Genomic DNA, 144,179 nt, shown 5'->3' with positions numbered 1-144,179 from the left:
CTGCAATTGTTGACATACAACACGCATCTGAAGTAACTCCAATGCACTTTCAGTAGAGTCTGCATTTATACATAAACATACATCGCAGAACCAGTGTATGCAATCAGATATGCTAAAGACAAGGGAACATGTGCACACATGCAGACAAACAAGTGAATCTTCTAGAAATTGAGGAGAGGAAAAGAAAAACACTTTAAAGAAGAAAAACACATAAACATGACCAAAACCAAATTGTCCCAGGAGATATAGCGCCAAGTTATCGGCTGATATTATTCATAGGGTTCACTCAAGCAAACACATTTATATAACCTTAGTACTGAAATGATATCTTCATTATAACACAGCACCTTAGGCTCTCTACAGCTTACCTACCAATATTCCAGAGGTAACATAGGCCACAACCCTGATCAACCAAACCACTCCCTGATCTGTCCTATATACACTGAGGCCGCTTACATTGTCCAGTAGATCACACCTCTTTTGGGCATGGGAATTTGGGCCTGTCCCACAAAAATCAGTTCTTTTGGCAGGTAAGATACATTAACCCTGCTGTATGAACAGCATCCACTGTTGCTTATAATACAATACTGTTACTTATAATACACAATATCCCCAATACCCACTGCCAAATAGCCAGCAGCCCCGTTATCCCAAGTCCCCTAAAGACAGCTTACGTAGCCCTCAGATTCCATGTACATTGATAGATTATCCAACTCAATTCAAAATATCATAATCCTTTTGAGGGGTTGATCACATTGATACAACCACCAGGGTGTGCCTACCCCTTCTGCTGGATACAGTAATCACTCCCTTCTCATCCCATCTCATAAACTGGGGTCTCATCATCTGTCAATCTAGTCATACTATACAGAGAACATCCTAGTGACCATACAGTACACAAAGTGAACAAGTGACCACCATACAATACAGTGAGCAAACTATTGACTGCCATACAATACAAGGAACAAACTAGAAACCGTCATACAATACATAGAGGAAACTAGTGACCGCCATACAATACGGAGAGCAACCTAGTGCCATGTAATAGAAAATGCTTTTTTGTGGCTACCACACAATATCAGTCACCTCATCAGTAATTAACCCCTCCATTCAATCATTAACTCCTTTATAATCATGAACTCCATTATAATCCTTAATTACCTCCTTCCCATTATTAATTAATCCTCACATCATTCATATTCGTTAACCCCCTCATTACCTCCCACAGTCTCATCTACCCATTGATAGAAATTTAATCCATTAAGATCACCCTGATAAACAAACCTAATCTTTACAACTAACCCCCTTATTCTAAACAGTATCTTCCCTCAATTATACTTATAGCTCCCTCCACTCCCATTCCCTTGTTCCTATTTCTCCCTCCACCCCCATTCACCTGTTGCTGATCGAATTTCTTCCCCTTATTGCTGACAAAATAAAAACACATCTGGCTGCCCCATTAGGGCACCGGCCTACCTGAAAATTCTCGGTAAGGAGGTGGAGAGAGGGAGACGGAGGGGGAGAGGAGGAGAGAGGAAGAGGTTGATCATATATTGTGGCATTTAGTCCACTCACCCAAATTTGTCAAGTGTATGGAGAGGTTCATCACTGCTGTAACTGATGTTGCCAAATACAGGACAAAGATTCAGGACCACACTTTAATCACTAAAGACATACTAAACACAATAAGAAACATGTGTATTAGAATCTGTAAGATTGCTATATAACATCTGACATAAATGTGAAGTCCTCTGTCCTTTTGATCAAATTGCAAATTCGATCAAACAGTTCTGGAACAACATCCTATGGACAGATGAGACAAAGATCAACTTGTACCAGAGTGATGGGAAGAGAAGAGTATGGAGAAGGAAAGGAACTGGTCATGATCCAAAACATACCACCTCATCAGTGAAGCATGGTGGTGGTAGTGTCATGGCGTGGGCATGTATGGCTGCCAATGGAACGGGTTCCCTTGTATTTATTGATGATGTGACTCCTGACAAAAGCAGCAGGATGAATTCTGAAGTGTTTCGGGCAATATTATCTTCTCATATTCAGTCAAATGCTTCAGAACTCATTGGACGGTGCTTCACAGTGCAGATGGACAATGTCCCAAAGCATACTGCAAAAGCAACCAACGAGTTTTTTAAGGCTAACAAGTGAAATGTTATGCAATGGCCAAGTCAATCACCTGAGCTGAATCCGATTGAGCTGCATTTCACTTGATGAAGACAAAACTGAAGGGAAAATGCCCCAAGAACAAGCAGGAAATGAAGACATTTGCAGTAGAGGCCTGGCAGAGCATCACCAGGGATGAAACCCAGCGTCTGGTGATGTCTATGCCTTCCAGACTTCAGGCTGTGATTGACTGCAAAGGATTTGCAACAAAGTATTAAAAAGTGAAATGTGAAAGATGTAGGATTGTTTAGTTTGTTCCATTACTTTTGGTCCTTTAAAAAGTGGGAGGCACATATAGAAACCGTTGTAATTCCTACACTGTTCACCTGATTTGGATGTAAATTCCCTCAAATTAAAGCTGAAAGACTGCAGTTAAAGCACATCTTGTTATTTTCATTTCAAATCCATTGTAGGGGTGTATAGAGCCCAAAATATGAGAATTGTGTCGATGTCCCAATATTTATGGACTTGACTGTATGTGTTTTCATTTAGAACTATACAAGTATTTCTTCGAAGAGGCTCATTAATGTGTTAAACTATGTGTTTGAATGCCAAATTATTTTTAAAAGTTGCATCATACAACAAAATGCCCTGTCCATCTTTTGTGAATAGACACCATTTTTGGTGCTAATGGAACACAAAGCACAAGCACCAAGAAGTATTACGTCAATCACAAGCCAAATATTGTACTAAATAACCCAGAAAAGTGTCAAATCTGTAACAAATAAGAAGAGGGAAACTATAACCAGCTATAATGTTACTGTAGGGCAAAGGCGGGGAAACTGTGGCTCTCTATCTCCAAGATCCAGTATGTCATGCTCCCTCGTACCTCAGAACATTTCTTAATGGAAAACTGGGAGAGATTAGTATATGTCCTCAATCTTCCGTGCTACTTCCTTTCCCACAAGGTCTGTTAGGTATAGATTCCAGCCTTTGTACGGCTGTGAGGACATCCCGGGGTGTGTAAATCTGCTGGAGAGCCATGGGTTGCCTAAGTCTTGATGGGTCTATCAGAATCCTTTTAGTAACAGTGTTACTGGTATGTCATACAGCTGGGCTTACTGATGAGAAATGAAATATTATCCATTAACTGCAATGACAAAGTGCTCTCAGTTGTCAAACTGTCATGGGAAACGGTACTTAAAAAATAAACTCTCAGGGGTAAATGTATCAAGCTGAGAGTTTTCCGGCGGGTTTGAAAAGCCAATCAGATTCTAGCTATCATTTATTTAGTACATTTTACAAAATGATAGCTAGAATCTGATTGGTTGCTATAGGCAACATCTCCACTTTCAAACCTGCAGGAAAACTCTTAGCTTGATACATTTACCCCTCAGTCATTGGAGTACCCCTGCTTTGTTCAACAAGGGTAGAACTACTATATATTGTATACAGAAGAATAAGTTTAATGTACAGATAAAGTAAAGTTTGTTGTAGTGAACAGTACACCATGGCACATAATGTTCCCAAGCAATTTGCAGGTTAGCAAAACTGTCACAAGAAAAACGATTCTCTGTGTAAAGCTTATGCTTGTTCCATGATTATCTTTCTATAGTGATTCCTTATTTACATATTATACTGAAATAGCACTGAATGATTTCATACAGATGGAACCATGGAGGCCTACAGAAGTGGGGAAGTACAAGTATAGGAAAATACAGAAAATAAAGTTTATAAGCCTTGACTGGCAAATAGACCTGACCACCAGCTCTGTCACCTTGAATCTTCCTTCTAACACAATATAGGATACCGTTTTTATATACTAGGGGCCTGATTCATTAAGGATCTTAAATGAAGAGGTATATTATTTCAGTCTCCTGGACAAAACCCTGTTACAATGCAAGTGGTGCAAACTAGTTTTCTGTTTTGCACATAAGTTAAATACTGACTGTTTTTTCATGTAACACACAAATACTCGATAGCTTATTTGTACACTGACATTTAAAGTTGATATTTGTGTGCTACATGAAAAAACAGTCAGTATTTAACTTATGTGCAAAACAGAAAACTAGTTTGCACCCCTTCCATTGTAACATGGTTTTGTCCAGGAGACTGAAATAAGATACCTCTTCATTTAAGAACCTTAATGAATCAGGCCCTAGTAGATTACTATTACTACACTACATTTTATTTACGTTTTTGAGTATTGCATGCATTATATTCAGCACAAATTGTATTTATTATTTGCTGCAACCATTTCCCTGTAAAATGTAATTATTAAAGAAACACTTTAGCGGTTATTCACTCAACGTGCCTAGGGCAGTGTCAATTCAAAATACAATCCTGGTTCTATACCAACGTTTCTACGAGACACTTCTGCAAAATACAGAAGAGACCAGATGCGTGAAATAGGGAGATCTCAATAATGCTAGTATGATAGATGTAGTCTGTGTCATGTGTGCCTCTGGTCTACCTGTTCAGTAATTCAAGTATCACTTTCACTGTGATTAATCAGCTCGCTTGTAAGAAGCAGAATGTAATTAGGAGTGTTCACAGTGCAATTAAAAAGAGAGTTAATTATTAGAAGCTATCCCATAATGCAATGATTGGACTACATGAAATCAGAGCCAATCTGTTCTTTTTCCCTTTTTGGTTTAGTCTTTTCCTTCCAAAATAAACAGACATGTGTGAGCTTTTGACCACAGGGCTCGCTAGGCGAGGGTGAATCAGACCTTTGAAATACAAACTAAATAGCATCTAATAAAACATTGCAGTAACTTCCATACTTCATTGGGGCTTGTGTCTCTATACCCAGCTTTGTAGCAGGTCAAATCAAGGCTCAATAGAGTTGTTATATTACACACTCATGAAAAAAAAATGACAAATATTTACAATTGTCATAGCAAATAAAGTGTGATCCAACAATTGGTATATTTTGGAATATGGACCATTCTACAGCTATTATTCAAAATGGAACAAACAAAAGCTTGATGAAAATGAAATTGCCTGGAAGCAGTCCTTAATCAGAAGGTTGCTTAATAGAGGGTTATAGTAAATTAGACTAGAAATGATTCATGCACATGAGAAATGATGAGCATTTATTTTCGTACTGTTGTTAGTGAGGTGAACATGGATATGGGAAGTATGATGTGGAATCAATATGACTTTGTCCCCGATACAATAATGGACTTGATGATGTGGGAGTGAAGGTGGTGCTTATACAGTAGGATATTGCATGTAAGCGGGTGATAATGACAGTTTGATTCTCAGTGTGAGGCAGATTAAATTGTAGGCAAAGGTTGGAAACAATCAGTGGTATTAGTCATCCAAAAATCACAGTATAAGCTATATAGTTGGGTATCATCAGCAAAATGATACCTTTACCCACATGCATCAAAATTCATACATTTACCAGTGTATTTTACACCAGTAAAAGTATGTAAACCACTATGGGGTTGCAAGCTATCAGTAACAAAGACATTATACCCACTTGTGCAGGATTGTCTGCCTTTTGGATGCTGCACAATGTTTGCTTAGTGTTCTCCATTCACCCCCACTGTAAAGTGTAAGCTCTGGTTGCCACTGGGTAAGGTATATAAACTAAAGGGGCTACACATGGGGTAACCCCACAGACAGAAAAAGAGGGTGGAAAGAAGAAGATATAAACTGGCCAGTGAAGGAAAGGTGAGAGGCAGGATGAGTCCCGGAACACTCCCAGGAATGTATCCGTTATACCAAAGGAGCTCAGGGATTGTATGGAAAGAGAATGGTTGACGGCAGCAGACAGATCCAGAAAAATGGATGGTGGATTGAAGGTGACGTTTTAAAAGATGGTGGCTTGAAGGAGATGGGTTAGTAGATATCTTTCAAGATGGATTAATTAATGCAGTCTTGAAAAAAGCAGGTAAGAGCATAGGACTGTAGACATGAAATGAAATTCATAATTTAGGAAATCCGCTGGGCAGTAAGACTGTGACTGTTCATAGAAGTATTTTACCTGTTGGTCTTGTCATTGTGATGCTAGAAGCAATATATACAAAAAAGAGCTTAATTGATCTAGGGCAGATGTAAGTGTTTGGCATAGTATGATGTGGTATGGTCAGGACCTTAGAGGGAGGACAAAAAGTAAGGGCACAATCAGATGAATACAAGCCTAGCATTGTCACTTTTCTCTGAGCCACGGTTTACACTGCAGCTCATGTGACCAGCAGAGCTGTGCAGACAGTGATCCTGTTGCCTGCATGCAGTTTGCTCCTGACAGAGAATGGCTTTAGCACACAACTAAGGGCTTTAGAATGTCAGTGAGGAGGCCAAACACTTGTGGCTTCCCTGTTGTAGTGGAAAGAAGCTCATGTTGTCTATTGCTGGAGCCGGTTGAGGATTTGAGGTCGGTAGGACTGGTAGGGGCACTGCCCATTTTTTTTTAATTACACATTTTTATTACAGAGTGCACTGTTTATAGCATGAGACCTGATCTCCAAAGCTTGGAGCTGGTGCAATATTCAAGTCCTCTTGTATAAGGGAAATGAACACACTTACAGAACACCACTAAAAATGTCCTCTCTCAATCTCTTTATCTAATTACAAAAACATGATCGCAAAATGACAGCTTCACTTCTTTCATACTTCAGTGGGAACACCATCACTCTGCCCAGCTCCTCCCCTCCCGCTGTGCAAACATGCTCTGTTACAAATGCGGCCAATTGCTCTGCAAACCTATGCATCCTGGCAGAAATGTGTCAGGAGTCGTGGCGGCCACGGGCACCGCCGCGAGAGGCGAACACAGGATTTAGAAGGGGGGGTTTCCGCCCCCCCCGGGAAAAAAAAAAATAGAGCGAGAGAGAGCTCCATTTCAGCGAGTCTGAATTGTACAGCAGCCGCGGCGCTGTCAAGAAGCATCCGCGGCAGTGCTGTATTATACTACAATACAGCACTGCCGCGGACGCTTCTTTGACAGCGCCGCGGCTGCTGTGGAGTACCGTTGGTTCCCGGAGGGGAAGGGTTTCTGGGGAACCAGAAACCCCCCCTGCGTGCGCCACTGGCCGCAGCTCGCTCCTCTCGGGTCACGGCGTCCCGGCCGTCTCTATGACGTCATGCCCCGGCAATACAGGGCAGCCGGGCACGTGTGTGCTAGAGACACCCAGCCTGCGGACTAATTAATTAATTAAAGCTCTCATTACTCTGGCTGAGGGTTGTTACAGGGCAAAGCCCTGATTGGTCAGCATTGGTATTTAAGGCAGGGAGGGCTTAGCCTCCCTGCCGGTTATAGCGTCCAGTTTACCTGTCAGCTAACCTGCTCCTGTATTGTGTTTGGTGGAAACCTGTCGGATTGATTTCTTGTGTATGACCCCTGCCTAGACTTGGACTCTGCCTGTTTGCCAATGACCCTGACCCTTCAGCCTGTACCTTGGACTCTGCTATATTGCCTGTGACCCCGACCTTTGGCGTGTTTATTAACTACCCTGCTTGCCTGTGACCCTTAACCTTGGCTACCATTTTGACTATCCGCTGCTTTCTACCAGTCTCCTGGCCTGCCGCTGTGGTCCTGCATTACCAACCCACACTACATCTGGGGGCATCTGAGTACCGGTGAGCACATCAAGCTCTAAGGGAAAGGCAGCTGCTATAGGTGAAAACTTCCGTCATCTAGTTCTGTGGGTTGGTGATCAGGCCAGCAGCCTAATAAAATATAGACACATTTCCACAAACTAGGCCCCCACCTAAGAGTGAATGCTTCCCAGCCACTCCTATTTTGTTTTAAACACAACAGCCTGGCAGCATCATCTGCCTGCCTCTTGGCCACCAGGCATGTGTACTACTTTGTGCTGCCACTAGCAGCCGGCCCCTGCTAGGACTGAAGAGAGACATCAATCAAAGAAAATGTCTTGATTCACGGCTGTAGGGCCCTCAGTGGGTCCAAAGCTGCATCTGCACTGAGAAGAAGCCGTTCCGCTGTCGAAGTCAGTAAATTGGATAAAGTCATTTCAATTAAAATCGAGCAAACTTGGTTATCTTTGTCTGAAAAGATGCGTATGGCATGCTACGGCGTGGAAGGGCGTACGCAGCCACAACACGTGGCAACAACAGTATTTACGCTTTTACATACATTCGCACCAACACACACATTTGTAAAATAGTACACATTAATGGTAGTTGCAACACATAGTTATTTATGTCGAAATATAGTAGTGTTTATGTGTAATATTATAAGTTATATGCATATTAGTGATACATATGGTTCAGGTTAAAAGAAATGTGTCATGTCTAATATCATATTAATCCCCTTTACATCAGCAGCTGTTCGGTGCATTCGGTGAAGAGATCGCACATTGCATACTCTAGTTATTGATGTTAGGGAATAAACCTTTAATATGATATTAACTGTCAAATGCAAATGGACTGATTGTAATTGGAGTGTGGCGGGAAGAACAGAGCAGTTTGGCGAGAAGAACAGAGCTCATCCCCTGGAGAGACCCCCACCTTTGGATTCCTTAGATTGAATCAGCCTATGATGTGTAACCCCCTGGACCCTCCTGATGCCTGGACCAATAGAAGCAAGCTATACCACCTGCATTGTTTCACTGTATCTCTGTTTGCATATAAGCAGTAGCTCTCATGTAGTGTTCAGTCACCTTGACCACAGACTTCAGACCTGAATGACTGTACACTGGATCCAGAGCGCCTGCGATAAGTAACGGTTGTACTTATTATTATTTCGCTTGAATATATTCTGCTTTTTGAGAATAAATCTTTGTGCGTTGGAAACACAAATCGAGATTTGACAATCGTTATTGGATAGCGACAAAACGCTCATAACAATTTGAGGGCTCTTGAGTTTGGAGGTTTCGCTGCCGGACGATACGCAAGACCAACGGATTTCGGTTCCCCAACAAAGGGTGGAGACGCGTCATATACGGGTAAGAACGCAATGTGTTCAAAACCTGAATTTTACTCTGTGTTGTGAAACCGAATGTCCGTTTTGCATTATCTAAGGTACGCTAACTAGAACCTAGGGACAAAAGAGAAAACTGTTTCTTTTTACTGTCATTGTGCATTTTAACTGTATTGCATTGCTTAGCATAAGTGTACTTCCTGCTTTGCGTACGCGAACTTCCGGTAGATTTTCCACGTGGTTAAACAATCGTTTTGATAGTTGTTATACATGCATAATATAATTACTTGTTAAAACCTCTGGGACATTATTACTATTGTTGGGAACTTTGATTTTCTGCGCAGAAAAGGTTTTTTTCATGTGATTTGTTGACTTTAAATACACTAAGGTTTGATCTATTGTTGAATAGAGTGTCAGTTGCTGTCTGACGAAGCAGGTGCCCAACTGGTGTACGGTATACAAGGCAGGTATACCGGGGGCGGAAACTAAGCGAGTTTTCGCGACGTGCACCCAAGGGTAATCGCATCGCTTACTGATAAACTTTAAGCGTTGCGATTGCACCGCGCGGCAAGGAAAGCCGTGATTGCGACTTGGGGGTAACGGGGAGAAATTACGTCGGTAAGGCTGGTAATTGACTTTACCGGATGCTGCCAGGCGTAATAAAGTCAACAGATTTTGTTATAGAGTCAGGGGTAATCGAGGAGCTGATAACCCTTTAGTCTGCATTTATATTTTTGTATTAGGGGTCCTCGTTCAATACGAGAGGAAGCAGGTGGACGCGGCTTGTAGCAAATACGTTCACGGGCCAGTAAAATATCTCTAGCGGTAGATTGCGGGTAGCAGAGTGTTGAAATTAGTGGCAGGATATTGTGATATTTCTGGAACCCTATTTTTGTGGCAGGATATTGTGATATTACTGGGACCCTATTGTTCAACATGGGTGCTAAGCAGACGCTAGAGATGGCCGAGGTACTGCCTAAGGAAGGGCCTATTGGTTCAGCGAGATTTCTCATGTGTAAGAAATATGGTGCATACACAACTGCGACACGTGGGTCAAGATGACCAAAGATTGTGTTAGGCCTTTCCCAACAATAGGGAGTTTTAATGCAGAGGTACTAAATAACGAAAAAGATAAAGTGTGGTTGATTAAGTCAACAAAAGTGAGAAATAAACATAATGACTGTTTAAAATTGTGGCAAATGGAAGGCAACACGTGGCAGAGCAGCGAGTGCACAGCGGAAGTAGGCGTGGCGAAAAGCGCGCGCACAACGGAAGTAGACGTTGAGAAGCGTGGAGAACTCAGTGCAAGCGCGCCCCCGCCACCCTATGTGGCAGGGGGAGTAAGTACAGCCGTTATTAAAAATGAAAAAAAGGAAATTGCTAAGTTATATCCTGTTTTAAGTCAGTTTAAAGCAAGTGTTTCTCAAGAAGAGGATGAACCCACGGTAATTTCAGCCATTGCCCATGCTGTTAATATGTTAGAGGTTCAGCGTAAGTATGGAAAGGGGGCAATGGCTGAGATAGGTGAGTGTAGTGTGACCACTAGGAGAGACAATATTCAAAGTACTGAAGTAGCTAACCCTGAAGATAGTGAACCAGTGGGTACGTATCCAGTCCGCACAATATCAGTTCCCAATGGGAAGGCGGATAAGGATGGTGTAGTTCCTTTAAGAAATGTTACAATGCATTGTCCCTGGACTAGATCAGAATTACGTTCCATTATGACTGAATTCCCAGATCCTAGAAAAGAGTTGGCTAAGTGTCAGAAGTTTGTTAAAGACTTGGGAAATGCACACAAACCAACCGATAAGGATTGGCGTGTAGTGTTGAGGGCGTGTCTTCCTCCCAATACTAACGTACAACAATTTATTAAAGATTGTTTGTTGGAGGAAGACGACACCTTGACAGATGAGATTAATCAAGAGAATATAGAACAGATTGTCAAACATTTAGCCATCTATTTTCCAGTAGTAGCGAATTGGAGTAAGATTTTCACCATAAAACAAAAAGATAGTGAAACAGCATCAGATTACTTTAGTAGAGCTATAGCAGTGATAACATGGTTCACTGGGATATCAAACATAGGTGAGGACCCACATCACAGGGAAGTAGCTGTAGGAGTACTAATGGATGGTCTTAGGGAAAATTTAAAAACCAGAGTACAAACCTCATTACCTAATTGGAGAGGCATCACGGTATATTCCCTTAGGGAGTCTGCTGTGGAGCATGATAAAAATATCTTTAGGAAAAAGGAAGAAAAGAGTGACAAGTTGATGACGGTGAGTATACAAGCATTAGAGGGAATGCATACACGACCACCAACCTATAACCCACATAACAGGAAACGCAGAATGTTGAGATGTTATAATTGCAAAGAAGAAGGACATATGAGGAAAGATTGTACTAAGGGAAGATATAATCCTAATGAAGGGTCGCATAGATATCCTCCAAGGAGGGATTCACATAGACTAGAAGACTCACACCTGCCCGCGCATATTACAGCAGCAAATGCTGCGCGGGAAAGCAATAGTCAGCGCTAGGGGTCAGGTCATACCTGTAGTCTACAGCCAGTGAGGTTAACTGAGAGTCTGAGAGTTATGACATAGCTGGTAGGAAGCAAACTTTTCTTGTAGATACAGGGGCGGCCAGATCTGTGATAACCTTTCCTTTTAATCTACAGGTGACCAGTAAAACTATTCCAGCTATGGAGGTAACGGGAGGTGTGTTACATTATCCTCTAACTAAACCTGCTGAAGTTACTATCGGGCCCCTGCATACTAAGCATTCGTTTCTCTTAGCTGCAGCGGCTCCTACTAACTTGCTAGGGAGAGACTTGTTATGTAAAATGGTATGTGTCATATACTGTACTTCAGATGGTGTGTTCTTAGATATACCAGAGAAGGTCGCGCATGAGGTACAGGATATATTGGACACCCCTCAAAGGTTAATGTTACACTCTCCTGTTATAGAACAAAGTCCATCTCAAGTAAAGGGGATGTTGCTGGAAATACCGGGTTCACTATGGACCAGAGATGGACAGGACACTGGATTGATGGCAAACGTAGCCCCTGTCATGGTAAATCTAAAAAGTGGTAGGATAGCTCCAAAAATCCCACAGTACCCATTGAAACCGGAGGTGGAATTAGGGTTATATCCTGTTATTGAAAGGCTGTTGCAACAAGGGATTTTAATTCGTACATCGAGCACAGAAAATAGTCCCATTTTCCCTGTGAAGAAGAGTGGGGGGAGGGGCTATAGATTAGTCCAGGACTTAAGGGGAATTAATAAAGTTGTTGAGAGCCAATTCCCCGTAGTGCCGAATCCAGCTGTCATCCTCATGCAGATTCCACCGTCTGCCAGTCATTTTACTGTCTTTGATCTATGTTCTGCTTTCTTCTCAGTCCCTCTTCACCCTGACTGCCAATACCTATTTGCATTCTCCTACCGGGGAGTGCAATACACATGGACCAGACTTCCCCTGGGGTTCATTGACAGCCCCAGTATTTTCTCCCAAGCCTTACATGACTGTTTGCAATCCTTTCAACCCTGCAATGGGTGTCACTGGCACTAGGAGTCTTTACCCAGGGATCACCAGGTGATAGGCTTACCAGAGCAGTATAGGTGGTAATATGGTACTCTGGTAGCAGGGTGATCACGGAACAGGAAATAGCAGATGATGAGATGCTCAGGAAAGTCTATGACTAGCAGCACTGGCAATATGGAGGTAGTAATACACGAGGAACTGTATGGACAAAGGACACGTGAAGGTAGTCAGTGGTCTGCGGTAGCAAGTTGTACCACTGCTATAGTGAGGAGGAATGTCCAACAGAAACGAGGAGGTGATGAGAGTCAGCGGTCTGCGGATAGCAAGTTGTACCGCTGTCTGAGTGAAGGAATGGAATCCAAGTGGAGGTATCCGGGGAGTCAGTGGTCTGCGTTAGCAAGTTGTACCACTGCTATGTGAGAGGATACTGGAACAGGTGAAACTGTAAACAGGGGTCAGTGGTCTGCCACTAGCAAGTTGTACCACTGAATATATATGTGAGGAGGTGCACGGGGAGAGACTGCAACACAATATATACACGGGCACCTTGAGTTTGATCCACAGTATTATGCACAATATAAATGTATAAATGACTGAACAACACTGCCAATATAGAAAGTCTCTTGAAGTAATCCAGCATGAGGTAACACAGTCAATGATGGCAATAGACTCAGCGGATAGTACACTCCAGAGGAGAACCAACACAGTCCAGCAAGGTATGCAATACACAGCACAGTCAATGGGAAGTATGCATACCGTGGTTCAGGAGAAGGCAGTCAGACAGGAGTGCAGAGATACCTGAACGGCAGGAGGCCGGCAGGATGCAAAGTCCCTGGATGGGTGAAGCGGTGGTCTAGCAGGTGCAGCGCACAGGTAGGTAGACCAGCAGGGAACACAGGAAGGCGTGGAGAGCGGATCAGCAGTAGATGGATGAGCAGCGCTGAGAAGTAACAGCAGCGGGACTCTGCGGGAACACGGAGGTAGCCAATAGCAACCAGCAGGTGCAGTAACGATGGGACACCGGAGCAGAGTTGAACTGGAACAGTTGATCACGGAGAGTAGCGGGTAGCAATAGTGGCAGCAGACTCAAGGAAACACGGGAGAGTTGACACGGACTGAAGACTGAAGCGCACAGAGGCAGCGGATAGGAATCAGCAAAACAGTCACGATGAAACACAGACGGGTTGCAGGTTGAAGACTGTAGTGCACGGAGGCAGCGGATAGGAATCAGCTAGCAGTCACGATGATGAAACACAGACGAGTTGCAGGTTGAAGACTGTAGTGCACGGAGGCAGCGGATAGGAATCAGCCAAACAGTCACGATGATGAAACACAGACGAGTTGCAGGTTGAAGCCTGTAGTGCACGGAGGCAGCGGATAGGAATCAGCTGGCAGTCACAATCATGAACAGGTGAGTGGATGTGAATGAAAGACTGTAGTGCACGGAGGCAGCGGATAGGCATCAGCTAACAGTCCCAATGATACATGGTAGAGTTGAAGTGGTTAGAAGACTGTAGTGCACGGAGGCAGCGGATAGGAATCAGCTCACAGTCACGATGATACAGTAGATGGTAGAAGTGGTATGGGAACCACAGTAGTAGAAGTGGTTTGGAAACCACAGAGGTAGAAGTGGTTTGGAAACCACAGGAATCAGCTGGGCTGAATAAACGAGGAAACACAGGAACACCTTCAGAGACTCATGGGGAATGAGACTCCAAGATCAGGCAACGTGGTGTTGACCACAGGTGCTTAATATAGGGAGGTTGCCTGATCTGCCAATTAAGTTAAAGGAACATACACTGGAGGTATAGAAAGGGCTGCGCATGCGCAGTCCCTCAGGATGGAGGACGGCCACGGTTCCTAAATGTCCGGGAAGAAGCACTCACAGTCCGGTGAGTGACAGTACCCCCCCTTTTAAAGGTGGGCACAGAACGCCTGGAACCGGGCTTGTCCGGATTTTTGGAATAAAACTTCTTCAGAAGGGCAGGAGCATTAAGATCTTCAGCTTTGATCCATGAACGCTCTTCAGGACCAAAGCCCTTCCAATGAACGAGGAAACGGAGGACTCCTCGCGAAATTTTTGCATCCAATACCTCAGTAATCTCGAAATCCTCCTCCTGATGAACTTGAACTGGCTGCGGTGCTGAGGGAGGAGTCGAGAAACGGTTGATGATGAGAGGTTTGAGCAAGGACACATGGAAGGCATTGGAAATCCGAAGATTCTTAGGAAGAAGAAGTTTAACACATACTGGATTGATAACTTGAATGATCCTATATGGACCAATAAAACGAGGGGCGAATTTCATAGATGGAACCTTCAAACAAATATTTTTGGTAGATAACCAGACACGATCTCCAATTTTTAGTGGTGGAATAGCCCGCCTCTTCTTATCTGCGAAAGACTTATATTTGTTAGATGTCTTCTTTAAACAGGTTTTGACCTGAGACCAGATATTTTTGAAGGTCTGACAAGCAGTCTCCACAGCAGGAACTTGGGTGGGCGGGAGGGCAGGAAATTCCGGAAAAGACGGATGGTGACCGTAGACCACAAAGAATGGAGTTTTGGATGATGACTCATGGTACATGTTGTTATGGGCGAATTCAGCCCAAGGGAGCAATTCTACCCAGTTGTCTTGGTTGGCTGAAGAGAACATCCTAATAAAAGTCTCAAGATCTTGATTGACTCGTTCCGTTTGTCCGTTAGATTGCGGATGGTAAGACGATGAGAGTGCTAATCGTATGCCCAAGGTTTTACAAAGGGCCCGCCAGAATCTGGAAACGAATTGTACTCCTCTATCCGACACAATCTCAGACGGACATCCATGGATGCGGAAGATTTCTTTAATGAAATGTTCAGCCAGAGTAGACGAGGAAGGTAAACCGGACAGAGGGACGAAATGGGCCATCTTCGAAAATCTGTCTACCACTACCCAAATAGTATTGTGATTCTTACTTGGTGGCAAATCAGTAACGAAATCCATACTAATATGGGTCCAAGGCTTGGACGGAATGGGTAGTGGTCGCAGCAACCCTGCTGGAGTTCTGCGGGAGGATTTGAACTGAGAACATAGATCACAGGAAGCAATAAACTCTTTGACGTCTCTCCTCATTGAAGGCCACCAGTAACTACGAGAGAGAATCTCAAAGGTCTTGTGTTCACCGGCGTGTCCAGAAAAACGAGAGGCATGGAACCACGAAAGGATTTTCCTCCTCAGAGTAGGAGGCACAAGGGTCTTCCCAAATGGTAGCATTTTGGTGGATGAAGCAGCCAGAGAAATACATTTGGGGTCTAGAATAGCATGGTTGGGAGCCTCTTCTACATCAGAGGACGTCACAAAAGCTCGAGATAGAGCGTCAGCTTTCTTGTTCTTAGCGGCTGGTTTGAAGGTTATAATTAATTCAAAACGGGAAAAGAAAAGAGACCATCTTGCTTGACGAGGGTTCAAGCATTGAGCAGATTGCAAATATGACAAGTTCTTATGATCCGTGAAGATCGTCACCGGATGGCGAGCTCCTTCCAACAAGTATCTCCATTCCTCTAATGCAGCTTTGATGGCCAGCAACTCCTTGTCCCCGATAGTATAATTTTTCTCTGCGGGCAGGAGACCCCGAGAGTAGAAGGCACAAGGATGTAATTTTTGTTGCTCCGAGCGTTGGGAGAGAATAGCTCCTAAGCCCACATTAGAGGCATCTACTTCTAGGAAGAAGGGGAGTGTCACATCAGGCTGTCGCAGAATGGGAGCAGACGAGAAGGACTCTTTGAGGATTTGAAAGGCTTGGAGAGCCTCAGATGACCATTGCTTAGTATTAGCCCCTTTCCGAGTTAGGGCCACAATGGGAGATGCAATGGATGAAAAGTCTTGAATGAAGCGTCTATAGTAATTGGCAAAACCTAAAAAACGCTGGATGGCACGAAGAGTAGTTGGCTGAGGCCAATGTAGTACAGCATTTACTTTGTCTGGATCCATCTTCAGGCCAACTCCGGAAACTATATACCCCAAGAATGGAATCTGGGGTAACTCGAATGAACATTTTTCCAATTTACAGAACAACGAGTTTTTCCGTAGTCTGGAGAGGACCTCTGCCACATGTTGGTGATGAGAAGGCAGGTCCTGTGAGAAGATCAATATGTCGTCCAGGTAGACAACGACACATACATATAATAAGTCCCGAAAGATCTCATTGATGAAACCCTGGAAAACAGCGGGGGCATTACACAGCCCGAAGGGCATTACTAAATATTCGTAATGCCCATCTCTGGTGTTAAACGCGGTCTTCCATTCGTCACCGGAACGGATTCTAATTAAATTGTAGGCACCACGAAGATCCAACTTAGTAAATATCCGAGCTCCCTTGATGCGATCAAATAGCTCAGTGATCAGCGGAATGGGATACCGATTCTTGATAGTAATGGCGTTGAGTCCACGAAAATCTATACAAGGGCGTAATGATCCATCCTTCTTTTTGACGAAGAAGAACCCAGCTCCAGCGGGAGAGGTGGAAGGTCGAATGAACCCACGCTGGAGATTCTCCTGTATGTACTCAGATGTGGCTTGAGTTTCAGGTAACGAGAGAGGATAGACCCGACCCCTGGGAGGAGTCTTGCCAGGTAGAAGGTCGATCGGACAATCCCAAGAACGATGAGGAGGAAGACGTTCAGACTGAGCTTTATCAAACACATCGGCAAATGAAGCATACTGAGGAGGGAGTCCCGAGGAGGAAGATGAGATGGAAGATTGCTGTACTTTAAGAGGAATAACTTGAGAGAGACAACGATGGTGACATTCAGACCCCCAAGACGTAACTTGAGGGGTGCGCCAGTCAATCTGGGGAGAGTGACACTGAAGCCATGGAAGGCCTAAGACAATCGGACTTGTCGTAACTGGAAGAATTAAAAACGAAATTTCTTCATGGTGTAGTACACCAATCTGAAGGGTTACTGGAGACGTACTCTGGGTGATGAGACCATTGAGGAGACGTGATCCATCTATAGCCGTCACAGTAATGGGTGTTTTTAAAGTGATCACTGGTAGGGACCATTGATTCACTAGTGATTTTGAAATGAAATTTCCTGCTGCTCCGGAATCAATCAATGCCTGTGACTCAAAGGATTTGGTAGCAAAGGAAATCGTAACATCGAAAGCGCAGACTTTAGATTTCATAGACAATGGAGAGGACTCCAGGGACCCTAACTTCACCTCTCCAGAACTAGTTAGGGCCTGGCATTTCCCGATCTCTTAGGGCAAGAGCTGAGCATATGCGTGGAATCAGCACAATAGATACAGAGTCTATTCTTTACTCTTCGTTTCCTCTCCTCTGAAGATAATTTGGAACGTCCTATCTCCATGGGAATCGCAGAGGATGGAGCTGGACGAAATTGAGGGTTTGAACGAAGAGGTGCTTTGACAGCCGTTGTTTTCTCAGACTCTCTTTCACGAAATCTCATATCTACACGATGGCAAAGAGAGATCAAATCTTCTAGTGACGAAGGAAGCTCTTGGGTAGTCAGTGCATCTTTAATTTTATCGGAGAGCCCCTGCCAGAAGGCGGCAACTAATGCTTCAGTGTTCCACTGAAGTTCAGAGGCTAAGATCCTAAATTGAATGACATACTGTCCTACTGTATGGGAGCCTTGTCGCAAACGAAGGATACTGGAAGCAGCGGAGGTCACACGACCTGGTTCATCGAACACACTTCGGAACGTGGAAATGAATTTGGCACTATCTTGTAGAATTGGATCGTTTCTCTCCCACAGAGGGGAGGCCCAAGCCAGGGCTTGTCCAGAAAACAATGAGATAAGATAGGCCACTCTGGAACGATGGGTAGAAAAATTTTGAGGTTGGAGTTCAAAATGGACTGAACATTGGTTAAGGAAACCTCTACAAGTTTTGGGATCCCCGTCGTATTTTGACGGAGTAGGCAGGTGAAGCGTAGGAACTGTAGACACCTGGGATGGCACTGGGGAAACGGAGGAAAGCACAGGAGCTTCAATATTAGCTGTAACAATCTGTCCAGATGTTCCTTGGGAGGTTAATGATTGGTAACATTGAAGTAACAGCTGTTGGCGAGCATCCTGTTGCTCCACACGGCTGACCAGATGCTGCAGCATCTCTTTAGCGGTAGGTTCCGTATCTGGGTCTGTCATGGCCTGATCTTACTGTCACTGGCACTAGGAGTCTTTACCCAGGGATCACCAGGTGATAGGCTTACCAGAGCAGTATAGGTGGTAATATGGTACTCTGGTAGCAGGGTGATCACGGAACAGGAAATAGCAGATGATGAGATGCTCAGGAAAGTCTATGACTAGCAGCACTGGCAATATGGAGGTAGTAATACACGAGGAACTGTATGGACAAAGGACACGTGAAGGTAGTCAGTGGTCTGCGGTAGCAAGTTGTACCACTGCTATAGTGAGGAGGAATGTCCAACAGAAACGAGGAGGTGATGAGAGTCAGCGGTCTGCGGATAGCAAGTTGTACCGCTGTCTGAGTGAAGGAATGGAATCCAAGTGGAGGTATCCGGGGAGTCAGTGGTCTGCGTTAGCAAGTTGTACCACTGCTATGTGAGAGGATACTGGAACAGGTGAAACTGTAAACAGGGGTCAGTGGTCTGCCACTAGCAAGTTGTACCACTGAATATATATGTGAGGAGGTGCACGGGGAGAGACTGCAACACAATATATACACGGGCACCTTGAGTTTGATCCACAGTATTATGCACAATATAAATGTATAAATGACTGAACAACACTGCCAATATAGAAAGTCTCTTGAAGTAATCCAGCATGAGGTAACACAGTCAATGATGGCAATAGACTCAGCGGATAGTACACTCCAGAGGAGAACCAACACAGTCCAGCAAGGTATGCAATACACAGCACAGTCAATGGGAAGTATGCATACCGTGGTTCAGGAGAAGGCAGTCAGACAGGAGTGCAGAGATACCTGAACGGCAGGAGGCCGGCAGGATGCAAAGTCCCTGGATGGGTGAAGCGGTGGTCTAGCAGGTGCAGCGCACAGGTAGGTAGACCAGCAGGGAACACAGGAAGGCGTGGAGAGCGGATCAGCAGTAGATGGATGAGCAGCGCTGAGAAGTAACAGCAGCGGGACTCTGCGGGAACACGGAGGTAGCCAATAGCAACCAGCAGGTGCAGTAACGATGGGACACCGGAGCAGAGTTGAACTGGAACAGTTGATCACGGAGAGTAGCGGGTAGCAATAGTGGCAGCAGACTCAAGGAAACACGGGAGAGTTGACACGGACTGAAGACTGAAGCGCACAGAGGCAGCGGATAGGAATCAGCAAAACAGTCACGATGAAACACAGACGGGTTGCAGGTTGAAGACTGTAGTGCACGGAGGCAGCGGATAGGAATCAGCTAGCAGTCACGATGATGAAACACAGACGAGTTGCAGGTTGAAGACTGTAGTGCACGGAGGCAGCGGATAGGAATCAGCCAAACAGTCACGATGATGAAACACAGACGAGTTGCAGGTTGAAGCCTGTAGTGCACGGAGGCAGCGGATAGGAATCAGCTGGCAGTCACAATCATGAACAGGTGAGTGGATGTGAATGAAAGACTGTAGTGCACGGAGGCAGCGGATAGGCATCAGCTAACAGTTCCAATGATACATGGTAGAGTTGAAGTGGTTAGAAGACTGTAGTGCACGGAGGCAGCGGATAGGAATCAGCTCACAGTCACGATGATACAGTAGATGGTAGAAGTGGTATGGGAACCACAGTAGTAGAAGTGGTTTGGAAACCACAGAGGTAGAAGTGGTTTGGAAACCACAGGAATCAGCTGGGCTGAATAAACGAGGAAACACAGGAACACCTTCAGAGACTCATGGGGAATGAGACTCCAAGATCAGGCAACGTGGTGTTGACCACAGGTGCTTAATATAGGGAGGTTGCCTGATCTGCCAATTAAGTTAAAGGAACATACACTGGAGGTATAGAAAGGGCTGCGCATGCGCAGTCCCTCAGGATGGAGGACGGCCACGGTTCCTAAATGTCCGGGAAGAAGCACTCACAGTCCGGTGAGTGACAATGGGTCTGTTCTAATTCAATATGTGGACGATTTGTTGCTGTGCTCTGATTCTTTTATGTCATGTTTACATGATACTAAATTGTTGTTGCTCCATCTCTTACAAACAGGGCACAAGGTGGCAAAGGACAAGTTACAGCCATGTCAGACTAAGGTCAAATACTTAGGGCACTGTCTCACCCAGGGGCTAAGACATCTGACGACTGACAGAATTAAGGCCATACAACACATGACTCTGCCGCAGAGCCAGAAGCAAATTCGTACCTTCTTGTGGATGTGTGGATACTGTAGATCCTGGATCCCAGGTTTTTCTATTCTGGCATTACCATTGCAGGAGCTAGTCTCTTCCTCGAAACCAGAACGTGTCGTACACACAGAAGAGTCAGAGCAAGCGTTCTTTAATCTCAAAGATAGTCTGACTAGAGCACCTGCATTGGGAATACCTGATTATGAAAAGCCTTTTGAACTATACTGTACGGAAGCTGATGGTTGTGCAGCAGGTGTCCTCAAACAGAAACATGGTGACGCTAGCAGACTGGTAGCATACTACAGTGCACAATTGGACACTGTGGCAAGATCACTCCCAACATGTCTCAGAAGTGTAGCAGCAACTGCTCTTCTGGTAAGAGCGAGGACGTAGTATTAGGACATAATTCAACTGTCTATACACCCCAGGCTGTATCAGCTCTGTTGAATTCAGCCCAAACCAGACATGTTTCTTCAGCTAGATTCACAAAGTGGGAACTAGCTCTGATGGCACCCTCAAACATCACCATCAAACGATGTAGCACCTTAAATCCAGCTACAAACCTTCTATATGTGTCTCTAGAGACACAAAGGGTGGGAGGTGAGGAGACCCTGGTTGATGATGAGTTAGGCAAGAGTACTGACACGCATGATTGTATGGAACACCTGAACCAGACCTTTACTGCAAGGTCCAACATACGTGACATCTTCTTAGAAAATGTAGATTTTACACTTTATACAGACGGGAGTTGTCATAGACAGACAGAGACGGGAGAGCTATGTACTGGTTACGCTGTTGTAGACGATCAGGATGTGGTAGAAGCTAAACCCCTTGGCCCTGCTCACTCAGCCCAAGTGGCGGAACTAGTAGCATTAAGGAGAGCGTGTGAGTTGGCAGAAAGTAAATCAGATAATATATATACTGACTCTAGGTACGCCTTCGGGGTAGTGCATGATTTTGGGCCCTTTGGCATCTTAGAAACTTTACGACAGCAGCAGGTACGCCAGTGGCACACTCACAACACATAAAAGGACTTTTGACAGCGATACAGTTACCCAAGACGGTAGCCGTCATAAAGTGCAAAGCCCATACCTCTGAAGAAGACCTGGTGTCATTGGGCAATAATAGGGCGGACGAAGCTGCTAAATGGGCAGCAGGGCAACCTATGACTGTATCAACCAAAACTATGATGGTTTTTCAGACATTAGACATGCAGAAATTAATTGAAATGCAGGATTTGTGTTCCCTGCAGGAAAAGGCGGTCTGGAAGGCGAAGGGATGTGGTCAAGAGTCCTCAGGACTCTGGAGGGATGGACAAGGTAAGCCTGTAGCTCCCCGAACATATTATCTAAGCCTGGCTGTAACAGCACACGGTCTGACTCACCTGGGTAAAGAAGGTATGTGCAAACTGATGAGAGCATACTGGTGTGCTCCTGGATTTTCCCCTCAGGCTGGTAAGAAAGCAATGTCATGTCTTACTTGTTTGAGGAAAAATGTCGGGAAAACTATTCCAACTGAGCCATCCCACATCCCTCCTACAGAGGGACCTTTTCAGGTAATACAAATTGACTATATCCAATTACCACCGTGCAGGAATCTAAAGTATGTGTTAGTATGTATTGATGTGTTTTCCGGTTGGGTAGAAGCATATCCAGCAGCCACTAATACTGCTGTGTTCACTGCAAAGAAAATTGTACAAGAGTTTGTGTGTAGGTTCGGTATCCCTAGAATCATTGAAAGTGATAGGGGTACCCACTTTACTGGTGATATCTTCCAAAATATGTGTAAGCTCATGGGAATCAGTAGCAGACTTCACACCCCTTACCGACCACAAGCCAGTGGTAAGGTGGCAAGAGTAAATGGTACTATAAAGAACAAGCTTGGTAAGATAATGGCTGAAACTGGGTTGGCGTGGCCTGAAGCTTTGCCACTAGTCCTCCATAGCATTCGAACCACTCCTAGACCTCCTCTTAATCTTTCCCCCTTTGAGATATTGTTCGGCCGACAACCTTATTTGATTGTGAGTCCACAAGACGACTTGAAGTGTAATAATGAAGTGACTGTACAATATCTTATAAAAATGAGCAGACAGCTAAAGCAACAACAACAAAAACTAAAAATGCTGTCACCTGGTATGCCAGAAACGAACTATTATGATGTTGAACCTGGGGACTATGTTATGATCCGCAATTTCTTACATTCAGGTTGTTTAACAGACCGTTGGGAAGGCCCGTACCAAGTGCTGCTGACCAGTACTACATCACTGAAGGTTGCAGAGAGAGACACTTGGGTCCATTCCACCCACTGCAGGAGAGTCAGTAACCCGGAGAAAGTGCGAGATAAAACTGAGACCGACGACACAGATCTGTCACTCGTAAATCTGTTCCGGGAGACCTAAAGCCTGCAGTCAAGACACCTGAATCAGAGACGTTGCATCAGAACTATCTTTCCAGCGATGGAGTGGCGGTTTTTGTTTTTCTTTTGTTCCAGGATTTTCCTTGTTTTTACTTTTTCTAGGACATTCTATTTTTGTGAAGGAGGATGGAGGAAAGAGGAAGGTTCTGGCAGTGATACAGATGAGATGGAGATCGAGGAAAAATTACTTGAGTACTCAGAGCATCCCATTATCAAGCTTGGTCCAGGGGTTATGAAAAGATCTGCTAGCTCAGGAACTCGGAGACAGTGTGAGCGGCTATTGTCTGATGAGTATTGTATCTGCAAGTTCTGTGACTCCCTAGTTGAAGAGAGATGCATCCAGCGATGCCAGTCCACTGGTAATCTGAATGTGGGCGGGCATTCTCTGGAGGATTATCACTCCTTGGTGGGTAAGGTTCTAAACCAAACCGAGTGCTGGGTGTGCTCTGACGTGCCGCAGGGGCAGCATAACATAGGACTAGTGCCATTCTCTTTAAACATCTCTGATGTACTCGAATTGAGGGGTGGGAGGCCCATAGAAGGGAGGTACAATAACACTAGGTCCCCTAGTCTGACGCTTCGACAATACTCCGTAGACAGATCTTTGCTGTGCCTAAATATCTCTCATGCAAAGCGTCTGGAGAATTGGGAAGCTGACCTATCAGATCAGACAATGGCTCGCCACGCTCATTTTGGAGGGAGACGTACAAGGTCACCATTAGGCAGGAATGTTGATGGAAGTCACAAATTAGGGCGTATAACCAAACATAAGAAAGTATCCATTGGAAAAGTCTCTATAGGTAATTGTAAGAATGTCATCCATGCTGACACGTGTCTTGAGCAAATGGAGACACTAGGCATGGGTAGTTTTATCAAAACCCTGTGTGATATAATTAATGGGCATACTGCTCCTTATGTTCTCCCTGATGATGTGTACATTGTGTGTGGGAGGAAAGCTTATTCCTGGGTGACTCCGAGTTCCAAGGGCTTGTGTTTCTTAGCTAAACTGGTTCCTGAAATCATGACTATTACTCATGAAGAAATGGTTGGTATTCACAAGACTACATCACCACCATACATACACACACAGTATGAACACCGTGGCAAGAGAAATATGATTCCTGGTGAGGAACCCATAGCTACAAAATTAATTAGTGAAACCGCTGGGTTTCAAGTAATGGTTGCTCTAGATCTCACCAGGACCGCTCGTGGAACATTAAACTTTAAATATATCCAAGACCTAGCTAAATTGATAGACAAAATCACCGAGATGTATGGTGACACTTTCAGGTATACTGGAAGGGAGTTACAAGCGTACAAGAAGGAGTTGGTGCAACATAGACTGGTACAAAATTATCTCACCTCTATTACTGGTGGGTACTGTGTGACGTTGGCCACCCAGTTTGGTGTCAAATGTTGCACGTACATCACCAATAATACAGATGACCCTAAGGAGGTTATAGACCGGAAGATGGATGAAATTCTGCAACTGAAATGGGAATTTCGAAGGAACCATAATTCTTCGTTATATGAGATCGGGGAAAAGGTGGCAGGATGGTTCTCGTGGTTGAATCCTGTGAAATGGTTCTCTGGTCTGGTGGAATGGGTACAGGAAATGGTTGCTAGTGTAGGTAAGCTCCTTCTCCTTATACTGGGTGTCATCTTAGCAATTGGTTTATGTGTCAAATGTGTTCCTACTGTGTTGAAGTGTGGAAAACAGTCTTCTAGGAGAAACACTGAGAACGATACTGAAAGGGAGGTGCAAGATACCGAGATCATGGTCTGTGAAGAAGTGTTGTATAACCCTGAACTTGAAACGGTGATTAGGTGATAGTTTATTACACTGTCAAAGGGTGGAACTGTCAAAGTCAGTAAATTGGATAAAGTAATTTCAACTAAAATCGAGCAAACTTGGTTGTCTTTGTGTGAAAAGATGCGTATGGCACGCTACGGCGTGGAAGGGCGTACGCAGCCGCAACACGTGGCAACAACAGTATTTACGCTTTTATATACATTCGCACCAGCACACACATTTGTAAAATAGTACACATTAATGGTAGTTGCAACACATAGTTATTTATGTCGAAATATAGTAGTGTTTATGTGTAATATTATAAGTTATATGCATATTAGTGATACATATGGTTCAGGTTAAAAGAAATGTGTCATGTCTAATATCATATTAATCCCCTTTACATCAGCAGCTGTTCGGTGCATTCGGCGAAGAGATCGCACATTGCATACTCTAGTTATTGATGTTAGGGAATAAACCTTTAATATGATATTAACTGTCAAATGCAAATGGACTGATTGTAATTGGAGTGTGGTGGGAAGAACAGAGCAGTTTGGCGGGAAGAACAGAGCTCATCCTCTGGAGAGACCCCCACCTTTGGATTCCTTAGATTGAATCAGCCTATGATTTGTAACCCCCTGGACCCTCCTGATGCCTGGACCAATAGAAGCAAGCTATACCACCTGCATTGTTTCACTGTATCTCTGTTTGCATATAAGCAGTAGCTCTCATGTAGTGTTCAGTCACCTTGACCACAGACTTCAGACCTGAATGACTGTACACTGGATCCAGAGCGCCTGTGATAAGTAACGGCTGTACTTACTATTATTTTGCTTGAATATATTCTTCTACTTTTTGAGAATAAATCTGTGTGCGTTGGAAACACAAATCGAGATTCAACAATCGTTATTGGATAGCGACAAAACGCTCATAACACCGCCCTTTGCAAATTACCTCCACAGTTTGTTTAGCATTGCGCACAACTGACAGATAGTTACCACCCATTACTTTTTCTTATTCTAAATAAGTGTATGCATCAATATTACTTTTCATTGCCTCCATACCACTGGCACCTGCATTGCTTCTTTTCTTGTATAATAATTGTACATTTGTACAAGTACCTGTACATTGTTGTCCATGGCAGATTTAGGCTTATAGCTTAGTTGTCATTTTTATCCTCATCTTGCCATCTTTGAGCATGGGACAAGAATATATGTTCATTCTCATCATATTTATAAACATGACTACATTGCAGTACATTCTGCTCATTCTCAAATGGCTGCAAATAGTCCCTGGCATGTAATTTTACTATTAGATGTACTTTGGTTTAATCGCTGCTAGGACCTTACATATTGTACTAAAAGTCTTCAAAGAAGTGACTAAATAAAACAAATCTGTGTATTTTTTTTTATTATTTGAAGAGAGGGGGTGGTGTACTTTGCTTTTCTTCATGCAAGTTGTCAATTTAAATAACTAACAATGATTATAATAAATTTGATATTGGGGCATTGTAATGCAATATGTGCTTCAATGACATGGGGGCAGAATAACTATATATTTTTTGTGGCAGGCAGTGCATTGTTAAAAATACACCTGTTGAGATGCCAATGTATCCTCTGGATATTTGCGATAATGACAAATGGAGGAAAGTTTAGCTTACTGCTCCAGTCAGTGTATTCTTAAAGATATACCAGATGAAGTAGCAAGCAATGATGGGCATGACGGCGAAAAACTAGAAGAAATTCCATGTGTGCTGTGTATGTTGAGCTAAACATCAGTACTTTAGTGTATCTGTGAAGATTTGTTTGAGAGTTATTGCTTTGTGATACATAGAAAATATTGTACATTTTTTCAAGATAATTTGACCACTTCTTTCTTTTTGTCTCTATGATTGTGTTTAATTTTAACTTGAATTTTATTTGAACTTGTATTTAATTTTAATGCAATCAGTGTTACAGCTAATAAATATAGAGAAAATAAGTTTTCTGTGCAAAATTACTTATAAAAAATATGAAATACTGTTATAGATAAATGCACTGAAAATAAAGCCTGTTTGTGAATAATGTGCAGTTTCCATATAAATCCAATTATAAATATAATGCAGAAATCATAATAGGCAGAAAAAAACATTACAGACCATTGAACCTAGTTACAGAACTAAGAATAAAAAACAATGATGTCAGTAGTGGTCTGGTGTGGAGTTGTCCTCTCTATTCCAGTAGCTCATTCCAACAATTCTTTCCTGTATTCACTAATAGCTATGATTCTGCAAGCAGTAAATCTATTATATGATGTTTTCTATATGATCAATTGGGAGGAGGTAGGTTATGATGCAGTACAGTGCTAAAGCCAAGACTGCCAATTATGACATCATTGCACTTGCATTTGAGACCAATTATGTGATTTAAAATGGCTTTTTGCAGAATATTGAACCTTGCTGAATAATCGGCTGTTCAGTTATTATTAAATTAATGCATACTTTGCATCTGGAGCACAGAGAGTATGCAACAACAAAATGGCAGATATGAAAGTCTGATAGTAGTTATCTGTGATTAATTAGCCCCATCCAGTCCTCATGGACACTGAGCTTTTTAAAGTAGAACTAAATCCCACAGCTGAAAATTGCATGTTTGAAGCATAAAATTGTTCAGCGCTACCCTACAACTCTATTAAAATGTGCAGTTGCCTATCCACTCCATTACAAACAGCTGGAGCTACAGTCCTTATCTTTAGTATAGTGTCCTAATGGGAAGTGATATAGGTCAAAAAGCTGATATTTCAGCAGTTAAGCTGCTGTGACATCACTAGTCCTGAGTCTGTGTATGAATCTACCAATCCAAACAGTGCATTGTTTGCAGAGCAAATCTGCAAGCTGTCACTTGCACTCTGCTGGCTCAGCTCTTAATATGTCAACATGCTGCAAAGGCTGAAAGAGAGCTTGATGGACATATTAAATTATTTAAGTATGAACACTTCTGTTATTGCGTACATATTATTCAGGTTAGTAATGCACAGCCCTACAGCTATAGCAGAAACAGACATTGTGTCACCTGGTAGCAAAGTTTTGTGAATCTGCAATTGTAACAAAAAGTTGATTGCGTACATATTATGAATAAGGCTCATTAGAGAACATAGCACAATTATTTAAAGCATATATGACATAAACTTGAAATAAACGTAAAAAAAAAAACTTGAATCTTATAAGCTAAGTCCAGGTTGATTTAATGTGGATGTGGACCAATTGGACAGGAAATCAGTGGTAAATAGAGGCACTTGGAAATGTAAGGAAGCATCAGATCTTAGAAGCATCAGGTCACATGATGATATCAGAACATCAGATTAAGATACTGATTTAGGGACAGATTCAACTTTTTTTTAGAATTGAATCTGCCCCTTAGAATTAGAAGTAAATCCAACTAGAAAAGGGGTCTGTATCCCTTGTCTGACACTAGAACAGGGGTCTGCATCCCCTGTCTGACACGCGGACCGGTTTCATCTAGCACGCCAGGGCTGCTTCACTAAAGCAGCTGAAGATGGCAGAAACAAAGCTGCTGTTTAAGTGCAGCAGCTCCCCCAGGTTCAGTTGTACAACTGAAGATGTGTGTGCTGACTCCAGAGGTGGGTAGCACATAAGAAAACAGCAGCCTACATGTGTTTGAAGTTGAACTGGTGGCATAACCATAGGGCATAACATGAATTGAGGGCACTACTGTGTCATAATATGAACTGGGGGCAATACTGTGTGGTATAATATGAATTGAGAGCACTACTTTGTCATAATGTGAACTGGGGGCACTACTGTGTGGTATAATATGAATTGAGGGTACTACTATGTATAACTGGCACACCTGGGCTTGACTAAATATTAGCTGGCACACTGATAGAAAAAGCTGCAAACCGCTGAGCTAGAAGGTGCAATCTTGTACCTCGAAAAAACCATGTTGCGCAGCGGAGGGGTGAAGAGGATGGCCGGCTAGCTAAACTCTAAATTGTAGTGTTTAAATAAAGCTGCCCAGTATTTCTGTGCTATATACAATAGCAGGCAGTATTTCCCTGGAAGCAAAAAAAAAATATTGCCTTTGCAACTCTTGGTTGTCCATGTGCAATTTGGACATTTTAGTTGGATTTGTTCCTAACTATAGATCAGGCCCTAAATGTTCATGCAGCCCAAATAGCAAGTAAACCCATGATTTCCAACAGTACAGATTTACACAGAACATGTCTGGCTCTCAGAGGACAAAAGGGGATAACCTCCTGGGAATGGGGTTTGGTTGTGGGGGATTCAAGGTGGATCAGAGGCATGGCCTAATTTGTCAACCATGAGTTTACTATGGCTGTCTAGTTCAGCTGTTGAGAAGACATTGCATAACTTACACTGTAATATTAGAATCGCTAGTAGCATACTCAAAAGGGGAAGTAACCCTGGTCAAAAATATCGCATGTGACCCCTAGAAAGCTTGAATGCAAACCCAGGGTGACCTACTATCGATAACTGACTTAAGTGCATAGGAACTGATAAGAGGTGCACATGCCAAACTTGCAAAGTGTGTTTAAAACCATCTAGGCCAGTAGACAATCCTGGACAAATGTATGCTGTAAAAGATGCCTGTTGAATTGACAAGACAAGCATGTAAAGAAAAAAATAATTTAAATGAATAATTGCCCCATACTAATATATATAAATATATATATTTATATATTTTGGGAAAGAGGCTTATTTGTCACACCTCTCCTATAGCCAAGTAGGTAAAACCCAGCTAGTCTGCAGGAGCAGGCTGCAGACAGGGTTACATTTTCCCCGGGCTGCTCTTTCAGCACATACACACAGGTGTTCCACATGGGTGTAATTAATTTGTTGTTTGCTGTGGTTGGTTTGTAATGCTGGGGTGGATCATAAAACCACTGTTTGTGCTTGTGCTAACTGATGCCAGTTAGTGGCCGGCTAGTAGTGAGGGAACTACTGTTTAGCCAGATGTAGGGTTGTGGGAAAATTGTGATGCCTTTACTGGATATGTCTGCTGTAACCACCACTGAAACTGTTTAAGCCAATAAACAGTGAAGTGGTTCAACCAAGCTGTGTAATTAATACTAGTGTGGCATTATGTAATAGGACACCAAATGCCCATATTTATAAATACTGGATCGTGTTGCTAATGTAGTTTGCAAATTTGGAACATTACAAAACGTGATCCATTGAAAATTAATTTCTAGCTTGCATACATAAAGGATATTATAGTTTTCAATCATTAAAACCAAGCAACTGCAGTAGCTGGGAAATATTTCTTTTCAAAATGTAGTACTGAAGCATCTCCCAATGCCTGTACCCACATTGATTCTGCTTGTTAGTGCTGTCTGTTGAGAAGTTGGAATAGGCCTAGTACGCATATCAGACACACATGCAGTGATATTGTATACACTATTAACACATTGACTGAATATTGCTGTATTTGTGGCCCCAGACTTATTATTATACTTTGGCCAGCTTTGCAACATTTCTAGTAATAGTCCTAATTTTGTATGTTTCTGATGATTACCCTGATTTTTTAAGAATTGCTTGCGGTAATTCACAATGTCCAAACTCATCCTATTTATTTATTTTTATTAACACCTATTTATATAGCCTCAGCACATTCTACACCACTTTACAACTGGGTGCAAGCACAATTATAAAACAAGACTAGATATTAACAAACAGACAAAGAGGTAAGTGGGCCATGCATGCAAGTTTACATTGCATGGGTATATAAAATAAGATTTATTGAAGAGATATATTTAAAGTACAACAGAATGGTAATTTTAATATATTCAGCATTCATGTCATAATGGTGGGGGAGGGTGTGTGGAGGAGGTGTTTGATGATGCCATGATACAACTGCTCAGTTCCAAATTGTTAATGAAAATGCTATTGAAATACTGCCATCTATGCTAGAGCACAGCATGATAGGCTGTGGACTATTGTATGACTGGTCAAAAGGTATGGCCAAAGAAATGTTTATTCATGGTCAATGTGGACCTGTTATCTATGCATAGTGGAGCCAGCCATTTATTTATTATGAAACAATACTTAGCCTATCAATTTACTAAGAACTAGTGACATCACTGAGGCATGAGCCTATCAATTTACTAAGAACTAGTGACATGACTGAGGCATGAGCCTATCAATTTACTAAGAACTAGTGACATCACTGAGGCATGAGCCTATCACTTTACTAAGAACTAGTGACATCACTGAGGCATGAGCCTATCACTTTACTAAGAACTAGTGACATCACTGAGGCATGAGCCTATCAATTTACTAAGAACTAGTGACATGACTGAGGCATGAGCCTATCAATTTACTAAGAACTAGTGACATCACTGAGGCATGAGCCTATCACTTTACTAAGAACTAGTGACATCACTGAGGCATGACATAATTTCACTAGAAACTAATGACACTAGATCACTAAAGTATGAAGAACAAAGTACTTCATGCCTCAGTGATGTCACCATTTCCCAGTGAACTGATAGACTGTATTTTGAGAACTAGTGCTTTTTTTAATTTGTTTTAGTATTTGTATGAAACCACATTTGCCAACATTTACATACTTTTCAGGGGTACATTCAGGTGGATCTCAGCAGTTTGTGTGCAGTACTGCATAGATATACCATATACCATATAAATGTTTTCATTTATTTTTTTTGTATTTTAAATCTGCACTGCAACCAACTGATTTTCTTTATTACCAGCACGCTCCACCCCTTACACGGAGCCCCAGGGGATGCTACATACAGCCGTTTTACTAGGAACTCCTCTGCTCCTCTCATGGCCCTTGTTGAAAACAAGAGCGGTATGGGGGGTTTGATTGGGAGCACTAACGTCAACTCGCAATAAAGATTGATGCTTGTGATTGGCCATCCGGCTTCCACACCCTCTGCAACCATTTTAAAGTGGCAAACAGCATTGATGTCTCTTTCTGGAAGAGATTGTTCAATGCAGCAGCCCCTAGTGCTCCAACTTATGGGAAGGAGCACATTAGTAAAAAACATTTTTTAAAGTAAGATACATTTTGTATTGTTTTTATCAAAACAAAACAGAAAATAAACAAGAAAACAAAACAAAAAGTAAGTACAGCTACCACATGAATCCCTCAAATCTCAACAAACAAAAACAAAGAAACAACTTAGTATCAGATATAGACCACTAATATAGCCAGACGTGTAGTACGGCTCATAACAACAGCCAAAAGTGTTCTCACAATGTAAACAACAGAAGAAGTACATATTATACAGAGCATTAAATATCAAAAGAACTGCATGGGAAACACAGAACATGTAAGTTATGTGTATGGACAATGCTTGAAGTGGGGTGGTATGTACCCGTATGACATACCGGCACTTCTTAGCCCCGCTTCTTCAAAGCAAGGGGCGGCGGTAAGCAGTGTAGGCAAGACGGGATAGAGACATGCAGGAGATGCGCTCCACTCCGCCTGCTTTCCCCACTAATCCACCGATGCTGCATCCAGCAGGTGGCGGTGGCTCTCTCCTCTTCCCTGCTTCATTCTCACTGACTGTTGGGCGTGACATCCTCACGTGTCCCGACACTGACAGTGAGGGGCAGCACAGGGAGGAGCCAAGACACAGACAAGAAGACTAAGAAAGAAGGTCATAGAAAGATAAGTAGAGAATGGAGGGGTACAGCATAATAAAGGGGAAAAAGGGTGGTTAAGGAGGGAACAGGGTGGTGAAGGATGGCACCGTGTGACAGAGGGGGCACAGTGTGAAGAATGAGGTCACAGTGTGATGGAGGGGGCCTAGTGTAATGATGAAGGGGGCACAGTGTGATGATGGAGGGGGCACATGGTGACGGAGGAGGGCACACTGTGATATGGAAATAGCACAGTGTGATGAATGAGGGCACAGTATGAAGAATGAAGGCACAGTGTGATGAAGGAGGAGGCACATTGTAATGAAGGGGGAGGCACACTATGATGGAAGGGGCACTGTGTGATATGGAGGGAGCAGTGTGAAGAATGAGGACACAGTGTGAAGAATGAAGGCACAGTGTGATGAAGGAGGAGGCACATTGTAATGAAGGGGGAGGCACACTATGATGGAAGGGGCACAGTGTGATATGAAGTGCACAAAGTGATGAATGAGGGCACAATGTGATGAAGGGGGCACAGTATAATGAGTGAGGGCAGAGTGTGTTGATGGAGGGGCACAGGGTGACAAAGGAGGGCACAGGGTGATGGAGGTGGCACAGTGTGATGAAGGAGGAGCCACAGTGTGATATGGAGGGGCGCAGTGTGATATGGAGGGCACAGTGTGAAGAATGAGGGGGCACAGTGTGATAGACAAGGCACAAGGTGATGAATGAGGGCACAGTGTGATGAAGGGACCCAGTGTGAAGAATGAGGGCACATGTTGATGGAGGGGACACAGGGTGACGAAGAAGGGCACAGGGTGTTTGAGGGGGCACAGTGTGATGAAGGAAGAAGCAAGTGTAATGAAGGAGGAGGCAGTGTGATATGGAGGGCACAGTCTGATGAAGGAGAAGGAACAGTATGATGAAGGAGGCTGCTCTGATGAAGGAAGGGGCACAGTGTAATGAAGCAGAGTGCATTGTGAAGATTGAGGGGCAAAAGTGTGAATTCATTATTGAGAGGTAATAATAGGAGCAGGAACAGGGATAGAGAGGATCAAGGAGTAAGGGAGGAGAAAGAGAAGCAGGATGTGAGGCACAGGGGAGTGCAGGTAGGCAGAGAGGGGGATACCTGTAATGACAATAGGGGCACATAGGAACAGAGAAAAGAAACATATAAGGGAAAGGTAAAGAGCAACATGGAAAATATAAGGGAGATATTTTAGAAAGTTTTATCATAATATTATGATAATATGAGGAAAACTATAAGTACAAAAAAGGAGAAATGAGGGAGTGGTGGAGGGACACAGAAGAAAGCTAATTGGAAACAGTAAATTTGGGGGACACAGGGTAGATAGCCTTGCATAATTTAATATGTTTTATATTATACTATATAGTGTTAAAAAGCATCTAAAATTAATTCCATCCCGTCAAAAACAAAATCCCTAAACCTTTGTGGGTCTTAGGTGGCCCCCAGGTCTCCGGCCGTTCATTTCAAAGTGGAAGTTCCATACCAGCACTTCTAAATTTCAACTTTGACCACTGCGTATGGGCCTAAAAGAATATGCTGGTGCACACGTCTTCCCCCTTCCCATCACAATAATAGTTTATCTATAGGATTCACGGTGGCTGAGTGGTTAGCACTTCTGCCTCAAAGCACTGGAGTCGTGAGATCACTTCCTGACCATGGCCTTATCTGTGTGGAGTTTGTATGTACTCCCTGTGTTTGCGTGGGTTAGGAAATTTAGACTGTAAGCTCCAATGGGGCAGGGACAGATGTAAGTTAGTTCTCTGTACAGCGCTGTGGAATTTGTGGTGCTATATAAATAAATTGTGATGAATGGTGATCTAGTCAAAGGCTACCAAATCCAATTAACAGGCTCTGTACCATGAAGTGACATTAGTAACATTTTACAGAAGATGCTCATCTTCAAAAAATATCTTAGAAAACATAGAGAAATTGAAAATAGTCAGCATTGCAGCCACTATATAAATATATATATAGAGGATTTCTATTGATCAATTCTGAAAAATAAGGAAATTTTAATGGCCAACACACATAATATATTTATATATATCATATATATATATTTTAGTTATCCGTTCTACCTAAATGCATGTCGGAATGTAGCGCTGAGTGCATTACCCATCCATTCTGGCGCCGGAATGGAGCTCTGAGGATCTTAACCATCCTTTACGGCTGCAGGAATTGGGCTCTCAGTATCTTAGACAATTATTCCAGGTGCCGGAATGAATGTATGAGTACCTTAGCCATTCATTCTGACTACCAGAATGGGTGTCTCATTATCTTAGCCATTCATTCCTGGTGCTGGAATGGATGTCTCGATATCTTAGACATCCATTCCAGTTGTCGGAATGGATACCTAAGTATCTTAGTTATCAATCCCGGCTACCAGAATTGGCCTCTAAATATCGTAGACCAGGGTTGTCCGACCCGCGGCCCGCATGCGGCCCAGCACGCCTGTAAATGTGGCCCAGAAGGAGTTTTGGTTGTGGCAAGGGGGCAGCACTGTTAATGTAAAAAAAAAATCCTGCAAAAAAAAAAAGAAAAGAAAATACTTACCTTGCGGTCACGTCAGCTGGTACTCCGGCTCCCTCCCTTGTCTCCTCCTCCGTGCGGTGCTCGCAGTGAATGTCGGGCATGATGTCATCACGCCCAACATCCATTGCAGAACGCAGCACAGAGGAGTCACCCGCGCGAGAAGAACAATCAGCAGCACAGAATTGGAGAAAAGAAGAGAAGAGGACAGGAGAACAAGCCGATTAAAAGGTAAGTTAAGGGGGATTTTTTTTATTATTTCAAGGGACGCTGACCAGTGAATAAAAGTCACCTGGTCCTGGAGCATCATGGACCTTATCTCCCTGCTACATACTTCTACTTGTAATACTAATGGGGCATTATATATTATTCTCTTTGGCCCATTATAAGTTGTTATCCCTTAACTAACATAGTGGTGTAATTAGCAAAACAGGTCACAATTTGGGGTCACAGTGATGTATATGTCAGGTACCGCAGGCTTGGTCAGGGCACCCTGATATACAATGCCTGGCTTAAATGCACTTTATTGATATTGCATCGAAACAATACAAAAAGTGACTATAGTATAATAACTAGAGAGGATTTTTTGAACAGGGCGATTGAAAGGTAAGTATAGGGGGATTTGGAAAAAAAAGTGATATATATATATATATATATCACTTTTTTTCTCATATATATATTATATGTTAACTATGTTTTCTATGGTCTTTTGGATGATCAGCTATCGTTATTGTATCTTATGTGCGGCCCAAACCAACTCGTCGTCTTCCAATGTGGCCCAGGGAAGCTAAAAGGTTGGACACCCCTGTCGTAGACAATTATTCCAGGTGCCGGAAAGTGGCTCAGAGTACCCTAACCATTCATTCTGGCTGCTGGAATGGCTAAGGTACTGGCAGATCCTTTCCAGCAACCGGAATGGATGGGTAAGGTACTGGCAGACTCTTTCCAGCACCCAGAATGGATGGGTAAGATACTGGCAGTCCCATTCCGGCAGCGGAATGGATGGGTAAGGTGCTCAGAGCCCCATTCCGGCACCCATAAAGGATGGGTAAGGTCCTTGGAGTTCCATTCCGGCAGCCGGAATGGATGTCTCATTATCTTAGCCATTTATTCCAGGTGTTGGAATGGATGCCTGAGTATCTTAGTCATCCATCCCGGCTACCAGAATTGGGCTCTAAGTATCGTAGACAATTATTCCAGGTGCCGGAAAGTGGCTCAGAGTACCCTAAACATCCATTCTGGCTGCTGGAATGGGGCTCCGAGTACCTTAGCCATCAATTCTGGGTGCCTGAATGGAAGTCTCAGTACCTTAGCCATCCATTCCAGGTGCCGGAATACACGTCTGAGTATCTTAGCGATCCATTCTAGGTGTCAGAATAAGGCTTTGTTCATATTAATCATTCTTTCCGGGTGTCAGAATAGATGCTTAATGTACTGGCAGACCCATTCCGGAAGCCAGAATGGATGGCTAAGGTACTGGTAGACCCTTTCCAGCACGCGGAATGGATGGGTAAGGTACTGGCAGACCCATTCCGGCAGCGGAATGGATGGCTAAGGTACTGGCAGACCCATTCCGGCACCCATAAAGGATGGGTAGGATGCTCAGAGCCCCATTCCAGGAGCTGGAATGGATGCTTAAGGTCCTTGGAGTTCCATTCCGGCAGCCAAAATGGATGACTAAGGTACTGGCAGACCCATTCTGGCAGCCGTAATGGATGGCTAAGGTGTTCAGAACCCCATTCCAGGAGCTATAATGAATGGTTAAGGTCCTTGGAGCTCCATTCTGGCAGCCAGAATAGATGGCAAAGGTCCTCGGAGCTCCATTCCGGCTGCCGGAATGGATGGCAAAGGTCCTCGGAGCTCTATTCCGGCAGCCGGAATGGATGGGTAATGCAGTCAGCGCTCCATTCCGACATAAATTCAGGCAGGTAGAACAGATAACTATAATATATAGATATGATATACAGAAATATATATACATATATTATGTGTATGTATATGTGTGTATATATATATATACATATATATATATATCTAATATATAAATGCTTAGTGGCGTCTGTGTGTGAAAAAAAAAAAACTAAGTTGCAGCGCCACCTGCTGGGCAGAGTTATACACTGACCTACTAAATTCTTAGTGTGTGTGGGAAAAAAAATTCCAAAAGGGCTGAAATTTGGTAGGGCTCAAACTCATTTTCGTGAGGTAATTTTACCTCATGAACACACATGTGTAGAGGCGTGCGTTAGTGTGTGTGTGTGTGTGTAAAAAACTATTTTCTCAGAAAGGGCTCATCCAATTGACCTGAAATTTGGTATACTGACATTTTTGACAAAAAAATTAGAATAGTCAAGTCAGTTAACTTCCATCATCCCCCCTTCCCCCCGTGGGAGGGGTAGTAAAGGCTAAATTTACGAGTTGAGGGGTCAAACTCATTTTCGTGAGGTAATTTTACCTCATGAACACACATTAAAAAGGCTGCTTGCGTCGGGAACTAACGCTCTTCCCCTGAGGAGGCCTGGACTAGGTCCAAATGCATGACAAGAACCTTTTTAAGACCTTAAGTAGCTTGATTTAACTAGAATGCATAAGTATCATGCACGGGTTAACTTGTGTGTATATATATATATATATATATTATACACATACATATATGTATATATATATATATATATATATATATATATATATATATATATATATATATATTTATTTATTATACACATACAATGCAATAGATAGAAAACACAAGCTTCACTCAAGACACCAAGCAGCAGAAGACGCCAAATCATTCCAGCATTCCGGTTTTCACCCACACTCGGGAAAGCAGCAGCTTTGATTAAAGCATCTTATTTTTTGTATATATATCCCCTATGTATTATGCACAGATCACCTACATCAGGAAAAAACCTTATATTAGGTATTCAAACAATGTAAGGTATTATCATGTCTTTGGTGTGATTATGACCCACGATGAAGCTGGCTCCACAGAACATGACACAGCCCTGAGCAGGTAGTATTCAGGATCATTAACAAGCGACTGAGTGACTGGTCACTTTCACATCTCCCGCCCCGCTCCCACGTGAATCTACACGTCAGGTCCCCTTAGATCCCTTATCCAGCTGCAGATGCGCAGCACAAGCCAGGATCACATCCTCAGCCCCACCACACAAAAACATACACTCTACAAAAATGTTTTATTTAACATGCCATACCGGAAGAAGAAGCCATATTTATCCAGCCCTCACTTCATAGCCATCCATTTCTGTCACAGCTGAATGCAATAAAACCACAGACCTATATATTATTTTGCTGCTGGTGTAAATAATGCATCATCTGGATTCAGAAGGTTATACATGGTAAGGATTAATGATATTATTTTTCAGAATTATATGTTTTGTGTATAGGTGTATTCTATGTATGTCTGCAAATGTAAAAAAGCTGACTGTATATTTTATTTAGTGATTCATGTGTTTTTTTCTGTAAATAGACACATCAGGAATTGTATATTTTGTTGCAAACAATGTTTATGTTTATTTTTTTTATGTTCGTGCAGTGAGGTGACTTCCCAGCAGGATCGATGTCTGAGCTGGTGGTGATGCAGGTCCCTTGGTTAGATCACGAGTGGATGGATGGCAAGACAGATCAGGCTGGGGATGCTGAGAGCTGAGACAAAAGAGGAGCCCTGCGTGTTTCATCCGAGGAAAAGAAAGAGGAAGCAAGGGGGAGGGAAGAAATAGGATCCAGTGGCTGAGGAAACCTAGCACCACATTCAGATCTTTTGCCTTTTACATTGGATTATAAAATATTTTTTTTGTGAGATCATTTTGCAGAATTTTTTCTGGTTATTTAGCTGTTACTAGGCATGGAAGGCTGCACTCTTCCAGAGGTAGGATGAGCAGAGATATATCATTATCCCAGGCAGCCAGGTTCTTTCCCCATCCTGCATCCATGTTAATTGCTTTCTCGTGTATTCAATTGTACTTAACCCTTTCTGCCTTCCCCAATCCTTCTAGGTGGCAAACAACAGATTGTTGCAAACCCCTTACCTGCTGTCAACTCCTCTTAGCCTTAAGGTTGCAGGTCCCCTCCCACCAGCTGAACCCTTTTTTAGCACTTGCTAATGCATGTTGGAATAATGTAATGATTTTTCAAGCTCTATACACACATCTGCTTGATTTTCTGAAATGTGTCTGTAGACTCCAGAATATTTTCCATTCCCCTTAATTTACAAGGGTTTGTGGATGCACCTTATTGCTGTCCCTCCAGACTAGATAGACAATACTGAATTGCACTCACTTAACCCCATGCAGTGCAGTGTCCTCTCTGGTACACAGGACCACAGGAGAGTGAGGAACATTCCACTGTCACTGGGTCACTTGGGACCTAAATCCATGCCTCTGCTTTTGGGACCTGCCTGGCTTTGCACTGGAACCCCCCAGACTCCTGGTCCACCGACCGGCGAATGATGTTTAAATACCGGCTCCGCATGTTCTTTAATGAACTTAAGGTTCTGGTGCTGACCCGATCTGGGCGAAGCGAGCCGGAGCCGGGCCACGCTATGCGGGGGCTCGGTGTGGGGGGCTGTGGATGGCCACCCTTTGCAGACTGCTCCTCCAGAGATGATGATGAGGAATACTATGGGTCTGATGCTAGACCCCGCAGCCTTGGACTGGAGGAGAAGGACGGAAGGCTTGGGGCTGCGCTGGACGCTGTTTCCCTGGGCAGCAGCATCGACAGTGGCATGAGGACCCCACAGTGCAGAATCTGCTTCCAAGGCCCTGAGCAGGTGGGTGCTGTTCAATGGTGCATGGCTACATTGCATGGAGTGAGACTTATGTGCAGTATGGTATTTCTCATGTAAGTCACCTGAGGTAAAGGGTATGAAGGAGTGACTGTCTGTTTTTCCTTCCTCACCACTTTGTGGTTATTGCTGTGTGCCACCAGGGGTTGTACGTCTGAAGAGCTTCTAATACTAAAATGCAAGTATCTTTAATCCATATCTGTTATGAGTGCTTTCTGAGCTGACAGCCACAAATCTTTGGAACTTTGTATGGACGATTTATAAAATAAATGTTCCCATTATTTTATCCATAAGTCATTTTTATAATTTCATATTAATCAAATCTGTCACAAAAGGTATTTCCAGATTTTCAGTGGTTAAAGTATCTTGGTAGATTAAATGTATAATCCGTGTTGTGTTACATACAGAGGCTATGGTCATGACACAGGGGGCTTGATTCATTAAAGAAACTAAGGCAGAAAAAAGGAGTAACTTTGCACCTTGGCAAAACCATGTTGCATTGGAGGTGGGGGGGGTAGTTTAAAACATGAGGACAGATTTATATTTGGGGTAGGGCATGTCCTAGATCAACATTAAATTTCAATGTAAAAATAAAGGTATCAAGTATTTGTGTGCTATATGAAAAAACAGCCCATATTTTGCTTACGTGCAAAATAATAAACTAATTTGCACCCGTTGCATTGTAACATGGTTTGTCCAGGAGAAAATTTACTCATTTTTGTTTGCTTTCCTTTCCATAATGAATCAGGCCCAGGGAGTTCATGTTGGATCATGTAGATTGGGTGTCTGGGTAATGCTAGCTTGCCCACAGCATCTTGGCATGCTCACCTTAGACCTGCAAATACCCCTGCTTTGATATTATACTGTAATGATTAATATATTTCGTCCTCTGTGCCAGATGTTGCACTGTTTATTTAAAAAATTCTATAGTATTGTGCATTTGGGGACAGTGAATGCCTAAGAATTGTTACACGTCTAATACAAAGATGTTCTGTCTTTGTGTTGAGAGGTTACACGAGGAAATTTGCATAAAACATATCTGAGTAATTGTGTCTGAGATCTCCTGGCTGGATTTTAGTTTGATTGTGTCTGAAATCTCTTCCTGGGGCAAAGTGTCCAATGTCATAATCTGAAGTAGCTATTAAGCAACGTAAGGGGCCGCTCAGCTTTATTCAGCCTTATCCAGTATTAAGTTCAGGGACAGACAACATGGGAAGAAGTTATTTATCTATCGGGTGGATGACCTTCCCTTGGGGTGTTTATAGGAATGGATTTCACATGAAGGTCTTTGTGGAGATACATGTTGAGAATTGTTTAACAGATTTAATTTTAATAAGCTGAGACCTGCAATTTGGTTCAACCTCAGATGCTGAGACAATTATTAAGGGTCACATGACTATGGCAAACCAGGGGTACAAGCCATGCCCCAGTGGAGGCACTCCTACAGGTGCAGGTGTTTCATGTGAGAGGTTACAGAAATCTCATCCTACCATTTGAAGTCCTGTTGAGTGGTGAACATCGTACCCCCATGGTTGAAGTTTGGAGCACCGCTTCAACATCAACTTTGTCCACAGTAAGCTTTGTTTTGGGTGACAAAATCAGCCACGCACCCGTTTACTTTGGTTCACACTAAGCCCGGATAACTAATTTTCAGGCCACATGATTAATTTTCTTTTGAAAGCATGGCAAACTTAAAAAAAAAAAAAAGGCGTCTATTATCATTATATGATTAGATAATTTACCACCATGTTAATGGAAGGCTGCATCAATCAACTATTAATGAACTATGAGGCTGATTTAGTGTTTGGTGCAATCCAGCTATTGAGTGCAAAATGTAAACCTAGAAAAAGCATTTTGTGCTACCAGGGACGAAATTACAAAAGTGCTCCCTGATTGTGAGGGGCGCGCAGCCTAGTCCAACTCTGAAGTACAATGTAAGATAGAGCTGGCCTGCATGTGTGCAGCATGGAATTACATACTGCCCAGAATGCCCCCATTAATGAGGCTGATCAGAATGTTATACCAAGTAGAAAATTCTGCACCTGGGCAACAGACTCCCCCAATTTTTTCCAGCCAGAAAATTGTGGAATTCTGAAATCATGGAACTAATGACTAAATGGAAACATTTTAATGACATTGATTAGGAAACACTGTATCTGTCACGGTAGAGCACTTAAAGAGCTGTATATTAATTACATAGGATCCAGTGACATCACTGGGACTCTTCTTAATTAATATTCATGGGCCTCTGGCTACTAGTGAATTGATAGGCCACTTTCTTATGGATTTTGAATAAGCCACAAAATGGCTGCTGAGACTGTGTAACAAGTACACTTTAATAACACTTCTGGTGCTACAAATGCTGCATGCATTGTTTTTACAGCTCTAATACTCTGGTGTAACAGAGAAGCAATACCATACTTACCAACTTTAGAAATTTCTTTTCCAGGAGCCTGCCGGGGGGAGGTGGGCATGTTGGGGGTCGGGGCTCCAAAAATCGGATCATTTTGGACCCGCCCCCGTGATGCAAACGCGTCATTTTACAGCAGGGGGCGGGGCCAAACACTGGTGAATCGCGGCGTTTTGGCTCTAATTCTGCCAGATCCGGGAGATTGCCACACTCTCCCGGGAGTCCGTGAGACTCTCGCAAAATGTGGGAGTCTCCCGGACATTCCGGGAGAGTTGGCTAGTATGAGTAATACCAAGTAACCAATGTGATATCCATATAATATAATTTTCCTAATAATAAGAGCAAACATACAGAGAAGTGAGGTTTTCTTTGCAGAAATACTTGTGTCCAATTCTGTACTTTTGTTGGGGTTCAATGTCAATGTTGCTCCTAAATGCATCATTAGATAATAAGACCTAGGGGTATATTTACTAAACTGCCAGTTTGAAAAAGTGGAGATGTTGCCTATAGCAACCAATCAGCTTCTAATGATCATTTATTTAATACATTCTACAAAATGACGGCTAGAATCTGACTGGTTACTATAGGCAACATCTCCACTTTTTCAAACTCGCAGTTTAGTAAATATACCCCCAGATCAGTATATATGCAGAATCCATGTTTGTTATCAAAGCAGAGTTCATGATAGTGACCATTAAACAAGCAGAACCCCGTTAGTTATTGAATCCTGTACTGTGGGGGACCAGTAAAAGAATTTGTTCAAATAACATCCATTTCTTGCAGATATTACATCTTCCTTGGACCAGGTGTATGCAGTCCTGTGTCTAACCCCCCTCCCCACCCCCTCCCCAGCCTGCTGACTCCATGCTCTAACTCCACATGTTTGAACTTGCTAGCACGGAAAGCTATTTATGCTGGTTGGTTCAAACCTGGTGACATCAGATGATGTGCTGGCTGGCATAGACAGGACTGCATGTACCTCGCCCATCAAAGATGAAAAACATACAGAAATGGTAAGTTCTAGATACAGCCTGCTTGAGTCGGTATCTTGCAAAAGATTAGAAATAGGATAGAGCGGCGGTTCCCAAACTGTGCGCCGTGGCTCCCAGGGGTGCCGCGGCGCTGTCACTGGGGTGCCGCGGGCCAGACATAAAAAAAAATAAATACAGAAACTTACCAATCCGTCGGGCACCGGGACCCAGCAGCCTCCTCTCTCCTGCAGCTGTCACTGAATATCGACGTCAGTAACAAGCGAGGAGGAGAGCAGAGGATGGTGACAGCAGGGCAGAGGAGGGGGACAGAGAGCAGAGGATGGTGACAGCAGGGCAGAGGAGGGGGGCAGAGGATGGGGACAGAGAGCAGAGGATGGGGACAGAGAGCAGAGGATGGGGACAGAGAGCAGAGGATGGGGACAGCGGGGCAGAGAAGGGGGACAGAGAGCAGAGGAGGGGCAGAGGAGGGGCACAGCGGGGCAGAGGAGGGGGACACAGCGTGAGAGGGCAGAGGAGGGGACAGCGTGTGAGAGGGCAGAGGAGGGGGACATTGTGAGAGAGGGCAGAGGAGGGTGGACAGCGTGACAGAGCAGAGGAGGGGGGGCAGCGTGACAGGGGGCAGTGTGAGAGAGGGCAGTGTGTCTGGATGCAGAGGGGGCAATGTGTCTGGATGCAGAGGGGGCAGAGTGTCTGGATGCAGAGGGGGCATTTTTGCATACAACTAAATAAGTATTTCTGTCCTGACCTAAATACTTATTACAATTTTTTGACCCAACTACATCTAAAACAGGACTGCTCAATAATTATTTTGGAGGGGTGCCTTGAAAAAATTTGGAGACTCTAAGGGTGCCGCGAACTGCAAAAGTTTGGGAACCACTGGGATAGAGGTTAAAAGCCCATTTGGTTCTATTTTGCACAACTTAAAAACAGTGGACTTTTTGGAATAATAATAATAATATTTAACTCTTTAAAGCAAAACCAAACAGAAAACATGACATTGGTATGTGGGGTGTAATACCTTTTCAATGAGTGTCAGTCCGCTCTTTCAAGACGAATGGAACGAAGCAAGTGTACAATTAGTTGTAATGAAGGAAAATGTACTAACAGAGAGGTTAGTGGAAAAGATTTGTTGTAAATGAACATTTTCACTTTTGGGGTATGAACCTAATTGATCGTTTTGCACAAAATATAGCAAAGCTTTGCAAAATGTTAGTTAGCATCATAATGGACAGACCTTCTTACCATAAATACTTCATTATATTTGCAAATACAGACAGAAGGCCTCATTTACGGACCAGGAAACAGTCAAGGAATAGGGCACAATCTTATTTGGTGGTATGGTGCGGCTTGATTGGCACCAGTGCACCTGTGTGTGCGGAGGAAATGGTGGCAGAAATGTGCACTATCCGGTGGTAGGAGATAGATAGGAAAGACATTCCATGCTATGCAGGCGCTGTGCTACACTTAGTTTTGTGGAGCAGTGTGAAAACAAGATTTCATTTTGCAGAGTGAGCCTGTTGAATTGAAGTAAAGGGGTGTTGAGGCTGCACAACTCCTTTTGCTCCACAAAGGTACTTGATTTTTGCACCCGGTCTGAGCTGCCCAAGATTGTGTCTCTATATTTTAATGGAATTTATTTTGCGCCTTCCAGTTTTATTTCAACAGCAAACTACATTTCTAGGCCTTGTCCAGTGGAAAAAAAGCTTTGTCCACACAAAACTGCCACAGGTAATAAAGCCTGTCTTGTTGCTCCTCACTCTCATAAATAGCTCTATAGCTCAATAATTTGAACAATAAATTAGGCACTATTTTAGGAGGAAAAGTTTCACTTAATGAGGGGCTGGTTCTAAAGTGGTCTTGGACGGGATGTCTACCCTTTGCGCAGTGCGCTGCTAGAGACTTTTCCGCAATCCTTGTAGTTTGTGGAGGCGTCTCCCAAAACCACAGCATGGGTGGGCACCTTCGTATAAGGTGGGCAAAATGGTGCAAAACCAAAGAGTACACACCCGGGGGTAAATGGATCAAATGGCACTATACTTAAAATCACCAATTTGAACCATTTGTACGGGCGGGTTTTAAAGGCAAAACTGCTAATAAACTGCCCAAACACTGGTATTTAATCCAGCAAAGCCTTCAACATCGCCGTCCCGGTATGACTACATACAAACATTCAAATGTATGAAGCGGCAGTTTCACAAACCCCCGCAAAATAAAAATTGACCCATAAGTATTAATCAATTTTTTCCCCATAATCATTACATAATGAGTCATAAGTCATTGGTGCCTACTAATGTTATGAATGGCAGGATAGTCTGGGAAGTGGGGCCTGATTACTTGGTTTCCATGGTCACACCCCTGGGACACAGTAGTAGGTAAATATGCCTATACCCCATGGGCACCCTTTTGTTTTTATTAATCTAATTTGCGCTAACCCAATTTATTACTGGTAGTTTTTGCTATGCACACATTGGTTATTAAATGATCCCTAATAATCTCTTGTTAATCATCATTTATATAGTGCCACCTATTCTGCAGCACTGTACAGAGAATATTTGTCACTCACATCAGTTCCTTCCCCATTGGAGTTTACAGTCTAATACCTTAACACACAGACAGACTAGGGATCAATTTTGTTAGCAGCAAATTAACCTACCAATATGTTTATGCAGTGTGGGAGGAAATCCACACAGATAAGGCCACTTTCAGAGCTGTGAGGCAGAAGTCCTAACCACTGAGCCACAGTGCTGCCCGTAAATCTTAAACTAATCTTTCTTCACACATTACACAGCAAAATATTGGTGGTCATTTTCCCATGGTTCTCTATGTTAGAAGGCGTTTTCCTAGCTACTTGTGATGCACAGTTATTAAGGCACAGAACCTAAGCTGGGTTCTCAATATTTGGGCATCCTTTGAGCATAGATAGTACTGCTCTATGCCTGACTGTGTGAGGACTGAGTGACTGGCCTCCAAATTGACAATAGGTTTGCAGATTGTTTAATACCTGATTTCAACTTCTGTGTACAAGTCCTAAGGATACTTTTTTTTCACATATCCCCCAATATGCATTAATAATTCATGTGAGACATATGCTACAGCAATGCAACCGACAAAAACATAGGGTATAATATGTTCAAATAGTAATTTGAATAGAACTTAATTTTTAAAACAGTGTTGCTCAGATTAAGCTATGTACAAGTGTAGAGTTGTCTGATTAGCAGGGCAGAATCTCTTTCTAATGAAGAGTTTTGGTATAGTAAAGGTGCAGAGGACCATTTGGATCTATTGTATATGGCTTTACGAAGGGCCTTGCAAATTGTTTATTGTTCTACAACATGACTTAATGTGAAACTGGTGTCATCGTTGAAAACAGGGAGGGGGATAAAAAATATCTTAGTTGAATTTGGAGAGATGAAATGTTGAAAGCGTGTGAGTCAGCCATAATTATAATACATTAAAGCATCTACTTTTGGCTTGTACTGCTACTTTGCTATAATAAAATGTTCAAGCCGTATGGGGTTAAAAGCTATGCCGTATAGGGAATTATTTTTGTACAGGAAAATAACATAAGTTTTTTTAAAAAAACAAAACATAATGAAGTAGAACATTTTGCTAAGAGCTTACCGTTTAATATATTGTTGGTTACACATATTGGAGGCAGTCATTTTGTGATAGAAACAATATTTATGACAAATCAGCAAGTCAAATCACTAGGAAATTGTGACATTCATCATCATGAACTTTTATATGTAAGTCACCACAAAACTCTGCAACGCCGGATCGTCAGAATAACAAATATTACAAAATCCAAATCACACATAAAAACAGAACAAGTAAATATGAGGTTAAGGAAGGAGATAGAGAGGACCCTGTTCATAATAGCTAACAGCCAGATGGAGATGGAGATTGGGCTATAGCTGGTAGAACAGCTAGAGAGAGTAGTATCAGGTGGGGGTAAGATAGGCTATAGTAAAGAGGTGGAATTTAAGAAAACACTTAAAAAAATTGAAGGTTAGGGGGAGATTTTGGTCACGTGGAGAAAGGAGTTCCATAGGTGGAGAGCAGCACAGGAGGAGGGAATGAGGAGTGATTATCATAGAGGAGACAAGGTGCATGTCAGAGGCAGATCGAAGAGGGTGAAAGGGATAGTATCTCATGATGAAGTCAGAGATGTATGAGGTGTTCATGAGGGCTTTGAAGGGAAGGGGGAGTAGTTTGATTTGAATTCTGGCAATAATGGAGAGACTGTGTAGGGATTTCAGAGTTGTGCAGTGGATGTGGAGTGGCGGAAGAGAAAGACCATGACATTTTGGATGCATTTTACAGGATATATATATAGGTGTGAGGAAGGGCAGATAGTAGGTTGCAGTAGTCATGATGGAGATAATTAGAGAAAGGATAAAGGTTTTGTCTAAAGTGAGAAAGGGGTGTCTTCTGACGAGGTTATGAAGCAAGAGGTAAGGTGACAGCGCAAGTGACTGGATGTGTGAAGTAAAGTTTAATTCAGAGTCGAGGTAGTTGTAACTGAGAAGAGTGTGTTGTTGTCAACCATGGTGTAGACTAGGAAGGGGTTAGTGACGCTGGGAGGAGAGAAGATGTTAAGTTCTGATTAAACAGTTGAGCTTCATGTAACGTTAGGACGTAGAAGAGGAAACGGTGTAGAAGTAGTTGGACACACAATATAAAAAAGAAGAAGAAAGGTCAGAGGAGGAGGAGGGGTTGATTTGCGTGTTGTCTGCTGATAGGTGGTAGTGGAGGCCGGAGGAGCATAACGATTCACTGACAGAAGTGGTATAAAGAGAAAAGCAGAGGGCCAAGAACAGAACCTCGAAGGACCCCAAAAGAGAGAGGTAGTGGGGGGAGGACATGACAGAAATAGAGACACTTAAAGAATGTTTAGAGAGGTCAAAGAAGATGAGTAGGGAGAAATGATCCTTCGATGTGATGTGAGTAGATCATTGGTCACTTTAGAAGAGGTTTCTTGGTGGAGTGTTAGGATCAGAAGCTTAATTTCAAAGGACCAAGGAGTGAATGAGAGAAAATGGGTCACACAGTTGTACACAACGTATTTTGGAAGCAAAGTTGCGCAAAGCAATGAGGTTGTAGCTGGCGAGGTAGGATTGAGAGATGGTTTCTCGAGGAAAGGAGAGATGAATGGGAGTGGACAAAGAAGCGAGTTGAAGGTGGAAAAGAGGCAGTTGGGGTTGATGAAGTGGGTAGATATTAGGGAAGTTTGTTTACTGGCAGACAGGGCAGTATAGTAATAAGACAAATTAAGATTGTGTAGATAAATTTGTAGTAGAGGAATTCAGCGCTGAAGAAATATTTTCTCCGTTGGTGCTCAGCAATGTCACTAGTTTCTAGTGAATTGGCAGACTACATTTTCATGAATCATGAATGTTAGTTAAGCCTAGAAAATGGCATGCCAAACTATGTGCAGGCAACAGGTACAGTTTAAAGCAGTGCTGGAAACTCTGCCCCACCACTAGACTCTCACCCTGGTAACATATAGGTGACACTGAATTTGGGCTTGGAAGTGTATAGCACAGGCTTAAAGTGTTACACCTCATATGGGGTATATATGTATGTATGTATGTATGACAACTGTGTATGTATGAATTTATTTGTTTGTCTAATTCTATGTTAAAAGGCCAGTATCATGGAAGCTTAGTAGGTAAAGGCTTTGAGCATATTCAATGACAGACCCTGGTTCACATCCCAGTGTTAGTGGCTTGCACCCTTGAACAAGTCACTTTGTCTTCAGCAACCCAGGCACTAAAAACTAGATAGTAAACTCTATTTGTTTTGAGCATTTATGCTTAAAATTATATGCACTAATTAAACTAGTAATAATAATCATGAAAAACATGATTTTGTGTTCTATTTCGTTAAATTTAGCCCAGTGTCTCGTCATCAATACTGCAAAAAATAAAACACAAAGATAATGTTTCTCTCTCAGTTTTATTGATTTAGAACTTAAGATGGCTGTGAGTAGAAGCTAATCCTGACTAGGTCTCACTTAGTCATTTCTCTTGCTTTATTCGCTCAATAAGTCTGCCTCAGACTCTCTATCTTATAGACTACAATATAAGTTAATTAATGATTAAAAATATGAATTTGCATCACACTGAACAGCACCAAAGTCATTGAGCTTCAAAGAGTATAATGACAGACTTTACATATTTTTCTTTTATGATACATAAAAAGTCTACCACATTTGTAGCTATGTATAAATATAAATGATGCATAATTTGATTACAGTGGTGGTCATTTAATACACTAAAAGTATCGTGCTGCAGTGCAGTCTTATATGCAATTGCACCGGTTGTAGTACACCTGCATAAATAAGTGCACCCTCCTTTCTGAATATATGTGGTCTGTCTGAGCAGATGCTTTGCTGCAACAACTGCACTTTTTTGAGCTGTGACTGAAGTGTGTATGTTTGCAAAATTCTCATCTCAAACTACAGTTGATTATCATATTTCATTGCTCATTTTACCCTTAATTATGTATTCTATAATTCTTGATAGTAAGACCGTGGTTGTCTTTATTTCAAGCTGTGAATATTAAAGTGGTTTTTCAATAAAATGTGCCTCAACTGTGCACAAGGTGTCTTACTAAGTAATGGTCAAGGGAGATCAAAATCACTGTATGATTGCCTGGTCTGATCAAAATCAGATCGTTTGTACTTTCAACAAATCTGCAGTCACAAGGGAGGAAACCTGAACAAAGTATGCAAAATTCACTTTCTTGCTTTTAGTTGTTTTTTAAATTGAGAACATCCTTGGAACGAGCTTCAGTAAGACCACTCTTTACAGTTACCTTTATACCTGTAAAAAAATATCAAAGGATTAGACCTGAAAACAAAGGTAGGAGAATGCAGTATAAGATGAAGCCATGACTTATATTTAACGCATAGAAGAGTCTTTGTACATCTGAGGAGACCTGGGAAATGTTGGTGTTTTGTGACACATTGTACGTAAATGTCATACGTCATAAGATGTTTCGGGCCAGGGTAGGGGTGCTTCTACAGTGAGCTGCTGAAAATACTGATATAAAAACAACCTAACTGCTAATAAAGGATGGCCCCTCTTTTGGATGCAAATCTCCTTTGCTTACAAATCATTCCAGAGGTGGACGTATGAATATATGTGCCTGGATGAATTAGTCCACAGGCCTCCAGGAGTGTCAGTTTGGCTTTTACTTTATATTCAAAATCTTAATGTATATTATGTATTTTGTGTGTTGAAGCATTTGCATTTAATCATTGTGAACTATGTTTTATACAAGTTTGTATCCAAGAGTCTGCTGAGCTGCACATGTGTATGTACAAGTACATTCATTACGTACATAAACACAGTAGACATCCTAGTTCCTTTGATTCGTTCCTGCCTGCTGCAAAGAATGTAACTAATTAGCCTGTGGTTCACATTATAATAACTGTAGTCTTTAGAATAAGATATGACTGTAATAACAAGTTGAATGTAAGAACTTTATTTCACATAAAGGTGTGCTTGACACCACAATCTGCCAGCATCAGGATAATTTAATACTCTGCTGTTGGGGACCCTGCTTCTTCAACTTTGTCGCTCTCATAATCTATTTGTCTCCATGGACTTCCTCACACCATTACACTGTAACTTTCACAGGTGGACCTGTCCTCACTAACATGATCACAAATGTGGACAAGTCTCTGCCAACCATAAGACTAGAACAGCATTTCGATCATCTGATTGGCTACAGGTTGTTCTATGTTCACCTCCTCCAATACTGAGGACACCCAGGGAGTGTTAAAGCTGAAGTTTGAATACAATAAGCTGATTATACCTGTGGCCAGGTTCTGAGTACTGTGCTGCGGCCATCTTGGAAATTGAGCTCCGGATCCGGGAGGGTTAATGCCCGGCACCGGAGGGATTAAATCACAGGCGCTAGGCGCCGCGTGAACTGTGTGTTTAAATGTGTAAAGTAAAATAAAAAATGTTTTATATGTGGGTGCTGCAGCGCTGGCTGGGTAGCACCCAGCGCTGCAGCATGTAAGGGGTTAAACCCCGGCGCTAGGCGACAGGGAGTGCAAAAATGTAAACATAATAAAAATGAATGTAAAAGTGTATGTGTCGGCGCTCAGTGCTGAATGGGTTGATTCACGTGCAGGCTGCATGAATCAACCCAGATTGGTTAAAGGGACAGGAGGACGGGTTGCCTCCTGGTAAGACTAGTCTCCAGCTGTGTATAAAAACAGCACTGTTTTGTATTAAAAGTTGTTCTTCTTGTTTCATTGACCTGATCAGTGGTTCCTTCAACCAGTGTAAGAGCAAATAAACATCACTTGCTTCAAAGACCTGCTTGAAAGCTTCTGTATTCTGATTTCTGTGACCTACAGATTAGACCCAACTCTAATCCGTTCCCGGCTGTTCTAAGATTTGGACCCAGCTTTCTGGTACCACCGCTCTGCCCAGCAGCTCTTGCCAGTGTGATAGGGGGATCCATCCACAGCTATCCTGATCCATAGGAAGAGGTCTGGGGTACCAGCCCAGGTGCACCAGTAACGGGGTACACTAGCAGCGTCAGTTACCCAGAAGAAGCCCGGTTCTGGATGCCGATAAGGAGTCCAGTGGTGGCAGCATATGTAAACCCCACTTACTGCGGTGAGAGGGCGCACTTGGGATACCGAAAGGGAACGGTGGCAAAGTAATCCCAGACGGTTCCCAGCAGCAATAAACAGGGTGGCATAAATTAGCATGTGCATCGTCATTGGTGATTTAACTCATGAAATCAGGAGAACATTGGGGGCATTTATGAAAGTAAAATAAACGAAAAATAGCTGAGTGGTTTTTGATTGCCATGACTGACTTCAGTTTTTCTTTGGTAAACTTTCAGAAATGTACTCCATTGTTTATAAAATATAGTAGAAATCCTGACATATTACTACGTCTTCTTTTATATTACACCTAAATGATCATGAGACAAGAGAAACTTACAGAACAGAGGTAAACAATTTTACAAAAAGGAGAAACATGTTTTACAGAGAAGCCAGGAGTAGCCCCACATTTGCAGGCAGCAGTATTTTCCTGTAGTTAAGCTAGTCTCCATTTTTCAGGGACTGAACACAGGGAGAGTATTATGCATTACTGTTTTGTTACTTTCTGGTTTATCAGGTTGGAAATGCATAGCTGGAATGTCATGGGAGCTATTTTCCTAACTTCCACTGAGCTTTAAAATGATGTAAAATGTGGTGTTTAGAGAGCACAATTGGGTTAGGGATCAAAGAGCAATCTTTTCAATGGAGAGATACCCTCGTGAGATGTCCTAATGACAAAATAGCCTAAGTGGTTTGACTGTAGAGCAGAGGCATATATCTTAGCACATCAACCCATAAGAAGTATAGTAGGTAGACCCCAAAGATTATGATAACCCACTGAGATGACCACATTAACCCTCAGTCATTGGCAGCCCCTGCTTGTGATGGGACTAGGTTTTCTGATATTGTATTTTAACTTTTGGTGCCGCCATTTATTAGACAAATTAATTGGTCATCACCTGGGTTCTGTGTTTCTATTATAATAAGGGGTTGAACTTAAAGTGACTGATGCAGCACAAATTCCTGGCCTAAGAGTGATACTCTTTGTGATACTGAGTTTAGGCCTATTGATGGCCTAAAGCTCAGTCTAGCCATGGCTGGTGTCTAGGGAGGGTGGAAGTCTCACACCTCTCTATTGAAGGAGCTTATATATATGCAGAACTTTTAGCATTGCTTTGGTATTGCTGTGTTGTGTTGTGGATCCTCACAATAAAGCTCCAATTTGACCCCAACTCAAGACTTTGGCTGGTCAGCATGGTGGCTTAGTGGTTAGCACTTCTGCCTCACAGTGCTGGGGTCATGAGTTTGATTCCCAACCATGGCCTTATCTGTGTGGAGTATGTATGTTCTCCCCATGTTTGTGTGGGTTTCCTCCAGGTGCTCCAGTTTCCTCCCACACTCCAAGAAACATACCAGTAGGTTAATTGGCTGTTATTAAATTGACCTTAGTCTCTTTTGGTCTGTGTGTGTGTGTCTGTGTTAGGGAGTTTAGACTGTAAGCTCCAATTGGGCAGGGACAGATGTGAGTAAGTTCTCTGTACAGCGCTGTGGAAAATTAGTGGCGCTTTATAAATAAATAAATGATGATGATGATGGTGTCTGCTCTCTGAAAAACCCTCTGTTATCAACCTGAGCAGCTTCTGGCTGATCATGATAAAACATTCTTTACAGTGCAGGGGTCAGTCCAGCCCCTGTATAGGAAATGGAGTAGTCCTGTGACAAGTCCTTAAGCAGTCCATATCTGCATACTCTGGATCGCTCCCAAACCTGTCCTTTATGTGGGTTGCCTGCAAGTTACACGCATAAGGAATCAAGCCTTTAGAAAACAGCAGGCTGATGCTTGGGGCAAAATTAGTAGTGCTGATATAGGCAGACTGTGCTGAAGCATAGAGTATTGAATTTAACAAGCAAACCATGTAATTCCTTAGCCTGCTCTTTTGTCCTTTGACTAATTGTAACCCCTTCGTATTCTTTCCTCGATGCCTTATTAATGTGTTTTATAGCTCAGCTTTTTCCTTGTCAGTATTATCCCTACTCTGCTGGAAGTGCCAAACAACACGTTGCTTCCCAATTGTGTCCATGTTTCATTGTTACTCCATTATGATAACAGCATTGATAGAGCCAACTGCTGTTACCAGCCATTCTACTCACCCAGCCAGGAAATCTATGATCATATCACCTATAGATGTACAACCAAACCTCAAAACGGTAATTATCTTTTGTTAAGGTATTCTGGACACGTACCTTCTATTACACGGGGTGCATTGTACTGTAGCGCTATTCACAGTTTATGGCTTCAGATTCTTTTCTGATTTTTTTTTATAGCTGAATTTCATTCTTTACTGTACAGTGTACATTAAATAAAATATTTGTACATGTCTGACGTGGCTGTGTTTTTATGACATTGAGCTACAGATGACACAAGGATTGGTATATATAATATTCTCCAATGCAAACATCTAAAACAGAGGTAGTCAATGAGCCTCCCAGTTGTTGTGGAACTGCAAGTTCCAGCATGCTCCGTCAGCCAGCCTAAAATCACATTGGCAAGAAGCAATGCGTTTTACTGAATGTTATCAACAGGCCTGCCATTTAAATCATGCTTTTCTCTGAAAGATCTCCTACTAATGAGGGATATTTAAAGAGCAAGTCAAGCAACAGTGTTATATTGCTAGATATCAATTGTCTTGTATTATTAAGCTGAATAATGTATATGAATTAGATGAAGTGATTGATATTTAAACAGGTATACTTACATACCCATCATGCTCTCTTTCTCCACTTTACAGTATGTTATCATGTTAGGAGGAAGGTGCTTCTCTAACTTACATTACTCTGAGTGACAGGCTTGCTGTATTTCTCTGCCTCTGATGAAACAGCCGGTCTGCTAAGAAATGCGTCAGGTGACGCTTTGTTTGGCTTTACATGTTCTGGTTTGCTTTGGATACCTGCAGCTCCAGGGTTTGCTGCGCGATACTGGGACTAGACACATGACATTTCTCCTAATCTCCCTATTGACAAGGACAGCTGACACTTTGGGAGGATAAGTACCAAGCTGATTACTATATATTTGCCATCCATGCTGTGGATTGTTCCTGCAATTTGGAGGGTTCTGATAGACAAAGCTAATGTGTCCAGTTAACATACCCTCCACATTATAATCACAAGGGAATCCTATTCATTTGGTGTCTAATATTCGTTTGGCGAACCCTATTTGACAGATACTGAATCTTTCTCCTTTTTCTGTGGGAGAATCAATATAGGAATGTGCTTCATTTACCCCAAGTTGCTAGAAGATACAAGTCACTTCTATTGACCTATTATTGGTGATAAACTTAACAGTTCATTATATATCCTAGTGTTTGTCAAGGTCATGTGACTTATCCAACCACCATTGCATGAGTCTATACAGTGTAATAGTTTTTAATGGTTTTAGGTTTATATTGTTTTTATACCATATTGTACAAGTAATTAAATTTGCTCACTTTAATTTATCTGGGTTCAGCGCTCTTTTTGTTGCATTTCTCGACAGAAATGCACTGTACTGATTGTTGGGCTCGTAAACAGAGAGGTTCCATAATATCACAGCAGCTAAACTGACATATGCTCTTTGAAATTGCCTCTTTTTTTTCCTAATTCAGATCCCGTTGGGACAGTATCCTAAAGATGGGAGCATGCTATCTGTTGTCTCTAATGAAGTGGTGATATAATAGTCTATTTAAATTTAATTAACAGAGCTGAAAGGGGAACATTAAGGTAACACTGAACAATGTCTTTTACTTCCATGTTCCAGGCAAATTTCAGATTTTTGATTTAGTGGCCACAGTTTGAGGGGGTGTGAACATACAAACTAATAATAAGTACCTTGCTGGTTGGAGCATTTAAAAGATATAGTTCAATAGTATACGAAAAATCTTTCTCTGTCAGGGGCATTTTATGCAAAGTAGAGGGATACAGTCAGTACAGTGCCTTGTCATTTACAAAAGATAGAAGATATCCCTGTTATTGCATTTAAGCCACCTGAAGCAGTCCTTACTTGGTGGGTAAACATTCCATTGCAGATACGTGTGTGACAACAAGGCTGTGTCTTTCATAAAGGGACAGGTTCTATTGCTACTCCTTGAAATACTAACAAAAAACCTAAGAGCCAGAATTTGCTGTAGTGTAGGAGAAGCAAAACCTAAAAGCCAATCACAGCACAGATTGTTTGACATAAGTTACTATGGCAACAACCATGGTCATCACTATCCCTATGAGCTTTAGTGGTGGCAGCAATGATTAGCAATCCTAGTATTGTAGCTATTATCCTGGACTTTGGGGCTATTATCCTGCAGATTAGGGATATTATTCTGCACATTGGTGATATTTTGATTATCCACAAATTGTTTTGCTACACATTGGGGCTATTAGTCTAGATATTATTATTCTTAGTATCCTTAATTTATATAGCGCCCACCTATTCTGCAGGGCATTACAGAAAATATTTAATCATTCCTATCTATCCCTGCCCCATTGGTGCTTACAGTTTAAACCAATGATGGGCAACCTGAAACACTTTGGGGGCTGCATGGGGGTGGCCCTCTAACCTTCAAAAGGGCCTCACTTTACCCTTAATCTCAGTATTAAGTTAAACCAATACATTTAATAAAAGAAAGAGACAGGGATCTGCAGTAGCATATCAGCAGGTGCTATAAACAAGTGTTACAAGCTACAACAAACAAATCTGACAGTAAAGTGAAGGAGCTGGGGGCCGCAGGGGAAGGTTCAAGGGCCGTCTGTAGTCCATCACTGGTTTAAATTCTCTAAGACATAAACAACCAGGGGAGAAAACAAGGATTCAGTGCTGAGAGACAGCAAAGCTAACCATTGTGCCATGGTGCTGTTATTATAGCTATGTAATGCACAGGCATATACTGTAATGCTGTACAACTTACAGCCAATGGCTATTAACCCCAAAAAATAATGTAAGCAAATGTATCTGTACACAAGTGCTTTCTGCTTCCAGTGTTCATGAACATTAATGATACGTGCAATACAATGGAGTTCATTAGGAAGTCATTAGGTACATAGTACACTATGCTGCAGGGGGTTTAAGGACACTCTTTGAATGTTCTGTTAAAAGCAAGGACAAATTACAAGGTTTTACATTTTTAACAGGCATTGATTTTAAACACCCGTGTCTAAGAGCTCTGACTTTCTCATCATCATCCTTCTATTATTTGATTATTATTATGACTGCAGGTTAAAGTGTAACCATGTCACGTGACTTCACTAAGGCACAAAATGGCTGCCTGCACTATTATTATTATTAATATTTATTTATAAGGCGCTACAAGGCATCCGCAGCGCCGTACAGAGACAAACAAAATCACAATACAATGGGAGACAGCACAGTACAGTAAACACAGCAACTCAGTACGCTCAATGCACAGCTAGAGAGGGCGGGGAAAGGGGAGGGAGGATCCGAAAACGACGGGGCCCAAGAAGGGGGGCGCGGAAGACAGGGAGACCCCCAGGGGGGAGGAGGGAGCGAAAGTGGACGTGGGGTGGAGGACCTTTGAGGAGGAGGGCTAAGTAGCTGGAGAGCAGAGTTAGAAGTGGTGGAAACAGGAGGAGAGATGGCCCTGCTCAGAGGAGCGTACAATCTAAGGGGTAAACAGGTAACAAGCACCATATGCTCTCTGGTTGCTGGCTGAGCTGCTCTCCTACCAAATAAACATGCTTTACACTATGTGTAAAGGGACATACTTTAACAACAACATAGGTGGCTGCTGGTCCGGGCTGTCTTGTACACATCCAATTTGTCTCTAGCAAACACTACACTGTTAAGAGAAACTTGAATGTGGCAGATTAAATTTCGAAGTCTGCTCTGTAGTAGGGCGAGATCTGGTATCTGTTTGCTGGAAAGGAGCTGAGAAAAAAAATCTGCAAGTCTTTCTTTCAGCCAGCAGCCTTCTTATTCCAAAACCGTCAACAATATAAATTAGACATGTACATGGTTTATCCAGCCAACTCAATATTGACTATCGCTGCTACTCAAAGTTTACTTTGGTGAGCTGACACAGACAGAATTTTATTGGCTGACTTTCAGTACAAGCAGTAATTGAGTTTCTACTGTATGAGATGCTTACTGTGTTGATAATTTAAGATGAAAATGAAGATCTAAATAGAAACTGTCTGCTTAAGAAGAGTGGAGCACTGGTTTCTGCACATTTAACCCTACTTATGTGAAATACTAATATTCGCCTCAAGATTAGGCATCCACAACATTATTCAGTAATATTACATTCTATAGCCTAGAAACTGTATATTATGTTGCCCAAGAGACATATAGACCAGTATCGCAATAGAGCAAAAGAAGTGGGTATATTAAATCAATTCCCCAGATGAAAATCTAGGTCATTCAGTTCACTCATGTTTATTCCCACCTGACTGTGAGATCTTATAGAATGTTCAGCCATTTGAAGACATGCCTGGGCCGATCTGGGTAATGTTCCCACTGTTGCTAGAGCAGATATATGAGACAATTCTAACCTTTATTCTTTTTAATGTGTACATGTCTACATGTAGTGGAGGCAGCCATTCTGTGGTCTGAACCAATATCAATATTATTATTATCGTATATTTGTATGACACTACAGATTCAATAGTGCCGAACATAGTAGTACAAATATGACACACACGAAAGCAGTGAACGTAACATAAACATGGGTACAGAGCAGAATAATAAAGGCATGGATGCAATTAACAGAACAAATGGAATGACCTACAGACATAATTCAGCATTTGACATTACAGGGACAAACAAGGAGACAGACTGGATGCACCAAAGATATTGGGTAGAGGACCCTGCCCCTGTGAGCTTACATTTTAGGGGGAGGGGGTAGTGAAAACAATAGGAAGATTGAGTTTAGCAGTCCAGGTGGGAAGCAGTGGAGGTGGAGGCTATACAGTTGAACTGGCAGGAGGGTGTATTGAAATGATGATAAGGTAGGTTGAAGTAGGTGATGATATTGGTCTGGGAGAATGGGGAAGAGGGGAACAAGGGAGGGAAGATAGGAGGGGAGTGTGGAGAGCAAGATGTGATGTGAGTTTCCAGTGGAAAGCATTGTACAGTCAAAACGGGCTATAAGGGTTTAGATTAGGACTAGCCATATAATTAGGAAGATTGAAGTCAGGGAACATACTCTGCCATCAGGGAGTCTTTGTCTTGCTAGAGTACCTGTGGGCTGATGTAGATGCTTGTTTAGAGCTTTTCCCTCTTTGTGTCATGAGCATGAAGCTTCTGCATATTTATTAAAATGCACACTAAACTTCTGATTTTTAGTTCCACATTTCAGTGTGTTTTAAACGCCTTCACCGGGATGAATGTGACATTATGTGACATTATATGGCAGGTTAGTTTAGTTTATACCTAAGTGAGCATATATTGCAAACTAACCACATCATGATGAAAATAGAGTCACTTATTTGTGCAATAGTAGGTATCTGAATACTGTAGCAGTGGATGGAACTATAAATGCTTCTTATTTAGCTATGATGGTCAAACTAGCTGTTTAGCTTGTGGATCTTATCTGTTACCTGTCCCCAGTACCAGTATTGTAATGCTCAAATCACATATAGACACACACAGGGATAGAATATGGAAAATAAATAGGTAAAAGCATGACACTTTTTTTAGCTTTTGAGAGTTGAATCTTAGAAATACACAATATTATAGTTTTTTTAAGTGCATTCCATCCAGCAGCATAATGTTTAGTAATACTTTTTATCCTCAAATCATACAGTATGTTTAATGTGCATTGTAATGCATGCCACCACCCATTAAATAAACATATAGAACCGAAGTTCTGGTCTTCACCTATAGTAGCCCCTATTTCCCATAGAGCTAGATATGTTCTCTTGTACTCAATTTTCCCCAGGTCTTGTGCAGTAGTGTAGGTTGATATCTATAAGCTGGTGCATGCAAGGAAATATAGAAGATTACAGTGATCAGTCACACTAATAAAAAAAACACCTGCCTAATATTGTGTAGGTCCTCCTTTGCCTCCAAAACTCTGACCCTTCTGTCACGGGCACTAGGAGTCTTTACCCAGGGATCACCAGATGGTAGGCTTACCAGAGCAATGTAGATGGTAATAGGGTACTCTGGTAGCTGGGTGATCACGGAACATGAAATGATGGCCGATGAGATGCTCAGGAAAGTCTATGACTAGCAACACTGGTAATAATGAGGTAATGATACACAAGGAACTGTATGGACAAGGACACGTGAAGGTAGTCAGTGGTCTGCGATAGCAAGTTGTACCACTGCTATAGTGAGGTGGAATGTCCAACAGAAACAAGGAGGTGATGAGAGTCAGCGGTCTGCGGGTAGCAAGTTGTACCGCTGTCTGAGTGAAGGAATGGAATCCAAGTGGAGGTATCCAGGTAGTCAGTGGTCTGCGGTAGCAAGTTGTACCACTGCTCTGTGAGAGGATAATGGAACAGGTGATACCGGAAACAGGGATCAGTGGTCTGACATCAGCAAGTTGTACCACTGCATATATATGTGAGGAGGTGCACGGGGGAAGACTGCAACACAGGATATACACAGGCACCTTATACACGATCCACAGTAATATGCACAATATAGGTATATATATATGTAAATGACTGATCAGGTCTGCAATCTAGAAAGTCTCTTGAAGTAGTCCAGCACAATGATAACACAGTCAATGATGGCAATAGACTCAGCGGATAGCAGACTCCAGAGAGAACCAAACACAGTCCAGCAAGATATGCAATACACAGCACAGTCAATGAGAAGTATGCATACCGTGGTTCAGCAGTAGCAGTCAGATGGGATTGCAGCGGTACCTGAGCGGCTGGAGACCGACTGGATAGGAAGTCCCTGGATAGGAGAAGCAGCGGTCTAGCAGGTGCAGCGCACAGGTGAGTAGACCGACAGGGACACGAATCCACAGGAGTCAGCAACACGTGGAACTGGACTCATAGGAAACCCAGGAGAATGGAGATGATCCAGCAGAGGGTAGTAGAAGAGATACAAATCCAATGCTGACAGGAGGGTAGAGGCCAGTGGAACACGTGAAGGCGTGGAGAGTGGATCAGCAGGAGATGGACGATAGCGCTGACCACAGCGGCAGGACTCAGCGGCACACGGAGGTAACCAGTAGCAACCACAGGAACCAACAGCGATGGGAAACAGGAGTGCAGCGCAGGGCAGGAGCTGTAGATCACGAAGTGTAGCAGATGGTAATGAAAAGCGGCAGTCTCGAGGAAGTCACAGCAAAGATGAGATGAGAGTGTAGTGCACGGAGGCAGCGGATAGTAATCAGCTGGCAGTCACGATGTTGAACACAGGCGAGTTGCAAGCAGGAGACTGTAGTGCACAGAGGCAGCGGATAGTAGTCAGCTGGCAGTCACGATGTTGAACACAGGCGAGTTGCAAGCAGGAGACTGTAGTGCACAGAGGCAGCGGATAGTAGTCAGCTGGCAGTCACGATGTTGAACACAGGCGAGTTGCAAGCAGGAGACTGTAGTGCACGGAGGCAGCGGATAGAAATCAGCAAACAGACTTGATGAGAAGCAGGTGAGTGAGGTAAAAGCTGGAGTGCACGGAGGCAGCGGATAGCAATGAGTAAACAGTCACATTGATATAAAATAACGTTGAAGTGGTGTAGAAGACTGTAGTGCACGGAGGCAGCGGATAGGAATCAGCAAACAGTCATGATGATAAAGTTGATGGTAGAAGTGGTATGGAACCACAGTAGTAGAAGTGGTTTGGAAACCACAGGAATCAGCAGCACTGAATACACAAGTAATACAGGAACACCTTCAGAGACTCATGAGGAATGAGACTCCAAGATCAGGCAACGTGGTAGTGACCACAGGTGCTTAATATAGGGAGGTTGCCTGATCTGCCAATTAAGTTAAAGGGGTATACACTGAAGTATAGAAAAGGGCTGCGCATGCGCAGACCCTCAGGATGGTGGACGGCCACGGTTCCTAAATGTCCGGGAAGAGGCACTCACGGTCCGGTGAGTGACACCTTCAATCCGTCAGGGCATAGACTCCACCAGAACCCTCAAGGTGTCTTCTGGTATCTGGCACCAAGATTTTAGCAGCAGATCCTTTAAGTCCTGTAAGTTGAGAGGTGGGGCCTCCATGGCTCGTACTTGTTTTTGCAGCACATCCCACAGATGCTTGATCAGATTGAGATCTGGGGAATTTGGAGGCCAAGTTAACACCTTGAACTCTTTGTCATGTTCCTCAAACCATCCCTGAACAATTATTTTGGTGTGGCAGGGTGCATTATTCTACTGAAAGAGGCCATTGGCAGCATGGAATACCATTGCCATGGTACGTGTCAAAGTAAAAACGAAATGCATGTCAGGACCCAATATTTCCCAGCAGAACATTGCCCAGAGCATCACACTGCCTCCGTCGGCTTGCCTTCTTCCTATAATGCATCCTGGTGCCATTTATTCCCCAGGTAAACGATGTACACACACCTGGCCGTCCATATGATTTAAAAGAAAAAGTGATTCATAAGACCAGGCCAACTTATTCCATTGGTTCATTGTCCAGTTCTGGCGCTCACCTACCCATTGTAGGTGCTTTTGGAGGTGGACAGGGCTCAGCATGGACACACTGACCTGTCTGCAGCACCATACTCAGCAAACTGCGATGCACTTTGTGCTCTGACACCTTTCTATCATAGCCAGCATTAACTTTTTAAGCAATTTGTGCTACATTCACTCTTCTGTGGGTTAGGACCAGATGGTAAAGGCCTTCGCTCTCCACGCGGATCAATGTGCCTTGGGCGCTATCGACTCTGTCGTTTGTTCACCAGTTGTCCATCTTTGGGGCACTTTTGGTAGGTACTAACCACTTCATACTGGGAATACTCAACAAAACTTGCGTTTTGGAGATGCTCTGACCCAGTTGTATAGACATCACAAATTGGCCTTTGTCAAAGTCGCTCAGATCATTACGCTTGCCCATTTTTCTTGCCTCCAACACATCAACTTCAAAAACTGACTGTTCATTTACTGCCTAATATATCCCACCCCATGACAGGTGTCATTGATAATCAATGTTATTCACTTCACTTGTCAGTAGTTTTAATGTTGTGTCTGATCGCTATAAACCCAGATAATAGTAAACAGGTGCCCTCAAACATATCAAGAAAACCAGTGTAACCAAACAGAAGGCATATGAGTAATAGGCAGGAAGAACTGTAACATTCTGAAGTTGGGGCAAGTGCCAGAATTCCTGTAATAAGCTGAAGTTAGTGAGAAAAACAGGCAGAAATATTATAACAATCTGAAGTCAGCAAACCAGTGTAACAAACAAACTGAGATCAGTGCAGGCAGCATCCAAGACTAAATGTAAATAAACACAGGTCGATACAGACGGCATACAGAGAAATTATTGAACTAGCATTGTCAAAACACAAGAAGACTAGAATGATACAGAGCATGCCCACCAGGGTAGCAAAGGCTGTAACTGCCAATGAAAGAATAGTACTAATAAACCAACCAGAACGAATCCAAAACAGTCAATTTATCCAGCCCTCCCAATGATGTCAAGTACACAGTCTAAACATGCAGGGGATGAAGTGGAGCTCCCGAGTCAACCACTTTTTGTCCACAATCATGACACACATTATAAAACATTACACAGAATGATGCATGCAACAATATGTAATCCTTATATTATATATATGTCATTGAAATTGAAAATCGAATCAGGTACAGTTGACCACATTACAAAGAAGAGTGTGAAAATTCAGGACTTACCCAAATGTAGAAAATGGAGACAGAGGGCCGCTAGTAAAGCAAAACTTATTTAGATTATTCTCTTACCTAATGTGTATTTGTGAAATGTACTGGTTCTCTTCTGTTCCAGTCATCTGCATCCCACTTCTAACACCAGTTAACTGTCATGGAAAATACCAGACCAAGGCCTTTATTAATGCAAAGCATAAAGCATCAATTAAATAATTATACAGCCCATAAGACACAGAGTATTGCCTCTACAAAAGGTAAAGAATGTTTAGATACTTCCATAGATTCAACTATTGTTGATACACATAAACATTGTTGATTTATGCTTGTGAGATAAAGAATCTTTTTCAGCCTAGCACAGCACTACCATTATTTGTAATTAGAGCATAAACAAGAACACTTAGATGTCTGTTCCATTTCATAATATAGCTAAAACAACATCTGTCTAGAACTTTTTTAATCTTTATCTCTTTATATTGTTAATTTGAATATAATATAATCAAGTTAACCAAACATGTGTTTAAAACTTAAGCTAGTGTCATGGGAGATGTAGTTCAGTAGCAGCTTTGTTGCTTGTTGAAGGTTGTGCATTCCTGCTGTAAACTGATTGTGTCAAGCAAATAGTTTAGCATCATGGGAGATGTGAGGCACCAAATTCTGGAGTGCAAAAGGTTGTCAATCACTACGTTGTTTGCCTATATTAAGGGATTTGCATTTCAATACATGTCTGTATTTTACAGTAGGAGAAAGTGTGGGAGGGAATTGATTTGGTGTGCTCTATTTTCCATGCTTTGCATTACATGTTTATATAATCTCCTCTGCCTCCTGTGACGTGATAAAACACTTGTATTACCCCTGGAGACAGCCCAGTGATATGCATTAAACCAACAAAAAGAGCTATGTAACAGCTTGCTCTACATTAGTATGATAGTCACAACTTCCTTGTAAATTTAAGACAATTAAAATTATGCTTAAGGGGGAATTTTTAATGCTACGGAACTTACTTCATGCTAAAACCAGAACAATTCTAGAACAGAAACAGTAGTGAACACATTGATAGATATAAATTGTTGTCATTATGTAGTCAGAAAACAGCACTACTTTATGCAAATATAAAGTAGTATAGTTCTAACATTGCCTTTCCTTCTTTCCCAGCAATGTGCCTCACATATCGCCTAATGATTCATTCCCCATATGTGACGGATTGAGTCAATGGCACAGACACTATCGGGAATGCTGTTAACACCTTCATGCCTATACAAATAGGGTCATTTACAAAACAGTAAATTAGGGTTTACTTACACAAAGCAGAAAAATACTACCATGCAGAGCATTTCTGTTATGTACAAGTTTTCCATTCATACTTTGGAACACACCTATTTTGTTCCTATATGGTCTTGGGGGTCTAGTTCTCAATAGAGATGCTCAAGCTCAGTTCTTCGAGGACCAAGCCCATCCCAACTTCGCCGATCCGAGTACCGAGCCGGCTCTGTACTTTTGCGCGCCTTCTGAAGTGAAAATGAGACAAAACGTCATTGTTGCGTTGTCGGATTTTGCGCGTTTTGTATTCTGTGTAAGTACCGTCCTCCACGGCGATCCAGCACCATTTTACAGAGAGACACAGAAGGGGTAGCACGGTTCTTGGCAGTCTCTAGTGCAGTTGGGCAGCGTCATATCTAAAAACAGAGAGAGGAGGGGTGTCGGTCTCCAGTGACATTCTACCGAGTTATAGCTCACACAGAAACAGGAGAGGTTTATTGCTCCATTGCTAATTGTCATTGCTGAAATAGAAATAATAGAGCTGTCAGTGTTCTTCAAAATCTGCAGTCACATTGTACTGTGTTATCAAAATGTATTTACAGCAGTACACAGACCAGGAGCACGAAGCAGCTGCTGGCACCAGTCATGATAGTAATCCCTCTACGTCATCAAAAACAACTGTGACTGGATGGACCACTTATGCCACCCTGTCTGTTGTTGCTAGCAACCGGCTGGGCTTATTTTTCCACCGTTCCCTTTCGTTATGCCAAATGCGCCCTCTCACCGCAGTTGGAGGGGTTTACAAATGCTGCCACCACTGGACTCCTTTACTGGCATCCAGAACCAGGTTTCTTCTGGATAACTGATGCTGCAAGTGTACCCCATTACTGGTGTACCTGGGCGGGCACTCCTGACCTCTTCTTGTGGATCAGGGTTGCTGTGGATGGATCGACACTGGCCAGAACTGCAGGGTAGCGTGCAAAGCGGTTGTACTGGATGCTGTGTATAAACCTCAGAACAGCCGGGAACGGATTAGATTTTAGGTCTCATCTGTAGGTCACAGGATTTTCAAAAGGGAAGACGTTTTCAAGCAGGTCTTTGAAGCAAGTGATGTTTATTTGCAGTCACACTGATTGAAGATAGCAGTGATCAGGTCAGATGGAACAGAAGAACCATTTTTAATACAAGTCAGTGATTTTTATACAGATTTGAACACAGCCTAACAGGGTAAGCCAGCCCCCTTGAGGTCTGAGCTATTTTTAGAATCAGGTTGCAATTTGTTTACCCAAACATGGATTTACATGCAATGCAAAGCTAGCAATATTTACACTTATCTGTGATATTCTAAAACTTGCTGTGTTTTCCCAGCATATTGTTTTTAGACGCAGAAAATCTAGTAGCAAGTCTCAATCAAACCTTTTTGTGCCTTCAGGTGCTGGACCCCCCACACATCAAAAAAATCTAATTAACATGGGTCCTTTCTTCAGACAGCTGCAGAGTACACATTCCCAAATAAAGTCTCAATACCCCAAACAAGTCGTTTCCCAACATCACGATACACAAAAGACTTCCTCCACAAAGGCTTATTGTATCGGACATATACCTCAGAAATCATGCATTTCCTCTGGCAAGGTTAAAACAAACGAGTTTCTTCCCTAGTCACAGAAATAAAGATTTCCTTTCCCAAAATACACACAATATCAAAAATAAGTACATTCACAATCATATAAATAAATTTATACCATAAGTTACTTGTAAATGATCCAATCACAACACCTTTTACCTTGGTAAAGAAAAAAAGGTCTGTAATCCAGGCAAGGTTAGCTGCAGAAAAAAAAAAATTGCCAACATGCCATTCTACAAACGCAATGGCAAGGAAAGAATCAGGCCTTCGCTTTTCTCTATGAGTGCTAGTTCTGCAACTGTCACTGAGGCATCTTCGTGTAAGGTCAGTCATGACCAAGCAAGACCTTGTCATTCTGAATCAAAAAGTGGTGTCCAAATACTTTTATGTGTAAAAGTTGAGTTGGAAGAAAACAGTAAAGCATTAGAAGAAAATTTATGTTCAGATTCAGAAATGACAAAAATCCCTGTGAAGTGTCTATCCACGAGTGCTATGTGTAAGCCTGACCTTTTTGATACTGTACCCATAAAGAAACCTCATTTCAGCATTTCTGCAGATGTGTGGATGAGCAGCCCAATTGTAGCCGGTGATACACAAATTGAGGATGCCACTTTGGAATTGCAACAGGATGAGGGGGATATTTGTGTAGCTGATGATGACACTAATGAGGATGTTGATGAGGATGATGTTGTTTGTGTAAGTCCTGTCCCAGTAGAAGCAGTTCTAGCACGTGATAAGAAGAAGGCCATTGTCATGCCTGGGTATAAGACCAAAAAATCCACCTCTTTTTTGTGTAATTATTTTTACCCAAATCCTGACAACAGTTGTCTAGCCATTTGCAGCGTTTGTAAAGCGACAGTCAGTAGAGGTAGGGACCTTAACCATCTAGGAACCTCATCCATGTTACGCCATTTGACGTGAGTTCATGGCAAGGTGTTGGGAAAATCTGAAACTTATGCTAAAAAAATAACAACAAGCAGTCCAGCTGTCAGCTAAATCCCGGCAATCTACACCCACAACATCCTCATCAATATCCTCAGTAGTGGTCGGAGTTAGTCCTGCATCCAAGTTGCTAAGGCTATATTATATGACTCCTCCACTATCCAGGATTCCTCATAAGAATTCTTGAGAGTTAGTCCCACTGCTGCAGCTGCTGCTGGGAGTGGATTTTCATCCAAGAAGCAGACCAAGAAGAAGAATACTGGTAGTTTACAACAATTGACTGTTTAACAATCCTTTGCAAGAGGACGCAAGTATGAAAGCTGTCACCCAGTCGCAAAGCAGATCACAGACGCCATGGCGACTATGATAGTATTAGATCTGCATCCAATATCCACCATTAATGCAGCTGGTTTTAGACCATTAATTGAGGTCTTGTGTCCCCATTACCAAATTCCATCACGACACCATTTTGCTAGAAAAGCTATTCCTCAGCTCTACCAGAAGGTTTGTAAAAATGTAATTATTGAGCTACAAATTGCCATTCTATCCACTGTACACTTAACCACAGATATGTGTACAAGCGGAACTGGGCAAACTAAAGATTATATGACTTTGACAGCCCACTTAGTTGGTGATTTGGCTTCACCAGCAGGAACATCAGCAGCATGTACCCAAGTATGTCACATTTTCCAAAAGCAGGCTACTTTGTGTATCACCAGTTTTACTAAGAGGCATACAGCTGACAATCTGTTACAAAAACTAAGGGATGTCATTGCAACATGGCTTATCCCACTTGGTCTCTCCTCAGGATATGTCATTTCTGATAATGCCACCAATATTGTGAGAGCATTACAGCTGGGTGAATTCCATCACATTTCCTGATTTACAAACACAATAGACTTGGTGGTGCAGAGCTTTTTAAAAAATGACCGGGATGTGTAGGAGATTCTGATTGTGGTCTGTAAAATATCTGGACATTTCCGGCATGTAGGAGATTGCAGCAGCTACAAGAGCAATTTAATTTGCCCTGCCACCAACTGAAGCAAGAGGTGGTAACAAGGTGGAATTCCACCCTGTATATGCTTCTGAGGACTCTACAAGCCATGACATTGGGAAAGGAGGGGGGATGTATTTTACTCTAGCTTGAGCCAAGTGATTCCCTAAATTAGACTTTTTGAAAAGCAGCTTGAGAAACTGAAGGAGGAGATGAAACAAAGCAATTATGCGAAGTATGTAGATCAAGTACTTTATTCGCTTCCCCAGGATTCAAGAGTTATCAAAATCTTGAAATCGGATCACTACATTTTGGCGACTGTGCTTGATCCTAGGTTTAAGACCTATGTCTTCTCTTTGCTTCCAACTGACCCAGATCTCAAGCGATGCAAGAAGCTGCTGGTGAGCAAGATGACAGCTCAAGTGTTACGTGACAGGACAGCATCTCCTCCTTCAGTTTCTCAGTCAACTGCTGCTCGGAAAAATCTTAGCTTTCCCAAGAGACCCAGGGATGATGCAGATGACTCGGCACAATGTTTTTACATCTGGTCTGGTCTAAAAGAATTGACCAAAAAACGTGACACCTCTGCTGTAACTACACCTGATCTTACTATCAACATCCAAAGGATGGTGGAGGATCATTTTAATGACAGCATAGAAATAAACACATCAGACAGTCTCTTTACATATTGAGAGGAAAAAAAGGGAATTTGAAGACCCATGTACTAACTCGCTTTGCAGTACCTAAGCTGCCCAACCTCAGGTGTACTTGGAAAGAGTTTTCAGCACAGCCGGGAACCTTGTCAGTGATCGGCGCAGAAGGCTACTTCCTCAGAATGTGAAAAAGATGATGTTCATAAAAATGAACTACAATTTCCACGAGGATGGCCTTTACCGCAAATTACATCAAAATACAGAGACTTCTGTAATGGTGGATTCCAGCGGGGATGAATTAATAACGTGTGAGGATGATGTACACACTGATAAGGGTGAGGATGAGGCTGAGGATGATGTCAACAACATCTTTCCACAGTAGAGTTCATTAACAGCACTGTTACCTTAGGTGCTTTAAGCATATTGCTACCTTGTTTTGTGGGGGCCCAATCATTCCAAGCACTTCAGCCACAAAAGTGGCGCTCCTTGTCGCTGAAGTGCTTTGTTTGTTAAAGTGTGCATGTTCTTTTTAAGATCCAACATAAGGGTGGGTGGGAGGGCCCATGGACAATTCCGTCTTGCACCACTTTTCTTTTCAGCTACCACTGTGGGCCAATGTTACCTACATGTGCTATGTACTGTTGTGTACTTTGCAAAACTCAATGACACCCATTGATGATGTAGATGACTCAGAACATTTTGACATCTGGGGGTAAATGTATCAAGCTGAGAGTTTTCTGGCGGGTTTGAAAAGTGGAGATGTTGCCTATAGCAACCAATCAGATTCTAGCTATCATTTTGTAGAATGTACTAAATAATTGATATCTAGAATCTGATTGGTTTTTCAAACCCGCCGGAAAACTCTCTGCTTGATAAATTTACCCCCTGGTCTGGTCTACTGTAAAAGAATTGACCAGAATTAGTGACACCTCTGCTGTAACTCCACCGGATCCTTCTATTAGCTATCAACATCCAAAGAATGGTGGAGGATTATTATTAATTTTGAACGGTATAAAAACAACAGTTTTATTAACATAGAACAGCATTGCTTGCAGAAGTAATGTAAGCATGGTTGTCTAAATAGATGTGTATATGTATTATTCAAGCCTTACACTTTGCTGCTGTTTAATCAGTATTGCACAAAGTGTTTGTAATCTGCACTTTACGTCAAAGGTACCTAGCTATATTTAAGTTTTTGGGAATTGGGGGCTGATTTGAAGCTCAGTGATGAACTTGCTTTTTGCTGTGAATTTCAAATGCTCTTTTTAGAGCATTGTCTGGAACAAGATCCGATATAGTCATGTCAGAGTGATCACAGCCAATTTTTGGACACTTGGCGGATCTACCCTTCTGAAGTTTGTTTTCAATCTGCCTTTAAATTGCTTCTCTCTCATACGTGTGACCACAAACTTTGCTTTTCACTGGGTTCACCATCTCCACCTGTGTTATAGGAGTGCTCTGGGTGATGGTGATCTCCTCGTCTTCATCTTCCAAAGCTTAGTCTTACTCTTAGGGCTGGTGGGAGGGCCCTAGGACAATTCCATCTTGCACCACCTTTCTTTTGTGCCACTGCTGTGTGGCAATGCTTCCTAGATGTGCTATGAACTACCTTGTGTTTGTTTTGTTGCTCTGCCGCTTAGCATCCAACCAGCTCCCTGCAGTCTTTGTCCGAAAGTGTATGAAAATAATATTCTGACCGGTGAGGTGGTCAATATTTACTGGAAATGACTGAAAATTAGTGTTATTGAGGTTAATAATAATAATGTAGGAACAAAAAAAGAGAAAAAATTATGTGTTTTAGTATATTTTAGCTATTTTTCTAAAAAATACAGATCCAAAACCAAAACACACGAGGGCGGTTTTACCAAAACACAAACTTAATTCAGGTCTGGATCCAAAACCAAAACACGTTGTCCCATTTAAGAGAGGCTTAAGCAAACTTCAGCTGTTTAGCCCCTTCCGCATAAATCTTTATGGGGACAGTAGACTGAATCTATTCATCAGGATGCAATTACTTACCTTTTCCATTGGAGTGCTGTCCCACTGGAGAGGATCTTGTTCCGCTCCTTAGACCAGAGTTGACTCTTTTGCGCATGTGCAACAAAATATTGGCGTTCTTTTTTTTCTGGTGATCTTCCTTATGTAATGACTTTTGTTATAAATAATGGATATTTAGTTTCCTTACTAGTGGTTGAAGTGGAAATTTAGAAGTGGCAGTATGGAAAACATAAGTGAATAGTCAGGGGCCTGGGGACCGCCTGGACCCGAAGAAGCTTCAGGGAATTTTATCGTTTGTATTAATTTTAGATGTTTTAACACTATATAGTAAAACACAAACACAGATTAAATAACGCAAGGCTAACGCCTCTGTGTCCACGTGCTCCCTCATTTCCCTTCCATGTTTTCCAGTGTTTTCCTCTAACTTTCCTTGCTATGTCCATTCATCTCTTCTATGTACTTAAATCTCTCTCTCATATCTCACTGTCACTCAACCAGTTAAAATTTAAGTGAATGACCAGGGGCCACCCAGGGAATTTGTTTGTTTAAAATTAATTCTAGGTCCTTTTTTTTAACACTCCCCCCAAATTTTTTGTTTGCAGAATCCCAACCACCTCTCAATCCTGCCTGTATCTTGTCTGTGGTCCCATTCTCCCCTCATCAGAACATTGCGGTCAAAGCTCTAAATATATGACAATGCAGACCTATGGCAGATCAGTATACAGTGCAGTATAACAGTGGGGGTGAGACAGTGTCAGGAGAGGCGAGAAGATACAGAGGTAGCCATAGAGTAGTTGGAGAGTAGATCCATGCTCTGTTGCCCTACATACTGGAGCTCCCACCAACCGCCTTCGTCCCTGTCAGTCTAAACTCTAACCCTAGCACTCCCCTCTTACTCATTTCCTTCAAAAGTGCTCCCGCTCCTCTGAACGCCAATGGAGGAAATGCCGCTCCAATTCAGAGTTCATCCACTATAAATTCATCCTTTCCTCCTACTATTCTGCCCACTCTCTTGCCAAACAAACCTATTTCACATCCTCATCTCCCTGTCCAATAAATTCCAATACTACCATTAATTCTTTACTGTATCCTCCCCACCTCCTCCCCCCTCGACCACTGTTTTTCACTTGGCACATACTTCAAAGACAAAACTGGCTCTATCCGCAATGATATCTGTTCTCGCCAGACTTACCTCCCCCGCCTGTCCTCTCTGTCACTCTTGTTCCCGAGCTCAACAGAGTGCAAGTGCAATGTCTAATTACATGTGGATAAGGAGACATTGTAACTCATTGTAAATATGTATCTTGTTTATTGTGTATTGTTGATATGGCAGTGAAGTTGTTATTCATTGTCCTTAAAGTGAAGCCAGGGAGGTTATGGGTAGGGATCAGGTTCAAGATACTGGTGAGGGGGAAGGCTAGTTAGTATTCATTGTTCTCACAAGACTACTTCAGCCGTTTGGTCTACAATCTGGCAGGGGTGTTTCTGTGAAAGTACAGCTCATCTCCACTCCCCTCTTCAACCAGGACTCACCAATGTTTATCAAGGAGAGGCCTAGGGGTTTGCCCAGAGAGGGGAATGCATTATGGAAATGTGACCCTAGATATATGGAGCCACTCCAGCGTGGAGGTGATGTTCATTATGGGTATTGATGCCTGGAAGCTGCAGGGTGGGTGGTAGCTCTACCAGTGAAATACATCGGCTGATCCATGGGTCGTCAAGTCTGGACAGCCAGGTGACTGTATCTCCTTAAGCTAGTGTGGCAAGGGGCAGATGATGTGGTGAACCTGCCTGGCATTTATTTACTGTGTGAACATAATTTTCTAGTGATTGGTTTTGTTACAATAAATTAAATTTTCAAACTGCATTTGCCTGAGTGACTAATAAGAACCTTAGAAGGTATTGGGTAGGCTTCCCTGGCCAAGGAAGGCATCCTTGGGTGGCTAGCCAGAGTGAAGTGGGTAGAATTGGGCCAGAAAACCCGGTATTTTCACATTTTTGCTGGTCACTCAGTTCCAGGTCCTCTCTGGGTAGAACTACAGGGGAATTATTGTGATACATTCCAGGGCACTGCAAAGCAGTTAGCACTAGAAACCAGTTACCACATTATCCTGAAATTACTTTTAAACGCTTTAAGGTAGAAAGTGTCACAAAAAACGTTGTCTGCATTAGGCTAGGGTTAAGATCCGCCCAAGTGCAGGCATACTGAGGGTTTAGCACACCCTGTAGGCAGATGTTTGAGTATTGGGCTGTGTCCTAGCAATAGGGGGACCACAGTGAGGTGGACCCAGTAAGTGTAGTGGGTCTCAGAGGCCCCACAGTGCAATACATTAGCGGGTCCCAGCCCCACTGCAAATATGGCCCTGAAGAGGGAAGAAAGGGCCATAGCAGTAGCAGTGCACGATCCAGAATAGATGGGGGCACACCATTATACCTCCAGGACCCAGAGCTGCCGCTGTCCACCAAAGATGGATGGGTCTGTTCGCCCTGGGATCGCCTCTACATGGTCTGGAATGAGGTCAGTAGCTGGAAAGGAGCTGACAAGCAGGAAAAGTTGGGAATTCTGTTTGATGTGTTTGTGCAATGTGAAGCAGAGGCCAGAACCCGGCACATGGTGAAATTGCCTGAGTGGAAGAAGGCGCTGGAGTGGACAGCCCATAAGATGTTACAATTGGGCCAAGAGATTAGAGCGCTTAATTCAGAGGTTTTAAGTCAGCAGGAAAAGGATGCTGAAAAAAGTGTGAAGATAGCAATGGCCAATACCTTGGGGGCCTCAGGAAACCTATCCCTACACCTTTCCCAATGCAGAATTGATAGATGAGAACATGTTGGCCGCGTGTGAGCCTGAGAGGGCACTGGCAAAGCAAGAATCACCAGCTCCACAACCTTTGGAACACCCTAATCCTGCTTTTAATCTGGGGACCCAGGACCCCATGCCAGAGGCCTGCACTGGACCATGCACTCTGGTTTGCTGCCAGGAGGACAAGTCTGGATCCAATGAGGATTCACACTACCCTGATGCGCCAGAGGCAAGGGAAGTAGTGCCACAGTTGGATGTAGTAGCGGAAAGGGGATTTGCTCCTCAGCATACATACAAAGGCACCCACATGTGGTTTGGGAGGGGTGCTGAGGATTCCCCAGCAGCAAAGAATTAATGGAGCCCCCACGTTTGCCTTCCACTAGGCAATTGTTCCTTTAGTGTTTGGAGGAGAAGGGATTAGATGTTTGGGAGAAAGAACCGGACAAGAACCCCCAAAGTTTTTCTGAATCTGGGCAGTTTTCACTCGAGTATGTGGTGGAAGGGGAGCATGGTCTCCAGAAACAGAGGACATGCAAAGGGACTATTTGCAGTTGGGCATTTAAGGGTGGACAAGGCACTCAAGGGATGTTGGACTACAACTCTCCTACCACGGATGTTTGCATAGTAGTGGCCCAGTTTTAATGTTGTCTCATCTTATGACACAGGGCAGCATAAAAACCCACTCAAGCTAAGTGGGATGATATGCCCGCACCCATTGGACCCTTGTGGGAGATTGAGGAACTGTGTACTGCTGTCTACCTTACCATCAGACCCAGGTGAAATCACAGTACTCCAGAGACTTTGAACTTGGGGGAGAAAGGTTTACTTGGGGCAAAGAGAGCCACTGGGGAACAAGGGCTAAAAAAGTGGGGAAGGAATGTGGTGAAACGTGGTATTAATATCACCCTAACCAGCCTGTCCATCGTTTCTCACAAAATGTGGATTATAGCATGCACTTTTCATAGTCCTTTTGTTCCCCAGCTCAACAGAGTACAACTACAGTGTCTAATTACATGTGGATAAGGAGACATTGTAGCTCATTGTAAATATATATATTTATTGTATATTGTTGATATGGCAATAAACTTGTTATTGATTATCCTTAAAGTGAAGCCAGGGGGGTTATGGGTAGGGATCAAGTTGCAAGATACTGGTGAGGGGGAGGCTAATTAGTATCAATTGTTCTCACAAGACTACTTCAGACGTTTGGTCTACAATCTGGCAGAGGAATTTCTGTGGATTTACAGCTCATCTCCACTCCCCTCTCCAGCCCCCTAGTCATGGACTCACCAATGTTTATCAAGGAGAGGCCTAGGGGTTTGCCCAGGGAGGGGAAAGCACTGTGGAAATTTGACCCTAGATATATGGAGCCACTCCAATGGGGAGGTGATGTTCATTTTGGGAATTGATGTCTGGAAGCTGCAGAGTGGCTGGTGGCTCTACCAGGGAAATACATCGGCTGATCCAGGGGTCGTTAAGTCTGGACAGCCAGGTGACTGTATCTCCTTAAGCTAGTGTGGCAAGGGGCAGATGATGTGGTGAACCTGCCTTGCATTTATTTACTGTGTGAACATAATATTCTAGTGATTGGTTTTGTTACAATAAATGTACTTTTGTACTTTTCTAACTGCATTTGCCTCACTAATTAAAACCTTAGAAGGTACTGGGTAGACTGACCGGGCCTAGAAAGGCACCTGTGGGTGGCCAGCTAGAGTGAAGTGGGTAGAATTGGGCCAGAAAACCTGGTATCTTCACAGACTTATCTTCAATGGTCTGACCCACTTTGTCTTTTCCCATTCTCCAGTCTGGCTTCAATTCCCTTCACTTTACTGAATCTGCCCTCACTAAAGTAACAAATGACTTACTCTCAGCTACGGCCAAATGTCACCTCCCTTCTCGTACTCCTCGACCTCTTTGCTGCTTTTGACACCGTAGATCATTTTCTTCTCCTCACCATCCTTCAGTCCCTAGTTCTCTCCTGGTTTGCCTCCTATCTCTCTGGCTGCTCTTTTAGCGTGTCTCTTCCTGACTCTTCCTTCCCCCCTCTTGCCCTTTCTACTGGAGTCCCACAAAGCTCTGTCCTTGGCCCTCTGCTCTTCTCTCTCTACACCACCTCTCTTGGTGAACTCATTCAATTATTTGACCTATGCCGATGACACACCAATCCATCTTTCCTCCCCTGACCACTCTGCTGCCGTCCTAACCTAGGTATCTAGTTGTCTCTCTGCGGTAACTACCTGGATTTCACAGCGCTTCCTGAAACTCAATATCTTCAAATCCGAGCTCATCATCTTTCCTCCTGCCAGTGTTGCTGTCCCTCCCAATATGTACCCCAAGCCTGCTGCCTTGGAGTCACCCTTGCCACAGCCCTCAGCTTTAACCCTCATATCCAGTCCCTTATCAAATCCTGCCACTTCTGCCTCTGTAATGTTATGAAAATCCGTAACATTAAGGAAGTAACTAAAATCCTAGTGCATTCACTTATCATTTCTCGTCTCGACTATTGCAACCTCCTTTTCACTGGCCTTCCTCGCTCTCACACTTCTGACCTTCAATCCATACAGAATGTTACGGCTAGGTTCATCTTCCTCTCCGATCGCACCTCTTCAGCTTCTCTTTTGCGTAAATCCCTTCATTGGCTCCTTATCCATTTCAGAATTCAGTTCAAGCTCCTTTCCCTCACTTACAAAGCCCTTACCAACACTTCTCCCCTTTACATCTCTGACCTTGTCTCGAGGTAGGTACATATCTACCAGGCCACTCTGCTCCACCTCTGACCTCCATCTCATTTACTTCTCATTACTTCCCCCCATGCTCGCCTGCCAGGCTTCTGTCATGTTGCACCTAATCTTTGGAACTCCCTACCCCGTCTCACTCAACTCTCCCTCAACCTTCAGTCCTTCAAACACTCACTTAGAACTCACCTTTTCAAGTTTGTCTATCCTACCATCTCCTATTCATTCTATCCGTCACCTTCACTTCCTTGTCTGCCATCTAAATTTTTCTCCCAGTTGGTAGTAATGTCTCTCACCTCCGCTCCCTTTAAAATGTAAGCCCTCACAGGCAGGGTCCTCTTGACCTATTGTCCCACGTTTGTCTACTGTCACTCATCACATCTTTTGCTGCACTCTGTGAGTCCACATAGCATTACTCACACTCATCTGTATTACTGACAAGTATTACCTCATATATGTGTTACTTGCTATAGTATCAGGCGCTACGGAATCTGTGGCATCTTATAAATAAATAATAATACATGGAGAGCAGGATCAGCGAAATGGAATACGCGACAAGGGGGTATATTTACTAAACTGCAGGTTTGAAAAAGTGGAGATGTTGCCTATTGCAACCAATCAGATTCTAGCTGTCATTTTGTAGAATTTACAAAATAAATTAAAACTAGAATCTGATTGGTTACAATAGGCAAAAATCTCACAATCTTTCAAGCCTGCAGTTTAGTAAGTATACCCCAAGGACAGAAAGTGGTAAGAGGAAGGGAAGAAAACAGACAGGAGAAGGATGAGCAGCTGAATAGGTTTCTGATAGAAAGTGGGAGTGCAGCAGGGACTACAACACAAATGGTGGTGTGACTAGAATAGATTGGTAAAAAGTCCAAGGTATTAGGGAGAAAACACTGATACCTGTAGAATTGCTTGAGAAGAATGGGTTGCTGTGACAGAGGCGAATCACTGGAACACACCAATGGGTAGTCCAAAGGAGAGAGTCTGAAGGAGGCCCAGAACCAGCAAGTGGATGTTAGGTGTAGTAGACCCCAGACTGCTACTGAAAAATAGTGGTGGGTGTTGGCAGTAGACAAATTAAATAGAGACAGGAGACAGTCCAGTGAGTAGCAGAGTGATAGTCAGAAGACAGCATGCAAAAGTGGCAGGTATTGGTCAGGGCAGTCCCACAGCAGTAAGGTGACTGAAGCTGGTGAAATATGCCACGACAGTGGTAGTACAAGCCCGACAGTAGTCATCCAAAACAGGACTGGAAAAGATCTAGCATGCGGTTGGTCAAAAGGCCCAGAAAGTATCAGGCAGTGAATCCACACGGAGCCAGCAGATCTGGTCCAGGTGGAGCAGATGGGATGAAGGTCCTCGAAGGCAGAGTAGTACCACGGTGGGTGGTGGTTACATCAACATAACAGAGATTAATGTGTTATAGCAGAAGCCAATAATCTGATATGTGCCTTCATAATACGACCATTCATCTGCTATTGTTCCAAAAAAACCCGCAACAGATTATAATATTTGTACAAATTATAATATACTATACAGTTTGTTAAGCTAATTGTGCAAAGGAAAGCCACCCATGTGGCTATGGACAACTGCTAATCACGCTTACTGTAGTGTTGGCCCTGTTGATTTGGTCCCACCCACATAAGGCCACTTCCAAAATTCTTTCCAGGACCATTTTAAGTTCCCAATCCACCCCTGTTTCCCTCTACACACGTGAGTGTGCCTCGGGCTCTTGGTTTACCACATCACTACATTTAACCACCTATGTGACATGGGTTGATCACATTTCAAACAGGTTAAAAGAAATAGTTGCATCATATCAGCTGGATGAACTTGTGATTAGTGGTCAGAGCGGTCAGATCATACAGTACATGCAATATTCCTGTATGGGAAAATGTTGCCGACAATAGCTAGACTTGCTGTAAAGATATTTCATTCTTAATGGAGTAATATTGTTTGTGTTCTTTTGGAAACCAATAAATGAACAGTGGCATGTGACTGAGTAATCACAGCTTAGAGAAGTTAATATGAGTCCCACTAACCTTACTCCAAATGAGCTACACATTTCAGAGTGCTAATTAGCAATTGGGGCAGCTGTAACCAGTAAGCCTCCCCGCTAATACAAGCAGTATGTGACGTAAACCATTTGAGACTGTTGAACTTTAAACTCCAGGGTTCATATTAATCCATCATTCTCAATCTACTGACATGGGATCACATTTCAGGCTTTGAGAGGGAAATTAGTCTGCCTACACCAATGATGCTAAGGGAAAACACTAAATCATTAACAGCTCAGCAATCTATGACTTAATGAAGATACAAGGCATCCGTTACCTCTAAGCTGTCTGTCTGCCTGTAGAATGCGCACAACCTACAGAAGTTGCAGTCTGTATCAGTATGGGAATCCATGTATTGAGAGGAAAGGTAATCCATGTGGCAATACAAGCCACAGAACATCAGCTAAATATATAAGTCATATATAAGTCACACAATTTAAAACTAGTCTGTCTTCAGTAAGCTACATGTGGCAACTGAATATATAAATACAATATTTTAGAAGCATTGTACTAAACACAAATAAAGACTAAGAGCTTGTCATCCACATACAGATATATACCTGAAGGTACCAAAATGATTTTACAGCTGTGAGATAATCATATATATATTAAAAATCATTCAAATTAACTTTTTAAAGAGAAAATGACAGTTTTACAGGGTTAGGCTATACGGGAGATTTTTAGTTGTGCAATTTCAATAGATTAATCTAACACGGGTCAGGGAACTTTTTTACCTTTTACCCCAAAATATATTTAAATACACCGACGTTACCCCCTTGATTTGAAAGGAAGGAAATCATATATTATTATTGGAATTCAACATTTTATTGAATATATTCAAAATATCTTTGAAAGCTAAAATTTCAGAGTGGAAAATCCTTGTTCACAAAGGTAGGTTGTTGCAGAAGGCAGCAATTTTTTGACAGCTTCCTCATGTGAAATTTTGAATACCTTTTGCAGCTGTTGACATCCAAAAATATGACAGATCTGCTTTGCTTTCAAATGCAATATGTGCTTCATTATTGCATCGAAGCTCAAGAAGTGCCTCGGACAACCCTTGAGGCTCTTCTGGTACAACAGCATTTTCACATGTAAAGGGGTCTACAATCCAACTGACAGCATGTGAATCGGCAGCATTACCCCCAGGAATTTCATTTTTACCCCATTTGGGGTAATTTACCCCTGTTCCCTGACCACTTGTCTAACAGATCACTTATTTTGTAACTCATTGTTTCCTATGGGTTCTGCTACACAAGCGATTGTTAGCTGCTTTGATGTGTATTGATTTCATTCAGTCAGGCAATGATGCAATTTAATTACCTCTCATGATCTTCTGGAGATTTACCCTCCTCTGAAGAGTTTAATGGGATGAGTGATTAATCGCTTATTCAGGAGACGTTAAGGAACAGGAAATGGTCTTTGAAATAGTTAGCACATAACAATTTTTCCTTTGTGCGATTAATCTTTTTCCAAATGTAAAGTCGCATCGTTTTTTCTTAAGCAAATAATCTTATGAGATGTAATCATAGACACTGAAAATAATTGTGTTTCCTTATTAATATTATCCCATATAGTCCTATCATATTACTGGGTAATATGATAGGACTATAATATAAGTAAATAACACACAATAACATGAAAAAATGGTAAATATGGCCTCCCAAGTGGTGAGATTTACATTTGATACATATAGTAGCGGACTAATGGTGTGGTACGGTTCAAGGAAAGACAGTCAACTGCTGATAACATTGAGTGTCCTTCACCATTTATCTTAACTGAATTTCCTTAGTAGAGAGCCTGATTTAAACTTAGTGGTGTTTTTACATCAGACATATTCAGACATTGTTTATTTGTTGATGTCAATATGACATTACGTTATTTTTTAATGCAAATAATATAAAAATGAATTATAGTATCGAACAATGTGTTTAAAACAATTGTTTCTATCCAGTAGAAGACCAGTTTTACAGTTGTCCTTCAGTTTTGTTTGTATCTATCTTCTGTAAACAAACCTGTCTTTGTGATTTAAATCCGTAATCCCAGATACACTATTTTTTATTTTACTTAATTAAATAGCAAGTTACTATTTAATCCTGCATTATTTTTCTTAATTCCTAAAAATCATTATATCCTTTTAAAAATCTCTCTGGAGGTTAGACAAGTATGGCTGTGGGTGAAGAAGGATTTTACAGTGGAGACTGGTGCTCAGAGGGGAATTACAAAAGCTTCTCTGCTCACTGTATCATGTGACTATGGTTGCCATGGTAGTCATATGACACTGTGCAGCACTATAAACCATTAATTGCAGCCTGAAGGAACAAACCAAGGAAAAATGTAATTATCAGGCTTCTTCTTATAGCTTGGCACAGTGATTTATTTATTTATTTTTTAAAAACATACCTCTCTTCATAGTATTGCTGCTTTAACTGGCACAGCTTGAAAGGAAACATTTAATTCATACTGACTAGTGGATAAACACTAATCTAACTTCAGAAGCAAAAGAAAGGCCTCATACAACGCAACTTGCAGTTAAAAAGTGAGCATGGAACTTTAGCAAAGTTCCAGCTATATTCAAATTCAAGCGTACCTCATGATAAATTTCAATTTGAATCTAGGTGGAAGTATGCTCTGGCTAATCGATACTTGCCGTATAGACACACATGAGACTGCAGTATACACACATGTGTATGTACAATAAAAGTTCACATAAAAATGCATTAAAAAAAATTGTAGTATAATATATGAGAACAAATTTTAACAGTATAATAATTGATATAAATATAAAAAAAATTGTTTTCACTAAATGCATAAAGATGCAATGTGCACTGTACGTACAGTGCGTTTTTATAGTCTGTATTACTTGCATATGCATGTTCTGTGCTGGCTAGTGGCGTGCATATGTGTACTTTTTAATTGAAGGCTATGCTGTGACAGTCATCACTATCAGTCGGCATTTACACCCGATCGTAGGTAGTCAGTCGTACATGACATTTGCGTTTGGACATGAATTTCATGCAATTGTGTTCATTGGCATAAAATCAGTTTCTGACCATGCTATTTCATGCCAGATACGCTACTCAAAGGGACGTACGTGTATCAGGTCAAGAATATCTAACTGCTCAGCTCCCTCTTGTGAATCAGCATTAACGCTGATTCATAAGAGAGAGCTAACATTACCAAGGGTAGCTTTACTAAAGCTTCTAAAAAGGAAAAGTGGAGGTGTTTCCCAGAGCAACCAATCATATTCCAAATATCATTTTCTAGAATGTACTAAATAAATGGTAGCTAAAATCTGATTGGTTGCTATGGGCAACACCACGACCATCCTTTTTAGAAGTTTTAGTAAATCTACCCCCACATCCTTATTAATACAAAAAGTATTTGGTATTGCTATTTATTAGAAAGAGACTGGTACTTAATGTCCTGAACCACATATTGTTCATTTCTCGGAAATCAGACCAAGATTAATAAGGGTCTCCATAGCATGACCAATTTTAGTCTTGCTTGAAGGTGATTGCTATTGCTTATAGAGGGAGTTAGAAATTGGAGTACATTTTATGATTGCAATAGGGTTATTAAACATTTTTTATGCTTTTATAAATCAGCCAGGCAAACTCTTATTTGGACTCATTAGTTTAAAACATGTTTCGCAGTGCTGTAAAAATAGGGATAATTTCATATAGTGACAGATGAAAACTGACATATTTTCACACTGGTACAATTAGGGTGGACCCTCTCTGTGAGAGTTTACCATTTAAAGGTTTCCATTTTTTCCACTAATGGCACAAGATCCAACAATCTTCCTGCTGATTTGTGTCAGACAGTCATACAGACATGTACAGAATCAAACACTCACAGACAGGTTTTATGATAGATGATAAACATTTCAATTTCCCAGCTAAGGCTTTAACAGGATAACCGACATGAAACAAGTCTGCCGGGGACATAAATTCCTACAATATTAAACCCTACAGAGACTTGCATGTATGGGGTTATTTGTCAATGTCTTACAATGAAAAAATAGAATGGAACAATTGTGGTACCCATGATGGAATTAATACATGCTCACTTAAATGTGACACCTTTTTATTGTTAGGTACTAAAATACACCTAGAGGCGGTCTGACGTAAGAATAGTTTTTTGGGGTAGGGCAGAGAAAGGGAAGAAAGGCCCAAACTGGACCTTTCCAGAAGGACTGGTGTGCCTTACAGTATAAGTGAGCTTGTCTGGATACACAAGTATTTACTAAAACCCAGCTTCTGCTAGCCTTACAACCTTGCTTGTAATAGTTGATATCTTCCTCATTCATAGTGTACTGGTTAGAGTCCAGTATAACAACACATCCAAAGGGCATTCAATACATAGTGGACTTTTTACTGACATCATTAACTTGAGCAAAAAGATTTATTCATTGGGGAAGGGGGGGTGTGAGATTGTACATTTAAAAATGCACTGGTGTTTTTTTATTTGCAAGTGTCTCCATTTGCCCAGGGCATTCAGCACTTAAGGCCCCTCTTGGTACCATATTTTTCTAGGTCTCAGTGCAGGTTCTACATTGTTTTGGATTGCCTGTGACCAAATAAATGTCGCAAATGTTACAGGCCACTAATGGCCAGCTCCAAGTTATAATAAGCCGTTTTCATTCTGTGCCCACTGTGTTATGCCAATTTTTTAAAGTGGGCTCATCACCTACACACAGTGGGTTTAGCCAATGTCCAGCCGATCAATTCACTAGGATAGAGTAACGTGATTGAGGCACACTAATTCCTAGTGAGTTGATAATCTGCATTTTTATGAATATTGTTTCATCCCAAAAATGACCTCCATTGTGAACCGCTGACATATGCCAATATAAAATCTTCACATTCTTATGCTTTTTTTTTTAAACACTTTTCATGCGTGAAAAGTGCATTAAAGATAGGACAAATTAAGAGTCATTGGTACTGTGCCCACAATTGCATTCTAAAATTTTAGTACTCGACTCAACTAATTTCTCATGCTGTAATACAAGCTATATTTTATTTGTGAAATAACACATGAAGGGACTGATTTACATAGGGACGCAAGTTTCAAAACTTACATCTGAAAAGAAGCGCACTTACAACATGAATCAGGCCCGAAAAGTACATTGAAAACAGATTAAATATGCTTCACTAAAGTGAGTGTTTCCATGAATTATTACCTATTTTCCCAAAGCATATTTGTGAATATTGTACTTGATACTCCTGACACAAATCAATGTACTAAATAATCCTGGAAAAGAAAACGTCTCTATCCTTTTATTTTTCTATTTGTTCATTAGTAAGGGAGGCATGTATCAAGGCAAATTCTACTTCTAAACAACTAAACTTTCAAAAGAACAAACAAAAAAAGCTGTGCTCAGTGATCAAAAGCTTCAGCTGATATAATAAATCTCCTTTGGGCTACAATGCAATTAAAATAGAGAAAGCAGCCCTTTTCTGCCCAAACAGTAATAAATCAGTCTATGGCTGGACTTCAGGCACAGACAACATGACTTAAAGAGTAAAAAAAAAAAAAAAAGTGTAAAGCATCTATTTGGCATTAATATATACACCGATCATCCACAACATTAAAACCACTGACAAGTGACGTGAATAACATTGATTATTTCTTTACAATGGCACCTGTCAAGGGGTGGGATGCATTGGGCAGCAAGTGAACAATCCCTTTTTGAAGTCTGAAGCAGGAAAATGGGCAAGTGTAAGGATCTGAGTGTCACAGCTTTGAGGTTTTTTGAAGATCCCTTGCCTCTACTATAGAGGATGGTTGAGGCAGATCACAATGATATTCTCAGGATAAGTTCACGGCTACAAGCATCAATAATAACACAGGAGAAAGTAGTAGTGCTGCAACGTAGTGTATTGAATGTTGGTACAACAGGAAGGAAATAGATATATATATATATATATTGGCAGAGATGAATACACGGCAATTCGTAGTAATGCAGACATTTATCACATATGCTACTTCATAGTCGGTAACCCTTGGCAACAGCATGAGATGAGAGGATATACAGTTCAACGCAGTGATGATAAACAAGAACACTAGGATCCAATAGAGAACCACACAGCAGATGAATGTGAATCACTGGTACAGCTTACAGTCCAAACAGAGTAGTATATAGAACTTAGCTGATCTTAAAGTAGAGATGACTCAACATAGCAGGTAGTACTGGAATCACTGATTCTTATTAAGTAGAGCAGTAAGCGTTAAACATCACCCAAGGACTTGGATGAACACGGACACATGCAGTAGAATGTTGCCTAGAAGTAGCAGAGACGTGAGTAGTATCTGAATCATGCGTGGAACTACAGGTAGCAGGATTCATTGTAACTGCAATGGTAAGTTCGCTGTAGTATGGAGCAACTGAACAGAGACACGCAACTTGAGCCCAAGTACTAGCCACCGGCACAACAAGTAGTTCACAATACCAGTCCAGTAACCAGGTAACAGCAGAGTAAGGATAACCCGTGTCAGACGTGGAACTACAGGTAAAAGGTAACTTGATAGTAGCTCTAACAGCGAGATGCAGCGATCTTAGCCAGCCAGCAGTAAAGTTGAACCAATAGATAAGGCACAGGTTTAGCAACAACTCACGATACTCGTTCAGCGTGCAGATGAATAGCGGAGAGGAGTTCCAGCTTGCAGGTGAACAGCGGTGAGGAGTTTGCAGCTGAACAGCAGTGAGACATTTGCAGCTTGCAGGTGAACAGCCAGATCCAAATGCAACCAGAGTAACACGAAGGGGGGTATTCAATTGTTTCTTTTAACGCGCTAAAACAAAAAAAAACGAGCGCTCGAAAAAAACTTCATATTATACGGTAATTTTGCGCGCGTAAACAGTTAATACGGTACTTACTCGCTGCCAGCGGGCTGAATTTCAGCTCGCTGCTCAGGGAGCTGCGAGATGAAATTTAGCGAGTAATTACCGTATTAACGGTAATATTTTTAGAGCGCTCATTTTTTTTTGTTTTAGCGCGTTAAAAAAAACTATTGAATACCCCCCGAAGAACAGGCAATGAGCCCATAACCATGGGAGGTTAATATAGTGCTCCAGGACCAATGAGGTTCGGGAGGAGGTCCAGATCACAGTAGCCAGGAACACCTGTGAAAGTAATGTCTCTGAGGCAGAAGCAAGCAGACTCATGGTTCTTAAAGGGAAAGTCACAGCGCCGGCACCTAACTATGGGACCGGCGTGTGACACTGAGCATCTTTGGCAAGGGCCAAATTATGATGATGGCTAGACGACTGGGTCAGAGCTTCTCCAAAATGGCAAGTCTTGTGCGGTGTTACTGGGGTTCATTTATCAAGCTGCGGGTGTGAACAAGTGAAGGTGTTGCCTATAGCAACCAATCAGATTCTAGTTATAATTTATTTAGTACATTCTAAAAAAAATGACAGCTAGAATCTGATTGGTTGCTATGGGCAACATCTCCACTTTTTCAAACCCACAGTTTAGTAAATATACCCCCTTGTCTCCTATTCTATCTGATAAATTTACACCCAGGAGTGTGTACTTGATACCATTGTGAGGGTTGAATTAATTGACGGTTTTGGATTGGTTCTGGTGGGTTTATTAGGCTCTCAGTGCCGTTCACTCATTGCCAGTTATAGCCTTTGCTACCCAGGTGGGCATTCTCTGTATTATTCTTGTGTTCTCGTGTTTAGACCCTGCTAGTTCAATCATTTCGCTTTCTGCCACATGTACTGATCTCTTCTTTTTTAACTGTAGGATACTGCCTTACTCTGGTTTTACTTCAGATTGTTACAGTTATTCTTACATGTTTTTCTCACTAACTTCAGATTGTTACAGTTCTTCCTGTCTATTACTCACACTGATTTCTGTTTGGTTACACCGGTTTTCTTGATACGTTTCAAGGCATCTGTTTAGTATTATCTGGGTTACACCAATCAGCCACAACATTAAAACCACTGACAAGTAAAGTGAATAACATTGATTATCTCGTTACAATGGCACCTGTCAAGTAGTGAGATATATTAGGCAGCAAATGAACAGTCAGTTCTTGAAGTTAATCTGTTGGAGGCAGGAAAAATGGGCAAGCGTAAGGATCTGAGGGACTTTGACAAAGGCCAAATTGTGACAACTGGGTGAGAGCATCTCTAAAACGGCAGGTTTTATGGGGTGTTCACAGCATTCAGTACCAACCAAAAGTGGTTAATGGAAGGACAACCAGTGAACCGTTGACAGGTTTGTGGGTGCCCAAGGCTCATTGATGCATGTGGGGAGTGAAGGCTGGCCTGTCTGGTCCAATCCCACAGAAGAGCTACTCCAGCACAAATTGCTGAAAAGGTTAATGCTGGCTATGATAGGTGTCCGAGCACACAGTGCATCTCAGCTTGCTGTGTATGAGGCTGCGTAGCCGCAGACCAGTCAGACTGTCCTTGCTGATTCCGGTCCAACTCTGAAAGAGCCTACAATGAGCATGTGAGTGCCAGAACCATGGTACATGGAAGAAGGTTTTCTTTTACATCATGTGGACAGCTGGGTGCATGTGCGTCGTTTACCTGGGGAAGAGAGGGCTCCTGGATGCACTATAGGAAGAAGGCAGGCCGTCAGAGGCAGTGTGATGCTGGTAAACCTTCGGTCCAGGCATTCATGTGGATGTTACTTTGACACGTACCACCTACCTAAACAGTGTTAGAGACGAAGTAAACCCCTTCATGGCAACGGTATTTCCTGATGGCAGTGGCCTCTTTCAGCAGGATAATGCTCCCTACTACAAAATTGTTCAGCAATGGTTTAAGGAACATGACAAAGAGTTCAAGGTGTTGAGTTGGATTCCTAATTCCCCAGATCTCAATCCAATCAAGCATCTGTGGGTTGTGGTGGAAAATCCAGTCCGAGCCATGGAGGCCCCCACCTTGCAACTTACAGGACTCAATGGTCCTGCTGCTAATGGCTTGGTGCCAGATACCACAGGACACCTTCAGAGATCTTGTGCAGTCTATGTCTAGACTGGTCAAATCAGTTTTGGTGGCACAAAGGGGACCTACAAAATATTAGGCAGATGGTTTTAATGTTGTGGCTATTCGGTGTATTATTATGGTTGTGTATAACGGAGTTGAATAATATACATGAAATAGCTGGAGGTGGAGGATTTATGCTGTCTTTCGGTCCTGTGCTGCAGGTAGTCCTGTGGTACTTTCTTCATTGTCGTACATATGATTTTTGGGGCATATGATTTTGGGTCGTGGTTTTTTTTTCTACTTCTCTTTCTTATGTGAGAAGTAATATTATATCTACCTTAGTGTAGAGGGTTTTTATTCAAATCAAACCTAACAGCACAGTGATGTTTGCTGTCAGAACAAATGTTAAACTTTTCTGATGCTTACGACCTTGTTGGGCTTACGTACGCTTTACTGTTGACCTATCTGCGTAGACATTTTTACTCATACCTCCAGGAATCCAGACTGTAGGTCACACCCTGTTATGTAAAAGCCACACCCCACACCATGTCCTAAAATGTCTGTTCTTAAACAGTTGGAAGTCAGGACTGTCCTACATAAATCTAAACTGCTGGTGGATATGTTTATGTGACATCTTATAATTGTTTGGTATGCAAATGTAAAACCTTCCCCTCAAAGTACTGCGTACTATGACATATAGCCCATGCTTACATAATTTAAACTGTTGTCTCTATTTGTTAGCAGCGTATGTGGCCCCAAAACAAACATAGTGTCTGATAATGAGCTGATTATAATGCATATCGGTAAATCCGGGCTGAATATCATCATCATTTATTTATATAGTGCCACTAATTCCGCAGCGCTGTACAGAGAACTCATTCACATCAGTCCCTGCCCCATTGGAGCTTACAGTCTAAATTCCATAATATACAGAGAGAGAGAGAGAGAGAGAGAGAGAGAGAGACTAGGGTCAATTTTAATAGCAGCCAATTAACCTACCAGTATGTTTTTGGAGTGTGGTAGGAAACCGGAGCACCCGGAGGAGACCCACGCAAACACGGGTTAACATACAAACTCCACACAGATAAAGCCATGGTTGGGAATTGAACTCATGACCCCAGCACTGTGAAGCAGAAGTGCTAACCACTAGGCCACCATACTGCCCACCACAATATGACCACTAATGGCCTGTCGGTATGGTTGTCTCCCGTCAGCACTAACTGACCCACTTGATGTTGGGAAGTGATCTGGCCACTCTGCTTAATTTCATTAGCTTTGCCCGCCTACGTGTTTTCCAACTTGCTGACTAAGATGAACAGTGATCCTGTTGCCGGCACTATAGCCATGTGGTAGAAATGGCCCGAATGGCAACCTTTGTTCTTTTCCCTTATTAATAAACCAGTTGCTACATTATACTTTCCCACAATGTCTTCACACCTACAGCTGTCATTTGGGGCATAAACATGTTAACAATCCTGGAACAATTAACCGCAATTAAAGTTGAAACTGTAAGATTGTAAATATCAAAGAATAACAAATACAAAGAACATGTAACAATACAGAACGGCTAAAATGCAGAAACGGCACAAAATCAAATCAAATAAATTACAGCTCTGTCTTTTATTCTCCCAAATTAATCATGCAGTGGTGCACTTGTATAGGCAGAAGAATGAAATCACCATATGAAGATGTGTACAAGAACACAAGACAAAGTGTGTTCCTTTATAACAAGTCTTTGACAATTTGAAATGTTAGTATCAGCTCTGACAGGAGAACACTTAGGCGTTTCTGATTTTATTCTCATGGAAAAATTGTATGACCTCATTTTAATTTCACAATGCAGCTTTATTGTGTGAGTTGTGCATGAGATTTCCCTTTCCCTAAAGGGATCATCTCATTATCCTCTTTTAATTAATACGGTGAAATGTAAATAATATGCAGGTGCAGGATCTTTTTTGCTTAATGCTTGAGGCATAGTGTTTTCTGGATAAGGGGTTTTCCATTATTCGATGCACTGTGCATAACATCAAATAAAAATCATTTAAGAATTACACTATTTTGCACCACACTTCCCCTGCATTGTCCTATGTATTAACATACGTAGCCGTACTCGTGAGAGTGACTGCAGGAAAGACTTTATTATAAAACAGCGATGGGACTAGTTTTCTATCTCTGTTTATTCATTGCTTTTATTATTGACGGCTTTTAGGATTGTAGCGGTTAAGTTCCAACATTTTATTTTAAAATAATTGGAAATGCTTTATGACAATAGTGACTATGTTTCAAATACCACTCCCTGATTGCACAGCGCCGCACAATATGTTGAAGCTATACAGAATAAATAAAGGATAATAACAATAGTTTATCATCATGATTTATTTATAAGGTGCATGGAAGTTGTTCTAAATATCTGCATATGTGGATTTAAGGTGTCCACACATGGAATGAGCCTGCTGCTTGGCCTCAGTACCAGGCTTCAGGATAATTGCTCAGTTCCTGGCATGTTTGTGCGCGTGGACATCGGTGTGCTCTTCGGCTAATTGCTCATTATCGGCTGCGTATTCTAGAACATATGTCTTTATCATCTTAAGTAGGGAGTAGCAGTATCTAACCATTTACTTAACACCTGTTGTGTCACTTATCAGATTTTAACTGCCATAGAAAAATAACAAACACATATCCATCTCAAAGTAAAGAAATATTGACAAATTTTGGGTAAAGTTTCTTGTTTCAGGTAACAAATCATTTAATCCGTGTCCTCTTTTTATGTCTCCATCACAATTGCTGCTCTACGCACAATAGTTTTTAATATGTTTTGCGTGTCCTTTGATGCATGCATTACACTGAATGCACATGAACCAACACATACAAATTGGGAATCACATTGCAGAAGTTTTATATATATATATATATATATATATATATATATAAATAAATATATGTGTTCAAGAAAAACTTGCAGTATATGAATAAGTAAGAGTTGTTTCCAAATGCAGTCTTTAAAAGAATAAATGGGCTGTCTGTGCGTAGGGACATACACAGGTTTCAGTAACACTGTATGCAAGTGACCTCTACTAAATATGGTATTGATAGAGCTCCATGGTCTGAGCTTGCCCTGAGCTCATTCTTCATCACGCCTTTCACTTGGAATGCTCGGCATAATGGCCACATTTCCTCTTTCGTTTTATGAACTCAGAGAGGATTACAGAGGTTAGCCAACTGCAGTCCACAAGTAGCAGGACCCTATTTAATTGAGCAATTGTCAGCACTCCCACAGGTGGAACCACATCAAAAGGCTACATTGGGTAGGAGATTTTTAAGGATATCTTAAGGTGGAAAATGCTTTAAGCCACGTGTACTGGTAACGTGTGAAGTTCTCAGATAAGAAATGGTGCCCTGTGTGAACGTCTTACAGTATGTATCTGCAGACATTGATATTCATGCTTGCTCACACATTGTTACCCTCTACCATTTATGTTTCACATTAGGCTGTTAATATTCTTTTCATTATTTGGGAGATTTTGAATATTTTTACCCCCTTTATATTTGTAAAGGGATGGACTCATTTCTGAATTGATGCCAATTTATTTAAGTTTATGTAATGTATGCTTTGTCCTAGGTGGTATTATAGACTTTTGATGGTGTTAAAAGTTACAGCTATTTTTTTTTTTTAATTACACCACTCAGGCAACCTAACGCAATTCTTTGTATGATAATATTGTAATACTGTGAGCAAGACTAAGTTCAAAGTACGAGGTACGTCATTTGCCATTAAAAACAGTGAAAGATGTTTCAATTTAAACTTGAGCAGGTGTGAGCCGGTTTGAACATTTGCAAAATGTCTCAAACATAGTCGAACAGGTTTGATTATTTCTTTAATCAATCAAAAATTTGAGATATTTCCTACTGATACGACAAACCAGTTTGAGAAGCAATAACTGTTTAGTTCGAGCATCTCTAATCACTGAATATAATAATAAAAAATAACCAGAAACTTAAAGTTAAGTTTATTTTTAGCATGTAATGTGTATTCACAAGTGAATAAAAGTAGTTTGCATTTGATAGATAATATCTTTATTCAGGTTCTCACTTTTCATTTAGAAATGGCTCGTCACTGTAAATGTGTATCTATTGGTGGAATTGAGAGATTAAACCAATTTAAGCTTTATTTTATGTAGTATTTCATGCTTTTTATAACTCCACTGTTTATCTCCTGACAGCAATGGAAACAGCACAATAATTAACAGATTCACTAGACCTTGAGCTTCATGTTTACATACTGTATATTGCTTTTCTACATCACCAATTAACACTGCATGGTAAATATGACAGGGGTCAGCCAATGGTAACGCTGTGGGTTTAATACACATTTGTATATTTTATATATGGTTATGTAGGAAAACTATTTGATTTAATAAAGATACAATCATTTGTGTGGATGAACTCTGTGCACTACAATTATAGTCACCTCTTACAACTCATCTGACTCAGAGACATTGTTTCACACAACATTAAACATATTGAGTTCTACATTAAACAGCTACAATTAAATCCACTTGTCCCCCTTACTTACTTTTGGACATTCACTTAATACATGTCCATGGATGCTTGGTTTCTAAACTATGATATTGATCCTGTATTTACGTGAGGGGCCCTAAATCCACTTAGAGTAAACTGTGTGTGACTTTTATCTATTGTAAATAAACTTTGTCTACATGCAGCTATGTACTGTACAATATTGGTTTATTTTCACCTTTATAACTATGTCCTACCACATAGCAATGAAAGATGATAAGGACACCACTTACACAACATGTACTACAGTAGCTGACTGAGATTAGAACAATATAATACAGTTATCTCTTGATCATAAAACATTTGGAGAACGTTTTGTGATTGTATACAACTAGGGTCAATTTGATGCTTTTCCGGTACCTGACAAGGGGCCCTTTGTTCCCTGTGTATTACCAGAAGCATCGTAGCACATTATTAGAGACCTGCGCACGTGCAAGTTTTCGCAGTCCAATCAGTAATATAAACTTATTTCTAGCTAGTCACTCTAGTTAGAAAATATGACCTCCCAGTCACAAACGAATGTGTCGGCTAGATTGTGTGAATGTTCTTACTCTGTGGCTTCAGAAGTACTGTTTAATACTACCTCCTCCAGCAGTCTACAGATAAGGAGATGCAGGAAGGCAATATACTAAGAAACCCCCAGCTCTACAAGCAGGTTACTTCTAGTGCCTAACTCAGCTATTATTGCTGCACCATTTCTACGAACGATAATTGAAAACCACAGTCCGTTCTGTTTACAGCCGCCAAGCACTTACATTAAGAACTACCTATATTGGTAGTGGGTAAAATGTAAAGAGACAGTGTCACTCACCGGACTGTGAGTGCCATTTCCCGTGTGTTCAGGAACCGTGGCCGTCTGTCATCCTGAGGGTCTGCGCATGTGCAGCCCTTATCGAACCTTCAGTACCTGTTGCTTTTAATTGATTGGATGATCAGGCAACCCTCCCTATTTAAACCACCTGTGATCATTACCTGGTTGCCTGATCTTGGAGTCTCATTCCCCATGAGCCTCTGAAGGTGTTCCTGTGTTCCTCGTGTATTCAGCTCCTGCTGATTCCTGTTTACCGCTATTGTGGTTTCCAGACCACTTCAACTCTCCTGTGTTCCTCGTGCCTGCACTCAGCTGATTCCTATCTGCTATTACTACCGGACTCCTGTTCGTTTCAACTCTCCTGTGTTCATCGTGCCTGCACTCAGCTGATTCCTATCCGCTGCCTCCGTTACTACTACAGAGTTCCTGATCGTCTCAACTCTCCTGGGTTTATCGTGTCAGCTCTCCGCTACCTCCGTTACTACTACAGAGTTCCTGATCGTCTCAACTCTCCTGGGTTTATCGTGTCAGCTCTCCGCTGCCTCCGTTACTACTACAGAGTTCCTGATCGTCTCAACGCTCCTGTGTTTATCGTGTCAGCTCCCCGCTGCCTCCATTACTACTACAGGGTTCCAGACCGCCTCTACTCTCCTGTGTTCAGCGTGCCTTCTCTCCGCTGCCTCCACCACTACTACTGATGCCAGACAGCCTCAACTCTCCCGTGTTCTTCATGTTTCCAGTTCCACTTACTACTGCTTCCTGAGTATTGCTTCGTTGATTCTGGTTTACCTGCCGTGCGCTGCACCAACCTGATTACCGCTTCCACCCTCCAGTGGTCTCTCCTCCTGCCGGCCTGCAGCCGTTCAGGTATCCCTGCACGTCTCTCTGACAGCCTGCTCTAATGAACCGCGGTATGCATACTTTCCATTGACTTTGCTTTTGTATTACATACCCATCTGGACTGAGTTGTGTTCTCCTCCGGAGCCTCCTATCGACTGAAGCTATTGTTACCATTGACTTTGTTTCCTATTGCCTGGATAGCTATTGTGACTTTGTATACTTCAAGCAGTGCTTGTCAGTTATCATTGTATTGTGGATATCATCGTGGGATCAAGTTCTGTGTGCCCCGTGTATACTCTGCTTTACATTCATCTCCTCGTGCCCCTCCTCACATATATATAGCAGTGGTACAACTTGCTGACGCAGACCACTGACTCCTGTTCCCTGTGACACCAGTTTCAAGTATCCTCTCACATAAGCAGTGGTACAACTTGCTATACGCAGACCACTGACTTCCCCGTTACCTACTTTCACCTGGATTCCATTCCTTCACTATAGACAGCGGTACAACTTGCTTTTTCGCAGACCGCTGACTCTCACTACCTCCTCGCTACTCCTGGACATTCCTCCTCACTATAGCAGTGGTACAACTTGCTATACGCAGATCACTGACTTTCCTCACGTTTCCTTGTCCATTTGGTTCCTCGTGTACATTCATCTACTCATTACCAGTTGCTGCTAGTCATAGACTTTCCTCGAGCATTCTCTCACCATCTGCTGTTTCTCCTGTTCCGTTGTCACCCTGCTACCAGGGAACCATAGTACCAGCTATATTATTCTGGTAAGTACATCATCTGGTGATATCCTGGGCAAAGACTCCTAGTGCCCGTGACAGACAGACAGTTGAAATAAATGAAAACGAACACTCATATGCTCAGTTAATAAATTATAGATATTATGGCAGCGAAACCATAGTAGGATAAATACATATATGACATAGCCACAGAATAAGAGATTTCTACTCAAAACGGAAGAAGAAAAGTAATTTATTTTAGCAGACATAGTTTATTATTTTCCATTAACCTTTTATATATCTCCATATCGTCCTTACTTGTACACCAAAATGAATGCAGCCATAAACCTATAATATTACAATGAATGTCACATGGTGCAGGCTCTTCCACTGACATACTAAAGGAAGCTTACAATGTGCCATACCAATTATCGGTTGCTACCTGTCATAAGTTGGAAGGGCACATCCATTTTTAATTTCAAGTCACTTTTTGTGATCAAATAATTTTGTCACAATGAACTTAGATAGAGGCCTTGCTATAGGTAGTGTTCTTTCTAAATATGATTATTTTTTTTTTCTGAGGTGGAGCCATGTATAACGCAAAAATGTATTATAAAACATCCTGCATTATGTTTTTTAGGCTAAAGATAAATATGATTCAAAGGCTATATCTGCTGTTTCGTAAGGGGAATAGAGCTTGTACACCCACCTACCATATGGTTTCAGCATGATCGTTGCAAGAAAGCCACTATTCTCTCTTCTTTCTAGCACTTTTGTTGATTAAGGTTGAATCTGAACATTATGTTAATGTTTTCTTCATTTCCCAAAGCCAAGCTCATCAAATTACTAGCCAATCACTTAATAGCACATATGCCCTAAACAGGCCTTATTATTTGTTGGCCTGCAATCTTCCCATTATGTCCTTGAGTTATTTATAGTCTGAGTGACTGAGTCTCTTTTTTTCTATTCAAAATTCTGTATTTAATCTGAATTTTAAAATATATCCTATCTATCTAATTTTAGTAAATCTTTTATTGATTTTTTTTTTGTACCTGAAAAAAAGAATTTTAAGATTCTATAGATTTTTTTTACATCTTTGTTGCATGAAATTGCTGATGTACTTTCAAATATACCATAACCTATCTATTTCCTAAAGATTTTTTAATTACATGCATGCATGCCTATTTAATAAGGCAATGGAAAAGATAAGTGCAAACATGTCCATCCTTGCTATTACAGCTACAATAATTCAGCCACAAGTTTAATGGCTATAAAAGCTTTTTTTGTGAATAGCGCCTATTTTAACTATACATTTTTACTATAATGCTTTTTAGTGCACCACTTCATTAAATTTTCTTATAAGATCTTGAAATTGAGCTATATCTTCACATCTTTCTTGTCTTTATTGCATGTGTTTTTCACAAACAGCACCTGAGCCTGTGTGACATATATATAACAAGGGACTAATCACAACAAAACAAACCAGCTTGCCTTCAGATTTTTAAAATCTCCAAAATACTTCTTTATCCAAGCACCACCACCACTAAGAGTTATTTTCAAAGCTAGCACTATGTGGAAGCTCTTAGGTCTTTCTAAACTTATATCCTACCACAGTCAAACAATAAATGAATCAGTTATCATTAGCCAAAACCCCTGTATTTCAGTACTGTAGCACTTATAAAATGACCACGCTTAAGCACATGAATTGGGTAAGAACACAAAGATAGAACTTTATTAAATGGAATTTAAAATGACAAGATTGCCACAATGCTTACAGTATACAAAAGGAATATTAATAAAACAGGCATACAGTATCACAATCATACAAACAAGTTTCTTAAAATGAAAAGGAGAAAAGCAGAGTCAGAAAAAGTCATGTAATATCTTGATTCCTAAGTTGGGAAAAGCAGAAAGTTGGACAGAACTTTATTAATAAACTAATCCTCTTAGTCTGATAAGCTTTAACAGTTTTTCATGTCCTTGTCCCCCTCCCTTGTGAGGTCACTGAGAGAGAAGAATTTTCATATGCTAATTAGATCCTTTATAGCTATTCAACACATATCTCCATGCAGGATATCTTTAAAATATAAAGTGTTTTTTCTTTGGTACATCCTAGACATATAATTTTACATCCAATCATCCAGTCATGAATTTGAACACACAATACATATCAAATGTATGTCAAATATGAAAATATTAAGTATAACATGGGCACAATATTGCATTACAGAAAATTCTCTAAGGGGAAACGCTTGACATGTCATAGGCCTAATACCATTTATTTTAAATACACGTAGACATTGATGCCATATGAATTATGAACACTATTCCTTTGATGTCTTACATTTCTTATATGACTATATGACATGGTAGATTTTACAGCAAGTGTCCCTTTTGTGATTTCAAAGGGATTTTATATTTGCCGCCCTCCTGTGGAGTTATGCCATAAACATCCTTTCTCAGACTGTGAAAGAGCCATCCATTCCACGGAAGTGTAAGAATCCATTTATGACAGGACATATAGCATAGTGCTGTGACTGCAGTCAGACATTTGATTAGCTGTGTATGAATCTACTAGTCTACAACAAGCATTTTTGCAAAACAAATCTTTCAAGCTGTCACTTACTTTGTGTCTGCATTTACAGAGAAAACCCCCCCTCCTAATATAACAAGCTGCAGCGGAGAGGTGCAAGAGATGCTCAGTGCAGTGGTGGAACTACCAGTGGTGCAGCAGGTGCGATGCAGTGGGGCCCATGGAGTTTATGGGGCACACTGCACTGGGAACTAGTGAGCTGTGGGCCCCTGTTCCCTCCTCCCTACTTCTCTACACCGGGGCACACAGCTCGCTTGTTCCACCTGTGGCTCAATGGCTATATTTACTTAATTATAAATACTCCAATATTTTATGTATATTATGAATATCAAAAATTCCTTTTAGATACATTGATGTCAAATATTTGCTTAACTTGCTCTTTATTGGGATCAATAATCACGGTGAATTTCCTTTTCTTATACATCCATCTCCACTTTCTGAAGTTATTTTACAGCTGAACTAAAGATTCTCTTGTGTGTGTATATATCCTTACTATTACTAATAACAGAATGGAACTCTACTGTGATAGGAAAATTAATCACGTTACAATCATTGATATCATTGGGACACTTTTTTGGCTTCCAAGGTCAGCATGGACGAATCAATATAGTTGCTCAATGAGGAGGATGTGTGGGATCCCAATATCGTTATGGGTGTCTAATTTCTGTAGAATAGTATCCACTCATACATATACCTAGAAGAATGAGCAATCCATTGTTTCTCTGCCCTCCCTTTCTGCATGGATATTTGGGGAAGCAATAAAAAGACCCTCTCAACTCCCCCACACTTATACATGGCAGGAAGCAATACTTGGGTGTGGAGGACAGACTTAGAAATATTACACACTGGGAAGGAAACCATGCATACTGGAGAGTAAGATGCACATGTGGAAATTGACCAGGGGCCTGATTCATTAAGGAACTTAAATTAAGAAGTTTCTTATTTCAGTCTCCTGGACAAAACCATGTTACAATGCAAGGGGTGGAAATTAGTTTTCTGTTTTGCACATAAGTTAAATACTGACTGTTTTTTCATGTAGCACACAAATATAAACTTTACATTTCAGTGTACAAAAAAACTATCAAGTATTTCTCCCTCACTCTTCCTCCCTCCTTCTTATTCGTATTCATCTCTTCCCCTAGAGTTCTTGTCCCCTCACCCAATCTTCCCTCTCTGTATCTCCTGTCAGTCTTCCCCTCTCCCTTAGATTGTAAGCTCCCTTGAGCTGGGTCCTCTATTCTCATGTCCTCTTCCTACTGTTTACCTCTGACCCTGACTCCCCCCCTCTTTTCTCCTTTTCGTCACTCGACTCCTGCCCCTGTCCCTTTGTAATGCCTGTAATGTGCATACTGTTACCCTGTACTGTTGGCCCTTGCTCTATGTGCGCCGCTGCGGACCCTTTGTGGCGCCTCATAAATAAACAATAATAGTAATAATAATGATTGTAAGTCCCACATCTAGGCAGGGCCGGATTAACCATAGGGCTAACTGGGTTACAGCCCAGGGGCCTATGGGATCCAGGGGGCCCTTGAAAGTGCTCAGCAGCAGTATTGATCGGTCGGGGGCGGGGGCGCGATCAGTGCTGCTGAGCACTTTCACTGCGGTCCTTCCCCTGCGAGCTGTAGTCTCCTTACTGAGGAGATCTCGTGAGTCTCACTCTCACGAGATCTCCTCAGTAAAGAGCGTACAGCGCACCGGGGAAGGAGGTAAGTGCCGGGGAGGAGGGGGAGCTTGGATCACGGGGGGGCGGGCAGCTTGGATCACGGGGGGGGGGCCCTCACGGGGGAATGGAGGCCCCCTTATCCCAGGCGCCTCCATGCCCTTAATCTGGCACTGCATCTAGGATATTTACTATGGTGTGAAAGAACTAAGAGCAGAAATTGAACAGTATTTCTGCGTATGAAGTGGTGAACTGGAAACAGCCTCTGTGAGTGGTTCACTTGTGTTGGTATATTATCTTACCTGTTGAACTATATTGTATTATGTACCGTATGTAAGTATTTATGTGATCTTGAAGTTGTGTTCATGACAACTGACAGAAAGTATGATTATTTATCCTCAAGTATTCTACTTTATGGTTAAGTTGGTGATATATTTGTGCTCATAAAACGATCCACAGATAAGGGCGGGCTACTTGCTGGATTTGGTAACAAATGGGTGTGTCTAGGTGGCTTGTGCCTGGATGATAAAGAATCTATCACAGGCTTCTCATTGTCCCTGTCTATGGGTTGACGTGAGACAAGGTGATGGTAGGAAGGTTACATAAGTAAAATGGCTCTTAGAACATATGTATTTTATAGTCACATGTAACATATGTAACATATGACACATCATATATGCAAGTTGACTTACATCCTTATCCGCATAACATTACTATGAGGGCACTAAAACATTACTGTTGTGGCAAGAGCCCGCTACTGCAGCAGCACACGCGTACAACTTCTTCCTTTTTTATGGTTCTTTATTGTCAGGATGGTAATAATGTTTTGACACCGTATACTTGCACAGCAATTATGGAGACCCTCAACGCTTACTATACATAGTCCAGCTCTCTGTCCAGATCAGCCAGCTAGCCCAGCGTTGATCTTCCTGAACAATGAAACAAGCAGGGTTTTATACCTGACACTCCTCCCACAGGCCTAGCTTGATGGACAGGTGACACACCCACCTTCTCTTTAAAAGGAAACGCCCATCCCTGGCTCTGTTTAGACTATCAGACCCACTCTGTCTGTTTGCTGAGAGGAAGCAGCTTTTAAATCATGTAAGTAAACCAATTTTAAACTACACATAAGTTTTTACCTGGTTTAATCTCCACCTAGGTACATAACTGTGCCAATGTTTTACTCTACTTCACTGCTTTCTCTGCATATTGCCAGCTAAATGCCTCCTTTTGTTACACTGTATATTATTATACTTGATATAAAGTGAGGTTTTAGTATCACATTTTCATCTACTTGTGAATATCCATCCAGCCTGTCATCATGGGTTCCTATGCTAACAATATATAATTTATGAATAATTAATATTTATGGATTTTTTACATTAAACTATAACATGTATGTATATGTACTTGTTATGAAACTGTCATGCTTGTTAATATCTCAGCTATGAAACTAGAATATGTGTATATATATATACTATTGCTGTCTTGGCATGGCCTGGTCAGAGAAAGCTATATGCAGCTCTTATTATAGCTTGCCTGCACATTTACCAATGAGAGCAATCTTCAAGCCTTGGAGTTATTAAATGCATAATAAGTAATGCAAAGTATCAAGGTGGAACAGATATAACCAGACAGGCATAAGAAATCATTTGAAACTATGTTTATACTGTACATTTAAAGGTGCTACAAATTCACTTTTACTAGAATTACATCTACAACAACCATTCTTCTCTATAAGGGCTGGACACAATTTTCTGATGGTTAGGAACTATGGCCAATACAGTAGGCAACAAAATTGCAAGGAAAAATTTTGGAACTCGTGCAACACAAAAATTTAGCTGTTTGTTGATGCAAATGAGTAGGTGTGGCTTATTTATTATTAGATGTTGGGCTTTTTGTCTTATTTATTTACTTTTAAGCGGTTGAGCTTTTAACTGAATTTCTTTAGCAGTTGACAATACATAAGGACTAAAAATATATACTGATAATTACATCTATCATACAGAGCAAGAGATGTAGTACTGTGCCATTTTAAATGACATTTAGATTAAGTTTTCTACGTCTGTTGGATCAGATTTGAGTGGGCATGGGATAAACCCAGGTCAAACCATGACCCTCATAACTGCCTCTGTGGAGTCATCATCGGTCAGTTTGGTGCTAAATTTTATTGTGATTGGTCCACTAGAACTACTCTGTTTTGATTGGTCCATTCAGATGCAACACACTACCTAGGTAAGTTCCTGCATTGTCATTTTCCCCACTCAAGGCTCAAGTTAATTTCAGGGACAAATGAAATAAGATTATATCATGTTTTACATGGTTGTTATTTATCCAGCCCTGTTTTATGTTATTTTAAATAATCTATTCAAACCATACAATAATGTGGCAACATTTGGCATCCATGAGAGGCACTTTAGAATTGCTGCAAGCAGAATCTTTCTCACTTTTTCTTTGTAGCTCATTCCTTGCCTTCTGTGCACAGGTAACTTTCATAGTATTAAGCTGTGTAGAGAATTTGTAACCAGAAGAAATAATATTTTGGTTAATTGAGCATAGCACAGGGGAGTGTGTATTCTAGATATAATTTATATTATCCACCTGTGCAGGACACCACTTTATACATTCTTCACGTAATATTTTTAATAGACCAATACAATTAGAAAATAATAAAATATAGCGTTAGATTCCCGTTATATATAGAGTACACAATGATATTGGATATTGCATGCCAGCTAGTATCAGTTATTATATGAATTGCATTAGTTCTTTGGTCACTTTGTGTGAATTCTCACTTGTGTGTAGAGGTCAGTTTGAGCCTGTGTAAATGATAGTACTGGAGTGTGACTTTAGAAATGCAGCAAATACAACATTCTACACCCTGTATTTATAGAGCAAGGAAAGAAAGTTATGCTAATAAAATGTTCAGTGCTCTAAGCAAAATAGAAAAAAAAGGTTCTCTTTACATACACAGTGGATAAAACTAAATGAGGAAAAAGTTAATTTACCAAGTGATTTTCCTTGAACGTCTAGCCAGGTTGGGCAGCCTGAAGAAACCAGAAAAGCTGGAAAAATTGCAAGGTTATAAATGAGTTAGTGGGAAGAAATATTAACCATCCAACAGACAGTGAGAGTGATACGTAGGGGACCTGTGTATGCAGAGTGAATGGGAACATAGAACCTCCGTTTCATCTAGAGCAATTTGTGGGCAGATAACACAGGTCTGCAGAGCTACCTGGTAGTGTATCTGCCAACTTCCACACCCCAATTTAAACTAGAGAAGCTGTGGGCTTGTTGGGGAGACGGGGTCATGTAACCCTACAAGTGGACACAGGTCTAAGTAATAATCTTAGTGAGTACAGTGGTTTCATACAGTCTGTGTAGCAGGATAACTGGACTGTGTGGCAGCTTGACCAGTCAGCCAGAGATTAACATGGGGCTTATGCAGCGTAAGACGTAAACCAGTTTGCCTAGTGTATCTTGTGCGAAATCACTGTACACATGCACACACATGCGCCTATGCAGACTTGTGTGATTCTGTCACTTAACCATGCTTGTGGCCGGAGAGAGGGAACAGGGGAGGGTAGGGGCTTTCTAACGTAGACCCAGTGCAGTAAAGGCATGTTTACACAAATACGTCTAATGCAGACCTGCCCAGACACCTTTTCTGAGGCGTCTGCTTTAGGGCAGGTGCAAGTACTCACTGGTGATGATGATTTGATGACCAGACACACATGCTGCTGATGCTGAGGCGGACACATCTTGAGATGTGTACGGCTGTGGGTAGAAATACACTTGTTTTCCATGGTCTTTTTTGTAGAGCATATTTCTGCCATTTTGCTGCCTAATCTGCATCAGCCCCATAGTGTTTGGGTTATGGATATATTTCAAGCAGATGTTGCGCCTCTGCAATGTGATGTGATGCTCCATTTAGGGGACCAAAGGCCACTTGTGTGTGGGCACAATTTGAGATTCACAGTTTCTCATGTGTCAGTCATTATGTCACATTTTGTGTTGCTGAGCCTATTGGATTTATTTTACTAAATGTGTGGTTGATATAAGTAATTCAGTCAGCCTTGGTTTTACTCATATATATATATATATATATATATATATATATATATATATATATATATCTCAAAGGAAGATGGCAGTGTCATAAACAGCACTCACCTGAGCGACACGTGTGGCATAATCACTGTAATACCACCCGGTTTTCCTAGCAATGATTACAATCCCCCTTTTTTATATCACACCCTCACTATTAATTCCAAAATTCTGCTGTGGCCAAGGTTAGTTTGAAGAGCTGAACTCTTACAGGAAGCCTTCGGTTATTCCCAGACCTCATCTCAAATTACAATCAAAATTTAAATTAATCAGAGTTATCATTAACCAAATAACCCTATATTTCAGTTATGTAGCGTTATAAAGGACAAAGCTTAAATAGCACTTGAATTAATTAAGAGACAACGTTATTATACAGAATTTAATATGGTATAAAAGCCAAAATGTTTAAGGTATATAAAAAAATAAGATAACAAAATGATATACAGTAATATTCTACAAATGGTTTCTTAAAATAAAAGGGAGAAAATACAGACACAGAAAATGTGCTCAGTTTCTTATCACCTTTGTGGGAGAAGGCAGAAAATATGGATTATAACCCCAATCAGATTGGTCGCCGGGTAACAAACAAACACTCATTGTTGTTTTAAAAATTAGCTTCCCTTGTCAGCCCCCTGCCTCTGGGCCACTCATAAAGACAATAGGGGGAACTTCACAACTGGGTGTGGAACACAGTATATTCAAGAACAGACAGAAATTCTTATACAGGCCATAATTTTCCTCTGGAACATCTCTGAGGACAGGGCAATAAACTCTGTTCTTAGAGAGCTGGTGCTGAGTCTGGAGTCAGCAAGTCTTCTGGACATAACACCCCCTGATGGGAGACAGGGCACAGACACAGCAGAATAGAGGGGGGACCAGATGTCAGCATAGTTAGATTAACCCCTGATGTACCTGTGCCCAGACACTTCACAGGTATTCCTCTCATGAGAAAGTGAACATTTATATTTTCATATTATATTTTATTTTATTGACTTGTTATTAGACCTTAATAATGACAGCCAGTGAGTTTAAAATATTGGTGTACTGATTTAGGAAGTTTATTTAGGCATTTGGTGCCCTGTCGGAAAGTGACAGAGCATTAACCCTTTCAGAAACACACACGTCAATGGCAGCTTGGTAATGAATTGTGCAGTACAAGGACACAGGATACCAAACAGAATATGGGTCCAGGATAGTCTGAGCAAAGTAGAAACAGTCCAGAGACTCCAGACAAGTGAATGAGGCGAGGTCCAAATGCCACAATCCAGGATAGTCACACAAGAAGGAGCAATCATTTAAGCTAAGGTTCAGGATACAAGACATTAGGAATATATGAGATATTCAGGTTGTCAGGGTACTCCAGGTATGGCCATGTAGTCTAAGCAGACTGAGACAATGTAAGGCCCTGAGCTTGCAGGAGGGAGACAAGGAAAATATACTTAAGGAAACAGGCACATGGAAGGAGTCATTAGGTTGATATACAAGATACTGAAACACAAAATTTGTCTCCACCTATTCAGATAGCAGACTGCAGGATCTCTTCATCAAAGTGCTGCCTAGATACGGCCACGAAAACAGAGTATCCTGACACAGTGTACCAGTTATTTTGTCTGTCCTGGTGTGATGAACCAGCGATATACATAAAAGAAGGCCACTTGCTATCCATCACTAACTAGGATTGTGAAGCCTTGGACATATAGCATAGGATAGTGTGATAAGCCCTTACAGTGATCAATTTCTGTTTATATTTTTATTATTAATTTTACATTTTATTTATATAGTGGAAAAGAATGCACAGTAAGTGTAGGAACACAATATCAATTTTAAAAAGACAAACTAGACCGGTCTGAAACAGTAGGAATACACCCACAAGAGACCTTTACAAGATAGTGGACAAACTGTATCTGCCACGACCTCCAGTGTAGTGTAACCGTCTGCTATTTTGCACAGCTATAAAAGGCTCTGTAGACTTTTGCTAAATTGGAAACATCTAACCAAATATGTGCAGCTTCCACTTCTGAAGCTTCTTTAGAACATCGTATGCCAAAAAAACCCCATAATCTAATTTTTGCCTCTGTGTGCAAAATAAGATCCATTACTGCTATTCTTCAGCTTTCTGCATTGGGCATTTGGATTTGTCCATGTTTGGCCAGCTCCATTCATCACAATAAGCAAACAGTTGGCTAGACAAATAGGTAACCTAACGCAAAAGCTATCACTCAGCTGCACAAGAGCAACAGCAAAATATGTGAGTGAAACACACCCTCTATAGTTAATACATCCCACTTGTATGCAGAACAGAACATGATGTAACTTATATACCTGGCCTGAAAGTACATACTGATAGTGTTACTGTTAGCTACCAGGTAAAAAGAATGCATGTAGTGGGTATACTTAAAAGATAGCAAAAACCAATCATGTAATCTTTAATATATAAAGCATACAGGTAAATTTGCAATACAGCCATACGTTGACTTTCTTCTTAAACATGGTTTGGCATTTCCTCACTGCATCACTAGCAGCTATTATCCATATCCTATACCCTTTGAACAGTGGCTAAAAGCTTGCTGCTTTAAGAAGCACAAAGCAGGATAATTATGTTTTCAGATGGAGCATGATTTTTTGGGTTTAAATTGTTGCTTTTCACATGCCATGTGGATACTGCAATTCATCCGTCCTGTGCACCGCAAAAGTATTCCTCTTTCAGTGGGAGAGGTTAGTACAGGGCAATCTGGTGTGTGCCTGCAGCTTAGGTCATTGCTGCTCATTGCTCTGCATTTTAAACCACCAATCTGTACATGTCATTTCTGTTTACTATAACCTGTAAGCCAATCACACTGAGCCTTCTGCACTGCTAGAAATCAAATGCTGTTTCAGACGTGTGTCCCATAGAGAGAAGTCTTCAACTCTTACATCAGTGCTGTTGTAGAAAAGTCAGAAGTCAGACTGCAGGCGAAGGGAGTGGCAGATGTGTACAGCGATGGCGTCTGACTGTAAATCCCTTACTGTTAATCTGAACATCTTGCTTGCATGCATGGATATTAGCGTTAATATTCATAATGATGTGTTGTGGTTGTTGCACAAGTTGCTTACAGAGATCTCCCATGTTAACTTGTTTGATTTACCGTGGGAACAATCACACAAAATAAAGGTTAATGTACTAAAAAACCCACATATAAGAGATTTATTCAGATACATGGCAGGAAAAAATGGCTCATATATATACAGACCTGTGTCAGTCCTCCAATCTCACTCCCGCTGACTGGGAGTTGTCATAATGACCTCTCTAAATATACAAAACTGTATAAAATACATTAAATTTAATAGAAATGGAAAGACATTGCTTGAACTGTCAATCTCTTAATATTAGGCCTAAATATGGCAGCATCCAATAAGCAACTGCTAAATGGCTGAATAAATGGAGCTATTTCAGACACCAAAGGAATGGTAATGCAGGACTTATCGATGTACTTTGATATTTCAAATACTGTATATTTGTATGTTTAATGGTATGTGAAGAAGAACATTATGCCAATGTAGACTTGGCTAAGTGTCTGTTTAAGATTAATGGCCTCTAAAGCTGGCAGATATAATGAGCAGAGTATATACTATTTGTCATTTTAATAGTCAGATGTATAACTTAGTCTAGGCTTAGACAACCAGTGGCTCTCTCGCTGGTGTGAACCTACAGCCCCTGCAGGTGAGTTGCATAACTCTTAGTTTTAGGCTTAGAGTCCTTAGCAGCTGCTGCAAACAGTCCATATTGTAGGATCAAATCCTGCTTTAGAACAAACAAATGAATAATAATTATTCATATATTAATAATGACTTGTGCCAAATTCACTGTGTATGTCTTGGTTTACTTTGGCTATTAAAAACTGTACTTGAGAACCACTATTCAAAGCACATACAATTAGGTGCTTTAAAATATGCATAAAACAGAACAAATACTCAATAATGCAGCATGCTTTCTATGTCTATGAGTATAGTCTCCTGCATTATAATCATGACTGCACATACATGTAAAGGATGAAGTGCTGATCTGGCGCATGGTAGGATAATTCCGTCTCTTGACCTCCTAAATAGTGTTTTCCTTAAAGGAAACCGTCTGCCAATTGTGGTCTGTCCTTGCTTGTGAACAAAATATTTGTAGTTGACAATATAATTAACATCTAGGAACCTATCCTATTTCCATACAATAGATACTATTTAACACTTATAAACTGTTCCTGTAAGGCTACATTGTCTGCTGTCCATTGTCTGTCTATGTAGACACTGCTCTCGGTTTCCATCTGTGCTGTCCTTGGTCCTGAACTGAATCCATCTGTTGAAAGAAGAGCACTTTCTAATTCCACTGTGACTAGATCTCCGAATAAGAACTGCTTTGGAAAATCACCTGAAGCGTACTTTTGTGTAGCCAGTGCTGACTAATTTAGGTGAATTAACATTTTCTGTTGTTAATTAATTATGTTGTTCTTAATTTAATCTAAAATAATATTCCCCCTTTAACTTGATTGTAAAATAATATTCTCCCCAGCCTGCAATTTAGCTGTTTTGAAACACCTCAAACCTCTGCCGTCCAAACCGCAGCATAATACATCCGTTGGCTTGGAGGTGAAAATTGCCATCGATAGTGATCACAAAAAAACATTGGTCTAAAAAATAAAGTAAGTGATTGGACATGTACACACACATTTTCTAACAAGTGTTCACTTCACATCAAATTGGACATTGCCTGCAGCACTCAGAAATGCTAATGCTTCGCAAAATACATTGGTGTTATATGAGAATGCTCGTTTAAGTACTTAATACACTGTGCTGCAGGGAAGCTTTGAGACATGATAATGAACCTCTTTCCAAGTTCAATTAAAGTACAAGGTTTTTTAAAGGCCATGTGTATGAGCCCTACAGGTGCTTTTTGATGCTCTACAATGTAGTGTAAATAATTATTTGAGCTTAAGGTACTATGAAGAAAGTGAGAAAGGAGAAATTAGCCACCTAAATTATGAAAACCTTATGATGAAATATTTAAACACAAGAGGGGCATTGAGTATTATGTGGTTCCAGGTAAGGGAATGTTAGGGAATTTAGACTGTAAGCTGGGGCAGGGACTGATGTGAGTGAGTTCTCTGTACAACACTCTGGAATTAGTGGCGCTATATAAATAAATGATGATGATAAGACATCATATATCAAGAATTCATATTTGTTTTTCAAATATAAATTCTTGATTTATGAGGGATATGGTTGTAAAACATAATTATATCTGCACAGTGCCGTAATGCTGTCTTTTCATTAAAAGCTGTGCTTTTCATTAAACGATAAAAGCATATAGTAACCCCACTAAACCTCAAAATTATAATATTCCACTGCATGTCTTCAGTATTATCTGGCCATTAGATCATGCCACTACCACATCTTCGGGACAGTACCAAATGGGCTTGAAGATGCAAAAAAACGAGACTACAGTGATTTTAGAAGCTGTGACATCACTCGTCCTGACCGTTTGTATGAATTTGCTAGTACACAAAAATACATTTGTACAGAGTAACCCTGTGTGTCACTGTCTGCTTATCTAGTTAGAGAAGCGTCTCTCCCCTAACTCAGAAACCTGCTGGCGAGGATTGAAAGAGATACACAATATTGACACATATTAAAAGAGTTTTTTTTCCACTGTAAACATGAATTTTAGTAAACCGTCTCCCTATTTAATATTAGTTCACCATTTGTTGTATGTAGCAGGGTCATGGAATCTCTGCTGACCACCTTGGCTGCTGCTTGGCTCTCTATGTAGTAAGAGAGATCTAACACACAGCGTCTCTAGGGATACGCTCACATTCATATTACAATGTAAAATACTGGCTGCACATGCTGTATATTGTATGCCAGCTACAGAAACTGTTATGGTGTTTTGCTTCTCCCTATTGTTGCGAAATAAAGGACTGCTGTTACAATGGAAGACGGCTGTGTTACGATATGTATTAAATTTCAAATGATGTGGAACATTTCATTTTATGGACCAAATACGTCACCAGGCTCAGTATGACAACTAATTCTCTGTAGTTAATGACCTGCATCAATAGAAGGTACTTCTTCATTTCATACATAAATCACCTGTAAACAGGGATTTGGTTTGGTTTTTTTTGTGCTTGTAGCACACATTATTCTCTATCTATAAATGCAGATCATTTTCATGTTAGTTTTCCATACAGCCATAAAAACACATAGGAGGTAATTTATGAAGAGCAAATGCAGCTTTGGACCAGCTGTTTGCTTTGATTTGCACAAGTGCTGCTCAGTTTCCATAGGGGAGCACAGGTTTAAGAAACAAGGTAGCCACCTTTACAGAGGAGCAGCAGTGTGCATACACACAGGGGAGGAATTGGGTATTCCTAGCCAAGTAAATAATGTAATGAGAATAATGAAATTAGATACAGAGTGAAAGGTTATTTCCCGGTTGTGCTAACAGACACACTACCATTTAGAGCTGGTGGAGATCGGGGGGTATATTTACTAAACTGTGGGTTTGAAAAAGTGGCGTTGTTGCCTATAGCAACCAATAAGATTCTAATTATCATTTATTTAGTGCATTCTACAAAATGACAGCTGAATGGTGGTGTGCTCGTATGTCTATCCGGGAGAATTGCCCCATTTGTGCAAATGTAATGCGCTGCTTGTCTGCATGTTATATAGTTAGTGAATTACCTCCACTGACAGTTACTGGCAGCAATGTTGGAGGTCACAGCTTTGTTTCACATTCATAAATATAAGCACTTAAGGCCGTCCATGTGGCAGGACCCCTGTACTCACCAAACCTTCCTAACAGTCTCTAGAGGACGTGCATGTGTACTGCAGCCCACCTGCTCTCTGGGCAGAGCCACACTTATCAGCTTATGGTGCAGCCAGTCCGAATCAAACACATAAGAAGAGATCATTCTGCTGGAGTAACCTCACCTCTCTGCATATTTATTACAGTAGTGCTGGCTGCCATGCTGCTTGTTCAGCTGAGGTTACATAGCATAAGGCATATATAAAAATAGAATAAAGCCTCTTGTGGTCAAATGATTACATATAAATAAAGAATTCTTTTTTTTTTTTTTTTTTAAGTAATGAATTGTTATAAAAAAAAAAACCCAAGATGAAACCTGCGTAGAGGTTGTGCTTAGATGTATGTTGCTGTGAAAATGATACAAGCTTGTTGCGCCCCTGGGACTTTCATATCAAAGGGAGTTAATGAAGGATTGAAGCAACGTCCTCAGGAGATTACTCGGTGTCAGAAGGACGTGTTTGTGTGTGTAAGTGTGCAAAGGCATAATTGCACAGTGATGGGAATGGAGTTAACCTAGATTACACTGTATTTCAGCTACTAGTAATTAACTCCTTGTGGAGTGGTTAGTTTGCGAATTAGAGGCACATCGTATTTATAACATTTTTTATTCTCTGTACCTTAAGGTGAAAATTAATTATGAAAGACCTTTACAGTTTTATAATCTTGCCTCCTACGATGTCAGATCTGGCAAATAAACAAAACTGGGGGAAAAAAACTGATAAGTTATTTTGTAGCTTAATACTATATAGATTGCTGAATGACTCAGTATATGAAAAGGCTTGGAGGCTTTGTGGTCCATTAGGCAGATATTTACATAGTGCTTTTATTAGTCCTAACTGCATGTCGGCTTAATGTGCACAGTGACAAGCAAAAAGAGTAATTGGCTTAAATATTTTATGCCTTTTGACGGGAAGCATGGGTTCTGCTGTTGCATGTTTTCCTTGGGATCCGGCATCTCTTCTTACTTGGCCACTGTAGTCACAGGGGGAAGCAGAGTGACTGAGCTGACTGGATGGCGTAGCTCCACCTAACACATTTCTCATAGGCTTGCTAGGCAGGGTGAAAGAGCTGTTGCTATGGGTATAAGTGGGGGATGCTAGTGGTTGACGGCTGGGTTACTGTGTGTCACTGGATGCTAGTAGCATGCATGAGGCCTACTGGATGCAGTGCCAGAGAGCAGCTGCAGTGTATGCTAATCTACATTATATTTAGGACTCCTGTATCCATCTGCAGCAGTGTGAGCTTCCTTCGCTTCCAGCAGTGCATTTACACATTTTAAATAGCTTATCAAGTGTAACTAGATATTAATATATAACGGAGGGTGCTTACAAGCCATATCGCATAACGAGATTCTGTGACATAATATTTTAAACTATAATGTAAAAAAGAAAAGCATGTTATTTTCATTGGGTGTATTAGTGACACCATTGAAGGTAATTGGAGAACCATTATGGATTCACATGTAGATGAATTTGATTAAACGTGGCCAATTTTGACATTGATAAATATTCTATATCTTCTAATGGTTTAATTACAGTTGAGACTCTAAAAGCAAGCTGATTATAAGAGTAATATACTGGGGGAAATATGTGATTATATGATATTGAAAATTAACAATTCAGTTCCGAACCTGCGTAGGATATATGACAATAACCATATCAGAATAACACAGCCAACACTATGTATCCTAATTGTTCACAGTCAAGTGCTTAATCCTTGCTAGCTATCACATTATCCTAAATCCTAAATCTGAAACTACACCAGGGGGTACATTTACTAAACTGCGGGTTTTAAAAAGTGGCCATGTTACCTATAGCCACCAATCAGATTCTAGTTATCATTTATTTAGTACATTCTACAAAATGACAGCTAGACTCTAATTGGTTGCTACAGGCAACATCTCCACTTTTTCAAACCCGCAATTTAGTAAATATACCCCCAGGATTTAACACTAGACCTACTCTAAGTCTAAATCTCCACAATATGCCTAGATCTAGCTTTGAGTATCTACAGGCCTATGACATTGCCTTCTCCTCGTACTTAAATTAAAAGCACAGTACTTTTCTTACAAGATATGTAATAAACGGAGCTGAAAATCCAAGGTGTCTAATGATGTGCATCCAGTGCACTTGTTATGAACAAATCTAATGCTGTATCCATTAATCTTCCTATATTCACTTTTACAAACTTGGTGCAACCACAGAAATATTCCAGCAATGTGCTCTGCTACCTCTCTTATTACCAGCTGCGTAGGAAGACGGTCACTTATGGTCTAAATTCAGTTATTAAGTCCAGGAACAAAGGGACATATTTTAGTTTAAATGCTTTCCCTTCCTGTCTTCTGCAATTAGAGAATTATTTCTTCTTTTTTCCTAACATTTAATAATTACACCCATTTTATTTACCAGTGGAGACGCTGATGACTGATCAGTTTCCCTTGTTGTCAGCACTACTATATCCGTTTGTAATCTGGGTCTAATAGAAGCTAGCAGCACAATGTGTCATCATCACAAATGGCTCACTATAGTCATGGTTTAGAAGGTCGTTTGGCAACTTGCTGTTTACATTAACTAGGACAGGGATTTAGTTGAAAATACAATGACAGATGCTTCAGGAGTCCAAACTTCACAGAACAAAAGCATCAGTTTGTTGTATCAAATTGACCACTAGAATAAGGTATATGAGCAGACCACCCTGTTATGTGGGCCACTAATGTATCCAGTGACTTACCATAAATGAAATCTGTTCAGCATGTTATTCATTGAAGATGAGGCCTATCTACAAAAGTATCAATATCAAAGTATATATGTAAATATATGTTTATTAATGTCGCACCACTTGGAATGCAGCGCTTTACAAATTGGACCAGAATACAATACAGAGAGTTGTATACACTAAAGGAAATAAACAGCAGTTCAGTGACTGTCAGTAGAAAACACACAGGGGAGCTGCCTTACAGTCTAACTAGGTTAATGCCTCAGGGTGGTTTAGGGGTAATCCACATGGCCCTGGGTCCCCATCTTCCAAGCATTGCTTCATAGTTTTTGTCATACTTGCCTACATTTGGCAAGTCGTATCCGGGAGAGGGGTGGGCGGGGCCAAAATGATACGGTTGGCCCCGCCCCACCCGCCCTCTAGACACACCCCTCTCCCGGATACGACTTGCCAAATGTAGGCAATTATGCCATTTTGTTGCTCGGGTGGGGCCAAAATGACGTAAATCATGTCATTTTAGACCCGCTATTGCGGGATGCGGAAGATTTGCCAGCTCTCCCGGGAGTCTTTGAGACAGACCCAAATTTCGGGAGTTTCCCGGACATTCCGGAGGAGTTGGCAAGTATGGTTTTTGTGTATAATCTAATCTAAGTTGTTACATATTGTAGAATTTTACATTCCTTTATTTTTAACACCATCATAACCAAAGGTGTTTTGTACTTCAGTGGGAAGAGTTTCACAATTTGTTACTGTCAGTGAGTAACACCATGAGTAACTCACAACTCAAAATCTGTTTTGATATGTTTCTGCTTTCAGGAACTTGGGTGTAAAACACCCAAAATTAAAACTACTGTAAGCTACAGTAGTTACTCTAAGACATGAGACTTGTTTACAGCACAGGTCCCTGGCTGTAATGCCGGTGTGTAAACTAGTGAGACACCTAGTGGCCTCATCCAGAATAACACCTATTTGCTGCAGCACCTGACCAGATACAAATTGTCTCTGTGAATTGTTTTCAAATGTCTAACTAGGAGCCTGTGAGGTTCATATAAGCGTTATCTGTAACTGTATTTGTCTTTGATCTAAATCACTTTGTCTTTGATCTAAATCACTGTGTGACTGGTGGAAGAAGTGATAAACGTAGTTAAATTGAGCTTTGCAATGTTTTTATTTAGATACTAATTACTACACTGTAATAGAATAAGTGTTTATCTAATTTCATTAGTCTGTGTGTTAATTAGCAAAAAGATAAGTCGATCCACTCATGTTACTTGGGGATACAGCAGAGATACATGAATTCCAGTGTAATTGCTCAGCAGTTTGCCCATGGTGTGTGTTTTATAACCATGAATGTTATTCTAGAATACCTTTATAAATCAGTTACTTTCCATACATTATATTTTTATTACATTATTGCCTTTTAACATGTGCGTCAGTCAGTTGTCTATATTCACCCTGACTGCTTATTCACATACATGCACAAGAAAAAAGGGGAAAACACATAAACATGTAAGTGTGTTTTATACACACTTTAGTGATGTGTTTTGAATGTATTTTCCATGCATTGCACATTAACTAATACAGTCTATTGTACTGGTAGCACAAGTTAACGCATGAGAAATAGGTCATATCACTTTCTAAAATTTAAACGCAGTATTAAAAGTTTACAATGCAATCATCTGAACAATTAAAGAAAACCTTATTTCTGTTTTAATGCAGTTTGCAGGCATTCATTAACAGCTAAAAAGTGCATAACAGTGGATCCTGTTCTGTGATTGGGATGACCAACTGGATTTACTGTGTGTGGTCAGTTACTGTCTGCTCTTCGTTCACATGCACAGCATGATAATCTTTTCATTTCTGAAAACGTTGTGTGAGTCTACATATGTATAAATATATGTTTGAATGTTACTAGTAGCTCTTTTAGCCAGATATGCGCTGATGTCATATTTACTGCAGGCCTTCAGGAACCGCAATAGATACTGCTAAGAGGCATATCTGGAGGTAGGATGAAGTCTAGCTAGGCCACATTTCGGGACTGTACTGAATTTACATGTGTACTCCCTGATTCGCCTCTCCAGGCATAAGGGGCCACAATTGCAAATTACTTGGTGCTCTAACTTTGACTGTCTTTTTCTGCACACGCTCCATGCAGCAAAGTGCGCTTTACACGCGCAGTTGGCCTTACGTCCAACTCTTAAATCAGGCCCTATAAGTGTGTGCTGTTCATGACCTTGCCTTTCTTTTGTTATTGATGCTTTTTGGAGATCAGCATCTGATGGTGTCAGGGATGTAGCTAGATTTTTATTTAGAGGGGCGGGGCAGCAATTTAGTAGATTGTTGAGCCCCTCCACCTCTTTCACTCCAAGCAGGGACAGGCTGCCTGTGGCCGAACACAATGTACACTGCCTGTCTGCCGAGAGGCAGGTAAAGAGCGGCCGGGTATTTTGTGTCCACCTCTTGGCTGCCAGGCACATGTACGGCTGTAGGCCACCTGCCCCTGCTACGAAGGGCGGTTCGCCCCCTTCCATATCTTACACTGGGTAGTGGGAGTATGACATGACTATTCTCAACCTGTGAGCTCTTTTGCACCATAATACAGATTTTTTGATTGAAAAAGTAGCTTTATTTAGTATAAAGTACAAAAAACACAGTTCATACGTTTCATTCAAGTGTACACAGTACACCGTAAGACATGATCATGCATACGTTTTAGTACAATACAGGGCATAAAGTGCAAGACATGACATCCTACACTATATACATCAAGTACTGCACTAACCATTCAAACTTTAAAGCGTATCACAGTGCAATAAAATAACATTGGATGTGAGGGGGAGGTAGGTGAGAGGGTAGGGTGATGTGTGAAATAGTTCAATCTGTTTTGTATAAATATTTATAGTTCACACTTTTTAAACAAGCTGGCTCAGAGGAATGTCGTCTGTACATAATGTGAGGAATGGATTAAGGCGGCGGTTCCCAAAGTGTGCGCCGCGGCTCACAGGTGTGCTGCGGGCCAGTCATAGAAAAAACAAAACAACACAAAAACTTACCAATCCGCATGGCGCCGGGACCCAGTATCCACCTCTCTCACGCAGCGTGTCACTGAATGTCGATATTCAGTGACAAGCTGCGTGAGAGAGGTGGATGCTGGGTCCCGGCACCGCGCGGATTGGTAAGTTTTTGTGTTGTTTTGTTTTTTCTATGGCTGGCGCGTGGCAGAGGGGACAGAGGAGGGGGAACCAGCGTGGCAGAGGGCAGAGGAGGGGAGACCAGCGTGGCAGAGGAGGGGGGACCAGCATGGCAGAGGGCAGAGGAGGGGGGACCAGCGTGACAGAGGGCAGAGGAGGGGGGACCAGCGTGGCAGAGGAAGGGGAACCAGCGTGGCAGAGGAAGGGGGACCAGCGTGACAGAGGGCAGAGGAGGGGGGACCAGCGTGGCAGAGGAGGGGGGACCAGCGTGGCAGAGGAAGGGGAACCAGCGTGGCAGAGGAAGGGGGACCAGCGTGACAGAGGGCAGAGGAGGGGGGACCAGCGTGGCAGAGGAGGGGGGACCAGCGTAAGAGAGGGCAGAGGAGGGGGGACCAGCGTGAGAGAGGGCAGAGGAGGGGTGACCAGTGTGAGAGAGGGCAGAGAAGGGGGATAGCGTGAGAGAGGGCAGAGGGGGCAGCGTGAGAGAGGGCAGAGGGACTGGATACAGAGGGGGCAGAGTGTCTGGATGCAGAGGGGGCAGAGTGTCTGGGGGCAAAGGGGGCATTTTTGCATACAACTAAATAAGTATTTCTGTCCTGACCTAAATACTTATTACAATTTTTTGACACAACTACTTCTAAAACAGAACTGCTCAGTAATTATTTTGGAGGGGTGCCTTGAAAAAATTATGGAGACTCTAAGGGTGCCGCAAACTGCAAAAGTTTGGGAACCACTGGATTAAGGTATTGTCTAGATACGGTAACAGTTTGTCTTGTACGATTTGTTTCTATTGAATGTTGTATATGTTGTTTAGCTTTGTTGTTCAGAGAAACCCCCAACAGTGGTGGCAGAAACCATCAGTGAAACATACCGTAACTGCTCATCTCTATGCAAAATCTTCTTTGTTGATGTCATGTACCTTATTGTCGCAGGTGACCCTAGAGTAGGGTGAAGAGAACGTGTCCCTTGCTATGGAGCACTTAATCTTGTTGAGCACTGCAAAAACTAGATTTGTATAGTGGAACGTGATTACTAAAATAAGAGAGACTGTGGAGAATGCACAATTTTAGAGGCGGTTCCAGCTGTGCAGAGGGATGAACAGCCATTTCCACTTAGCCAAAGGATCTTAAATTCTCCCCTGCTCAGAGCCAGCGCCGATACTTCTCACCCGACACTTTTATGGGCACCTGCTCTGTGCACGTTAGTAGTGAAGAACATTTCCAGGAGCACGTTTCCCAGTATAAATAAAAAGCTTGAAGCTCACATAAATATCACATGTAATCATGATTAATATAATCTAACCAGGGCAGTATTTTAGGAGAACAATAGAACATATGGATTGAGTGAAAGAGGAGGATGTAATGTGTTAGAAGACTTCCAAGTGATGTATAATCCACCTGCTAATCCTAATCACGTATGGTGAGGTGTCTCCAAAGACCAGAATGTAGGCGTCCACCATTAAATGTGCTGGGTACACCATATAGGGACAGTGGTGTAAAAACAACATCATTTGTGCTTTGTAAATGATGCCCACTGTTTGGATAGGGCCACTTTAATGACTTGATTGTAAAGAGTGAATATGAGTTGACTTTTAAGCATCCAGCTGCTGGTCTCAGCTACAGCCTTGATTAATTAATTATATTACATGAAAACTATTTCTCAGACAGTTGGCACGCTGAGAGCTGTCTCATCCAAGCCACTGAGAGCTGGCACATAATATAGCTACGCATTTATATACATTTTCCCCAATATTGTTTGCCTTCTACTTTGTAACAGACATCCCAGGAAAGTGATGTGAGTATAACACAGTAAGCAGTTACCATTGCATTATAAGAATCAAAACATGAGCCTGCAGTATCTGTTTGTGCCATCAACATAGTTATGTATGATCTGTGCTTGCCATTGAGCTGTAGCAAATCAATTACTGCAGCACCTTGTTAGCAGCTTGTTAGCTGGCTGTCATTGCTGAAGGAAAATGCAGGTGAGCAGCCTACGTGAGGTTATTGTGCACTTCCATTATTTGCCATCAAGAAAGTGACAGTGTTTAATCATTTTTCTTCCTTTTAATGTTTGTACCGCAAGGTTATTTTTCGATGTATGTTGTATTGACGCAGGCTAACCTCAGGTAACTTGTGAGGTAACAATGTCATCCTATTTTTATTATTCCCCCGAGATATTTTCTATCAGTTTTACACCCGTTGGTTTACTGGAATGGAAGGTATTAAAAATTCAGGGCTATATTGTTAGTGACCTGAGGTTGGAGGATATATATCAGATGTTACTGAAGTAGACTTACCATTAGGATACTAAAAATGGGCAAATATGGATGGATGTGGAATGTTTAAATGATTGTAGCCATCAAACCCTTGCACCTTGGTGATGTCTGATGAAGTAAGACATCCACAACGCAGGACCCAGAGATTAACCATGGGCCACTCCTCCTTCTCAGACCCACCCACAATGTCTTATCACATATACAGCATGCTGGTAATAATATGTGATTATCCCAATAACTTTTTCCACTGAATATTGTTACATTGGCAGGCTAATGGTATAGAATAACATAGGGGGTGGATGATATTATGTCTGCTATATCCACTGTTTTTTTTCCCCGGAGCACAGGATGAATATTACTAGCCACAGACCCACCATTTACAGGGACGCCTTTAAGTCCTTTTTTAAAATTCTTTATCAAGAGGGGTGTTGTCATTTAACCATGTGTTTACCAGTTCCTTGTAAAACCTTCTTTCTCCTTTTTCCCTGTAGGGGGAACTGCTGAGCCCATGTCGCTGTGATGGATCTGTGCGTTGTACACATCAGCCTTGCCTAATACGATGGATTAGTGAGCGGGGATCCTGGAGCTGTGAGCTGTGTTATTTCAAGTATCATGTTCTAGCTATCAGTACTAAGAACCCACTCCAGGTAAGAGTGTAAGCTCAAGTGACCAGGGCCCTCTTCCCTCCTGTTCTCATTACCTGTTGCTTTTTTCCCAGGCTATCAGTAGCTGTGTTGTGAGTTGTAGTGTTATTTGTAACCTGTTTTGTACTGTTATACCATGTACTGTCTTGTTGTTTGCCCTCTGTGCGGCGCTGCAGACTTCATGTACTGCCCTATAAATAAAGATTATTATTATTAATAATAATAATAATAATAATAATAATAATAATAATTAATAAGGGTGCTTATGATGCAAAACAGGATTTCTGTTTATGATGGGATTGTTCTGTCTATTCATTTTAAGTAGACAAAGCTTTAAATCCACTAAGTTTATACATGGTTTGTATAATCATCATTGAATGGATCAGGGTCATGTATAAAAATGGTGGTCTGCCCTGGTTGCCAATTATTATGGTTAGCATGGCTGCAGGCAGAGACCACAGGTCTCAGACTTCAAAACAGAGGTAATTATTAAGTCTGTTTGGCAGGAGCTTCAATGACCAAGAACAGCTGAACTTGGTAATATTTCACGAGCAGTGGATCTAAGATGATATCAGCAGGGAGCTCCAAGGGTAACACATCATCACTAAAGGAAAAAATTGGGCAGTATTGTATACCCCAGGATTGGGATATCTGTGCATTAATTCAAAGTACAAAGCAAAACATGGGACCTGCATAACTGCAGATTGTTGTTGCACAAGCAGCCAATTTCATCAGAAACAGTTCGATACGAGCTCCACAGAGCAGGACATCATAGGTTGCAGTACATAACAGCTCATCACACCTGGCAACACATATGTGCAAGTGCAGTAGTGCAAATATGGTCAAATGAATCATCTTTCACCATGTTTGACAAACAGACGTGTGCATGTGTTGCACCCACATAAAGAAGCCCATAGTGCTAGTTGCCAAAAGGGAAGTCTACTGCTGGTTCCTTAATGTTGTGGGGGCATTTTCCAACAATGGTATGCATGCAGTCATTAGAAGACAATGTCAATGCTAATCGCTACTTAATGGTACAGAGTCATCTTCACCCCATGTTGCAGCATTTATTTCCTGAGGGGTGGGGGTGTTCCAGGAGGACAATGTCCCCATCCACAGAGCACGAGTGATCACCCAATGGTTTGATAAATAGGATGTTGTTGGTATATATATATCATGACATTCTCAGTTACCAGATCTAATCCAAATCGAGCATTTATGGTAAATTATCATCAACCAGGCGTCAGTTGAATAACTTTCACACAAATGAGTCTGTGCACTCTGTACTGCCTGTGTCTATGTTGGAGATAATGTACATCTCTTTGATTGATGGACAAAGCAGCATCCAATGCAAGAAAACAATTACTGATATGTTAACAATATAGATATCAAGCGCTGTCTAACTGAAAAAATGTTGAACCAATAGAAATGGGTCAGGGTGCTGCCTAGTGGGATTTGAATGGTCTCCCTACCATTCACAAATAGAAAGCATATATAATATAATTTCTCTGGTGCTCCACTGACATAAGTGAGGATGGTCTGTAATAGTGTATAAAAACTTTATATAATTTAACTGATAATATTCTGGCCAGAAAATGGCAACTTGACATAAACAGAAGTTTGCAATTTGTCAGTAAAAGTTACACATACAAAAGTAAAACTCACAAAGTTTAAAATGTCAATGGTTTCTAAAGCATGTAAAAATACATCTAAATCGGGTGGCCACCCGTTCCCACGATATGAATATAGTCAAATGTATGTCACAGTATGTAGATGGATGATCCAAGTGTGTCCTAATGTGAATGGAGGTATGAGTCCTTCCGATTCTTTGCACACAGAGAGACGGCGCCAAGTAACTGTATTCCCCCACTGATCAGAGAGTGAAAGTTGGCACATGCTCAGTTGATTGCAGATCTCCCGGATACGACGCTTCTCTTTATCAGCTGGGTGATTCCGTTCAATAAACTGAATATGACAATTGCAATGGTCTGGTATTAAATACCCAACGCGTTTCACCTTGACAAAGGTTTCATCAGGGATCGATAGATTTGAATCTATCGATCCCTGATGAAGCCTTTGTCAAGGTGAAACGCGTTGGTTATTTAATACTAGACCATTACAATTGGATCATCCATCTACATACTGTGAGTTATACATTTGACTATGTTCATATTGTTGGAACGGGTGGCCACCCGATTTAAATGTGCTTTTACACACTTTAGAAACCATTGACATTTCACAGTATTGGAACTAGGACATCTGAGTTTATCCCCTATACCGAATACGTAAGATTGGATTCTCCGGTCTGCGTCCTTTATGTGTCATTTTAAACTTTGTGAGTTGCACTTTTGTATGTGTAACTTTTACTGACGAATTGCAAACTTTTGTTTATGTCAAGTTGTCATTTTCTGGCCAGAATATTATCAGTTAAATTATATAAAGTTTTTATACACTATTACAGACCATCCTCACTTATGTCAGTGGAGCGCCAGGGAAATTATAATATATAATTACTGATATATGGAAATTGGTGAGGGTAAGCTCCTTTTCCAACAAGACAAAATTCCCTAAATATTTTTAACTCTACAGAAACTACATATTAACAGTTGAAAATACCTGCATTCTGCATGGGTTTCATCACCTACAAATTAAAATGTTAGTATACTGGCTATTGGTGTGCATTGGTCTAAGAGGCTGGATATGACTGCAGAAATAGAATGGAAACACAATATCCGATGCTAGTGCCCCTCATAGCCTCCATAATGCGCAGGGTTGGCACTAACACTAGGCTAGCTATGCAGTTGCCTAGGGCTCCAGGGTATAAGGGGCACTGAAGACAATGAATGGGAGACATAAGTGTGGTGCCGGCCCTGACAGTGTATAGCAGAGAATGTTGCAACATTACACACTTGAGCTAAATAAACTGTACAATAACTAATTTATTATGTTTTATAAATTTGCTCACAAACCTGCCATTACTTCTAAGTCACCACACCTAGAGCAACTCTCTTCAGTAATTCACTTACTTTGTGCATGTGGCTGTCACATCAAGACAATAATAAGTATATAGAAACATATATGGATACAATCACTCAAATATGTAATCTGGTTCTTGAAAAGTTGACTTTACTATTATGTTATAAGGATAGTTTTAAGTATAAGTTTCCTACTCTATAAAATTGTAGCTATAGCATTTTAGAATTGTGTTTTTAGAACAGTTGTTTTCAAGATGGGAAAACACCAATTCTTGAAATATGCTGTATACGGTAGGTAGAAAGGAAATAACCATTTTATAGTACAAAATATGTTGTTGAGGTTAAATAATGTATCTTAGTTGGCATCAAAAGTTCTCTACGCTCGAAAACCAATGACTTCTGACCTAATGACAATGACCTTTATTCTGGTTGTCCTAATGGATAGAAAAGTTGCCTTGACAAGAGAAATTATTTACTCAAATTTTTCCAATTTCATAAATGTGTGCTTGATTAAATAAGCGATGAATTGGGAATGCTGAAGCATGGAATCAGTGGGCCGTTGCTCGATAGTGGTTAGGGTCTCTGCACAGGAAGCACCAAAGTGTTGCCTCTAAATTGTGGTTTCAGAGCTATGGGCCTGATTCATTATGGATCTTAACTTAAGAAACTTCTTATTTCAGTCTCCTGGACAAAACCATGTTACAATGCAAGGGGTGCAAATTAGTTTTCTGTTTTGCACATAAGTTAAATACTGACTGTTTTTTCATGTAGCACACAAATATCAACTTTAAATTTCAGTGTACAAATAAGCTGTCAAGTATTTGTGTGCTACATGAAAAAACAGACAGTATTTAACTTATGTGCAAAACAGAATACTAATTTGCACCCCTTGCATTGTAACATGGTTTTGTCCAGGAGACTGAAATAAGAAGTTTCTTAAGTCAAGATCCTTAATGAATCAGGCCCTTTGTTTGGAAATAAGGTCATAATAAGCTTGTTGCCTGGCACTTCCATACAAGATCTTTTTGGAATTGTGTTCCAAATGAAGAAAACTGCCTGGGAATAGCATAGGATAGAGCTCTATGCTGTGCCACCTCCTGACAGGTGTATCTGGTATGTGTCCGCGTCTAATTGGGACGTAAAGCCCTTACCGTACTCTGTCTACTATTGGCAACCCCTACCCTCCCATTCCATCTCTTCAAGTATAGGAAACATAAGTCTAAAATACGTAAGAAATGTGTATATGGACATATGCGTGCCAATGTGCAGTGCGCATGCGCAGTACAGAAATGCAGACCTTACACAGACGTACGTCCTATTTTAAATGAATCCCTTCATTTATAAGCAATAATAATGATAAGGTGAACAACACCACAATAAATTAATAGAAAAGCACATGAGCTTAACTTTTTTAAACAATGGAAAATGTCCAAATAATGATTTCTCACTAAGAGCTTTGCACAGAAGGGATTTGAGGAGGGGGGAGGGTGAGCAAGAGGTAAAACATAACCATCTGACATAATCTTTTTTCTGCTAGCATGGTGTAGTTGGGAATTATATTTTAGTTGTTTTATTATAAACCTTGGTGTTTTCCAAAGTGGACGTTCTGAGCCTTCAGATTTTTAATGGTATAGACATTCATAGACGGTGAGTCAGCAGCTGATTACATGGCGAGCTCTCTGACTACAGAACGTACACACACAAAGTGCTTCAGATGTTGGCAGCTGACTCACTGTCTTGGAACATTTGCACTGAGATAATTCTGGTTCTTTTTCAAGGAATGATGCACAATAATTAATTGCTGCTTCTAGGCACCTATTTTTTAACTTATTATTTTTATTGCATTATATTGTGAGCCCATGAGGCCACAAACGTAAGGTGCCTAAACTCGGGCAGATCCAACCACTCAGGTTAAGCAACACATGCTTGCAGCACTTGAGCTGCAAGCCACACATGCATGCAGCACTTGAGCTGCAAATCACACACACTTGCAGCTCAAGTGGAAGCCACACGGGACCAGATCTCATAGGGCATAGCTAATCCATTGGCTGATGAACACACACGCAAGATGAGATCGCATGTTCAACCAGTCCTGATCAATTGTTGGTCATATCATCAGCCATGTGTGCCCAAACATCACACTGCCATTTACCTCAAAGTAGTTGTAAAATGGCCTAATTAGCCTTCAGAATCAAATTGTATATAGGTGTCTATAGAGTGGCATAACTCACCTGCAAAGTGGCATTTTTATTTATGTTATTTTAAAAACATTATTATATTACAATTTGTATACAAATGACACATTATTTTAAATATTTGGTTTTCAGATGCCCTATAGCACAATTCTCTCCATTTCTAAACACTGTGCCGTATAGCAAGAGACAGTGGTTTAATATTGAACTTTTTTTTCTTTAAGGAACATGTTATTTGATAATAACATGGGTAGGAAATGGGGGCACAGAAAAGAGAATTAGGGATGGGGAGGAGTGGAGGTACAATATTTACTGAACAATACAAATATTTGCCATAATAAGGCACAAGCAATCAATGGACAGTACCATTAGATACAGCTCAGCTCATTGAGTTCCCAAAAAACGTATAAAGGTTGTTGGAGATTTCCAAACTAGGAGTCAAGGAGTGTGTGGATGAAGTCCTGGGAATCTTATTACGGGAGTAAAGGAGAAAAGAGACTGGAATTGTAAAGCGCTACGGAATTTGCTTCCGCTATATAAATAAATGATGATGATGGAAATAGAGGTATTACAAATGACTTACTAGCTCACTCTTCTTATACGTGCTGGGATTGGCCTAACAGTATAGTGATTGGTCCAGGTATACCAAGTATTGGGAGAACAGATGTATTATACTTGTGATTATACTATATTATACTGGTGATGTGCTCTAATAGCACATACATTTGCATTGATAAACTAATTATCTCGGTCAGCTGTAACTTTAGGTAAGTAAGGTAAGTAAATGTATAAATGTACACATCTTCCTATTAAGAAAGCAACATATAAAGGTTGTATGACGCCACAGATATCACAAAAGACTTGTAAAATAATAGATCAATAGTAATTTTTATATGTCATAGATAAGTAATTAGTAGTAAGAGCTGAATAATGAAATAGCGATCCTGTATTCCTGACATCATTGTACATTGCATTGCAGTGGCAGGCCATTTCCTTGACTGTGATCGAGAAGGTTCAGATTGCAGCCATAATTCTGGGCTCGCTCTTCCTCATCGCCAGCATATCCTGGTTAATCTGGTCCTCTCTCAGCCCTTCGGCCAAGTGGCAGCGGCAGGACTTGCTGTTCCAAATCTGCTACGGCATGTACGGCTTTATGGACATTGTCTGTATAGGTAAGAGAAGCTTTCATTTCCAGAAAACGTTGTGCACCGCATCAATGCTTGTATGTATAATCCATTGGAAAATGAGACAACATCAGTTCATCTTACAAATAACACTCCCATTTTTTAGTAAAAACTGTACTGCATGGATATGATTGAGGAAAGCTTGGGGAAAAAGCAGTCACTTCTTTCTTTGTTTTCCTTGCATGTGAACCAATGGGACATTTTCATATGTTGGTTATCTAAATGATCATTCTTAGTGGACAGTCTGAAGCTGATTATTGTTCTTTACTACTTTAGCAGCAATCACTTTCTTCAAGATGTGCCTGGCTGGTTCTACGGCATAAATAATCCAATATTTCATTTTACAAACACCACAGATATGATACTTGCAGTATTAAGAGTCATACAACCTACTCAATCAATACTAATATGGAATAGAGTATGCACATTGACCTGACTGCATGTTTGCATGTGGGTAAAATGACATAGAAATGCACAACCTTATGCATATTGGAATCTGATCCTTAGCATGTAATGAGCACAAAAGCAAGTGCCAAAAAAGGTGCATGAATTGATAAGCAAGATGTGTTATTTTGCACTATGTGTTTTTTGAAGTCTTATTTTGAACCCCATGCTCTTATGCAGCAGGAGACCTCATATGAAGGCCTTAAACGTAACTGTCACTTTTGCAAGGTGACGCCAGACTTTTAGATAATTTGAAAAGAGTAGTGTGCGTCTATTCTTACTTTACAGGAAAAGTTTGATAACATTTGCTTTGATAGAAAAACACATTGGCTATTAGTCTTCATATAACACAATACATTATAATATTCCTCCTCGTGTACGAATGAAAGTAGCCAAACATTTTTTAAACAAGCCCAAAAAATCCTATAATACATGCAAGATCAATGAAGAGGCGAATTTGCAACCAGCCAATCAGAAACAGCTAGCTAGTGATGGCATGGTCTGTCTCAGCTGCATTTGCGGGAACATGCCCTTAGTGTACTCGGCCTCCGTTACATTGCCCCTTCCCTCCCATTCTGCTTCTTCAGTAGTAAAAAGGCGTCAGATGTATACAAATCTGCATGACGGCATATTCGTCCGATATCTTTCTCATCTTTCTGCACCCTCAGATCCAGCTTTCTGAGACATCTGCATGACTCCCCCCCGACCACAATAGGACCACCTGCTCCAAGTCTTTTTATTCTATAAGATCCTTGAAATACTCCATTAAATCACAACAATTTTATTTTGTACAGTGAAAGAAAGTTACATAACAAAATATAATAACGCTAGGTGAGAACGAAGCTAAGATATCTAAAACCAAACAGTATGTAGACTGAAGTAATTGCAGGGGTCTATCTATTGGAAAGCCAGGACCTAGATTCTGATAAGCTTTGCAACTGTATCTTCATCTAAAGACACAAGATACTCTGGGAAACCTATTTAATCATTATTTAGACATCGGCCAGCAGGACAAATCCAATGACCTCAGCTCAAAAGAGAGATTAGATCTCACTAGTACATGTGTATTGCAGGAATTTATTTGCATGCATGCAGACATCTCCAACCTGTGCTTATGTTAAGGCTAATTCTATACAAAGAAGGTGTATTTTTTAAGTTGTATAAGCATTGTATTTATTTATAAACACTGCTATGAAATGCTATTCACTTGGGTCCATATACAGAATCTCTCCTCCTTAAGGGAGAACAGGCCATCTACAACTACCTTCCAATGACATCAATAGACTGTAAGCCTGCGAGCAGGGCCTTCTCACCTCTTTGTCTGTTTTACCCAGTTTGTTTATTAGTTTACTATGTGTGTCCCCAATTGTAAAGCGCTACGGAATATGTTGGCGCTATATAAATAAATGATGATGATGATGATCCAGTAGGGGAAGAATACAATCTATAGTTTCTAACCTCAAAACTACAAAACCTTGTTTTTTCAGTCTGTTAAAAGATTTGTCCACATGCAAACAACGTGGTTTAAATATTCTGGCTCCAAACAAACATATATTGGCAATATATCATGGCGCCTATGGGTTTTAGTTTAAAATATTAACTGCTATGGTATAATATTGTTAAGTTACTTTGGGTAACAAACACTTTTATGCAGCCTTTGAACTGTCAAACCTGCCCTACCTTCTAAGCATTTATGCTCTATGCTGTGTTCCAACAGCAACTAATAGTACAGCTAGGCTACAGGTAGCTTGCTGATGATGGTACAGGGGAGAGACAGTTTTTAGTGCTGCTACTTGATGTGTACATGAAATGGCTGATGGGAGTTGCAGTTGATTGTCACAATCATTGCATAGCGCTGTGATGTCACTGCTGGCTGCCCGTTCTGCTCTAGGTCTGCAGGTGGAAAAGATACACAGAAGCCCCTTCCATCACAATAATAAACCAAATAAGCAACTTTTTGGCAAATATAACCTTTCCGGCAAATAATTTTTTGCAGCTCATGTGAGTTTCTTCTTCTCATACTGAAAATAATATAAAGACTTTTTTTTTTTTAATAGGATAATCAGTGGAGGTCAATTATGGTAAATGTTTCAGCACTTTTTGTGCCGCCATATGCCTTTATTTTTAAATGTATGAATGTAGAGTACATTGGAGCCACCACATTCTGCAGTTTCACAATTCAACTGTATGTAGTTTGATATTGAAATAAGCAAGTCACCTCAATACTCAACCAGCTGGACCACCCCTCTATTTTACTGACTCGGAAGCTTCTGAAAATGTGCAGTCTCCACTCAGCATAACATCTGGTCCTGCATAACAAAACCTGTCCTTGCATTCATGTGTTGACTTGGGCGCCGTGTTGCAGTGTTCCAGCATCCTGCTTGGAAGACCCCAACCCGCCAGTGTCCAACCAGTTCCGTCCATCATGAATTATACACATTGCTCTGCTACTCCATAGTGTAGTGTTTAGGAGAAACAGTGCAAACACAGGTGCAGCGTGTCATAAAGTGGACAAAAAACAGTTTTGTACTGTGTCCCACATATTGTGTAAAGCCTAATTGACAGGAGAAAATCATCCTTCATATAGCATACTACATCATCATCATTTATTTATATAGCGCCACTAATTCCGCAGCGCTGTACTGAGAACTCATTCACGTCAGTCCCTGCCCCATTGGAGCTTACAGTCTAAATCCCCTAATATAGACACACACACACACACACACACACTCACACTCACAGACAGACAGAGACTAGGGTCAATTTTGATAGCAGCCAATTAACCTACCAGTATGTTTTTGGAGTGTGGGAGGAAACCAGAGCACCAGGAGGAAACCCACGCAAACACAGGGAGAACTTACAAACTCCACACAGATAAGGCCATGGTCGGGAATTGAGCTCATAACCCCAGTGCTGTGAGGCAGACGTGCTAACCACTAAGCCACTGTGCTGCCCATATGGCTGCAGCTGTCATCTTGGCTGTTACTCCAGTACAATGAGGCACCAGGGGAGTAACTCCTGTGGGGTGCCATTATTCAGTAGTTGGGTTAAATTGATGCTGGGGAGGACATCTCCTTTAAGTCAAAACATAAGGAAACCTTCTTTAACTATTTGTCCCGAAGAGAATTCAGTAAGCAAACTTCCAAGAGAGAAGCCTGTGTTATGAGAAATTGCAGCATTATCTGCACCCTCTGCCTAGGCAGTAATTAAAATTTAGTGCAGGAAATGAACGGCATTTTTGAGGTCAGCTCTACATTTTATTTCTTCTAAAGAAGTAACATGAGCACAATATTGCTAATATTCCCGCACGGTTATACTAAAAATCCAATAGAGCAAACAATGACAGGGTGCTCGGAGCACAGATAAGTGAATGCCTAGAATTGTGGACTTGGCATTATATATCTAGGTTTCTAGTAAGATCCTAAGGAGTGATGTCAGTGTGTGCCAGTCAGTCTCCCTCTTGCTGCATGTAAGCTCTTATATGATATCCAGAAATCCATTCCTAGAGCGGGAGCATCTCACCAATGTAATCCCAGTACTAGAGCTGTCCACACACAGGCCGGTGCTGAAGCTCAGCCTGAGCAGTGACTAACAGGATCAGGATTAGCAAACTGGGACACAAATGAGTTAGTCTGGTCATTCTGGACCACATTGGGTCTCTCAGTGCACTCAAATGCCAATAGCAGTCATTTACCATCATGTATCTATACAGATTATTATCAGGAATCATGCCCATTGTGAGCCAGCACACAGCATGTTGTCAAGACTCTCTTCCAATTAGAAGAGGAGCTTAAGGGAAAACAACTAGGTAAAAATAGGTCACACTTTAAATGGCTACTATGTTGTATAAATGCAGTATATTAAGAACTTTTCCTACTGATTACGGGTGGTTAGAAATTTTTTCTGCAAGAATTATTGCTAACCCGGCACATGATTTGCTAATTTTTAATGTATTGGGTGCAAAAGTTGCTGTATGCTAATGTTTTTTATAGAATGGTTTTATATTATGCTTTACAGCAGAGGTGGCCAACCAGTAAGAGCCAAAGAGCCAAAAAATATCTATAGACACTGTTCAAGCCCCTCAGATCTCCCCACATGCCCCTTATATGGCCCTGAGACTTCCCTACATGCCCCCCAGACCGCCAACATGCCCCCTATATGCCCCTCCGATCTCCCCACATGGTCTTCAGACCCCCAATATTACCCTTACAAGCACATCAGACTTCCTCACATGCCATCAGATCTCCACACATGTCCCAAATATGTCCCTCTGACCACCCCACATGCTCCTAAGACCCCCAACACTCCCCTTATATATCAGACTTCCCCTACATGCAGTCAGACCACTGGAGTAGACCATGTGGCTGCTATGGGGCCTGACAGAAGCCCAGCAACAGTGGTCCATCAGCTTTGGAGAGACTCCCATTCTGCTTTTCTAAGCATGCATAGGGGCCGGTGCATGTGCTTTGAAGTCCCATTTGGGCTTTCAGTTCCAGAACTAAAAAACGAAATGGTGCACATGAAGCCAGCCCCCCTATACAGGCTCAGGAGAGCAGGGTCCTTCAGAGCAGATGGGCCTGTTTCTCCAGCCCCCACTCCCAGTTTTGTTCTGGTGGGGTCCGGTGATTGCATATTACACCCCTCCAGGCAGGAGCAGCGTACAATACCAACCACAACTACCTATAAGGTATTGTAGTACAGTCAGTTTTATTTAGAATGTTTAAAAGAAAAATGTCCCAATCTAGTTTTATTATGCAGTATTTTATAGCTTGGTTTGGAATGCTATATTAGACATACAACCATTTATAAATAGGGGTGATATTTATAGTCTAACATTTGCTATTTAAAGAAATATAACTGTATGAAATATGGACCCTGTTAATGAACACCCACAGAATCAGGACAAACATATGATTTATAACACACTAGTCTCAAACACAGCAATGTTTCAGCCAGGCCAACAATCTGAAGGTAAGAACTGTAAACGCAGAAACAGAGAAACATAGAATTTGACTGCAGATAACAACCGCTTGGCCCATCTAGTCTGCCCATTATTTTATTAACTTATGGTACCTTAAACATTATTTGATCCTATATTATTTATAAGGATATTCTTATGTCTATCCCAAGCATGTTTATACTGCTCTACTGTATTAGCCTCTACCACCTCTGCTGGGAGGCTATTCCACTTACCCACTACCCTTTCTGTGAAGTTGTTATTCCTCAAATTTCCTCTGAACCTCCTTCCCTCCAGTGTCAGTGCATGTCCTCGTGTTCTAGTACTTCTCTTCCCTCCAGTGTCAGTACATGTCCTCGTGTTCTAGTACTTCTCTTCCCTCCAGTGTCAGTACATGTCCTCGTGTTCTAGTACTTCTCTTCCCTCCAGTGTCAGTGCATGTCCTCGTGTTCTAGTACTTCTCTTCCCTCCAGTGTCAGTACATGTCCTCGTGTTCTAGTACTTCTCTTCCCTCCAGTGTCAGTGCATGTCCTCGTGTTCTAGTACTTCTCTTCCCTCCAGTGTCAGTACATGTCCTCGTGTTCTAGTACTTCTCTTCCCTCCAGTGTCAGTACATGTCCTCGTGTTCTAGTACTTCTCTTCCCTCCAGTGTCAGTGCATGTCCTCGTGTTCTAGTACTTCTCTTCCCTCCAGTGTCAGTACATGTCCTCGTGTTCTAGTACTTCTCTTCCCTCCAGTGTCAGTGCATGTCCTCGTGTTCTAGTACTTCTCTTCCCTCCAGTGTCAGTACATGTCCTCGTGTTCTAGTACTTCTCTTCCCTCCAGTGTCAGTGCATGTCCTCGTGTTCTAGTACTTCTCTTCCCTCCAGTGTCAGTGCATGTCCTCGTGTTCTAGTACTTCTCTTCCCCCCAGTGTCAGTACATGTCCTCGTGTGCTAGTACTTCTCCTCCCTCCAGTGTCAGTGCATGTCCTCATGTTCTAGTACTTCTCTTCCTTTAAAGAATGTTTCCCTCCTGTACCTTGTTCAATCCATTTATGTATTTGAAAGTTTTTATCATATCTCCTCTTTCCATTCTCTGCTCCAAACTATACATATTAAGATCTTTGAGTCATTCCGGGTAAGTTTTGTGCTGTAGGCCATGCATCATCTTAGTTGCCCATCTTTGTACAGTCTCGAATGTATTTATAGCCTTCTGGGGATATGGCCTCCAGAATTGAACACAGTATTTTAGATGAGGCCGTACCAATGACCTATACATGGCATGATTACTTCTTTCTTTCTGCTACTGATTCCTCTCCCTATGCAACCAAGCACCTGACTTGCCTCATTGCTTTGTTGCATTGCATACCTGCCTTTAAGTCACCTGAAATAGTGACTCCTAGATCTTTCTTTTTCAGTAGTTTCCATTATTATGCCATTAATACTATATTTAGCCTTTGGATTTTTAAAACCCTGTAGTTGCCACTCTCTTGACCACTCCTCTAGTCTACCTAGATCATCAATCATTTGTTTTACCCCTCCTGGGGGTAAATGTATCAAGCTGAGAGTTTTTCGGCGGGTTTGAAAAACCAATCAGATTCTAGCTATCATTTATTTAGTACATTCTACACAGTGATAGCTAGAATCTGATTGGTTGCTATTGGCAACATCTCCACTTTTCAAACCCGCCAGCAAACTCTCAGCATTTACCCCCTGGTGTGTCTACCCTGTTGCATATCTTAGTGTCATCTGCACAAAGGCATACTTTCCCTTCAATACTATTTGCAATGTCTCCAGTAAAGATATTAAAAAGCACTGGTCCAAGTACAGATTCTTGGGGTATTCTACTGGTAACCTTTCCCTCCTGTTAATGTACTCCATTTACTATAACTCTCTGTTTTCTATCCTGCAACAAAGATCTTATCCATTCCACCATCTTAGAATCCAATCCCAACCTTTCAAGTTTATTTAACAGTCTACGATGTGGGACAGTGTCAGAAGCCTCACTAAAGTCTAGATAACCTACATCTATGGCCCCTCCTTGATCTATTACTTTAGTCATTCAGTCAAAAAAAGTAAATAAGATTTGTTTGACATGATTTCCCCCCAGTAAATCCATGCTGTTTGGGATCCTGCAAGTTACTGTATTTGAGATATTTTACACCTCTTTCTTTTAAGAGTGTATCCATCAGTTTCCCTACTACTGATGTAAGGCTCACTGGTCTGTAGTTGCCTCTTCCTTGCCTCCACTGTTGTGCAGTGGGACTACATTTGTTTTTTCCAGTCCTCTGGATATACTCCTGTACCTAGTGACTGACTGAATAATTCTGATAATGGTGTTACCAGCATCCCCTTAAGCTCTTTTAGTATCCTTGCATCTATCCCACTATCAGTTTTGAGAGCCCTGTTAGGACTTTCTCCTCTGTAAATGTACTTGTATCTACCTCATTTTTATGAGTATTCTTGCAAATTAACTGTGGCCCCTTCCCCGCTCTTTCTGTAGTGAACACTGAGCAAAAATAATTATTAAGATGATCTGCTATTACCTTGTCTCCCTCAACAAGACTCTCACTTTCTGTCTTTAGTCTTATTATTCCTCCTTTTGTTTTTCTCCTTTCACTTATATACCTAAAAATAAGTTTTGCCTCCTTTACCTACTGACTGGGCCATTTTCTCTTCAGTTTGCGCCTTTGCACATCTGATTACCTTCTTAGCCTCCTTCTGTCTAACCAGATACCCCTCTTTGTCTTCATTATTCTGGGTCTGATTATATTTCCTGAAGGCCATTTTTTTTCTTTCACAATACTTGCTACTTCTTTTGCATACCACACTGGCTTCCTGTAAGATGGGGTTTTCACACCACAGTCATTAACAGATACAATCATTCTAATCTAGTCTTTTATTCAATGAAAGGTTATTGAAATATTGTGTTTATGTGTTTGTTTATTGTTTTGTTTCTTGGTATAATGGGCAGAGGTCTTATGGACTCCTGTTCGATATGGGACTACTGGGGTGACGTAATTGCATTCCAGGGGTCCCAATTTTGTAATTATCCTGCCCCCACAGGCCATAGGAGTCGATAAGTGGTTTTGATTAAAGAATGAGGATGATGCACTCACATTGTATCTGTTAAAGTGGAAACCAGACTGTCTGCAAATGACTGAAAGTTACCTGGGCTCAGACCACCAATCTTGACGATTTGTTAATCTTAGGGGTGTATTTACTAAACTGTGGGTTTGAAAAAGTGGAGATGTTGCCTATAGCAACCAATCAGATTCTAGCTGTCATTTTGTAGAATGTACTAAATGGCAGCTAGAATGTGATTGGTTGCTATAGGCAATATCTCCACTTTTTCCAAAAGTTTAGTAAATATACCTCTTAGTCTTCATACAAATAAAGTAATTGGAATAAGAGATTATGCATGTGATTTACACTTTTGATTCATCTGACAAGCGCAGTACGCTTCTCCCAAAGTGCCTTCTGTTGGCGCGATGCAATGTGTTTGCTTATAGCGGCAGCACTAGAAAACAATTTGATCAACAGCAACTGTAGAGCTAAAGAACTGCAGAACTCTTGTTTATGTTGTAAAATTGATAAAACAGATAAGCATTGATAATATACATTGTTATGCTTTAATAAATTAGCTGTTATTGAAGTACTGAGCTCATTGTGGTCCCAACCCAACAAATATATTTGTGATTTATGGCAGTGAAGTAATTTTCTGGTTTAGTTGATTACTGCATAAAATTTTAATTAGACAACTGATGTATTAGTTGTTATTTCCAGTAAAACCCAAGGAGAGGTGCTGCATTTGTTATTGCAGTCGATTTCTGCTTAGAAAATTTACAGGAACCTCTAAAAATCACTTTTGGTTCATCATCATCATCATCATGTATTTGTTTATATAGCGCCACTAATTCCGCAGCACTGTACATCCTTTATCACTCATATTTATATATTTATCCCTGTAGCTTAATGCAAATAACTACTGTATTTCTTTATACCCATAAAAGAAAAAGCAAATTGCTTTTTGGAATTCAAGCCCACTGAGTTGAGTAGACAGTGGAGTGTGCTTGTATGTGGAGCGCATACTGGCTCACCCCCTGAAGGTAGATTTTTTTGCATTGCAGGTAATGTTAGATACACACTACTGGAGAGTGTATCTAATAGTCACAACAAGATAAGCAAGAGGTGTAATTTGCAAATAGGAACTTATCAGACAGCCCATCTCATGATCCAATCAAACCACACCCAGACCACACCCACATTATCATGAAGCCACGTCCCTTTCAGCTTTTGTGCTTAGTCTTTGAGCCCAGTACAACATAAACCGTTTATATACCAGCACTAGAAATATTTTCCCATGGTGGCAGAAGAAGCCATTTACAGAATAGGAGTTGCTATGGCTAACCCAAAAATAACTTCCACCAAAAAAAAGTCCGATTGACCATTTTCTTTGAGAGATCGACATTCATGGCATCAGAAATGTTCTGACAAAAGTGTATTAAATTTTAGAAAAATAATAATTTTGTTCTTAATATCATCTAAAATGTTAACCAATTTGTATGTTCATTACCATATTGTTTTTTTACTTTGCAGGTTTGATTATACATGAAGGTTCATCAGTGTATCGGATCTTCAAGCGGTGGCAAGCTGTGAACCAGCAATGGAAAGTTCTAAACTATGACAAAACCAAGGACCTTGGGGAACCTTTAGGTGGGACTTCAAAGCTTGGGGGAAGAAATTCACGGACGAACCATTCCTCTCACAATGATAGAGGCCCTGGGAGGAGTCAGCGGGTTAGGACTATTTTAAACCATCACTGTGGTTATACAATTCTACACATCCTCAGCCACCTGCGGCCTAATGAACATCGAAATAGCTCCAACAGAGAGGTGGTGATGAGAGTGACGACAGTATGAGAATTTTCTGAGTTATTGAAGGAAATGGTATGCTGCTATCCTTCGCTAGCTACTACAGATGCCGCCATTACAATGGTATCAAAAATGGAAAGATGAAAGCTTTGTTTTTCTGGAGAAAACAGCGAGTTCTGGTACCTGAGGAGCTGGCCTTTCAATGCATTTTGGCCCACTGTTTTAATATAGGCAACGCCCTGGTTTTTATTTTTTAAAAAGTTGGGACTTCTTTTACCACGTAATACTTTCCAGTGCGTCTTATGAGTTACATAATCGCCCAGTCTGTGACGAAATGAAACTTTAGGGTTCCCTCCAACTAAAGTTATCGAGTCAAAGAAATCCCACTTGAACCATTACTTTTGGAATACACTGAAAGCACAAGACAACGTTTTGAAGAAGAAAACAAGTCATCACGAGAACCAAGTCTTAACGTTTTTACCTCAGCTTTAAAAGATGACACCACAGTAAACCATACGTAAAAGAAAAATAAAATCAAATTAAGAATTGCCTAATCAAAATGGTAAATACAACAGGAATTAAAAGACACTATGAAGTGGTTCACAACTTTCTAAGTGATGAATAGGTGCAATAAAACATATTTTTACGGCAAAATGGGATCTTTGCAATAAGACGCTTGTACTTTCCCTGGTTTTACATTTTTGCATGATTAAATGTAAATTTTTTTTCCTCTCTTCTCCCTGCGGGAGGATAAAGAAAAAAATATTTATATGCAAATAGTCTCCAACTACATTTCTTTTCTTTTTATTCACATACTGGGATGTAAAATTAAAGACATCAGGTTTTTCCTGTAAATTGTGCAGTTGTATGTGTGTGTATGATGATGCAAGGGTGTCACAATGTCTCTGCCATATGATACTCCTCACATTCCCCGTTCCTGTATGCCAAGGACATCACACTTTCTCTGCCTCACTCTCTTATTTTAAAAAGTTCTAATATACTAAGGGTATAAGAAAACATGCAGGTTTACAACCCTCCTCAACAAAATGACATTACAGATCTGATTTACATTGTTGATGCCCCTAGGTAACATCTAAGTCATACTTGCCCACTCTCCCAGAATGTCAGGGAGACTCCCGAACTCCAGGTGGGTCCCCCAGACTCCCGGGAGAGCAGGCCATTCTCCCATATTTTGGACCCACCCCTTGTGACAAAATGTTGCTTTCATCGCTGGGGGCGGGTCAAAATGACGCGATTTGCTGCGACCCGTTCCTTTCCGCTCTCCCACCACGCTTCCCGGAGGGCAAAAGCTTAATATTTGCAAGTATGATCTAAGTACCACATTTCTGTTTATTAATTTGAAAATGAATGGCAGATCTCGAGAAACATTTGTAAAACCAGCGCTGATGAAGTTATGTCCACTGTAATATATAAGGAAATTGTGTAAATTAGTACAACGTTACACAGTCATGTAACAAAACCTACAAGACTGCCCTTAACAGCAATGACAACACTGATTTTCTGCTGGAAGTTTTCAACGCTAACCCCAAAGTTTTATTAAACTTATGTTTTATGGCAGTGGGAACACTACACTGCAAAGATCACAAAACCAGAAAAAAAACATACAGGGATTTAAATATATTATACACTTTAAAGAAAACGTTGTATGATTTTTACACTGTTTTCTCTCTGTGCTGCTTTTATAAGTGTTGCTTATAGAATTTGTCCATGTTTCATAATCAAAAGTGAGTTAGTTTATATAAATCTTAAGTGTCCCTCTTAATCCTTTATGAAATTTTGGAATTGATGCATGTGTGTGGAATCTTCTTATGACAATATGTGTATCTAAGGTTATGTGCACACAGGCACACGGTGCTCCTCTACCTAAGCTGCTGTCAATTCAACTAATGTTGAACAGACCAGAATGCTGTTCAGAAAGGACAAAAGTTTTTCTATATGAATGGCAGTGAGCAAGTGAAGTGAAGACCACCAACTGCGTTCATGGTATCTTCGAATGTGCAATTCAATAATCAGGATTGCCAACGTCAGGTGGAACGCAGCAAATACTGATAACCTAGTGTAATACAGCTAGTATATAGTGCAGGCTGTTACATACTGCATTGAGCGGTTTCGGTGTTTGCCCTAAATGACTCTGTGAATGACCTTCATAGGTATCAACGTCTGTATGAATGTATCTTTTATTTACACCAAATGCTTTTTCCACCAAATTATAAATTATGGAATGGACATACTTTATGCACTCTCAGAATGAATTGTGCTTTAAAATTGGTCTGACATTAGAACAAGTTCAGAATAGTGCATCATACTAATAGCTAGCAATAGACTGTATTCTCATGTAGTGTACAAATACAGTGCCACCAGATTAGGATGAGGTGGACTACCTGTTAACGGGTACACTAGACGCATTAACCATTTTTCTATATTTTGCCCTGATGACATCTAAAAAGATTCAAACAGCTGTCTGTAGGTTCAGGTTGTGACTCTACGTATCTGATTGTAGATATGCTTATACCAGTAGTTTTGGATTCATAATTGGCCTGTGGGATCATACAGGAGAGATTTACATCTACAGTATATGGACAAAAGTATTCGGACGCTTGACCATTACACCAACAGGGACTGTAATGACATTGTGTTCAAATTCATATACTTTAATATGGAGTTGGTCCCCCTTTAGCAGTGATAACAGCTTCCACTCTTTTTGGAAGGCTTTATACAAGATGTTGGAGTATTTCTGCGGGAATTTGTGCCCATTCATTCTGTAGAGCATTTATGAGGTCAGACGCTAATGTTGAATTAGAATGCCTGGCTCGCAATCTCCGTTTCATTTCACCCCAAAGGTGTTCGATGGGGTTAAGGTCAGAACTCTTTGTGGGCCAGTCAAGTTCTTCCACACCAAACTCATCAAACCATGTCTTTGTAGTCCTTGCTTTGTGCACTGGGGCACAGCCATGTTGGAATAGAAAAGGGCCTTCCCCAAGCGGTTTCCACACAGTTGTAAGCATAGCATCGTCCAAAATTACTTGGTATGCTAAAGCATTAAGATTATCCTTTAATGGAGATAAGGGGCCTAGCCCAAACCCTGAAAAAAAGCTCCATACCATTATCCCTCCTCCACCAAACTTCACAGTTGGCATACTGCAGTCCGGCAGGTAACGTTCTCCTGGCATCTGTCAAACTCAGACTCGGCCATCTGACTGCAAAGCAGAAGCCTGATTCGTTACTCCACAGTCCAGTATTAATGTGCTTTACACCTAGAGATGGTCACTGACCCCCATGTTTTGGTTTTGTATTCGGTTTTGGATCTGGATTACCTTCGTGTTTTGGTTTTGGTTTTGCAAAACCGCCCTTGCGTGTTTTGGTTTTGGTTTTGTTTGGTTTTGTTTTGCTATTTTTGAAAAAAAATACAATTTTTTTGGTCTAAAATAACCTAATTTAGTGCTCCACCAGTTTCTTAGATAAGTGAGGTAATTCTAAAGCTAATGAAAAAAACAGTTTAATCCCTGGTAGGCCGTCCTTAATTCGAACACTTGTCTGCAAATTATACAGACAAACCTGGTTGTCTACCTCCTCCATCTTTGATTATTGGCAATGTAGCCATCTTCTTTGGGTGTATATTACACCCTCCACTTGTAGTTGAATATTAAAAAAAGCAGCCTGCACAGACTGTGGAACTAGAAAGTAAAATTAAATGGAGCACGGTAGTTTGGTGGCTATCTATGCTCTGCCCTCCACTTGTAGTTGAATATAAAAAAAGCAGCCTGCACAGACTGTTGAACTAGAAAGTAAAATTAAATGGACCACGGTAGTTTGGTGGCTATCTATGCCCCCCCGCCCTCCACTTGTAGTTGAATGTAAAAAAAGCAGCCTGCACAGACTGTGGAACTGGAAATTCAAATATACAAAGAAATGGACAAAGGCAGTTTGGTATCTGTCTGCATCAGACCCCCCCTCCCATCCACTTGTAGTAAAATAGAAAAAAAAGCAGCCTGCATAGACTGTAGAACTAGAAATTCGAATATACAAAGATATGGACAAAAGCAGTTTGGTATCTGTCTGCATCAGATCCCCTCTCCACTAGGAGTAAAATATAAACTATTCAGCTGTTACATAATCTAGAATATAAATAGAAATTGAGAAAGGCAATTTGGTATCTGTCTGCATCATAATCATCAACATCCTCATTAGCGCCCTCGTCACCTCCACAAATCTCCCCCTCATCCTCTTCTTTTTCCAAAGTGTCATCCTCACTTGGTGTATCACCGGCTACACTCAAGCTGTTCAGGCACACATCAGCAGAACTGCTGAAAGGGCCCTTCTTTATGGGTACACTAACAGAATGCTCACGATTAGAAATCCCACTGTTGGATGGACTCTCCACAGGGATTGGTGTCATTTGTGATTCAGAGCAAACATTATCCTCTAATGCCTTACTGTTATCTTGCAGCTCGGCTTTGACGCGTAACAGTAGTTGTGCACCACTTGTAGGCTCGGTAACATTTTTGGATCTGCCACTAATAGCCAAAGGTGAAGGCCTCATTCTCTCTTTGCCACTGCATGTGTAGAATGGCATGTTGGCAATTTTTTTTTTATCGGCTCTTAACTTTTGCTCAGTAACACTTCGTTATTGCTTCAACACAGTAAATTTTTGGGGGGTTTTTGTTTTTTGGACTGATTTCGAAACACTGTGTAGTTTGACATCGCCTTGCCCAGATGACATACTGGGAACACTAACATTAGGACTGGTGACAGAACCTGGTTGCTCATTCTGTTCATATGTGGACTGCTTTGAATCCATTCTGAGCGCAAAGCACTTGTAGTGGTAAAAATTATTTGGTAAGATACTGCTGACAGATAGTAATTTTGACAGCCAGAAATATTTATGCACAATTATGGGGGACACCCCAAAAGCACTGGGGAGTGCTAAAAATTAGTTGGTAGATACTGCTGACAGATATGACTTTTGACAGCCAGAAATATTTATGCACAATTATGGGGGACACCCCAAAAGCACTGGAGAGTGCTAAAAATTAAAAAAAAAAATAAACCTCTATCCTCCTCTCTTCTCTAGCGATTTTTTGTTAGAGCAATTGCAAGAAGAATATTGGATTCTCTGTCCCTGCTGTAATCAGCCTGTGACTACACCCTGCTCTCTCCCTCTGTCAAATGGCGATGGATTGCTGTGGAGGCGTGTATTTATAATGTTGAAGTATCGCAAGAACCGAGATCCGACGATGTCACGATGACGTTCGCCCTCGATTTGGATTCGGAGTGGGCGGGAGAGTACCAAGCTACTCAGCTCGGTACTCGGATAGGCAAAGTTCGGGTAGGTTCGGTTCTCGGGGAACCGGACCCGCCCATCTCTATTTACACCACTCCATCCGACGCTTGGCATTCTTCTTGGTGATGTGAGGATTGCATGCAGCTGCTCACCCACAGAAACCCATTTTAGTAAGCTCCCACTGCACAGTCTCTGTGCTTACATTAATGCCAGTGGAAGTTCGGAACTCTTCAGCTATGGAATCAGCTGAACGTTGGCGACTTTTACGGACCATGTGCCTTAGCAGTCGTTGACCTCGCTGTTTAATTTTGCATGGTCATCTGCTTCGTGGTTGAGTTGCTATTGTTCCTAAATGTTTCCACTTTCTAATAATAACACCTACAGTTTACTGTGGAATATCCAACAGGGATGAAATTTCGCAAACCATCTTATTGCAAAGGTGGCATCCTATCACAGTACCACACTTGAAGTCACTGAGCTCTTCAGAATGACCCAGTTTGTATCATAAATGTTTGCAAATGGAGACTGCATGGCTAGGTGCTTGATTTTATACACCTCTGGCAACTGGTCTGATTGACACGCCTCAATTCAATAATTAACGGGTGTGGCCAAATACTTTTGTCCATATAGTGTAAGTAACATTAATTGCTTAAGAGAGTTTTCCATCCTTTATTTTTCGGATTTTATGAAACAATACTATTTTCATATCATGGAGCATGTGAATGTCTCATGTTTTAGCTTTTCTGTTGACTGGGGGCTGCTATGATATAGGCAGTAACTGCTATCTTTACTGAGAGCACTAAAATATTGTGGTAACCGTGAACTAAATTTTTTCATTTCGGATATAAACGTTTGTAGGAGATAGAAAATTATGCTGCAAGGATCTATGTCAGGGACCATGATGTGAGGTGGATTTTCACAGAAATGTGCCAGCATTTCAATAAGTTCTGTCCCACTGGCATGTACCTATCATATATTCCTGCTCTCCCTGCATGAGTGGGGCCTTGATGACATTATTTGATCTGAATTGTGTCTCCGTGGCCCTGGCTCCACTAGTCAATGACGCAAATCATGGTGCGTAGTTGTGGGCCGAGCGATAATCACTATTTTGTTAATAGGTGCCAGGATATTTCGAGTTCCCAGTGTCTTGAAGAGCTAAATAACCCATCGCCAACATGTTTTTTCCTACTAGGACTTTGTCAAGGCTATGATAGATGTGCCATGGGTTGAGTATTTAACTGTACTAGATGAACTTTGTAACTGTTACAGGTCAAAAGTTGTACAACACCAACCGATTCCAGGTTAAGCCGTAATTAATCCATTGGATCTCATGTAATTGGCATTCAAGCCAGGTAGCAAGATTGAGCCCAAGTGTGGCCATCTTAAGTGCTGGACAGGTCTGCCAGAGTAGGGAGGGTCTATTAGGTTCCCTGTACACAATGGCTAGTCAGTTTGGTAGGGAGCTGATTATGTCAGAGAGAGAAAAGAGGTTAGAGCCAGCATTGTTATAAAAACTACACGTCCTTCACTCTATACTTACTGGTATATTTTTTTATAGTATATTTAAGTGGGTTGAGTCTTACCTGCTCACAACTTTGAGTAAAACCTGCAGACAAGTACTCCTAAAGCAATAGCAGCTATTAGACACATAGAGAATAACCTGACGTAAGTTTATGCAAACTTTAAAGTAATTTATGAATGCAGTGCCTACATACAGTTTAAGTGCATTGAGCATCTATTGATAATAATAGACAGACTTTGTAAGAACAATACACCAGACATTTATGTCCAAATGCCAACTTACATCATTTTCAATAGTTGCATATCTACATCCAAATTGTCTGACTTGGGTCGGTGGGTTTCCCTTGCAACCATGATCATCACTGAGAACTTACCTATCCCAGTGCGTAAATGTAAAGCATTAAGGATACAGAAAAAGTGAGTCATTGTATTTATAAAAAGAGTCCCTAAATCAACTGGAATTACCTCTTAAAATTATTGTTGACACCTCTTTTAACTACCAGATCATTATTTTATAGTATCTGTGATCTTGCGTTTATGTTACTCTCTCTTTCTCTCTCTCTATATGTATGTGAGATGGGGCCTCCATGGCTCTGACTTGTTTTTCCAGCACATACCACAGATGCTCGATCGGATTGAGACCTGATAAATTTGGAGGCCAAGTCAACACCTTGGACTCTTTTTCATCTTCCTCAAACCAATACTGAACAAGTTTTGCAGCATGGTAGGGTGCATTATACTGCTGAAAGAGGCCTCTACCATCAGGGAATACCGTTGCCATGAAGGGGTGTACTTGGTCTGTAACAATGTTTAGGTAGGTGGTACGTATCAAAGTAACATTCACATAAATGTCTGGACCCAAGGAATTCCAGCAGAACATTGCCCAGAGCACAACACTGCTCTCTTCCCACAGTGCATCCTGGTGCCTTCTATTCCCCAGGTAAATGATGCACACGCATCCAGATGTCCACATGATGTAAAAGAAAACATGATTCATCAGACTAGGCCACCTTCTTCCATTGCTCCATGGTCCAATTCTAGCACTCACATGTCCATTGTAGGTGCTTTCGGCAATGGACAGGGGTCAGCATGCACTGTGTGTTCTGACTCCTTTCTATCATACAGAAACAGAAGTTGCTCAATCAATTTATAGGTTTACACTTTTCTATCGTAGCCAACTTTTTCATCAATTTCTGCTACAGTAACTCTTTGGTGGGATTGGTCCAGACAGGCTAGACTTCGCTGCCCACACGCATCAATGAGACTTGGGCACCCATGGCCCTGTCGCTGGTTCACCAGTTATCCTTCTTTGGACCACTTTTGGTAGGTACTAACCACTGCATACCATGAACACCCCACAAGACTTAAAGTTTTGGAGATACTCTGACCCTGTCATCTAGCCATCACTATTTGGCCCTTGTCAAAGTCGCTCAGATCCTTACATTTTTCCTACTTCATACACATCAACTTTAAGAACTGACTGTTCACTTGCTGCCTAATATATCCCACCTCTAGACAGGTGCCATCGTGAGGAGATAGTCAGTGTTATTCATGTCACCTGTCAGTGATTTTAATGTTGTGGCTGATCGGTGTATATTTCTCTTTAACTGTAAATCTTCTCCATCTCAATTTCTGTTCTTTTTCTCTGCAACTGTTTCTTGACAGGTACATCCACTTAACCTACACCGCAGTAACTTACATTTTTTGACCATAATAACACTATCGCATATCCATAATATACAATGTGTTATTTCTACAATTAGGCTTCATACCGGGTAATTTCTGCTAGTATTGATATAAATACAAATGCATATTAACTACTGTTACTCTAAATGGCACATTCTGGATGAATACAATTGCCTTCCAAGTACTCCAGTTTTATATATATTATACTATATTACCTGTCTTTATGTAGTGCCAATCTAATATGTAGGTCTGTACAATCAGAG

General features: G+C 41.3%; 1 protein-coding gene across 1 annotated transcript; it reads left to right on the top strand.

The window, feature by feature from the left end:
- Positions 1–38,344: 38,344 nt before the first annotated feature.
- MARCHF9 (membrane associated ring-CH-type finger 9) lies at positions 38,345–136,186 on the top strand. The gene is made up of 5 exons (XM_075199333.1): positions 38,345–38,594; positions 38,792–40,024; positions 118,648–118,803; positions 124,947–125,139; positions 135,133–136,186. The coding sequence occupies exons 2-5, from the start codon at positions 39,701–39,703 to the stop codon at positions 135,453–135,455; spliced, it is 996 nt and encodes a 331-aa protein (XP_075055434.1). The 5' UTR covers positions 38,345–38,594; positions 38,792–39,700; the 3' UTR covers positions 135,456–136,186.
- Positions 136,187–144,179: the final 7,993 nt, after the last annotated feature.

This window comes from Mixophyes fleayi, chromosome 2 (assembly GCF_038048845.1).
Source record: "Mixophyes fleayi isolate aMixFle1 chromosome 2, aMixFle1.hap1, whole genome shotgun sequence".
NCBI classification, from domain to species: domain Eukaryota; kingdom Metazoa; phylum Chordata; class Amphibia; order Anura; family Limnodynastidae; genus Mixophyes; species Mixophyes fleayi.
Note: the sequence above shows the minus strand (reverse complement) of the source record. Positions and strands in the feature narration are given on the sequence as shown.

What these genes read in the sequence shown, in the direction of transcription:
- MARCHF9 (XM_075199333.1), top strand. Translation starts at nt 39,701, where the DNA reads ATGATGTTTAAATACCGGCTCCGCATGTTCTTTAATGAACTTAAGGTT. An exon ending in GCTTCCAAGGCCCTGAGCAG is followed by an intron (nt 40,025 to 118,647) that starts GTGGGTGCTGTT and finishes TTTTCCCTGTAG; the next exon opens with GGGGAACTGCTGAGCCCATG. An exon ending in TATGGACATTGTCTGTATAG is followed by an intron (nt 125,140 to 135,132) that starts GTAAGAGAAGCT and finishes TTTACTTTGCAG; the next exon opens with GTTTGATTATACATGAAGGT.